This window comes from Macaca mulatta, chromosome 7 (genome assembly GCF_049350105.2).
Source record: "Macaca mulatta isolate MMU2019108-1 chromosome 7, T2T-MMU8v2.0, whole genome shotgun sequence".
Taxonomy (NCBI): Eukaryota; Metazoa; Chordata; class Mammalia; order Primates; family Cercopithecidae; genus Macaca; species Macaca mulatta.
In genome coordinates, this window is record NC_133412.1 from 40,827,634 (window position 1) to 40,942,406 (window position 114,773).

Here is a 114,773-nt window from a genome sequence, read left to right on the forward strand (position 1 = left end):
TCTGTATAGTGGGTCTACCATCTTCATCAGGCTGATGCAAGGAAATGATACCACGTATGCACAGGACCTCCCTTATGCTTGGCATATAGTAGATTCTCAATAAACATTTGTTGTGTGAATGAATATTCTCTCCTCTAATCCTCTCAAAGGCAATCATTCTGCTGCCCCAACACATTTTTATTGATGACATTTCAGGCAGTACCTTATGAGCTCTCCATATCCAGAAGGCTGGGAAGGGAAGGAAAGGAGAGGATGGGGTGTTCGTGCTGTTCCTGTTGTGGTGAAAAGCTTCTTTGTGAAGTCTGAGCAGCACCAGCTCCACTTGGAGGCTGCAAATCTGTCAGCCCGAGGTCCTCAGAGCTCCCAGGTCCTGGCCTGCTCTGCCAGCAAAGTGGCATACCTGGGTTATAGATCCAGAGGTCTTCTGAGGCCAACAGAGCCACACACCCCCCATCCAGTTCCTGCCCCCCTTCCCCAAGCATCTGACAGAGGCCAGTTTGGCTGTTTCAAGAAATACCAATCAAAGTGTTTTATGAGAACTGTTGGTTATGCCCAGCTACACAATCCTCACGCATACTGTCAAACCCATCAGTGTGATAAACTTTATTTCATTGCATTGTAAAGTTCAGGTCATGGTTTCTCAGTCTTCATCATTTATACTTTACATGGCACAAGACTTTTAAAATATTAGGTTGTAAATTGTAATTCTCACAATTCCTTTTTTGGGAGGAAGGAAGGTGTAGAGGGGACTAAAATATACTTTATTCATTATTAAAAATGTTACGATAGTACACAAAATGGGAAAAATATAGAAAAGAAAGAAAAAGGCCAGGTACAGGGGCTCATGCCTGTAATCCCAGCACTTTGGGAGGCCAAGGCAGATGGATCACTTGAGGTCAGGAGTTCAAGACCAGCCTGGCCAACATGGCAAAACCCCATCTCTACTAAAAATAGAAAAATTAGAAGGGCATGGTGGCATGCACCTGGAATCCCAGCTACTAGGGAGGCTGAGGCGTGCTTGAGCCCAGGAGGCAGAGGTTGCAGTGAGCCGAGATTGCACTACTGCACTCCAGCCTGGGCGACAGCAAGACTCTGTCTCAAAAAAAAAAAAAAAAAAAAAGAGAGAAAGAGGGAAGGAAGGAAGGAAGGAAGGAAGGAAGGAAAGAAAAGAAACAAGAAAACATTTCTCAGAACTCCACCATTCAACAGATGTTGGTATTTCTTTTTATAAGTTTTTTTAAAGACAGGGTCTTGCTCTGTTGCCCAGGCTGGGGTGCAGTGGCACAATCACAGCTCACTGCAGCCTCGAACTCTTAAGCTGAAATGATCCTCTTTGCCTCAGCTTCCTGAGTAGTTGGGATTATGGACACACTACCATGTCTGGCTTACTGTTGGTGTTTATTAGAGGATTTTAAAAACATTTTAAAATGCACTTTTTACAAAGTTGTGATAATAACATTTACAATTTTTAAAATAGGTTTCCTCAGTGCTTAAAAATTGTATTCATTCATTCAACATTTCCTCAATGCTTACTATGTGCCTAGCGCTAGGGTACAATGATGAGTGAGATAACTGGACTTCGTGGCTCACACCTGTAATCCCAGCATTTTGGGAGGCTAAGGCGGGAGAATCACTTGAGGCTAGGAGTTCAAGGCCAGCTTGGGCAACATGGAGAGACCACATCTCTAAAAAATAATCATAATAAAAGTAGAAAATAAAAACAAAGAAAAATGAGAGACAGTGATGTGCCTTCTCTTGTCACCACAATTTCAGCTTGTTTATGCATTTGCTAAATGGTTGCTATGGCTTGAATATTTGTCCCCTCGAAAACTTATGTTGAAGTTTACTCCCCAATGTAGCAATATTCAGAGGTGGGGCCTTTAAGAGGTGACTGGGTCATGAGAGCTCTGCTCTCATAAATGGATAAATCCATTCATGGATTCATGGGTTGATGGACTAATGGGTTACTACAGGAATGGAACTAGCAGCTTTATAAGATGAGGATGAGAGAACTGAGCTAGCACGCTCAGTCCCCTCGCCTTGTGGTGCTCTGCACCACCTGTGGACTCTTCAGAGAGTCCCCACCAGCAAAAAGGCCCTCACAAGATGTGGACTTTACAGCCTCCAGAACTGTAAGAAATAAATTTCTTTTCTTTATAAATTACCCAATCTGTGGTATATGTTACAGCAACAGAAAATGACCTAAGACAATGGTGCTACTGAGTAGGGGGAAGCCCTCAAAAAAACAGGGGGAACTCTGGATGGGTGTGGTGGCTCACATTTGTAATCCTAGCATTTTGGGAGGCCAAGGCGGGAGGATGGCTTGAGCCCAGGAGATAGTGACCTCCTGGGTACATAGTGAGACCCCACCTATACCAAAAAAGAAAAAAAAAAATAGCCTGGCATGGTGGTGCAGGCCTGTAGTCCCAGCTACTGGGGGGTTTGAAATGGGAGAATCGCTTGAGTCCAGGATTTCAAGGTTACAATGAGCTATGATAGTGCCCCTGTAGATTAAAGGCAGAGTAGGGAAGCATGCCTGGTGAGGACAAGGAACAGCAGGGAGACTAGTGTGGCCAGAGAAACACAGGTGCTCAGATAGTGCTTGCTGAGTGATTGAATTACCCCAGCATGTGGTGCAAACACTTTAGTCCCCAGAGTGCCACAGTAGCTCTCAAATTGTGTCTCCCTCTGACTCTGTTCTCCCAGGTTTTTAAAAAATATCATCTGTGCAGACGTTATCATCCCGAAATTGCTGATGGATTTTTCAAGATGTCATTCTTCCCACTGTCCTCCTTTAACTCTGATTTCCATTTAAATGGGAGTCTGCCCATGACTGAGTTTTCCTCTTCCCGGGTCACTTGCAATGGGTCTCTGCAGCCTTCTTGGTGTGATTTCTCCAGTACCGACAACTGAACCTGGTACAGAGTAAGTTTCAGTTAAAGAGCTCTTGACTGAGTGAATGAATTTCCCCTGAGAGTTTCATCAATCCTTTCTACATCCCCATTCTCTGAGCCTTTCCATTGGTCATACCCATGCCAGTTTTGCTTACTTCTGCTTTTTTTTTTTTTTAACTCATGTGAGTCACCATCATCAGTTTTTCACTCTGTTCCTTTTCCTGGATGGGTGCTAGGCGCCACCTCTCAGTGGCATTCCCATTGCACACCAGCCTCCTCTGATCCTAAAGAGGCTACAGATCTTTTAGGGAAGGAGGAATGGAATGCCTGCTTACCTGCCCAGCACTCAAAAGAGCAGACCCATCAAGTCAAAACCCTCACACCTCACCTTGGACCTTTCCAACTCCACCCCAGGGGTCTATCAGAGAGGAAATCTAGACACTGTTTGCACCAGTCCTCCCTCTGCCCACCCCTCCCCACACCACAGGATGAGAAGCTACAAGTCAGGCGAGGAGCAAGTTGTGGCTCCAATGTGAGATTGAGCAAGCAGGTCTCACACTTTCTAGTTAAATCCAGATTTGTCCTTTTCAACTTTGTGACACGTGCATCATGTCATAGCAAAATTTCTTTATGGGACTGTCATAGAGAAACAGGACAGAAACCCTGGATTGGGGTGAGATTTAGGTTTTCCTCTTGGCTCGGGCTCTTTAGGTCCCAGTTTCCTCATCTGTAAAAGGGTAGATTGTAGTCCAAAACTCATTCATGTGCCAACAGCCTAGCCCAGGATCTTGTCTCCAAGGGAAAGGCTGCCACACAGGACTTAAATCTTCCACAGCAACTGCTCTGTCCCCAGCCTCAATCCCCCCACCCCTCCTCCAATCCCACACCACCACTCCATCGCAGGAACCTAGATGGTGGACAGGCTAGTGGGGATGGTGTGCAGAAGTATGTCGACTTATTCAAGGGAGCTTGGCCCTGAGAAAAGCTGGTGGTCTGCCAACATTCTCAGAGGCTGAAATATATCAAAACACCCATGTAAGAATGTACGCTGAGAACCACAGTGGCCAGAGGGAGGATACTGCTCTGCTCCCACCCACCCTTCCCTCCCCACCATACCTCACCCTCCACTGCCCCTGTCCAGGACCACTGCTCCTGGAATCCAAGGAAAAGGCAGAAGTCCATTTGGCCGGAGTGTGTGTCTCAATGACAGGAGGGGCTCCCTGGCTTTCTAGAGTCCTACCCTCCTGGCCTCTGTTCCCCTCAACCTCAGTGCCAGAGACACAATGGCCAGGTTCCTTTGAAAATTCCCTTTCTCCATGCTCCAGATTGCCTTTCCTGTACTCCAATTATTCAGGCTCACATTAAAGTACGAAGACGGCTTTGCGGGGGGACTCTGGTAGGTGTTAATCTTTAGCGTAAGGAGATTAAAGGAGCTGGTTTTCTAGGTAGTGTCTGATTTCTTTAGTTGGGAAGAGAGAGGCCCCACCTTTTATAAGGGCCTGGGGCTGCCAGCTTTGTACCCTTGATTTCTTTAGAATCCATTCAGACTTAACCATCCTTTCTGTAGCCAGGACCAGGCTGCGTCGAGGTCATCTTTGTCTTTCAACATGAATATCCTAGTAACTTTCTCCCCAGTACCCACTCCAGAGGATCCAGGGCAAAAGTAAATCTCTGAAAGTGTGTGTAGGATGAAGCTGGTGACTCATGCCTAGTTTATGAGTGGTAAGTGTGCATTACATGTTCTGCACATTATCTCGTTTATCCCTCACCACTCTATGGCGTAGGCACTATTTTAAGCCCCATTTTATAGGTTTTGGACCTAAGGGGTTTGGAGCGGGTAAGTCAGTTGTCCGAGGTCACACATTAGGAGGTGTGCTGTCCATTGCTAAAGCCAAGGCTCACTCTGTCCCTCGAGCCACTGTACCAAGTGCCAAACATTTATTAGGAACCTATTCCAGGTGCAAAACCCTGGATGTGGCCAGCAGATGATCAATATGCACATGAATGAAGAATGGGTAGCTCTTGAATTCTAGGAGCGCAATTTCTAACCTGGGAGGTGGTGTGAACATGAAGAACTCTACTCCAAAGCAGCCTGAAGTAAGTGCTGTCTCAGAGGTAGAAGGGGAGTCCCATAGGAACGTGGCTGAGGAGGGAGATCAATATACACTCAGAGAGAGAGAGAAACAGAGAGAGAGAGAGAGAAAGCTCGACAGAAAGACAGAAAGAAGGGAGGAAGAGAGGAGGGAAGGAGGGAAGGAAAGGAGAGAGAACATGAATAAGTGCTGAAGTTTTCTAGAAATGGGCTTCGTGCTAGGCCCTGGTAGATGGGTCAACTTCCGCAGGCTGGAGAGAAACAGGCAGAGGAAACAGCTCGAGCCAGGAGCCAGGGTGACAGCATTCAGGATCTGCTATGCAGTCAGGTCTGTGTCGGGGTGTGGAGAGAGGCAAGCCTGACAGGTCAGTCAGAATCGAATGGAGGAGAGTCCAGATGCCAGGGGAAAAGTCTGGGCTTGCTTCTGGGGGCAGTAAGGAGCTGCTGAAAGCTGCTTATCGATAGAGCATGACAGGCAGGAAGAGATGATGCAAGCTTGCAAAGAAAACTGGTGGTGGGAGGCAGGGATGAGGTCTTCACATGGTTCATCTCTTCTTTGGCCAAGGTCCACCACCAGGCTGGACACTTGAGGGGGCAGGAAGAGGAGGGATGGTCCAGCGTTGGGAGTGCTCTGAGCATAGGCTGAGCCTAAAGCCCCTCCAAGGCCTGCGGAGGGGCCCAGAAGGGCGAGTGGCCTAATCCTTAGGGACAAGGAAAGACCTAAAGGAAACACTGAAGGTCCTAGAGTAGGAGGGGTAGTGAGGATGCACAAGGGAAATTGGAAGGAAATGAACCATTCTGGGACATGGGGAGGAAGAATCTTCAATTCAGCCTAAGGAAAAAAAGTGTCCTTACCCCTTGCCCATTCAGGCTCATTTCTTTGAAACTCTTTTAAAGAAATGCAGGAAAAAAAAAACACTTTATTTTCCAAGTGTAGTAAAAAGTCAATGAAATTGAGAAACCAGCTGCCTGGAACATTCAAGTCACTGGGAATTTTTTTTTTTTTTTTTTTTTTTGAGACAACATCTTGCTCTGTTGCCCAGGCTGGAGTGCCTCAAACTTCTGGGCTCCAGAGATTCTCCTGCTTCAGCCTCGCAAGTAACTGGGACTGCTACATACATGCATCACCATGCCCAGCTAATTTTTAAATATTTTTTGTAGAGACAGGAACTCACTATATTGCCTAAGCTCATCTCAAATTCTTGGGCTCAAGTAATCCTCCCGCCCTGATCTCCCAAAATGCTGGGGTTACAGGCATGAGCCACAGCGCCTGGCCCTGTGATTGTTTTTTGATTTAATCTTAGAAGTAGAATAGGTAAATGACCACAGACAAGTTAGTATCAGGATGTCAACCACAAAAAGACCTACTATGGGTGACCACAGAGTCAGCAATATAAGCAGAAGGTGACTCAGCCGAGGACCCATTTGAGGGGGATCGAGGAGGCAACCCTGACTAAAAGTTTGCTCCACCCTTTAATGTTTTTGGAGGCCCTAAGTCCTGAAGACCTTATGGAATCCTCCTCTAATATATAATTAAACATTTTAAAATAAAAATAGGCTGGTGCAGTGGCTCACACCTGTAATCCTAGCACTTTGGGAAGCCAGGACAGGGGGATCACTTGAGCCCAGGAGTTTGTGACCATCCTGGGCAAAACAGCAAAAAAAAAAAAAAAAAAAATTGTTTAAAAAATTAGGCGGGTATAGTAGCATATATCTGTAGTAGCAGCTACTTGGGAGGCTGAGGCAGGAGGACCGCTTGAGCCCAGAAGCTGAAGGTTATAGCGAGCAATGATTGTGCTATGCTACAATTAAATTACATTTTCTGATTGCAAAATTCTTACCTTCATTAGAGTTGAAATGCTCTCTCTCTCACCTGCTTTGCTAATTCCCCAACCAGCACTGCCCTCACTAGCCTGTGACCATATCCAACAGCCCATTATGAGAAAGACATTTCTTTGGATCTTGAAAATGTCTGCATTTTTAAGAATTCCTAATTGAAAGGAAGAGGATGCTAACAGTTCAAGGCAGCAGTGTAGAGGTAGGAAGAGCTGGGCTTGGGAGGTAAACAGCCTGCCTAAAGAACTAAAGGACTAAAGCAAGTTCTTTAGTCTCCCTATGGCTCAGTTTTCTCATATGTAAAATGGGGAGGATAAAAAGAAAAATATCCCTCTTGTAGTGTCCTGATGATGAAATGAATCCACACACAGCCAGAAAGCATTCAGAAGAGTGCCTGGCACATAGTGAATCTCCTAAGTGTTGCTGTTATCACTTTCACCTACATCACAATGCAGCGGAGGCTCATTCTCCCCATTACAGTTAAGTAGCATAAAGCTCTGAAAAGGTAAGTAACTTGTTTTCAGACACACAGCTAGGAAGTAGTAGGATTAGCTGGGAGTCAAAACCCAAGTTAGTTTGACTCTAAAAACCCACTTTCTCCCTCCCATTGTCCTGCAAATTTCCCTGATTGGGGAATAACATTAGGCTTAAAAATTTTTAAATATTGCTTACTTTTTTGATAACCAATGGTACAAAATTCCTATATGGTATATAATGAAAAAGTAATTTCCCCCTCCCTCTCTTCTCCCAGCCTCCCCACCCCCAGGCCAACAGCTGTTCCCAGTTCCTTGCAGAACCAGCTTTAGAGTAAGCTTTTCACTGCTAATGCACATTTATTTTCCAGATCAATGTAATTCCCTGAGTGCCTCATCTGTGCCAGGCACTCTATCCTGGTGCTGCCACTGCCTTCAGAGGGCTCCTGGGCATGAGTGTGGAGGTTGTTGATGGTGGGAACTACTATATTGACTGCTGCATTTGGTGTTTTTCCCTCTGCAGTCATCTTTTCCCCCAGTAAAATCAGCTTGCACCGTTTGCACACTGGAAAAAGGCCAATTCAGAGCCCCAAAACCTCTTCTGTAGCTTGCTTTGCACAGAACCTGGCAAGCAAGGAGCATTATGGTATCAGAAGCTGACCAGAGGACTCTGTGATGCTGGATCTGGGATCAGCTTCCTCCTCTATGAAACTCCTGACCCTGCCAGTTCTCTAATTGCTCTGCCCCAGGGGCTTTTAGGAAGCATAATTTTCCATGAAGCCTTGCTGCTTTTGGGCTCCATTTCTAGCCGGAAGACCCCAGCTGTCCCACAGGTAACTGAGAAAGGCCAAAGAGCTCTAAGCCCCTTTCCTTACTTTCTCACCATTGTTCTTTGGACAGCAGTAATGTTAACTATACATGTATTTTTCCCCCTGCTATTGCTGCCAGAAAATATTTATAACGGGGTCAGCACAGAGCTTTCTTAATGACTTCATTATGAAATATGCTTATAACCTGTGGTATGATTACACAAATGCACAAAAGCAACTTCAGAAAATGGTGCTGATCATAACATAGAAATCCTTACTCTCTCTTTCCAAACATTAAGTATCTGGCTGAGGGAGATAAAGTAGGGATGGCACCATTTTGGAAGCAGCTAATTCTCATTTCAGAGATGGAGGCTCAGGAGAGGTCAGGCTCCTGGTCCAAGATCAGTAGAAGCAGGACTCCAGCCTGCTTGATATTTGACTTTTGGCCCCGCTTTTTTCCAATGCATCAAGCACCTCATGGAAAGGTCTGGGACTATGAAAATCTATGTTCTGTATGTTTGGGAAATTCATTTTCTGGTCAGCTGAATATTCTGAATAGAAAAATGGAGACTTCAGATTAGGGTTAGGAAGGAAGAGGGGAAGACAGAGGTGGAGGTTCCCTCAGCCTTGGATTCTTCTCCCCATCACAATTCACTTCTTAAAGTCTATAAGTCTCTCCTTCTCAGCGGGTTGTAAACTCCTCAGGGACGCAGTCTGGGAGAGATCTGGTAATGATAAGGTATGCGTGAGGCTGAGAGTCACATCTCCATTCTAACCCCTGCCTATTTGTTTCTAGCTAGGTAGGCACTGTGGTTTTTATCTGCATTTCTCAGATGACTAATACAATCAAACTTTTTTTTGTTTTGTTTTTAAGACAGGGTCTCACGCTGTCACCCAGGCTGCAGTGCAAGAGTACGATCACAGCTCACTGCAGCCTTGGCTTCCTGGGCTCAAGTGATCCCCCCATCTCAGCCACCCAAGTAGCTGGGACTACAGGTGTACACCACCACACCTGATGACTTTTTGTATTCTTTGTAGAGATGGGTTTTGCCATGTTGCCCAGGCTATGAACATCTTATAGATTTTTAGTAATTGTTAGTTTGTTTCTTTACTCTGTCTCCCCTTTCTTTCTGTATCTTTGTCCCCTTATCCCCTCTCCCAGGACCTCGCAAAACGCCACCCTGAAAGATGTCAGGGTCCTGGGATCCAGAATCCTCTACTCACAGTTCTGTGACAACCCTTCAGCAGCCCTTCATCATCTTACCTTGCCAGCCTCATCTCTCAGCCTTCCATCCCCTTGTACATGACTCTTCAGCCAGACTATCAGTTTCAATCCTCTCTGAGCCTTTGAGCTTTTGTAGAAACTGTTCCGTATGCCTGGGACACTATGCACCCTTCCCCACTCCTTCCCCATACTTCACCTTCCTAATGTCTAGGTCTCCGTCAAGTCTCAGGTCATATGCTACCTCCTCCAGGAAGCCTTGCTTGATGCTTCCCCCACCCCCACTCACCAGCCTGGGTTAGTTGCCCCTTGTTTGTGGCTAAGAAACATCCTGTACTTCCCCTCCTAGCACTTATCACACTGTGTTGCAATTGCCTATTTGCTAGTCTATCTGTCTTATACCTTGCCTCATCCCTTTGAGGCTTAATCTGTGTGTTTCACACTCTTCTATCTCAAAGCCTAGTGCAACAGTGATATTTGTTGAATGAATGATCTAGCTCAGATCTCTCTAAAAGGACAAAAATCTAACCTTCTGTGCCACCTCCCACATCAATCCTCCTCTTTGTCAAGGTCTCAAGAAAACAGACATTTATGGAAGGTCTACTGTGTGCCAAGCACCAGGCCAGGCCCTTTACGGTGATGTCATTTTCACAATTAAAAGGCTTAAAGCTCTGAATCTAGACAGCCCTTTGACTGAAACTCAGAGGTTCTGATGTCTAATCAGGCAACTAATGAGCAAGGGGAAATAAGTGATACCACAACTTTTTCCATCCTGATAGTGGCAAAGAGATGTCGACAGAATGGAAGACTGATGTAGCACTGAGCTGCTGAATCTTAAGTGCCTGGCACGTGGTAGGAGCACAGACAAGATGTGCCAAATAAATGAATATTTGAAGAGGGAACACAAAAAGGGCAGACTACAAGCCTAGAAGGCCCATGTTTCGTTCTAGGCCTGGCCTAATGTATTTCTCCCATTTCCTTCATGTGTTATTGATAAACAAAACTGGACATGGAAGTATTTTTGTCATGGGCAGCTGTTCACAGCCCCAGCCAAGCTTTATTTATTTATTTATTTATTTATTTTGAGATGGAGTCTCACTCTGTCACCCAGGCTGGAGTGCAGTAGTGTGATCTCGGTTCACTGCCACCTCCGCCTCCTGGGTTCAAGTCATTCTCCTGCCTCAGCCTACCGAGTAGCTGGGATTATAGGCACACGCTACCACACTCAGATAATTTTTATATTTGTAGTAGAGACAGGGTTTCACCATGTTTTGGCAAGGATGGTCTCGATCTCCTGACTTTGTGATCCGCCTGCCTCGGCCTCCCAAAGTGCTGAGATTACAAATGTGAGCCACCGCGCCCAGCCCTAGCCAAGGCTTTCTTGTGATTTCAGCTCAGACATCGTTGGCTAAAATGGCCACACCTAGCTACAAGCGAAGCTGAGAAATTACGAGTTGTGAAACCAAGGGGAAAAGAAAGCAGATTTGGTGTAAACAGCAGTCTCTCCCACAGCATACAAAGGCCATCTTGCCTCTGCTCGTGTCACTGGACGACTGTGAACTATCACCGGATTGCTGGATTCTCTCTCTGGAAAGGTCCTCAATGGTCATTTAGTTCAATCCCCTGATTTTACAGATGGAAAGAAAGATTGGGGCCCAGAGAGAAGTGACTTATTCACTCTCAAAGAGTTGTTTGGGGCCGGGCAAGGTGGCTCATGCTTGTAATCCCAGCAACTCAGGGGCCTGAGGCAGGCGCCGCTGGAGACCAGCCTGGGCAACATAGTGAGACCCTATCTCTACAAAATTTTTTAAAAAATTAGCCAGGTGTGGTGGCACATGTCTGTGGTTCCAGCTGCTTGGGAGGCTAAGGCAGGAGGATAGCTTGAGCTCAGGAGTTCAAGGCTGCAGTGAGCTGTGATTGCACTCCAGCCTGGGCAAAAGAGGTCCTCTCTCAAATAAATAAACAAACAAATAAATAAATAAGTTGTTTGGTGCTAGAGCCACACTGTTTTGCTTAATCTGTCAGTGCTTTATCTGCAAAGTGGGTCTTTAAACAAGAAAATCTCATCTCCTTCATAAAAGGAGACTTCAATGATAAAGAGGAAAGCATTAAAAGCCGTTTAAAATTACGACAATGGCACCAAACACAAATCTTTCTTCAGTTACTCAGAGGCTTGTCTATGTCCTGTGGTCATGAAGCATCTCCATTATTCGGAACTTTGGCTTCTCCTGTGTAACACTGCAAAATCATATACATGACCATGTGCATGAGGGGTGAAACTTTACCTTTTTTGATAAAAGACTAGTTATTGATTGTGTAAATTTGTGCAATTATTTAACATTCTTTGAGCTTTAGTTCTCTCACCAGTAAAATGGAGATGATAATATCTACCTCCCAGGTTTTTTTGGGGGGGTAGGGGTGGCAGAAAGATTAAAAAAGAAATAAAAATCATAGTATTTATTGGGTCCCAACTAGGTGCCACAGTATCAGGCACCTAGTTGGGACCCAATAAAATATAGGTTTCTCTTCTCAAACACTTGAGGTCATTTCTCTGAATACTTAGGCGACCATATCATACAATTATTGCTGTAATCGCTTTAAAAAGGAGCACTTCCAACAACATTCAGTGGACAAATCGTTTTTTTTAAGATCTGCTTTTGCTGAACTAGGTGCTGAGAATTCTCAGATGGAAAAAACACACACACACACACAAACACCTATTCCCAAGAGAGACTGAAATGTGAACAGAAAACAGCACCATGTGAGAAGTGTGCTTGGGTGAGTGATGGAGGGCTTCCCGGAAGAGGCTATGTGCTTCATGGGGAATGACTAGGAGCAGACCAAGAAGAAAGAGACGAGACAGGGGAGGACACGGAGGTATGAGGAAGCACATTTTCTATGTGGGGACTATTTGAAGCACTTCTGTAACAGTGAAAAAGAAGCAGCTATAATAAAAGGGAGGGGCCTAGTACCTGTGAGAGCAGTGGGTTTTGGATTTTATCCAAAAGATGGGGAACCACTGAAGAATTCCAGCAGGGAGACGATGTGAAAGGGCTGAATGGGTAGTGGGGAGAATGACACCACCAGTATTCCTGAGTGGGGAAGGGAGAACTGGGTGGTTGGAGGCCACACCCACCCCTTTCCATTTATTTAGTCATTCAACAAATAGTTACTGAGGGCCTGCCAGGCTGTATTCCAGGGGCTGGAAATCAGACAACCAACAGGACTAGCAAGATCTTTGTTCTCATGGAGACTGACAATAGATAAGCAAGTAAACATGCAAGGAAATATCAGATAGGTGCCACTAGGAAAATTAAACCAGGCAACAGAAGAGTCTCTGAGTGGCAGCGGCCCATTCCCTGCCCCCAACACTTACCAAGACTCCTCTTGATATAACTTTGGCTTCCCAAGGAGGCGTTGCTCCTAGAAAAATCTCTACGGTAAATATTAATAATTAAGCCACCTCTCGGAGTGTTTCCAATGAGCCTTCCCTGGGTGGGGATAGTCAAAGCTAGTTTTCCCCAGGGCCTGGTCTGCCTTGTAATGGTCGGTTAAGGACCATCAATTCCACCAAAAGTCCTAAGTTTAAGGTATTAGGAAAATCGCGGCAACCTTGAGACCTTTCCTGAAGTGGTTCCCCTGCAACATATGACCTCGCCCTCCCCTCATTACCCACGCCACTTCCATGTATATATACAATTATCCTTTAAGAGAGAAACATTTGATAGTACGGTTGCAATTTTGCATTCCTCCCCTTTGAAAAATGCAAACTTTTAAAACAGGCCCGCCGCTTCGGGCAGGTTTTGCCGCGGAAACCACCCTCCCTCCCCGCCCCCGGATGTCCAGAGGGCTGGGTGGGGAATCCCGGGAGCCGCGCACTCAAGAGCACGGGAGCTGGAGGCTGGAGGCTGGCTCGTCACCATCAGGGCTCCCTGGGATGTAAGTCAGAGCTCCTCAGTGCCAGAGGGATGCGGGCCAAGAATAAAAACGCGAATGCTGTATTAAATGCAGCTGAAGAAACTAGGGACTGAAAAGGCAGATTTCCCAGTGTGCATCATGGTCTTCCCCCATTTGACTCATTTACTCACTGCGGGTTTCTTTTTCTCCACTATTTTCTTATTACGAAAACTTTCAAAGACGCAGGAAAGTTCGCTGTTTTAGGGAAATCTAGCAAAAGCCCCAGGAGGGCCTCTCTGATTCTGCCCAACTTCTCTGGACTGCCTGATAGAGCTTGCCCTCAGGGGACTATCACAATTGGGACTAAATTAGAGCCCCTGCTCCCAAGGGTTTTTAATTCTAGCTGGGGAGACCAGTCACTAATACAAACTTTCTTTTTTTCCTTAAAATAGTTTACACCTTACACAAAGCACTTTCACATTCCTGATCCCGTTAAAATTATAAAGCTAGAACTGAAAGGAAATTTAGAGATCATCTCTAGGGGTCAAATATTGGCAAATATTGGGCCACTTGCTAAGGTCCTGCCCATGGCAGACATGGCTAACACACCGCACACTCACTCATTCATGTATACCCTTATTTATTGGACATCCTCCATGTTCTACATAGCATGTTAGAAATAAAGCAGAAAACCAGACAGACTTGTTTGCTACCTTATGGACCTCCAAGGGGAAGAGAGACATTAAACAAATAATTACATGCATTAAGAGTGTTTTTAGGCCGGGCACGGTGACTCATGCCTGTAATCCTAGCACTTTGGGAGGCCTAGGTGGGAGGATCACTTGAGCCCAGGATTTTGAGACCAGCCTGCGCAATAAAGGAGACACTGTCTCTGGTTGTTGTTGTTGTTGTTGTTGTTGTTGTTGTGTGTGTGTGTGTGTGTGTGTTTTAAAGTGTTTTTAAAGTGTGTGTGTGTGTGTGTGTGTGTGTGTTTTAAAGTGTTTTTAAAAGCCGGTGTTGGGGCAGACAAGGGCATCACGCACTGAGAGGTACCCTGGGGGTGGGACAGGGTTGGGAAAAGACTCCCTCAGGAAGTGATGTTTAAACTGAAGTCTAGGGGATTAGGAAATGGAGTCTCTGAGAGGGTGAAGAAATATTATATACCAGTATGAAGCATGGCCTGAGTGAGGTCATGCTCCAGGGCTGAACAAGGGGCTATGGATGCTAAGTGGGGGTGGGTGTCCAGAGGAAACAGAAGGTTGGTGGACCAAGGTCTTAAAGACAAATAGGTTGACATGGAGAGATGGGTGGAAAAACTTGAGCCAAGGGCAGATATTATTGTTTCTCCTCCTCCCACTTCCCAGGAAAGGAGTTCTCATCTAGTGTCAGTAAAAACAAATACAAAGTTATAAGTTATTGGCCACCTAGTATGGGGTGGCAATTGTCATGAATTCCCACGTTCCTTGCGAGACAAGTATTCTTCTTCCAGTTTTACAGATCTAGAAAAGGCTTGGAACGGCTAGAGACACTTGCTAAGCCTGGCCGTCAAGTAGGCAGCAGAGCTAAGATTTGAACCCGTGCCGGCCTGCCTTCCTAGGCAGACGCACTTTCCACAATGCCTCACTGCCATAAAAATCCTAGGCCGAGGCTTGCTCTAACAGCAATCAAATACCACTTGGAAAAGGGCAGATCTTTGAGGAATCAGAAATACTTCTCGGGAAAGGATGAGCAGAGGTGCCGCACCCCCGTGGGTGGATACCATTAGGCAGAGGTCTATGCGGAAGAGGCCGACTTGTGGCGTGGGAGGTAGGGAGGAGTGAAAAGTGACTGACGGGGCGTCCCTGGCTGCTCTAGGACTGCACTGCGGGGAGGTGCCCGGCTCTAACCACTGCCCTGCCCGGTTAATCATTTCCTGACCTTCCTTCCTCCTCTCGCCGTGGCCGCAGGATTGCCACATCAGTCTTCCCCCTCCCCCTGCTCGCCTTCTGGCCCCGAGGCTCCTTCGCCGGGTTTTACAAGGAGCCCCAACTTGGAAGCAATATTTGTAATAGCCCCGGACGTCCTCAAGTGCCCCAGTGAGATCGCAGGCTCCATCCAGGGTATGCCAGCCCAAGGGGCCCCTTGAGGCTTGCCCTCTTCCCTAATCACTTACTAAAAAGAGGTCAGAGGGTCAGGGATCCAATCTCCATACAGATTAACAAGTTACAGACTCGGTTTCCCCCGCGGGAAAAAGGGAATGGTAACAGCTGGTTGGCTGTTACGAGGCTTAAATGCGGTATGTGAAGTGCCTGGCTGGGAGACCTTAGGTGTCTAACAAATGCTAGATCCCTTCCCTTCTTATCTTAGCCTGGTAATGGGGAGTTTAGCTTGCCCAGCAATCCCAGGTTACGTTAATCTCACTTGAACTTCCAGGCTTGTAAGTCCTACGACGTGCTGGAGGTAACGCAGATGGTGAGTCACAGTGACAGGGTTTGAACGCGGGTTTGTGGGCGCCCCTGTGGGCCCAGCCACGCAGCATGTAGGTGGCTGGCTAACACCACGTGTTCAGAACCTAGAAAGGGCTACGGATCGCACCTGCCGCAAGGAGCCGAACCCTAAGTCTGGACTGCCCTGGCACCCATGAAACCCGCTGCCCGCCTCCCCCGGGGCCAGGCCCTTGGCCTCCCCAGCTTGTTTCTTCGTGTATAAAATGAGGGCCGTAGTGCCTGTCTGCCCGAGAGGTTTTAATGTTCTTGGAGCTGCCGGATTTTTACCACGAAGCCACGGAGTGGTCCGCACCACGTAGGTTCAGTCTCCTCCGCCCACCGCAGGAAACGCCGCGGACGGCCCGGGGTGCCCTACTCGGCGCCCCACCCTTCCCGGGGCCGGGGAAGCGGCGTGACTAGGGAAGCCACTTCGGAGCACAGCCGGACTCTGCGCCACCAGCTGGAGCGCCCCGGGACCCCACCCCGCAGGGTGGACAGGGGCGGGCCCTGGGGCGGGGCTTGCCCAGGGGCGGGGCGGGGAGGGGCCGGCCTGGGAAGGCGGAAGCCTCCAGTCTAGGGGTGGCTGCAGAACCCGGATCTCGGAGTTACACGTTCTACGGAGCGGGCCGCCGGGAGACGGCGGGCGAGAAAACACGGCGCCCGGAAGCCTGTGCTTTCTTTGACGCAAGGGCTCGAGACGCAGCCGCCGTCGGCCGAGCGCCCGGCTAGGAGCGACCCCAGACGGAGCCTCCGGAGTTCCTCCGCCCCCACCTCGCCGGGTCCTGGAGCAGCGGTCCTCCCAGCCGCCCTCCTCGTGGCCATGGAGTGTCCACACCTGAGCTCCAGCGTCTGCATCGCTCCGGACGCAGCCAAGTTCCCCAACGGCTCCCCGTCGTCCTGGTGCTGCAGCGGTGAGTGCGGCCACGGGCCGGCCCCGCCGCGCACCCGAGGCCCCGGCTCTGCCGGGCCTGCCGTCTAGGGGCCGCAGGCGGCCGGCGCGCAGACCCGGAGAGGGGCGAGGGCGAGCCGGGCCCGGCGGGCTGGGGAGGGTATGCGATGAGGCGGGCGCGGGCGGGAGCGGCGGCGGCTCCTTTGTTTCCCGAGGCCCGACGGCCGGGCCAGCGAAGGAGAGGGCCGCGAGGGGCGGGAGTCCGCGGAGGCCTCGAGCGCGTGGGGGCAGCGGCGGGCGGGGACCCTGGCCCGCTGCGCGCGCCCTTGCCCCGCCCTGCCGTGGCCGGGGGCTGTGCCCGTCCGTGTCGCGGGGTCGCCTGTGGGGCGGGTGTCCGGCCCCCGAGGGGCGGCCGCACGTGTGGCGGGGCTCGCACCGCGCTCCTCCGCGGACAGGACGGGAAGAGCGCCGCTCTCCGGGCGCAGCTTTGTCTGGGCTGCGGGGCGCGCGGGGCCCCTCTCCGCCGCCGACCCCAGCCCGGGTTTCCTTTCCCTTCTCCGCAGGCTCGGGCACCTCGAAACCCCGAGAGGCGCTCGGAGCTCGGGCGGCGGAGGTCGGGGTCTTTCATCTGTCAGGAAGGGTGAAGTTTGAAAACAGGCTGCGGGCTGAGAAGCTCGGAGGCTGAGCCAACAGCTGCTTCGGAGGGGGCGGCTCGAGTTTGTTTTTCAGACCTTTTGGGTTGTCCGAAATTGCGTTGGGATTCCCGAGTTCCTGTGTTGTGAAACAGTTATTAGGTTTATATAAGGCTTTTGAGTACTTAAGCGTTTTAACTCCTCCTGCTGGCCCCCTTGGAAGCCCCAGTGCCCTCTCATTGTCTGCTGTAAGCGACTTCTTAGGATCGCACCGGCCACACGGCTTTGATTACTTCCTGGTAGGGCCCTGGTGCCACCGCTAGTCTTTGTTTATTAGCTTGAGATGATCACTGCTATCTGGGGTTATATTAATAGTGTACAATTCGAACTGTGCACTTCAAAAATCTTAAGTTCATTTGAAGAAATACAGAAAAACGGCAATGGTATGATTTAGCTGTGACATGTTCCATTGTGGGCCGGAGCTGGGAAGATAGTTTAGAGAATGCCTTAGCACTTTTGACAGCTTACTACTTAAATAGTGATTATGTCCTTGGAAAAAACATCGGTAGGTCCACAGAGAAAAATATACTCTGGGATAAGGAATAGAAATAACTGCGGTTTCCTGGCGTGCTCAGACGTCTGATGCTTTGCTTGCCTTATGTAAAGTCAGATTTGTTTTTCTGTATGAAGCCTTTAAAAATTAACGGTTAATTGGTTTCACAGAGCAATATTACAGTTCTTTTGTGAGGATGCAGAAACTTACGTAAATTAGCTTTTACCTGTAAATTTGTCGGAATGTTGAGTATGGAACAACAAATAAGGTGTATGGCACTGCTTTACAAATTGGTTGTGGTGGTACATTAGCTATAACTGTAGCTATTGCTGTGGTGCTATAATTATAACTTTTTTTTTTTTCCCAAAAGAAATTTGAAGAAAAAAAAAAAAGACCAAAGTAAACACTAGGAAAAGCCTACCTCACAGGGAAAGGTGGGATTACTCTTGCTCATCAGTAGTAAACTACAGGAAGACAAAATGGACAATTAGCACACTTCGGCATTTTCTAGGTAAAATCTCATCAAACTTAAAAATGGCTTCACTGAGCACATACATCTAAAAAAAGGAAAAGAACTGTGCAAGTGGCAGATACCCTCTTGTGAGTCAGTCTTGCCTCTATCAGTCAGGGAGTCCACTTGACTGTGAAAAAGAGATGCAGGAAATTGAGCATCTCTTGAGGAACTTAATAAGTTAAAATGGAGCATAACGAGATGTGCTGATAACAAGAATAAACTAGTGTGGGGTGATTTCTCTCCAACGGGTAGAATGGCGTCTTTGCATCTTGCAACAAAGTGTGTCTGACATACAGCTTTGCAAGCCTGGTTCTAGTCACTTGCTTGAATTTGTAGAACCAATAAAGCGAGTTTGGCAACTTTGTGTGAGTCCACATTCTGAATTGAACCCATTTTATGTAGGCCTCCCGTCTTAACCTGTTGGCATCCATTTGTTGATATAATCTAGCGTTATTGTATTAAGCTTGATCTTGTTCTTGCGTGCCTGTTGTTTCAGTGATTAAAATGATTAATCTGTGAGTCCTTAACTAACTCATTATCTTGGAGTGTTATATAGTCGTGTTTTTTTTTTTCTCCCACACTCTTGATTTTATTTTATTTTTGGTTTTTTGGTAAGGGACCAAAAGGGTAGCCAATGTGTTGAATAATACTGTGACTGGGTATTGAGTCTGATTACGTTCTTATTCAGGAGGGGAAAATCCCTGTTTTGGCACTGGGACAATAAAAGTAATGCCCTTGCCTTATTTTCTTTGCGAGTTTGCAATTATACCACAGCAAGACAGCCAAGCAAATTGCAAAATGCTACAACATTCTAGGTTCTACCAGTTAGCAGTACCTAATTGGACAAATAGTTCTATTTTCTTTTTTTTTTTTTTTTTTTTTTTTTTTTTTGAGATGGAGTCTCGCTGTGTGGCCCGGGCTGGAGTGCAGTGGCCGGATCTCAGCTCACTGCAAGCTCCGCCTCCCGGGTTCACGCCATTCTCCTGCCTCAGCCTCCCGAGTAGCTGGGATTACAGGCGCCGCCACCTCGCCCGGCTAGTTTTTTGTATTTTTTAGTAGAGACGGGGTTTCACCATGTTAGCCAGGATGGTCTCGATCTCCTGACCTCGTGATCCGCCCGTCTCGGCCTCCCAAAGTGCTAGGATTACAGGCTTGAGCCACCGCGCCCGGCTAGTTCTATTTTCTTTGAGTATCAGTTTCCTTATATAATCTGTAAAAAACAAAAAAAAGGGGGTAATACTTTGTATTTACTTCACAGGTTGCTATTAGGATGAACAAGGTAATTTTTGTTGTGAAAACGCTGACAGTGTGTGTATACACTGTTCAAGAGGTCAGAACATCTTTATAAACAGGACTCTGAATAATTAAATATCCAAAGCCCATTAAATGGGGACTAGAACAGACTGGCTTTATGCTGAATGATGCTTTACAGGGAGATACAGAACTCAACAAGATTACAAGAAGTAAGAAGTAATTAAAAATCAGAATTAACATGAGCTTCTTATCCATGGAAGGCACTGTGTGTTAGATTATATAATTGTGTATTACAGCAGTTCTTACATTTTTTGTGCTAAGGACCCCTTTACACTCTTAAAAATCATTGAGCACCCAAAGAGCCTTTGTGTAGCTTATATCTGTTGATGATATTTATTAGAAATTAAAACTGAGAAAAACTTAAAATATGTATTTATTAATATGCTCACAAATAATAGTAGACCCACTACCCGTAACATAAATTGAGAGTTTATATAAATGTTTTTCAAAACAAAAATTTAGTGGGAAGAGTGGCATCATTTTACATTTTTGTAACTCTGTTCAGCTTTATAGAAGACAGCTGGATTCTTATATTGCTTCTGCATTCAGTCTCTTGAGATGTCACATCATGTAGCCTCAGGAACACCTCCACTGCATGCTTGTGAGAGAATGACTGTAAACAAAAGTAACATCTTAAATATTATGTATGAAAATTGTTTTGACCTTCTGGACCCCTTGAATGGGTCCTGGAAACTTTCAAAGGTCCAGGACCACACTTTTAGAACCCACTTGTGTAAGCTATAGTTAACAGTTAGACACCTGCTCATATCACAATAACTTTAAAAAGTTAGAGAAATCCTTAAGGCTAGCAACGTTTATGTTTCTGTAGAGACCTGAGGTTTTTGAAATGTATTAGCTGGGAAGTAAACCATGGGGTCTAGTAGTCCTTTGCTCTCAAAAAAGGTAACAGTCTAATGTAGCTGGGGGAGAGACAGGAAGCTAACTAGTTAGATACATCCATGTGGTTTAAGGTAAATGTTGAAAATAGCAATCTCCTAATAACGTAAAGGCTGATTTTTGTCTAATTGTTGCTTAAAGGATTCTAGTTTTAAATGAAAAAGTTTTAAATAAAAGCTAGGGCATTCTCTCAAGCTTTTTGTTATGTGCACATACCAGATTAGTTATTTTCAGAAGCTGGAGGCTTGGGCATTCCTTATTTTTGTGGAAAGAGTTTAACCAGTGGGAAAAAACACAAATTGTTTAAAAAGATGCCCTGAATACAAGTGTTTTCATAACTAAGGAAAGCCAAAGACCAAGCATTTGAACTTGAGGGTTTGGGTTAAACAGCCAGTTAAATTAGAGATATTTAGTAGGATAGGTATGCTAATTTTTCCCTGATTAATTCTTCAACGAGTTGAGAGTGCCTCTTTAAGTTTTCAGTACACACTTGCCCTCATATTACTCTGCCCAAGAAAAGTAAGTGTAGATCAAGTAAATGTTCTGCAGTTTTGCACCCAAAATTGCAGATAATTCCACCCAAAATACTGGAGATAAACCCTTTTTTAAGAGATCCATTCAGTAGGATGAGGTGTTGATTATTGGTTGTCAGTGGTAATAAATTTGTAATGGACGGATCAGGTTGTGATAAAGGTAAGACATCAACCTTGATGGAGTGATGGGTTATTTTGTATCGTATTTCTCCACAACCTACATTTAACACTCTTGTTTGCCCAGTGAACTAAATTTTCTAAATACAGTCATTGCTTGTCATTAGGTCAAATGCATTTACTGCTTTTTAGTAACATTCTGTGATGAATTTATTAAGTGCCTAACAATAGAGCAATTAGTAAATATTTGCCTAATAAATAAAGGAACTTTAACTTAGATGTGTCTGGCAGGGTCTTTATGTTGAAAATAAATGCAGAGTGAGCTTTCCCCCAGAATGCTTTTACTAGCCCGCACTCCCAGTATTTTAGTCAGTAAATGTTGGCTGGATTGTGAGCAAGTGACCATCTGCAGTGTTGTTATCACAATGAATTTGTGTTCTTTTGGTAGTCTGTATTTATAGATGGGCAGGTGGACAATTTAGTTGTAAATGTGGATGGGGTAGTTAAAAATCAGTGGACAGGTGATAATTTTTTTAACATTAATTCTAAAAACTAGTATTTGAGTTTTATATATCCTTCTGAAGAATTTAAGCTTCTTTGGTAATATTTATAAAGCTTAAGTCAAATGTCTTTCTAGTCTTTCTGCAGTATTCCTCCCCCACCCCATCCGCCAGAATCTTAAAGCAGTCTCAGCTTATTTCCAGAATCTCTAAATGATTGGTCATGGATGTGAAATGTGTGAAATTTACAATGTGCTCCATGTATGTGTTTTGTTTAAAGAGGCTGCAGTATAGAGATTGAGCTTAACATTTCCTTGTTGTGAAAAAGTTTTGACACATTGATCAGAAGTTATTTCCCTAGTAATATGCTTAATAGTGTATAAAGAACATCCTTCATGGTCTAAGCAGAAGAAATGATGGAGTTGGGGGAAGAATTCGAACTCTTTGGTGTGGTTTCCTGTTATTTATCCTCAAAATAATTTCTTCTCCTCGTTCTTTGCTTGTACACCATTAGCCTTAGACTCGTGTAACAGCCTACTTTGTCCTCATTGAAATTTATGTAATTTCCTTCTCCACTGGAATATAAAAGATTGATTTTGGATCCTTCAAGCTAGATTTAGAAATACTTATGTTTTTGTAGTGTTTGCAGCTCAGTGAATAGACCAATGAGTAATTTAGTGTGTAGCTTAGTGAGTAATTTAAATTACTGTTTTAAAATTTGAGTCCCTCTTCCATCAGGGACTAATTAACATGTACATTTCCCCTAACCTAACCTGCTCTTTTTTTTCCCCTTTTGAGCTTTTTCTGCTTCTTGAGCTTGTTTGTTTTTAATATTTTTCCTTCTTTGAAAACAAAACGTTAGTCTCCTTTGATTAAGCTGCAGTCTCTGACCTATATACATAGAGGTTTGTGTTCAACCAAGGCATTAAAATAAATAGATTTAGTTGGTAGATTATCAGTGTTTGAAGTGGAAAAGATATGCTGTTTAACATGTTTTTATATTTTATGTTTATGCATTGCCTCTTTAGACAGGAGAGCAATTGTATTCTAGGTGTGTTAATAGAGCTTTCCTGGACAGATGGCTTGGAAGGAAGTACTTTGATGGGTTCTCAGTAGGGGCTAGTACTTTTTGGAGGGTGTATTTGTGATTAAGCTTACCTTGATTGACAGTTTAGAATGCTGAGAATAGCATTAACAACAGTAACAGCTTGTTCATCTTACCTAGAATTGTCTTGTGCCAAGACCCCTCAAGATGCTCTGAGATTCCTGTGTAGTGGTTTGTTTTGAAAATGTAGGTAAGAATAGGTATCCTTGAGACTGAAAAGAAATTCACCTAAAATTATTCATTGCAGTTGTATCTTAAAATCTTTGGGGTTGTTGAATGAACTTTGGCTTAGAAATTTGGAGAGATCATCTTTTTAACTGCTGCAAGTCTGCAGATGTGATTATCTGTAGTAATTCCAGATGTTTTCTCATCTATTGGTTTTATTGAGTAGGAGGAGAACTGAGAACAACATAAAGTAACTTCAAAGCAGTTTGCTAGCATTTAATGCTGACTAATTTAGTTAATTATGCATTCTTTTACTTGTTTTATTGATTATGAAACTGAGACAAAGGTTATGAGTTGCTTAAGATGCTTGGGGGTGTTAAAAATAGCCCAAAGCTTAAACTCTAATATTGTTCAGACTTTTAGCTTGCTTTTTTTTTTTTTTAAAAAGGAGTCTTCATTTTGTCATTCAGTATCTTAATGCTTGACAATTTAATGAATATAAAATGTTTGGAGCACATACTTTAATTCCTTTGAAGATTTTTGATACGAAAATATATTTTAAATTCCACATCTCAAAAATTACTTATTTTAAAATTAGGTATTTTATTACCACCCTCACCCAATTTAATATTGAAAGTGCTGGCAAGTTAGAGCAAGGAATTGGTGATATAGTTTGGAAGAAACAACTATTTTAAATGTCAACCTTGTTATACTCAGATCTAATATTTTTGTAAGCCGAAATTCATATTGCATTGGTTCAGACATAATAAACCAGCTTCCTCACTATAGCTATGGATAAAATGCAATTAGCTTTTGGTTATTTTAAAAATGGGTTTCAGTTATTGAAGTCTCTCCATCCCCCATATTTTTTCATTTTGTTTCTGTTAGAGAAGATTCTTCTTGGAGATGGTTTGTTGTAGGGTGGAGGAAGGAGAGAATTCTTAAGGTATAGGATTTTGCATTTGCTTCCAGTAGCTCAGAGGTTATTTGAAATCTTTGCTTTAATCAGTGTACTTTGTTGATTCCATTTAGTTATTCTAAGATTTTCCAATTGTATTTCTTGTAAAAGTTATAGTCTTTAGACCATAAAAACTAATAACTGCAGATCTTTTTTTTTTTTTTTTTTTGAGATGGAGTCTCACCCTGTTGCCCAGGCTGTAGTGCAGTGGCGCGATCTCAGCTCACTGTAATCTCTGCCTCTCGGGTTCAAGCAGTTCTCTACCTCAGCCTCCTGAGTGGCTGGGATTACAGGCACACACCACCATGCCCGGCTAATTTTTTTGTATCTTTAGTAGAGACAGGGTTTCAATTGAACTCCTGACTTCGTGATCCTCCTGCCTTGGCCTCCCAGAGTGCTGGGATTACAGGTGTGAGCCACTGCTCCTGGCCAATAACTGCAGATCTTAAAATAGATTTCCCCACTTCTTCTTCTTCTTCTTCATTTTTTTGAGATGGCATCTCACTCTGTCACCAGGCTGGAGTACAGTGGCGTGGTATCAGCTCACTGAAACTTCTACCTCCCAGGTTCAAGCGATTCTCCTGCTTCAGCTTCCTGATTAGTTGGAATTACAGGTGCCCACCATCATGCCTGGCTAATTTTTGTGTTTTTAGTAGAGATGGGGTTTACTATGTTGGCCAGGCTGGTCTTGAACTCCTGACCTCGTGATCCACCCACCTCGGCCTCCCAAAGTACTGGGATCCCAGGTGTGAGCCACCGCACCTGGCCTCCCCCTTTCTTAAGATACAAGGAAAAGTGTATCTTTTCAATGTGCTTTTTATGGCTATATACAACGCAGATGAATTTAGGAAGGCAATTTCAGATTTTGAAAACTGTTTAAATTAAACTTGGACATTGAAAAATCAAATTTGCAGTTGTCTTAAGTGTTTGCGTTAGCTAGATGCTTAAAAATTAATAAATGCTAGCTAATATAATTTTATAAGACATTTTGAAGAGGGAATTGAGAGTTTATTTTTAAGATAAGTCAGGTTATATCGAAGATATTGTAACCAACTAGATTTTATTTGGAGACTTTGTACTCTGCTTTAGAATCCAGTAGCTCTATCAGTGTGAGCTGTTTCCATTTTTGAGTAGAAGTTTTCTCCTGTTATTTTTTCTTTGTTCTAGCTGGGTTTAAGACAGCCTTTGTAGAAATTGCTTGCCTGTTTATCCTTCACCCACCCTGAAGACTCTTAATTTTATAAACTGTTCTTGTACTGCCTCATCACCAGAAAAAGCAGGCTGGAAATTAACCGTCATATTCCTGCAGGTTTAATTTAACTGATTATAAGAAAGTACAGTTATTGTTTTAGCTTCTTTAAATCTTTGTCCTTGATGACCAAGCTCAGGTTTTTATTTTTGCTTACTTATTTTTTGGAAATGGAGTCTCACTCTGTCACCCAGTCTGGAGTGCAGTGGTACAGTCATAGCTCATTACAGCCTGGAACTCCTGGGCTTCAGTGATCCTTCCACTTCAGCCTCCCAAGTAGCTGGGACTACAGGCACGTGCCACCACGCCCAGCTAATTTCTAAATTTTTTGTAGAGATGGAGTCTCGATGTTGCCCAGGTCTTGAACTTCTGACTCTGAGTGATCTTTCCACCTCAGCCTCCCAAAGCGCTGGGATTACAGATGTGAGCCACCAGGCCGGGTGGGTTTTCTTTTTTAAATAATAGATTTTAAATTGTTCATTACTTTGTTTTGAACATTTGTTGCACAATGCTGGGGTACTATTTTGATTAAAGTTTTTGAAGATGAAGTTGAAATTTCTAGAAAACAAATTTCTGACTTGGAATGTTTCCCTGAGATAATTGATAGACAACATGTTAGAAAAATGTTCTACTATGATATCAGGCATTTAAAAAATAACTGTGTAATATAGAGACTGTGAGACCAACAATTGTAAAAATTGCTGATTGAGCACATTTTAATTTTAGTTGCACACAATAAAATGTTCTTTGGTTTAATTGAGATTAACTCTTATTTCCATGGGAATTATTTTGGATATTAACAGTGAGATACTTTAGCATTGGAGAAGTTGCTTTCTAACAACTGAAGGATCAAACTTCACCTTAAGTGTATGAAGTAGCTGCTAGACCTCAACATTGGTGCTCTGAGAATTTAATTCTGAGGGCTTAAATGCATTAGTTTCATTTTATTCACTTTGAATGTTTTGTTTATATATAGTTTTTTTAGAGCCTCATTTAAAAATATATGTATTTCTAGTTTTTTCCTTTGAATATATAGTACAGATTTTTGGGAAAATGTGGGTCATGTTTGAAAATTCTATCTATTGATTGTAAAAAAATTCTGACTCTTGGTTTTGGTTAAATAATTAGAACAGCTATTTAAAAAAACTGAAATAGTTAATGGTTTTGGAGTTTGCAAGTGCCTATTTTCTGAAATATTGATTATATAACCCTCGGGCAGAGTATAAGTGTTTGCCAAGTTTGTATTTCTTTTTTCTATTTCTTCAAAATAAGTCCCATTGATTTTAAAAGAATAAAGAGTTTCCTAGTAAGTACAAGTGCCGTACTTTTTCCCCCTCCACTTAGCACTTTAGTGTTAACCTTTATTACATAACCACAGAGAACGAGGAAGAGAATTGTACAATGCAGATATTAAGGCTACTGTTCTCTAAGGAAAGTATTTGATGTTAAGAGGTCCCTAAACCTCTCAATTATTTTATTTACTTGTGAGAGGGGGTGCTTCCTTAAATATATATGAGTCTTTTCTTATATTGCTTACACTTGCAACTATTATTTTGAAATAATAGTTGAGTGGTGTTTACATTTATGACCTGATTCATGTCTTTTGAAGCGCCACTACTGTTTCACCATGGACGTGCTTACTCAGGTTGTTGGCAACAGCATGGAATTGCATCAGATCTTGCTGTATTAAATAAATGAAGATATTAGATGTCAAAATTTTTTAAATAGTTCATGGCTTTTGTTTTTATTTTCTTTATGATCAGCTTCATAGGGAAAGTTATTTTTGAAACAATTTGAGCTCCTAATAATTTTTTATAGATATTTGTGTCTAGTCTTCCAAAGGCAAAAATGGCCCATTTTGACTCTGATTTAGTAATCTGCTTTGACTTTAGTGGTTTTTAATCCTTCCTCCCACTGTCCTTTCCCTCATTTAGAAGTAGGAGGAGCACAGTTCCAGTATTTAAAATAAAGATCAAGAGTAGCATAATAGCTTCATTAGGTGTTTTTCACCAAAATAGGTCTGAATAAGTCTGAATTTGTGGTAGAAGGAATCATAACAAATTTGTTTACTGCATTACAGTTTTTGAGAATATGTTGTTTCACACACATTGTTTCTATATGTTGTTTCCATTCATGGTGAAAGCATAAGGAATCCATTTAAAGATAGAGTAAAATGCTAGAGCCAGTTGGGGGTTGGGGGCAGCCCCTTGGACAGAATTTGCCTCTGTGTGGGAAGTCAGCAGGACCAGATGCCCCTCTCTTCTTTGGCTCTGTAGGTGTCTGAATCTCTTAACATATAGATGACAAATTTTGGCCAGCTTTGAAATTACATTTGCTAGTGGAGGACACATATCATTAACTCTGCAGTGGCAATAAGGAATTCAGTAGGTGCCTGACCCCCAATGATAAACTGCTATTCTAATTTTTATGCTGTGTAATATATTTTAGACTGTTTTATAAAAATAAAAATTGAGCAATTTTATGAATTGATATGAGTGTTACATCAATTTACTATTTGAAGATTAATTCATGTTTTCAGAACAGTAATACACATTTCTGAAATATAAAGAGACAGGTAATAGTATCAAAGGGCTTAAAATAGAATTGTAGTCTTCCTCGCCTCCACTTTCAGTCCTGCTGTCCACAGACAATCTCTGTAAGCTCTATTTAGCTTTCTGTCTCATATTTACCTGCGTAATTCTAACCAATGCTCTGTTATTTCTTAATTTGCCATTTTTAGGTATTATTCCTTGATATCTTGCTGTGGTAAATGAAGACTTCAGTGTTTGCACCGCTTGCCCTTCAGTCTCTCCACTGCCCAATATAATTAGATTACATATTTTGGTTACTATAGTGATTAATTATTCTTTCTTGTCCAACATTTCATTTTTTCATGAGTTAATAATTGCGTCTTTTAAAAATTGCTTAGTTTACCTTATACACATTTTCTCTTAAATGTTCCTTTAAACCTGTCAGAGGTCTATGAATATAATTTCCAACCCGTTCAACGGATTAGATAATCTCCAAGCACTAACTCTTTTCTAAACATCTTTCCAGAGCCCTCTGACCTCTGCTCTCATTTGAAATAGTTGTTCTCCAGGCCTACTACTGGATGGTTTTTATCCTGTTTTTCCCTCTGTCGTTCTCTTATAATATTAGATCGCTTATTTCTTGGATCCCATGTCTTCTTTTTCTTGGTTTATTTCATTGTTTTGCTGGAGTACATCAAGCTCCCTTCTCACAGGAGGTAAATTTTTTTTCCTCTAATTCCATGGCACATTAAGGGAGGTAAATTTTTGACCCCTTGCAAGTCTGACATTTTTATTTTACTTTTATACTTGATTGCTTGGCTGAATAGAGAATATTAGTAAGAAAATAATTTTCCTTTAGAGTTTTAAAGGCATTGTTGGTTTGTTTCTAGGCTTCCAGTGTTACTGTTGAGAAACCTGGTGCCTTCCTGATTTCCTCCTTCATATACGTCCTTTTATTCTTTTTCCTAGAATTCTTTAGGGTATTCTTTTTATCCTCAGTATTCTGAAATTTCAAAATATGTCTGGGCATGGGTAGTTTTTCTTTTATTTTCTTTTATTTTTAATGGGAACTGAAGGGACTTTTTATGTAGAGGTTCACATCCTTGAGTTAAAAGACATTTTTTTGCATTATAAATTTGATAGCGTGCTCCTCCCCGCATGCATTTATATCCCCCAATTTGTTCTTTTTTTCTTTCTGGAACTCTTATTAGTTGGATGATGGGTGTCCCGGGTGGAGTCTCTGATTTTCTTATTTCTTTGCCTTTTGGTTCTAGTTTCTGGTATATTTCCTTGATATTTTTTCTTACCTCCCTTCTGTTGAATTTTGATCATTGTAATTAAAATTTTTAAGAGCTCTTTCTTGTTTCCCGGTCATTTCATATATCCTCTTGCTATTGTTTTGCATTATCTTCTCACCACTCCAGCAGTTCAGAGTGTGTTGGTTTTGAAGTTCTGCTGTGCTCCCTGTGTGGTTTCTATTTCTCCTGGGTTCATCTTTTTCTTTTTAAAATGATTGTTTCAGATTGGAGATTTTCTGTAAAGATCTGTTTTGTCTTTGTCTTTTCATATAACAGTGAACTTTTTCATATAGAAAGCTTTGTAACTGGGTGGAGCTTGTCCACAGTCGGCTTCACTGTGAGGTGGGGAGCAAGTCACCTTCTTCATTGGAGGAAGACACTCATATCTGTGCTGAGAATTTTTTCTGGTACCATTGAGTTTTTCGGTCTTCCCTCTGGGAGGTGTGCACCTGGCCACTCATGTTCTGAGATCAGATTGCAGAAGTTCCATGACTCAGTTGTCCTTAGAGCCCCTAATCTCATGTTCAGTCCTGTCCTTACCTGCTGCCTGCTGTGTCCCTGTACCTAGAGCTCCTCCCATCTGCATTCTTCCTGGCTGACATTTAGGCTGTAGCTTCCTCTGCACTACTAAGATTGTTACTGCTCCCCTAACTTCTTTCTCACTTTCAAAAACTTGTTGAAATCTTTTGTCTGCTTTGGTTACCTCACATGTTCTTTTTATCTTTGTGAGTTTGTATCTTTTTTTTCCCTTTATTGTCATTTAAGTGGGTCTTAGGTGGGAGAGGAGCTAAGTGAGAATTTGTCTGCCACGTTTAGTTTGGTGTCCATTTTTAAATGTATGTCATTTGTAATCCAGTTTTTAGGGCAAAATGTTTTGCCCTGTCAGAAATGGATCTTATTAGTTACTCAGCGTTAAATCACGGAACTGAAATTTTACATTATTTGAATAAAAAGTTATATTCAGATTTACCTTCTCTGATAAACAGAACAAAATATTGTTGCTATTATCAGAGTTAGCAGAGAAAATAGGCAAGCCAGGGGGTTCGACCTTGCTTGGAAAGCCAGATCACAGGCCAGACTTTGGATAGATGTATGCCTGTGAAAGAAAGTTGTAAGGTCATTGGGACTACTGCAGTTAATGCGTTGTAATACTTTTATTGGACTAGTTCATCGTTCATTAATGAAGGGAAGTTGGTGCCAGGTTTATAAGATTTTTGGCTCTGTACATTGGTAATTTAACCTTCTCCCTTGTGTTTTAGTTTTTAAAAACTGTTAATTGGAAGTAAAGAACACAGATTTTTAATCTCAAAATTTAAAAAGACTTTTGATTTTGATATAACTTTACACTCAGAGAAGCACTGCTAAGAATAGTACGTAAAAAGAACTTCCGTATACTTAGATTTGCCAGTCATTCACATTTTGCCTCATTTGTTTTATCATGTATATATGTACTCTCTGTTTATATATTTCCCCTAATTAATTTACAGATATAACACTCCTTTATCCATAGTTTTGTTTTTTCCCAAGAACAGGTCTTTCTTTTCTTTTCTTTTCTTTTCTTTTTTTTTTTTTTTGAGAGGGTGTCTCACTCTGTCACCCAGGCTGGACTGCAGTGGCGCGACTTCAGCCCACTGCAAGCTCCACCTGCCAGGTTCATGCCATTCTCCTGCCTCAGCCTCTCGAGTAGCTGACACTACAGGCGCCCACCACCACGCCCCGCTGATTTTTTGTAGTTTTGGTAGAGATGGGGTTTCACCGTGTTAACCAGGATGGTCTCGATCTCCTGACCTCGTGATCTGCCCACCTCAGCCTCCCAAAGTGTTGGGATTACAGGCGTGAGCCACCGAGCCTGGCCAGGTTTTTCTTTTCAATCAGCACAGAATATTGGTCAAATCCGGACATTTGATACTGATAGAATGCTGTTACCTAATGCACATTCCATGTTCAGATTTCCTCAATTGTCCCAACAATGGCCTTCATAGTTATTACTCCTTTCTGTTTACTTCCCCAGCCACCCTGGATCTAATCAAGGATCATGTGTTATATTTAGTTGTCATAACTCTAGTTTTCTTTCATCTCCAGTAGTTCCTCAGCCTTAGTTTTTCATGTCTTGGCTTTTGGCTTTTTTTTTTTTTCCCTTATTCTAAACCCACAGCCAACATCATAATGTCTTGGTATTTTTGAAGAGTTCATTTCAGTTATTTCATAAATCATGTTCTTCAGTTTGAGTTTTCAGAGGTTTCTTCATGATTAGATTCTGTTAATGCATTTTTGGTAGGAATATCACAGAAGTAATGTTGTGTCTTCTCAGACATCGTATCAAGAATTGGTCTGTCTTGTTTTTGGTGATACTAACTTTGATTACTTTATTAAGGTAATATTTGGTAGGTTAATTGGCTATAAAGTTACTGTTTTCTCCTTTGTTATTAAGAAGTAATTTGTGGGAAATGTTTTTAGATTATGTATATACCCTGTTTCTTACCAAAGTTTTATCCAATAGTTTCACATCCATTGATGGTTCTTGCCTGAATCAATTATTAGTAGGATGACTGCAAGGTGATGATTTTCTGACTCATAATTCTTCTACATGTTAGTTTGCATTCTACTATAAGAAAGAACTTTCTCTCCTCACTGTTAATTTGCTTACTTAATAAGGACTCATCGTTGTTTTTTTATTCTAAGGTACTCATTATTTATTTTGAGACTCAAATTAGCTTATATTTGGCTGGTGGGAGCACCCTTAAGCTGTAATTTGTACACGCGCTATCATTCTTTGAGCCCTTTCTTACTTTCTGGCATAAGATGTTCCAGGCTCATCTTGTACTTAGCCTGTTCCAGCCTTGGAATTAGCCATTTCTCCAAGTAGCCCTTATTCTTTTTGGCTGGGAGTAACGTTTATAAACTAAAATCTCTCAGCACAGTAGAGCTAAGAAATATAAGTAAATAAATAAACATATCTACGTCTGTTTATGTCTGTATTTGTGTGTTTATCACCATGATTTTATATTGATACCAAAAATTTCATTCAACACCACAGGCCTAGTCTTGCCCCCTTCCATATTTGTAACACCTTTCTCCAACAGTAAGAACCTGGTTCCCATTATCTACGAGTATGTACTCATTTGCTCAATTCTATAATCAGAGAATATAGTTCCAGAATTGTAAGAACCATACCATTGTAAAGAAAACCCCTTATAACTAGAGTTCAAACTTGTTTACAGTTCTTTTTGTCTGTATACTGACAACATAAAAAGTATTATGTTAAAAAGTTACTTGGTTTAGTTTTAGTCTCCCTTTTAATACACTTATTTGACATAAAATTTGTTCATTTGTTTGTGTTTGATTTCCATTTTAGATTTTTTTTTTTTTTTTTTTTTTTTTGAGATGGAGTTTTGCTCTTGTACCCAGGCTGGAGTGCAGTGGCACAGTCGCGGCTCACTACTCCGCCTCCTGGGTTCAATCGATTCTCCTGCCTCAGCCTCCTGAGTGGCTGGGATTACAAGCGTGGGCCACCATGCCTGGCTAATTTTTGTATTTTTAGTAGAGATGGGGTTTCACCATGTTGGCAGGCTGGTCTCGAACTCCTGACCTCAAGTGATCTGCTCACCTTGGCCTCCCAAAGTGCTAGGATTACAGGTGTGAGCCACCGTGCCTGGCCCCAGTTTAGATTTTTTAAATCTCATCCTTACTGATTTTATTTTGCTTTTTGAGTATATAAAACATTATCATGGTTCCAAAAGTTAAAACTATACAAAAAGCTGTACTAAACAGTGTCACTACTAATGCCTGCCACTCATTCCTATCCACCCCCTGTAGATAACCAATTTCATTAATTTCTGATTGATCTTTCCTGTGTTTCTTTTTGTAAAGAAAAGCAGATGGGTATTTTCTTTTCCCCCCCACAAAAGATAGCAAACTAAATACATTCTTTTGGACTTCGTTTTTTTCATTTGGCTGTATATCCTGGATGTCACTCCATGTTTGTAGGAATTTTCCTTATTCTCTTTTTTAAAACAGCTTCTAGTACTTCATTTGCGGATGTGCCACAGTGAATTCAACCCATCTCCTGTGTGTGGGCATTTAGGTTGTTTCCAATATTTGTAGTTACAAATAATGCAGCAGTTAATACCGTTGTACAAAGATATTTTTGTATTATCAGGTATCTTCAGGGAAGAACATACAAAAAAATTAACTTTTTAATTGTGTGAGCAGTAATATGTAAGATAATACTTCAAGCTATTTGTCTGCCTACTCCAAACTTCCCTTCCGCTGCGGTCTTACAAATGTATCCAAGGCTGTTGAAGTGAAATACTTATCTATCGTAATTATTTTTCTGTTGGGAAACCTTGAAATTAGAGAGCTGGAAGTAGCCTTGGGGACGTTTTTCCTCAAGTAGTAGCTGATCATAGATCCCGGGTCAGGGTTCGTTTTAAGCAGTTAACTGTTCCTTGTACACACTCATCAGTGCTCTTCTGCCACCTCAGCTCAGACCAGCTGTTTCGGATACTTCTCGCTTACATTTAATTTAATTCACAATAGGTTCCTTCATGCTGAACTGTTGACTGGTCACTCCCTGGAGTTATAGAATTGCAGTAGGACAAGACAGTTCTACATGGGATAGAAATAAGGATTTCAGCATCTGTTTTCTCTAATAGGCCTCAGAGGATTGATGGTTATGAACTGTAGATCGTCAGAGGAATGGCATCTTGGATTCCCAGATGATGCTGCTGGTCCCCTTCGGTGATTTGTTTGTTTGAGACAGGATCTTGTTTTGTTGCCCAGACTGGAGTGCAGTGGCACTATCTCAGCTCACAGCAACCCTTACCTTCCATGCTCAAGTTATTTTCCCATTGTAGAGACGAGGTCTCACTATGTTGCCCAGGCCGATCTAGAACTCCTGGTCTCAAGCAATCCTCCTGCCTTGGCCTCCAAAGTGTTGGGATTACAGGCATGAGCCACTGTGCCCAGCCCTCTCAGCGATTAATGACGTCTAGTCTTTTGTTCCAGCTAGTGAACACTGGAGTAGACGGGAGACGTCCTCCTGCATTGCTAGATAACCATGTAAAAGGTTGGCTAGCATAGCTTCCCATCAGAGGGGCCACAAATGGATTACATATGTGTTGAAATAAATGATCCCCTCAGCCTAGAGGTGGCTGTGCTCCCAGACAAATCATTTCTGGCTGTGAGAAGCCTCTTCAGTTAATGTGCATATGTCATACAGATATTAATTTTTTTTTTTTTTTTCCCCCTGAGACGGAGTCTGGCTCTGTCGCCCAGGCTGGAGTGCAGTGGCCGGATCTCAGCTCACTGCAAGCTCCGCCTCCCGGGTTTACACCATTCTCCTGCCTCAGCCTCCCGAGTAGCTGGGACTACAGGCACCCGCCACCTCGCCTGGCTAGTTTTTTTTTTGTATTTTTTAGTGGAGGCGGGGTTTCACCATGTTAGCCAGGATGGTCTTGATCTCCTGACCTCGTGACCCGCCCATCTCGGCCTCCCAAAGTGCTGGGATTACAGGCTTGAGCCACCGCGCCCGGCCAACAGATATTATTTTCTCTGTGTCCCCTGACATGGGAAAGGTTGGGAAGGTAGGCTAGAGCACAGTCCCAAAATTAGCCTCTAAGAACCAAAGATATTGCTCCTTAAATAGAACCAGGTAATAGAGTGAAGAGGAATTGAATTATTTAGGGTAGAGGTTAAAACCTACTTGTCCATAAAAATAAGCTGATAACCATATATTTAATCTGGTGTGATATGAAATTCTTACTCGCCTCTTTGCTAAAACAAAAGTTAGAAATTAAAATATATTTCTAAGTGACTTGGCTTGTAACCCCATTTTATTGGATATTGGAATATGGAACAGTTCACATTAATGAACTTAGCATCTTCGTTTGAATTTTGACATTTTATTCATTGCTATACTGATAATGTACTGGCAGTGAACTAAATGAAGTAGATACCCAGGGTATATTTTGGTTGATTAGATTAGTGAACCAGGATTTAATGTCTCTTCTGAATACTTCTGAGTTTCATGTATTCTAATAAAGTTTTGACACTTGAGTTGCTTCTGTACTTAAATGCCATTCTGTTATCTAAACCTTATCTCTTAAAATATGCTTCTGAAATGCATTTTTCCTGAAGTATTTTACACTGGATACATAAAATTCAATGATTCTGACATTTAAGGTGGTTATAACAGTTACATCAATTTTGAAATAAGCTTATTAAAATTGAGTATTTGATGTTTTGAATACAATTTAATTTTAGGTCTGGTATAGGAGGAGTTTGAGGGAGTGGAACTGACATTCACTGAGTGCTTTGCATTGATTAGGCCCTGTGCTGTGTGCACTTTATGTAGTTTGTCTTGTGAAATCCTTACCATAGCCATGTGAGGTAGAAGGTGGGATTTGACCCATTTTACAGAGAGGACGCAGGCTCTGAAACGAACTTAGCTTAAGGTCATAGACTAAAACGGTAGAGCTACAACTTTAAGACAGTTGGTTCTGAAGCCCGTGCTTGGTTCATTATGTCACATGACCTGTATCGTATTTATTTTGAGTCTACGGAGGAACAAATTCCTACAAAGGCAACTCATTCTGTTTGGTACATTTTTGTGTAAAAGAGGGACGGAATTCTTCTGGAAGGGTTCAAGGGCAGGTGATAAAGGAATTTGCCTGGTTCAACCAAAACAATGTGGAGGAGAGTTTCCTGGTCACTGTGGCCCTTCCTTTTTAGGTCAGTTGTGGAACAATTTGCTAGGAATTTTGTGAGAAAATTGTGAGTGGTTCCAGCTACAAAGGCCTGGGATCAGGCATTGCTGGGCATAATGGGGATCAAGTCATGCTGGCTGAGGAATATGTCAGAACTCTTGTAGTAAAGAGAAATATAAACAGAATTAGTAATGTTCTCAGCTCTTATAATTGTTTAGAAGCATTTTTTCAAGTTCAACCTTCAGTAAAACCTGGGGTTTCCTAGAATGCTCATTAAGTAACATAATCCAAAGAAGCAAAAGGAATGAAAGATAAGGCTTTGTGCCTTTAAATGAAGAGAAAAGGGAGTTCTGCCACTGTTTATGGCACTTTCTTAAGGATCTTTACCTAGAGTTTGGGATTTCTTTGGAAATAGTGCCTCTGACAATTTGAAGGTTTTAAACTTGTTACTGAGTTATTGTTAGGAATGATGTTTGTGCTCGAGAATTAGGTTGTCCTGAGGTAGAGGTGGCACACCTAGATTTGAGTTATTAAAATACTGATGTGATACAGAAAGATTTAGTCCAAAGGACAATTACAGCTTAGTTGAAGATAAATATCAAGTCTTTACTGTCACTACTTCTGTTGTAGAGAGAATAGTATAGTCGTTGGATAGCTTTGAATCCTACTGGACAAAACCTTTTGAAGTTTCTTTTCCATCCTCACTTTTCCTAAACAACAGATCAGTCATTCCAGTGAGTTGTTTGGTGGTTGTGGATGGTGCTGCGTCACTGATACTGCTCCCTCTGTAAGTGGTGGTCTGGTTATGTGTTGCTGCATAACAAATAGCCATACATCCTAGAAACCTAAAGCAACCATTTTATTTTGCTTATAATTTTGCGGGCCAACAATTCAGGAAGAACTTGGCTGGGATTGCATCAGGTGGAGAACATGGGCTCACAGAGTTAACAGACTCTGTGCGTTTGGAAGAGGATGTTCCAGAGTCTTCTTAACTCACCTGTCTGGTACCTCTATGCTCTGTGGTGTCTCTCTGTCCCCCAGTGGTGTCATAATCTCCCCAGTCTCCCTGCACATGGTTTGGTCTTCTCTCAGCATGTTGGTCTCTGGGTAATTAGACTTCTTACATGGCGACTGGCTTTCCCAAGAGCAAGCATTTCAAGCGATAGCAAGAGGGAGCTGTGCATTTCATAAGGCCCGGAGTTGCAGGTTGACATAGAACCACTTCTGCCATAATCAGTGTGTCGGGGCAGTCACAGAGCCTGCCCAGATTCAGAGAATGAGGACATAAACCTGTCTCTCCATGGGAAGAATGTCAAAGAATTTGTGGCCATCTTTAATCTACCATTAGCCATTAAGCAAAAAGGAGAGGATTGTTATGACAAATGCTGAACTGACTTTACCAGCAAATGTAAGTCTGCTTATCTAATGATTCAGAAGAGACTGGTTGTCAGAAATAAGACAGGGATAGAGGCAAAAGAGGAAAGTGGGAAAATTTTTTGTGGGAAAGTGGAAAGGCAACCAAGATAAGCTTTGCTTCATAATTTTATCTTTCCTGCCTTGGACCTGAAGTCTTGGTACTGTGATCTTGGCCTTGAGTCCCAGGCTGCCACTTCTGACCACTTTGGATTTGGTGGTCATGCCTTGTCTCCTCCCCAGTATTGGGACCTCTGGTTGGCTTCCTGAGCTCTGCATTGGTCACCGCTTTGGCCCTGAGTACCTCCCGTTGCCCTTTATGAGAACTCTCCTGTTGCCCTGTTCCCTGGGAACCCTAACCATCCCCTCTCAGAATGAGCAGCGTTGTCGGGGCTGGGGAGACATCAGACACTGATTTTGGCTGCACTCGGGCTGCCTGGGCACCTTGGCAGTTGCTTCGTGTAGCTTGATTCCTTCTTTTCTGGATTACATTACGGCTCAGTTCGTTCTCTCTTTTTGTGACTTCACCAACTCCTCCCCCTAATAATTTCAAGGGATTCAAGTTATAGATAGAAGAGACTTCTCAACTTTTAACATAGAATAGGCTTGTGGACATGCAGTTCAGAGAGGATTTACAGTGTACCGAAGATTTTGTCTTGCTCTTAAGTATCTAAAAGTGTTTCATTTGGAAGGTAAGTTAGGTCTGTCTGGAATATATTTTTACTTACATGTACTGGAATATTTATAGAATTTTTATGATGATGCTGGCCTATCCTTCAGTTTTAAGAGGAATAACACTTCTACTATTGATACTTTCACGGTGTGTTTGTGTGTTTTAATAACTGCTGCAAAATTTCAAAATTTTTTTGATTGTAGTTTTATAGATCCATAGAGTTATAATCTTGGATTTTGATTTAACTTTCCACTCACTCTTGAAAATTCAGAATAAGTTCATTTTATTAGGACAAGTTTATAATACCAGTATATTTAAATTAAAAACACTTTAAATTCAATTATTATTATAAAAGAAATGATGCCGTTTGAAAAACTTTAAACAGTTTAGTGGCTCCTATCCCCATCTCATTCCTTTTACATAACTGATAACAGCTATTTCCAGTCTTTAAAAAATTTATATGCAGGTATGTAATACATACATAGACTCAGAAACACATAGCATGTTATCTTTTTAAAACAAAAGTTTTAGTCTCCTGGACGACTGCTTTGTAACAGTCAGTTCGTTGAAACACTCTATGAGTTTAATTTCCAGCCCTATCACTTAGTAATTTAGCAAATTACATTACTTCTCTGTGCCTCAGTTTCCTCATCTGTAAAACAGGCCAAATAATGGTCTGTACCTCATTGGATTGTAGAGGATTAAATAGCACCTGTTTATAGCACACAGGATGTACTATATAAATGTTAACTAAATGAAAATGAACCTGCTTAAAAAACATACCCTAGATGTTTCCTTATGGGTTGCTAATATTTTTAGAGTGTTGCACTTTAAAAATTGTGTAGGGGGGTGGTTTCTGAGTTTCACTGTTGTAGCAGCATGTTTGTCTGTAATGATCCTGAACGGTAATTCCACGCACTTCCCACGCCCTTGTTGCAGTGAGTTGCTATTACTGATGGGCAATGTGGTAGGAATGTGTTTGTGTCTCAGGGATGATGGCAGGCAAGAAAAACTTGAAAACCATTGGTTTAGGAAATTATACTACATTAGCAGTTAATATTTTTGTTAAGCCTTTTAAGAGACTTAGGTAGAAAGTAGAGTTGGAAGAATTTTATTTATGGAGGAGGATGATATGATTGTTTCATCTAACTTTTGCCAATCCGTACGTTCTTTAAATTATTTTATTTTGAGACAGGGTCTTGCTTTGTCACCCAGACTGGAGTGCAGTGGTGTGATCTCAGCTCACTGGAGCCTTGACTTCCTGGGCTCATGGGATTCTCCCGCCTCAGCCTCTGGAGTAGCTGAGACCACAGGTGTGCACCACCATGCCCGCCTAATCTTTTTTTTTTTTTTTTTAAGTAGATATGGGGTTTCCCTGTGTTGCCCAGGCTGGTCTCGAACTCCTGGGCTCAAGCAGTCCTCTCACCTTGACCTCCCAAAGTGCTGTGATTACAGGTGTGAGCCACTGTGCCCAGCATGTTCTTTGCATAATTTTGTAATTTAGAGGGAACATGATCATCAACTACTCTTCATTTTACACTAAGGAAATAGACCCAGAATGGTAGTGATGTTCTCTCTTCTGTAGCTAGTAATGGTAGAGCCAGTACTAGAATCCCAGTCATCTGATCCTCTTCTTTCTGAATTCTCGAGAAGATAAAGAGCCTTCTCTCCCAATTGAAACAGCTGGTGAATAATGGATGCACTATATATGGCTTACCTGTCCGTGCTATGTGCTTAAATTATTCTGTGTAGAGACGGTGATGAAGTTGTGTCATAAGCAGTCATGTATGACCTTTTGTCCAAAAATTTAGAATTCCAGACTTGTTGGTAGGCCTCGAATATCAAATATCCTCTATTATGAGATTCTCTATATGCATACTAAGAGGATGTTGAAGATCAGTGGCTATGTAAAAATAACATATTCAGTGTGGATGTGCTTTTGTTCTAAGAACTCCTTTTCTTGTGAACACAACCTGAAAAGATTCATGTGTAACTAGGCCTCTATAGGCACAGAACTCCCCGGTTTCTGCTCCGGTCTCTCTTGATAAAGGGCCATCCTGCCCTTCCGTTTGGAAGTATAGCATGGACTAAACCACTTTTGGCCTCTAGGTCACTTAGATGCCTTTGTGCACCTTCAGTTATCTGGTTTTCAGGAGAGTTAAATGTTTAGGTGGTTTTAGGAGGAAGACTTGAGTCTGAGGCATGTTTTAGAGGCTGGGGCTCTTCCCACCCTCCCCATGGCCCAGCATATGTGATAGCTCCTACCTTCTGGAGAATGGCTCTAGCTCAGGAGAGGATAGAGCTTCTTCATCTCCTCCATACAAAGGGGCCCTCCTGCCAACTTGAAGAACTTGAGGCTGAGGTGAGAACAGGGATAGAAGAAGATTCTGAAGCTGTAGCTGAAAAGGAGGCAGTGAAAGGAGCCTAGTTAGTGCCAGCCTCTGGGCCAAGAGGTGAGACACTGCGGTCAGGGTTGGAAGAATCCAAGCAAACCGAAGAAATTTGCTGGAGGACAGGGTATCTTGGTTTGAGGAAATTTTACAATCTGAGTAAAAGATGAGTTTCATTTATGAGACTCCCAATCACGCTGCTATGGCCAAGTGTAACAGTGTGAGAGATAAATTGCATGGCTTCCTTTTCCCTGACATCACCTTGAAGTGTAATTGGGTGTATTAAAGAGCCCTTATAAATTCCCAGATTTCACTTTTTGAGCCTTCACAAGGGTCTGTCCTTATCACCCTTTCTCTCAAGTACTAGCATTTAAGATTAAAAAAATAAACACTTTGGTTTAATATTTTTGTGTTTTGCTGAATAGATACTATATTCAGAGCCTAAAATATTTTTATTACTGTGTGGTTTTATTGCGTGGGGATATGTATAAGTATGTGCGTGTATATGAGTATTTCAGCTATATTATGTTTCATTTAGGGCTTTACAGACGACCCTGGAAACCTTTAATACTGTTTCCATGGGAGATGTGTTTATCCTGCAGGTAAACTTTTGAATCTCATCTATCTGTAAATTGAAACTACCTTTTATAATAAGATAGTCCCCCTAAAGGTGATTAAAATAAATGGTTTTAAGATTATCTGTAGTATTGTTTGATTTGTGCAATTACCTGTTCTATTCTTAACAATAATTGAGTTTAATTGAAAGCAGTGTTTTTCATTCTATTTTATATTTGCCCTGGGTACATCTTGATTTGGATGAAGTGTGTATAAACAGAGTGAATATTCCCCAAAGCAATGCCATCTATTGGCTTCAGAATCCCTCATAATACCCTATCCTCTGTATCTTTCTAGCCTTCAAATGTTTATCTGGTGTGACTGTATTATGCCCTCAGAGAGTACTGTATGTTGCCCAGGCTGTCCTCGAACTCTAGGCTCAAGTGATTCTTCTGCCTCAGCCTCCCAAGTAGCTGGGACTACAGATGCAATCACCACCACACTTGGCAGGTAGTAAAGTGGGTTTTTTTGTTTTGTTTTGTTTTTGAGATATATTAAAAGGCACAGTCCACAATAACTTGTTTCCAATGATTTTGGAAGTCAATACTTTATTCCCTTTTACTTTCTCTCCTTAAGTGTCTGTCTGTCTAATTGATGCACAGCTCACATAACATAAAATTAACCATCTTAAAGTGAACAATTCAGTGGCATTTAGTATATCCACAATTGTTTTTACAACTACCATCTCTGTCTAGTTCCGAAACATTTTCACAACCCCAGAATGAACTCTATACCAATTTAACAGTTACTTCCCATTCTCTTGACCTCCTCAGCCTTAGAGTTTTTTGGTTTTTTTAAATGTGTAATTGAATTGAGAAATTAAAAAAAAAAATAAAGCCTTGTGAGATAGTTGATATTATAAGACTAGCTTTATAATACCCTGTTATAAATGCAGTAACATGAAGAAATGTGTTCATACACGTTAAGTGGGGAAAAGGAGATCATCAAATTGTGTGTACTATGTGTAGGTTTACAATCCTAGAGTGAGGAAAAAAGGAACACTTGGTAGGAAACATACGCAAAACAAAGTCGTGGGGATTCTGCTCTAGATTTCTTTTTCCTTGTACAAAGGAGGGACAAAATCCTCCATAATTAAAAAAATATCTCTGGGTAGTTAAAAACTTGGGCCTAGGCCAGGTGCAGAGGCTCATACCTATAATCTGGGCACTTTGGGAGGCTGAGGCATGGAGGATTGCTTGAGCTAAGGGATTCAAAACCAGTCTAGGCAACATAGTGAGACCCCGTCTCTACCAAAAAAGAAAAACAGAAAATTAGCCAGGCGTGGTGGCAGATGCCTGTAGTCCCTGCTACTCCGGAGGCTGAGGTGGGAGGATCAGTTGAGCCTGGGAGGCAGAGGTTGTAGTGACCTGTGATCATGCCACTGCACTCCAGCCTCTGCAACAGAGTGAGACCCTTTCTCAAAACAAAACAAAAACGCAACCTTGTAATGTAATTATTTCAGGATAATATTAACCTATAGGAGGTTTTTTCTCCTAGATTTGAGTTACAGTCGTCCTTCCTTCCCTCCCTCCCTCCCTCCCTCCCTTCTCCCTTCTTTCCTTCCTTCCATCCATCTTTTTTTTTTTTTTTTTTTTTTTTTTTTGAGACGGAGTCTCGCTCTGTAGCCCGGGCTGGAGTGCAGTGGCCGGATCTCAGCTCACTGCAAGCTCCGCCTCCCAGGTTTACGCCATTCTCCTGCCTCAGCCTCCCGAGTAGCTGGGACTACAGGCGCCCGCCACCTCGCCCGGCTAGTTTTTTGTATTTTTTAGTAGAGACGGGATTTCACGGTGTTCGCCAGGATGGTCTCGATCTCCTGACCTCGTGATCCGCCCGTCTCGGCCTCCCAAAGTGCTGGGATTACAGGCTTGAGCCACCGCGCCCGGCCTTTTTTTTTTTTTTTTTTTTTTTGAGGCATGGTTTGTTCTTTCACTCAAACTAGAGTGCAGTAGTGCAATCATGGCTCACTGCAGCCTCACCTTCCTGGGCTCAATTGATCCTCCCATGTGGCTGAGACTGCAGGCACGTGCCACCACACCGGCTAATTTTTGTATTTTTCGTAGAGATGGGGTTTCACCATTTTACCAAAGCTGGTCTCGAACTCCTGGACTCAAGCAATCTGCCTGCCTCGGCCTCCCTAAGTGTTGGGACTACAGGCATGTACCAGTGCACCTGGCCCCAAAGTTCTTAATATTTACTAAGAGAAAAAAGCTTTGCTGGAGAAACAAAATATTAATGTTCATAATATCTCAGTCCTCCAAATCATACCTTAAACCATGAATAGCTGTTCAAGTGAGCTGTTTCCTAGTTTACTTTTTATTTTGTAAAATACATTTTATTGGGCTTTCTCTTCAAACTGTAAAAACATCATATTCTCATTGCTGTAAGGCAAACACCATGGGGGGAGTACAAATAAAAAGCCAGCAGTCTCCCTCACAGCAGTCTTCCCAAGTACCTGCCTAACAGAGTTGTTTTAGCAGTTTGGTAGGTATTCTTCCACACCTTTCTGTCATGTGGTTTACATGCACATATAACAAAATTAGACCCAGTTGAGTAAAAAATGCCTTTGGTGCCTTCAAGGATGGCCCTGGTAGTGAATATAAATATATGAATGCACTAAGAAAAGGGGAAGGCGTTTGGCAAGTAGAAGGGGATTTCACCACTCAAAGCTTTCATGTTCAAAACTAAAGTTCTGTGCTGGCCAAACTGTGGAGTCCCTCAGGCAGTAATCACTGTGCTCTTCTATTCTCACCTCCTGTCCCGTCCTCTCATACAAATATGAGATGAACATAGTCAAAGGTTTATTTAACTCATTAATGAGGGCACCAGTAGTAAGATGGTAAAGCTGGCTCCATGGGTATTTGGGAACTGAATGTGTATAGACAGTGAAGATAAAAGCGTTGAAATAAAATTGCTAGGTTAGATACAAAATCGGTTAATATCCTACAGGGTAGTATAACTATAACCTTTGGAGTCTGCTGGACAGAAATTATTTAAAAACTACATTACCTGTAACTTCGTGGAATTGGGGTCCTAGTCAAGTAAACAGGTCAGTGGTACTATAATTAACTATCTTTGGGAGGAGCTATTAAACAGTGTTTCAGTATACATTGAAGGGGCCTACAGTTCTCCATTCACCTTATTTCCAGTTTTGGTTAATTTTTTTTTTTTTTTTTTAACAGTGAGAAAGGCCTGTTGTGATACAGAATTGGGCAAGAGAAATGTAGGTAGAGACCAGATCTTGGAAGAGATGGGTATCCTAAACTAAGAAATTTAAACTTTCTCTTCCACAAATATTTATTGAGCGTCTACAACGTGCTAGGTGGTTACTGTGATCCTGTGTGGTTGTGCTGCAGTGCTCCTCCCGTGCCTCTAGGAGGCTGACTAGTGGTTCCCAAGGGGTTGTATTAGGAAGTCGCCTGGGAAGCTACTTTGCACAAAATATTCTTTGTACTTCTTTCCCCACCCCAATGTAGATATACTTGAGTAGAACATAGGTGTTTTCAAAAAGCTTTCCAGGTGATTTTGCTATCCCTCCCTTTTGAATATCATTGTTACTTACATAGGACTTATTAAAAAATGAATGAGTAAACAGCAAGCAAAATTTTAATCAATATTTCGTTTCCATACCTTCTTGCCTTCCCCACCGCTATAATGCATCAACTAAAATAATTAATGCCTTGATTATACCATCAGCAAGAATTATGTGCAGTTGTCATATATTTTATGCAACTAAGAATTACTTTAGGAAAACTAGGCTTAGTTTCCTAATTGTAACCTTACGTTGTGCCTCTTAGTAAATAAACCGAAAGAGTTGTCATTTATAGTAGTATATGACCTACATGGCAGAGACATGTGATTAAATGACTAGACTTAAAAAAATGTTTTTTAATAGGAAAATAGACTGTCGTTGACTGGTCAGAGACTGTGGCAAAAGGGAATAAGTAATAAAGGAGACAAGTGTATATGTGTTTAACGTGGTTAAGCTATTTGAGTTGAGTCAGCAATTAAAATGAGCCGCTGTTGTGGACATGCATTTAAATTCTTTTCAATATAACTTAATTAGGCAGCCATTTTGTGTAAATGCATTCAAAAAGCACGGATTTTCAACTTCAGCATTCCTATATAGCCATGGAATTTATAACTTAATCACAGGAAAATGGGGAGAAATTGGGAAGTAACATGATACAATTGGTATATTGTGTATTTTTCTTTTTATTAGTGTGCCGGTCCAACAAAAGCCCTTGGGTCTGTTTGACTTGTTCAAGTGTCCACTGTGGAAGGTAGGTGAAATACTTATTACTTCACTGCCCTATTTGTTTTTTAAAATTTGTCTTTAAGCTTTATGTCAGAGTTTTATTGATTTGGGTTTAGTACCATTGTTAATCATAATGCATAATTCTCTGTAGGGCTTCCTTCTCCAGTTGAATCCCTTTGTTTTGTGATACAACCGGGGAAAACATCTGGGAGAGAAAATATTGATTTTCTCATTGATACTCAGAAGAATTATTGATATTGATACTCAGAAGAATTAGTTTGATGACCAAGACAATTTGTTAGTAATATTTGAGTGGAAAGATGAGCTAAGGAAATTCTTGAAGTACAAGTTTACCTAATGGTTGTTTTTTAAACCTTTTATTAGGGTAAAATTTAAGCACACACAAACAGAGATGGTATAATTGAACCCCCTGTTCCGTTCACCCAGCAATTATCAACATGGGGCAATCTTTTTTCACCTATTACCTACCCCATCCCCACCTCTACTGACTTTTGAATCAAATCCCGGGTATGATATCATTCTTCTGGGAAAGAAAAAAAAACTTAAAATATTTACGGATAAAGGAATTCCTTTGGAAAATGATCTCATTGTGGAGTTCATTATTAATTCCTAAGATATGTCAAATGTTTCATTGTTCCATTAAAACACTACTTTCTATGGACAACATTTTCTGCCTCACCCCACCCCAGTTTAAACCTGAGCATTTCTTCCCAGTTCTTGGCCTCAAAATAATATTATTTAAATAGTAACTCTTCTAGCACAAACTCAAGTAAATATTGTCTATGGTTTTTCGCCTGGTAGCAGCACATTTATTTCCACTGCTCTTCTAGCTTAGAAAATCTACTTTGAATTTACTGTAGAAGTTAATAGCTTAGCAGTAAGGAAATGAGAAATCATACTGAGTTACATAGGCTGAAATATATATTGTATTTATCTGGAATATTTCCCCATTGTTATTTTTAAATCCTCATTGCATGAAGAGAGCATCTTTGTTTGTTCGGTGAAGTTTTGATTTTTCACATTTTGAGTCCTGGAATTATTTTTTCCATGTGCACTTAAGAGTACCTTTGGAATGTTAACTGCATTTCTTAATTGTGGCTGTTGTGGTTTTGAAATCTCTAGGATTTGGGGAACCTGAAAATACTTTGTACAGATAACTTTTTTTAAAAAAAGAAGAAAAGTAGAAGCACTTAAATTCTGCACTTGAAGAGACAGATTCCTCTCCTAGATTTTGAGAGGTGAGAATTATAATGCAATAAAATTTATGTAGTTCTGTTCTCCAGAAGTCTCATAGTGCTCTACAACCTAAATCTTGATGGTCGCGTGCCAATCAAAAGACCTGACAAACTCAAAAATTAGAGATTAATGTTCCTAAACAACAAACTAAAATAGGTTTTGGAAAAATAAATGGAAAAATTTCTAGACTCTGCAGTTGGACTGTTGCCAATTGCAAGCAAGCTTAAATTTAGAAATTTGACGTAGTTTTGGAGAAATATGATGAAGTAGATTAAACAGAAAATTCAGAGTAGCCTGAATTTGGATCTCCATTTTACATAGCTGATTGGTTAATATTCTTTTATCATGCAATCCCAGGTGTTCATTGCCAAATTTATTGATTTTTTGGTAATTTTAGACCGCTTGTCTTTAGGGAAATCATAAAGTGAATATTCTTCCCATTAGAAAACATAGTTTATCAATAGCATACATGGGTTATAAATTCTGCTGGTCTTCATGACCCATCCCATTTAAGTTATTTTTCAAATTTTTGTGATTGTTATTGGAAATTTGTGACGTATGTAGTGAAATTTTTCCTCTTGTGCTGTAGACCAAAATGTCTAGTTAAAATTCAAAACTAGATGAGGGAAATATTTAATTTCCTGTTAGCTAGTTTATACAAAACTGTTAACCTCTTTGACTAATGTATTTAGGTATTAGGCAAAACATTGCTAATCTTAATATCAGTAATCATACTTCTTACTTTATCTCTGATATGTACCGGAACTATTTATATATCTAGTACATTTAGAAACTACAGTGTTGTAGTTAAACGAACTATATGGACTATGTAAAGATGATGAGTTCTCAAAAATTTGCAAGTGGTAATATGCTTATTCAGTATTATTACTGTGGCAATGAATTACTGTTGTTTTTCATGGTTGAGTACTATAAATATATGATAAGAATAGGCAATTAAGATGATTAAGTATTGAACCCATATGATACCTTAGAGTTTATCGTTTATTTTTATTTATTTATTTATTGGACAGAGTCTCACTCTGTCACCCAGGCTGGAGTGGAGTGGGATGATCTCGGCTCACTGCAACCTCTGCCTCCTGGGTTCAAGTGAGTCTCATGCCTCAGCCTCCCGAGTAGTGGGATTACAGGCATGTGCCACCAACCGTGGCTAATTTTTGTATTTTTAGTAGAGATGGGGTTTCACCGTGTTGGCCAGGCAAGTTTCAAACTCCTGACCTCAAGTGATCTGCCTGCCTTAGCCTCCCAAAGTGCTGAGATTACAGGCGTGAGCCACTGTGCCCGGCCTTAGCTTTTATTAAATAGTGTTTCTTGACCTATACAGTTACATGTTATCTTGAAATATGTTGTAAATGAGCCTGCCTTCTAAGCAATTGTTGTTTGGATTCTGAATACGTAGTAGTTAAGCATAGAAAGAAGAATGCTAATAAAATAATTGCTAACATTCATTTGTTATGAACTATGGATCATCTAATCACCTAAAAACTCATGACACACAAAGTACTATTACGTCCATTTTACAAATGAGAAAACAAGTACAGAGAAGTTAAATAATTCATCCAAGCTCTCATGCCCAGGATGTGATAAAGCCTGCTTTTGAACCCAGGCAGTCTAGTTTTCGAACTTACCTCTTAATAATTATTTGACTCTGAAATTCACTTTAGTACAGTTTTATAAACAGAGGACTCAGGTATATGCAAAAGTGTAAAGTACAGGGAAAAAATGGAGAAAGAACATGATCACATTCTGAGTTGGGGTTAATAGTGCCTTGAATGTGCCCAGTTTTCCTGGGTAGAGGGGCTAGATTTGAAGTTGATCCTTCCCAGTTACCATAACTCTCCTACTTTCCTCAAGGTAAGTGTTCCTGGTGCAGTTAAGGTGCCTCATGATGAAAATGTCATCTAAGTCTCTGCATCTGTTTATTTTGGTACCATTTAACCAACATTTGTTTTGACTGAGTTTTCGAGTGGGCCTTCCACACATTGGCTGCTTTCTAGGAGCTGGGAAACGTTGCCTCTTAAGGGTCTTCATGCTGGTAGTCAGTGACAGAATTGTGCAGTCTCTAGATGAAGGCGTAGATGAATTTGGATGTACACCATGTGCAGAGGGAGCCTTATTTCAGTTTCATTATGCTTGCTATAATATTAAATCTGAGTTGGAATGTGTTACACAATTTTTATGAACATAATCAACTTTTGATTATGTTTGTCCATGTAGAGAAATAGCAGTTTTTGTAAGCTTAAGGTGATTTGTGTTTTGTTTGGGTTATTTCTAAACAAACATGTTTCCATATGAGAGGAGCTGATTATTCAGGCATTTAAATAAAAGACTGGAAGCTATATTGGTGAGAGTTGGAACATTGTCCTGTTTCTCTGACTCTCACACTTTATGTTAAGCAGCAACTTGAGCAGAGTCTGTGGCCCTGTGGGAAGTGGCTGAGTAATTTACTTAACAGAGCTTGTCTTTGATAATAGCCCAAGTTGGGGGTTAGTGGTCTGAGAGAAAAAAAAAGCTATAGTGAAAGCAGCAGCAAAGGAGTTTATAAATAATATCTATGGTGTTGAAACCGATTTGCATAGATTATGCCTTTCCTTGCCTGTGCCTACTCTTATATATAATTAAAAGTTGACTACAGTATTTGGTTGCAAAAAAAGGAGCATAGGCGGGTGGATCACAAGGTCAGGAGATCGAGACAATCCTGGCTAACGTGGTGAAATCCCGTCTCTACTAAAAATACAAAAAAAAAAAAAATTAGCTGGGCGTGGTGGCGGGTGCCTGTAGTCCCAGCTACTTGGGAGGCTGAGGCAGGAGAATGGCGTGAACCCGGGAAGCAGAGCTTGCAGTAAGCCAAGATTGTGCTGCTGCACTCCTCCAGCTTGGGGGACAGAGTGAGACTCCGTCTCAAAAAAAAAAAGAGCATATTTTAAGTATTCAATATAATAAATCACTACATAATTGACTGCTGTTACAGGATTTCTTTCTTATTTTGATTTGATTAATGTTTAATTTTATCATTTCTTATTCCTTTAATTTCCAAAGCAATATTTAAAGTAAATTTTCATTTGGTCTTTGTAAGGTATGTGAATGGCCATGCAAAAAAACATTATGAAGATGCACAAGTACCCTTAACCAACCATAAGAAATCAGAAAAGCAAGATAAAGCTCAGCACACAGTATGCATGGATTGCAGTAGCTACAGTACATACTGGTAAGTTAACATTTTCTGGAAATGGTATTTCTTACTATGTGTGTGCAAGTGTGCTCCCCTCCCCTCCCTGCCCTCAGTCTTTAAGCCAGCTATTACTGCTGTTACCTCCTTTTAGAACTATTAGGATTCACAAAGGACTGGAGCCATCCAGAATGCCTGTCTTTATTCATTCAGATTTTACTTTGCACTGTTCCTTTCAACTTCTAGGCCTCCTCCTCTTTGCCTCCTCTTCTCTCCCACCTCCTGTTCCTCATCCATCCTAGCTTCAGGGAAATAGATCTACTTCTTTGTTGTTATTATAATTTCTTTTTCTTGTGTTATTTTAAATTGAAGGATAATGTGATAACCCATGTTCAAAAGAACTCAACAAACCATGTTCCTCCTGTCCCCTGTCCAGTTAACATTTTTGTCATATAATCTTACAAATTTTAACTGCTTTGTTTAAAAAAAAAGATTATTCTGACAGTCTCCCTTTTCCCAGTGCAGTTCCACGCTCCTCTTCTACTCCCCCAAAGGTAAACGTCAAGAATTTGGTATGTAGCTTTACAGGCTATATTTTTCTTTTTTTTTTTGAGACGGAGTTTTGCTCTTGCTCCCCAGGCTGGAGTGCCATGGTGCAATATCGGCTCACTGCAATCTCTGCCTCCCAGGTTTAAGCAATTCTCCTGCCTCAGCCTCCTGAGTGGCTGGGATTACAGGCATGTGCCACCACGCCCAGCTAATTTTGTATTTTTAGTAGAGACAGGGTTTCACCATGTTGGTCAGACTGGTCTCGAACTCCTGAACTCAGGTGATCTGACTGCCTTGGCCTCCCAAAGTGCTGGGATTACAGGCATGAGCCACCACACCCGGCGCTATTTTTTTTTTTTTTTTTTTTTTTTTTTAGTATCTTTTAAAAAGAGGTTGGCAACAGGTTCTGTTCTCTCTTTATAATATAATATTCATGTCTATTTCATATAAATTACGAAGTAGGTATCTATTTTTGTGACTACTTAGAACTAGGTTATTTAGGTTGTGAGTGATGCTTAATGATCCATATCCATTTGGTTATGCTCAGAAAGTGTATTTTGCAGTTTTAACTTTGGTGTGAAGCAAATTTCTTTCTGTGACTGGTAAATTATGATGAACAATTCTTGTTTTAATCAGTTTTCCCTGGATTCAAAAGGTTGTTGACATTAAAGAGGGGGAATAAGCCATTTAAAGGATCGCCTTAGAGATATTTTTTATTGCCAGACAGCCCTTGAATGTTACATGAAGGCATTATTGGGTAGAGATGGGGATTTTAGATAAGTCCAGATAACACTTTTAATTCACTTTCTACTGAAATGATGTGAGAATCCTTTCCACATTGTCCTTAGTCGATAATTGTATCATAGGAAGGTACCCATCAAAAGGAAGAAGAAAGGGTCAGTGGTTTGCCAGGTCTTTTACTTTTTTTTTTTTTTTTGAGACAGAGTCTTGCTCTGTTGCCCAGGCTGGAGTGCAGTGACACGATCTCGGCTTACTGCACGCTCCACCTCCCAGGTTCACGCTATTCTCCTGCCTCAGCCTCCTGAGTAGCTGGGACTACAGGCGCCCACCACCATGCCCAGCTAATTTTTTTGTATTTTTAGTAGACACAGGGTTTCACCATGTTAGCCAGGATGGTCTCGATCTCTTGACCTCATGACCCACCTGCCTCGGCCTCCCAAAGGGTCTTTTACATTTTTACAGGTTCAACACCATTAAATTTTGGCTATTGAATAGACATCTTAAGGGTTATTCATTCAGATCACTACTGTTTTTAATGATCATTTGTGTGGAAGGTGTCCAGACCTGGAGAGAGAGAAGCTAGAGGTAGGTGAAGATTTCAGTAAAAATGAAAATCCTCCCAAGATTTTCACACAAAGGTTAGTGCTCAGTTTATTGTATTTGCTGTTGTGAAACACTCCTACCAAAGTTAAGCATTAGCCAGGCAGTTAAAGCAAACATTTGCATTCCCCTTTCCCTCAGGAAACTTCTGTACTAGAGTGATGTGGCTACCTAATTCGCAGAACTGTGTGTTTCTGTGTGCTTGTATTTCTGCTTTAGACAACAGAAATTAATATCATTCTTGAAGTATCTGTCTCACATTGTCATGGGCCACATCTTCCTATAGTACCAGATACTGAGAACATTCATTCTTGATTTTCAGTTAGCAATGTGAATGAATTGCTTAATGGGGGACTTTGGAAGTACAATTAAATCACTGTGTGCTGTAACAAGTTTGTCGTTGTTTTCTTGCTGTTGGTAAGATTCTGAGGAAACTAACTCTTTAAGAAAATTTTAATTATCTTGATGGAGTGAAATTATATTCAATGCCCTTTAAAAATGTAGATTATATATTTTAGTATCTTTATCCATTGCATTTTAGGGGCATATTTTATTAACTAGAAATGGGAATTGAATTGGTTTTATATCGCTATAGGTATATGTTGTTTCATGGTAGAATTGGAATTAAATGGAAAATCTTGAACCTTGGGGAGCGTATACTGTGATGGAGTCTTCTTGGCTGACTGCCAGGCTTTTGTGTGAAGTTGTACAGAGCTGCAAGTGTGTGGACACCCAGAGCTGCTGAATTCAGGAAGGGAGCTGCAGCTGGTCGCATTATCGGCTCATTTGTGGGTTTTAGAACGAAATGCCAGGGAATCACCCTGTAGCATTACACTGAAGGCCTAAAAGGAATCCGTGATAGTTGTAAATTGATGAAGATGTAGTTTAACATTCCTCCCACACCTCACTGTGATGAAGAAACAAACAGATTTCCTATTTCTGTGTGGAGTGTGTACATGTGTTGTTTTCTAGTGCCCGTTAGTAATTTTACTTCAATTTATTAATTTTCCTTGTACACTAATTTCTTGTGGTTAGACTGAACAATTGATATCAGAGGTAAAACACTGGTGCATTAGGTTTAAGGTGTTTGATTATAAATATCTTGGCTAAAGTCAAAGCCTTTTTTGCAGTATGCTCTGTCCCTAGAGAAGTTACAACATATTCTGAGGCTTTCAGTTCTTCTTTCCCTACTTTCCCCTTGTCAAGACTCCCTGCCCTGTCTTATGTTTGCAATCCTTCATGAAGTTATCACTGAACTCTTCTCTTCCCCCAGTTCCAGTTGTAGCTGAATGTAATCTTTCCTGAACTCACAGCTCTTGGAATCCTTATAATTTCCTGCTGCACGTTAGTTAGTTGTAAATGTCCTTGGAGACTGCAGACACCATATCTCAGATCTTTGTATTCTTCCCAAGTATGCAGTGTCTGGTGCAGAGTAGGTGACATATGTTTGAAAGACTGAATTTTGTTAACTGTCTTTCAGAAACGGGGAAGGTTATATCAGAGCTGTAATACTGTGTCCCCTGATCATCTTGAGGGACTAAAGAGCCATATAACATTTTTCCTGCAGAAGACTTAAATCATGATATAGGTGAACTACTTCATTTCCCTCCCAAGATGGACACCCTCATAGAGCAGTGCCCCTCCACCTTGATGTAAACAGGGGCCCAGGGAGGAAGCATGCATTAACCAGGCAGAACCATATAAATCGGGTTACTGTTTCATAAGAGAGAAAGCAGTGCCAAAAGGAACGATTCTGATTTGACACAAACCCACTTCTTAAGGAGATAAGCAGATTAACTTGAAAATGAAAGGTAAATTAAGATTTCGATGAAAATAAAAATCTTCCTAAGATTTCACACAAGAGCTAGTGTTTAGTTTACTGTTTGTTAGGTAGTATTTCATTTGCTCCCATCCCGATTTCCCTCCCCTAACCAATACATATGGAATTTTATGTGGTGTACATTATTGTGATTGAGAAGAAACAAAGATTAAAATTAGAAACTTTGATTTTTTTTATGGAGGTAGACTTTTGGAGTTAATAGATTTAAAATACTGAACCAATAAGTTTTGACGTCTGACATAGTCTTGTCAACTTTAATATCCTTATCAGTAATGGCTGAATTTTTGAGAATGAAGAATTATGAAAGGAATATTAAAAGTATATTCCTTTAGGGCAGGTAATGTTTTAAAGCATCCTTTCAAATGAAGAAATATTGTGAAATGTGAATCATTTGTCTAGAAAAGAGGCTTGAATTTCAGATTTTAAACACTTGTAATAAATAACAATTTTAATTAAAGTGAACATAAAGCTTTATTTGTGAGTTTAAACAGATAATGAATCATTTCCTACAGCAGTTGTGATTAAAAATTTTTAAAAAGGAAAATATTTTGTTGACTGTTCTTATAAACTATTTGGATCCATATTTTCAATGTAAAAAGTTAGACAACAGGGAGAGTTTTATTTATTTAACAATAATATTTTGAAGTTTAAGAAGAAACTTTCTAATAGAGGTAATCTAAAAACATAAAAGGCTCTTCCTTAAGATATGCTGGTACTTGTTTGCTTTTAACAAAGCAATGGATATGGGTTTGCTCTGCAGGTATTCTTCTAATTTTCCATAACTGGCTTCTTTGGTGGCAATACATCAGAGTTTAGTAAGAGAATTTAAAATATTCTTGCTTCCTAAACAAATTATTTTAGATTTTAACCTTTCTCAGTTTGAAATAGATGAAATCACTAGAATATCAGCTTCCTTTTTTTTTTGTTTTCAGTATTACTGTCATTTATAATAAAACCAGAGGTCAAATTTGCCTGTAAATATCAAAATGTCATAGAAGTGAATGAAAAGGAGCTTGAAACTTAAGGATCTGTCATGTTTCAGGGGTTTTTGTTGCATAAGAGGTTTTATTTATTTATTTATTTATTTATTTATTGGTATTAGTATTATGCATGGCTTACTGTAGAAAGATAGCTTTGTAGCCAGTAAATTAAAAGACTTGTTTCTTTACTATTGCATAAAGAAGGTTTTATTTGTATGATTATTCCTTCTTGTGAGTGAAGAATGGTTTGCTTTGGGAATATTTTCTTAGTTCTTCAAGGACAGGATGTGGAAATCTTGAGTCTGGCTCTGTAGCTGAGGCTGGAGTGCAGTTGTGCCATCTTGGCTCACTACAAGCTCCACCTCCCGGGTTCATGCCATTCTCCTGCCTCAGCCTCCCGAGTAGCTGGGACTACAGGCGCCTGTCACCTCGCCTGGCTAATTTTTTGTATTTTTAGTAGAGACGGGGTTTCACCATGTTAGCCAGGATGGTCTTGATCTCCTGACCTCGTGATCCGCCCTCCTCGGCCTCCCAAAGTGCTGGGATTACAGGCGTGAGCCACCGCGCCTGGCCAATGTGGAAATCTTGACTTGGGTAACTTCAATAGCACTAACAACAGGAATTGAAAAAAACTTAGAATTTTAAAGCTGAGAAAGAGGTAGAGATTTTTCTCTGTCTTGGGTATGACATATATGTTATTCAGGATGGTAGCAATTGAGCAATTAAATGTGGCCAGTGTGAAGAATTAAGTGTTTTTTATTTTAATATTTAAATAGCCCCGTGTAGCTACTAGCTACTATTGGACAGTGCAGCCTCAAACTGTTAAAGTGTAACATTAAGTATATTAATGTTATAAACTTTCAAAACCTTAAGATAGAAATCTAACAGAAACTCCAAAAAGAAAATAGGCCAGTTTTACTAAATAAAATACTGTAGTTGCAAATAACTATGACTTAAAGCAAAGCTAACCCAGTTAGCTATCAGAAAGAAAAATATATAATTACCAAGTAGAGTTAATTTCACTTGAGTTCTATGAACATATTCATTATTAAAAGAAACCTCAGATTATTGTCCCATTGGAAGCAAAATATACTTTATTTCCAAGAGCCATTTCTTGTTTTAAACAACTAATAACATTGAAATAAAAGGAAACTTAAGCCCTTATAGTTTGCCAAAAACCAGAAAGCAAATATCATATACTAAATGAGGAAATGCTGAAGCCATTTCCATTATATCAGAAACAAGACTAATACTTCCTGAAATCATTCACATGATTGTCACTATTATTAAGCATTGTTTTGGTAGTTTTAACCATTGCAGTAAGACAGTAGACAGTAAGTCAAATAATTTGCATAAATATTGGAAGCAAAAAATTGTTTCTACTTTCAAATGATATGATAGAATAGCTGGAAAGCCCGGGGGGACTCTAGTAGAAAACAGCAATGAGGATTAAATATAAGACACTTTGGAAAGCTGATGTATGAGAAATATAAACAAACTAATGGCTTTCTCTTTATTAGTAGTCATCAGTTGAAAATGGAAATGACCAAGCAAAAGTATTCAACAGAATGACAAAACTATCAGTTACACCTAGGAATAAATGTGTTAAAGAAAGGTACAAAGTGAAGGTAATGCCCCTTATGAAGAAAACTTGATATTATAATAAGTAGTCCTTTTCTCCCTCAGTTTTTGTCTTCAAAATGTTTACTTGGGACAGATCCTGGTTTACATGATGGTCCTTAAACATATTGTGAACATTAAAAAACAAAAAACAAAAACACACCTTTTTACTCAATAAATAACATTTGTTGAGAAGCTGCTATGTGCTAGGGACCTAGTTTCTAGTGCAGTGGTCTCCAAAATAATGCACTGGCAGTATGGGAAGAGCATTTAGAACTACTGCACCGTTTTATTTGGAAGGAGAGAAAAACCTTTGTCAAATATTTAACACCTGCTGCCAGAGGTCTGTAGATTTGATGATTGTGTGCCATGGGTTACACACAGTCTCCTAAATCAGTTTCACCTGTGATGTCCTCTGTTTACTTTGAGCATTTTGCATTATATATCTGCTTAGTTATATGGATTTATTCCTTCCATGTAACATGTTTAGCCAAATGGACACATGTTTTAAAAGGTCTTAAATTCTGCAAGGTAATGACGATGATGTAAACACAAGAAAAGGGCAAATGGACACATTTTCCTACTCCGTGCTCATCAGACACATTACAGGATAAAATTGGCTATCTAATAAAAACACAGACTAATAAGACCTAATAAGTTGGACAAAATGTTTAAAAATTACCATGAAGATGATAGGAAGTATGAATCTATATTCACTCTCATTAATGTCAAACCTTTACCTTATAGTATATTGCACTTTGAGAAATTATGGCCAGGCATGATGGCTCACACCTATAATCCTAGCACTTTGGGAGGCTGAGACAGGAGGATCCCTTGAGCCCAGGAGTTCGAGACTAGCCCGGGCAACATAGGGAGACACTATCTTTTAAAAAAAAAAAAAAAAAAAAGGAAATTAGTTTAATAATAGTATGAAGATATTGTGAATAGCAAGACATTTAAAATAGTTTATTTCATTTCTAGCTCACTTTAAAAATTACTTTTTTGTAATATATAATTTAGATTTACTTATATAATTTATTAATACAAATGCATATGTATATACATATATATAGAATATAGTGGATACTCAGTTTTGTGGTTTATTTTTTAACTTGATTAGAAAGCTGATGAAAATAGCTTGAAGGCTTCCTTTGTAACTGAATGCAGGTCTGGATGCTCACTGCTTGTAAAGTCCAGTTAATACAAGTGAGGTCTGGTAGAAAGAAAGTAACTTTATTAACCAAAACTAGTAAAAGGGGAAGTAGCCGGATTTCTATCCAAAGTTATTGTTTTGACTTTAGTAGACTAGTGTTTTTTCTTTTAGAATTAGAGGGGGCATATAGTGCAGGGCAAAAACAGGAAGGAAACAAGTGTTTCTAAAGTTAGAATTTTTTAAAGGAAGTAAACCTACATTAAATGTTAGGCCGAGAAAACGATTGAGCCATGCTGCGTGTTTTCATTTTTGGAGAAGGAGAGAAGAATGTGAAGATGGAGACGACCGAATGAAGAATATTGTTTTGCCATTAAATAAGTGAATGGTGCGAAATGGAAAATATTGAGGGGTAAGAGAGTTTGTGGTATATGGGATGAAAGTTTAACTCTAAAACTAGAGCAGGTAACACTGAAGTGAAAGGGAAGATTGGGAGGGAAGGGGTGGGAGATAAGAATATCTAAGCAAGGCTGACATTGTGGAGACCATCAAATACTATACTTAGTTCAGTTACAGATAGCTATGGATTTGAATGTTTCTGAGGGAAAAGGGAAAAATATGTACCAAAGGAAATAACCAAAGTATAGAAAAGAATGTTGTTTGAAGAGAAAAAAGATGAGTTTTTGAGAGTTTATAGAAAGAAAAGTAGCAAGGTTTAGGCAAGGTTAAATACTATACATTAGAAATAAATCAAAATCTAAAAAGGCACATATAAAGTATGTGTGATGAGAAAATTGAGCAGTGTCATTTTTGTTGTTTATTAGTGTCAACTTGAAATAACTTTCAAGCTCTGATTTTATTCATTGTTTACCTCCCTAATTATGTAATATAATAAATAGCTTGTGTTTGTTATGAAAATTTACCTGCTACTTGATGTATCTTTTTTCAGTGCACAGTAGTAAAATCAGTTGTATATATCCTGTCTAACAGCAGTATGCATATTATACTATACTGTACATTTAATTAGGAGTTTATTAGCTGTTGGCTTAAATAAGTTTAAAACTACTTTATGATCATATTTGGCTCAATGAATTTGAATTTGAGACTAATCTTTACATAGCCAAGATGATAATGTTACTTGTCTCAGTCTTAGAAGTAAAGAAAGACACCAGTCTCCTTCTTACCTTCCTTTTTTATATCCTATTTCCTTATCTAACATCTGTAATATATACCCAACTACAATTTTCAAGTATTTTTTTTTAATGTTCAGTGTACTCACTTTTTCTTAAATACTTCTTTCTTTCTATTAAATACAGTCCTTATCTGACAAAAAGTCCATCAGAAGTAGAGCTTATCTTTAGGCCAGGCACGGTAGCTCCCAGCACATTGGGAGACTAAGGCAGGTGGATGGCTTTGAGCCCAGGAGTTCGAGACTAGCCTGGACAACATGGCAAAAACCCATCTCTACTAAAAGTAAAAAAACTAGCTGGGCATGGTGGCACTTGTCTGTAGTCTCAGCTACTCGGGAGGCTGAGGTAGGAGGATGGCTTGAGCCCAGGAGGTGGAGGTTGCAGTGAGCCGAGATCACACCATTGCACTCTAGCCTGGGTGACAGAGCCAGACCTTGTCTCAAAAAAAAAAAAAAAAAAGTAGAGCTCATCTTTTCTTGAAGAGTAATTTAAAATCAGTAAGTCAAAACTTGCTTAGGTATAAATTTTATAGCCTAAAAGTTGGTCATATAATGTAGGCAGTTCCTGACTTCTGTTTATCACATGAAGTCCTATGTATATGAAGATGCTGAGCCCGGCCTCCTCTCCTAGAGGCCAGTCAGGTTATCTGAATCCTGCCTAAGCCTCTCCCGTCAGTTTCTCAGCACCAGTAGTATATAAAGAAGAAAGGAGAAATCGAGTGTTTTCAAATACTATGGATTTCAGCTACATTTTGGGACACATTTATTTCCACCTAGAATGTTTAACCACATTTCATAGCATTTATTTCAAAGTGGGATATGCATTCCAGGCTTCAGAGGACCAATCTACATGTTTTTAAAACACAACCTATGAGTTACGTACTTTTTTGTACCACTTATTCTGACATATTCTTCTTGAAGGGAAAATTAAGAAGAGTGGCTAAATTTTTTTCCTGGTGTCAGAGGTATGCATAATTCTGACCAAAAAGCTTCAATACAATTGTAGTGAATCAGGAAAAGATTTTTAGAACTTTCAAATCCGTCTGTTTGCCTTTTTAAACACCACTATTAGTGGGACAATTTCTCATCTGAAGACTACCGGCAACATTTACATTTTCATTTATTTCCCACCTTTGCTACTTATTTTCTTTTGACCTCTGACCACAGAGGAAAAAGAAATCAAACCAGGGGAATGTAGGCAGCTAGAGAGGAATGTGCTGTGAGGCTAGCAGTTACACAGAGGAAGGAAACTAACATTTACTAATCCTCTACCACGTGACAGGCACTCTCACCTTAGAAGTTTGGACCTGTGGAAGCAGCTGTTTTCCTTAAAGAATAGCGGTAACAACAATCATAGTAATATATACAACTTGTATAATATGAAATTCAAACAGTAGAAAAGTTATATTCTTAAAATAAATGTCCCTCTTAGTGACTGACTATAGGAACACCTAGAATTGGGTCTTAAGAAATAGAGATAGTTGTAAAAACCTAAAAAAAAAAAAATTTTAAACCAGTGAAAAACAAATCCAGCCAAAATAAAGTTGAGTTACGGCCGGGCATAGTGGCTTAGTCTTGTAATCCCAGCATTTTGGAAGGCTGAGGTGGGAGGATTGCTTGAACTCAGGAATTTGAGACCAGCCAGGGCAACACAGTGAGACCCTGCCACTACAAAAGTAAAAGAATTAGCCAGGCATGGTTACTCATGCCTGTAGTCACAGCTACTCGGTGGGCTGAAGCAGGAGGATCGCTTGAGTCCAGGAGGTCAAGGCTGCTGTGAGCTGTGATAGCATTGCTGCAAAGCAAGACCCTGTCTCAGTAGAGAGAGAGTGCGTGAGCAAGAGAGCCAGGAATGTAGTGGCTCATGCCTGTAGGCCCAGCACTTTGGGAAGCAGAATTAAACAATTGGCCAGGCATGGTAGGGTGCCTGCAGTCCCAACTACTTGGGAGGCTGAGGTGGAAGGATCACTTGAGCCCTGGCAATGGAGGTTGCAGTGAACTGAGATGGGGCCAGTGCAATCCAGCCTGGGTGACAGAATGAGACCCTGCCTCAAAAAAATAAATAGAGTTACAAAAAACTAAAAAAAAAAAAAAATTTAGAGAGTCACCCAGCTGGAGTGTAGTGACGTGATCATAGCTCACTGCAGCCTCCAACTCCTGAGTTCAAGTGATCTTCCCACCTCAGCCTCCCGAGTAGCTGGGAGGGACTACAGGTGCACACCATCATGCTTGGCTATTTATTTATTTATTTATTATTTTATTTTGGCTTTGTTTTGCTTTTTTGGAATGGAGTCTCACTCTGTTGCCCAGGCTGGAGTGCAGTGGCACAATCTCGGCTCACCGCAACCTCCGCCTCCTGAGTTCAAGCGATTCTCCTGCCTCAGCTTCCTGAGTAGCTGGGATTACAGGCACACACTACAACTCCTGGCTAATTTTTGTATTTTTTAGTAGAAACAGGGTGTCACCATGTTGGCCAGGCTGGTCTTGAACTCCTGACCTCAGGTGATCCACCCACCTTGGCCTCCCAAAGTGCTGGGATTACAGGTGTGAGCCACCTTGCCCAGTGAATTTTTTATTTTTTAATTTTCACAGGGATGGAGTCTTGCTTTGTTGCCCCGACTGGCCTAAAATTGAGTTCTTTTTTCTTCCTTTCCTTTTTTGAGACTAGTCTGACGTCTGACTCTGTTGTCCAGTGTGGTGGCATGATCTCTGCTCACTGCAACCTCTGTCTCCCGGGTTCAGGCAATTCTCATGCCTCAGCCTCCTGAGTAGCTGGGATTACAGGCACATGCCACCATGCCTGACTATAAAATTGAGTTCTTATAGTTCAATAAAGTTAATTTCTTATCTCTTTATGCTAGTATTGTAGAATTTTGGGGCAGGTAGTATCTTAGATTCCCTACATTAGCAGTGCTATATAAAAGAGAACTAATGCAAGTCACATATGTAATTTTGAATTTTTTAGTAACCATATTAAAAAAGCAAAAAGAAACAGGTGAAATTATTTTTGATTGTATGTTTTTTAACCTAGTATATCAGAAATACTGTGTCAACATGTAATCAATATGAAATTATTAGAGATAGTTTGCACATTTTTTATATGAAATCCTTGAAATCCATTGTGTATTTTACATTTTAAGTATATCTCAACTCGTGAAATTTTCATTAAAAAATTTGATCTGTATTTAGATTCATAAAAATTGCAGTTAAAAAAGTAGATTCACACTGTTTCAAACATTGTTTTCCAATAAATCGAGTACCAAACAAATCATTTTTCTCCAATATTTGTATCTGTATTGACAAAAATTACTCTTCAGAATAATTGATTTGACTCAGAAGAAGTGCAGCACTGTCAAAATATCCATGCAGGTTAAGTAAGTCCACTAACACTTGTAAAAACTTATTATTATCAACATGAAATTCAAAGGGGCATCATATAAATTGAAAATCAACTAAGTTTATCCATATCAACAAAGCATTTGTTGTATTTTTTTTTCATAGGTTTTGCAGCCAGTTTACACAGTGCTGTGCTGCTGCATGTTAATTCATGTTGAAAAATGTGTACAATCATTGATTTGTATTATAAAAAGCTTCAGTTTTAACATAAATTCTTGTACTTGTCTAGCTAGGTCATAAATAAGCTTTTTCTCTCCTCGGGTCTTCAAATCTAGCTAATTGATATGCATTGTGATATAGGGGTAACAGTGTAAATCACACTGAGATTTCTAAAAATCTATTCCTGGTTTACTCTTTGATTGTTGAATATTGGCAAGCATTTCTTTTGTTTCAAGAAAATCTGAATTAGAGTTACCAGAATTGTAAATCTTTGCAAAACTCTTCCTTGACTCAAGCAACCAACAGTAGCTAATAATGTGGTCATTAAATTCATTGTCTTCTATTTCTTTTAACAGTTCCATAAACTGGTGATGATTTAGAGCATTTGTGCATATGTACTGAACAATTTTGGGGTCTTTTTGAGACAGAGTCTAGCCCTTTCGCCAGACTGGAGTGCACTGGAGTGCAGTGGCGCGATCTCAGCTCACTGCAACCTCCGCCTCCCGGGTTCAAGCCATTCTCCTGCCTCAGACTCCTGAGTAGCTGGAACTACAAGCATGTGCCACCATGCCTAGCTAATTTTTGTATTTTTAGAAGAGATGGGGTTTCACCATATTGGCCAGAATGGTCTTGATCTCTTGACCTTGTGATCCACCCGGCTCGGCCTCCCAAAGTGTTGGGATTACAGGCATAAGCCACCATGCCCAGTCTGAACAATTTTAATAGCTGCCTCCATGATACAGTCTGCCTCAGGGCACAGATATTTGCATTGTGTTTCACACAGCAGAACAAAGTAATCAGAGAAATAAATCCAACAAATACAGATGTTTGAACACTGTGTTGCTGGAAACTGACTTTTTTATATCTAGCTGAAAGTTACACATTTAGAGAATTCAAAAATATCTACAATATAAGATCAGTTTTTAAATTTAAGATTGCAAATAGATGAAGACATTTCTCTGTAAATTTGAAGGTCATTTGAGACAGATATACCTATAGTATTAATTGGGCATTAACTCTTCTAAAATTCATCTAAAGCTAAAAATACTTGTAACTTTTCAAATGCTGACTTAATTGATCTTTAGTATTGTTAGAAGGGCCTTTTTGTTCACTGACAGTTGCTTGATGTCTCAAAGATTTTTCACTTTCTGTAAAATATCTTTTTAGTTTTTTTCCTCATAATTTAAAAATACAATTTCCTTAACTGAAATAATTTAATTTTTCATCTCACCATCTTAAAATTGTTTTCTACATTGAACAAGAATCTGAACTAGTCAGGCGCGGTGGCTCACACCTGTAATCCCAACACTGTGGGAGGCTGAGGTGGGAGGATCACTTGAGGCCAGGAGTTTGAGACCAGCCTGGGAAACAGGATACCCCAGCTGTATTTTTAAAAAATAAAGAAAAAAAGAACCCAAGCTGTTTTATAGCTGGCCGCTTACAAGCTCAAGTTCTGTAAAATCTTCAGGAATTTTTTTGTTTTACATTTAATTCTGATTTCACTGATTGTGACTAATTTTATTGATTATTTTTTAACTCAAGCCATTTTGTATTAAATTGAAATGCATTTGCTGAAAATGTCTTTTAACTGTTGTCTGTTATCTTAAAACTTTTTTTTTACACAGCAGCTTTTTAATTTTGCTCTGCTGCAGCAAATTGCAATTGCCATTCTTTGTAAAATTTGTGACATACCTTGTTGAGTCTGTTTTCTTTTCATTTGATTCTTCCTCAGTAGTATACCTTCACTTGAAAGTAAAAATTTTTCTATTTTTAAGCTAGAAAAATAATTTAATTATAAAATAATTAAAATAAGTATTTTAATTTAATTGCCAATTATGATTTACATAAGTGTCACTGTAACTTATGGTATCTGCATAAAAGGTTCAAATAAACCCATTACAGTGCTACATTGTTGCATAGAAAAATCATTTGAACTGACTCATTCTATCAGTTCTAGATTGGTGATATGCTTTTGTGTAATGCTAGAAATGACACATTTACCCAACTGTGTACTGCCATATATCTTGCACAATTTAATAATAAAAGCAGAATACAGTTCTACCAAACTATAACATTGTGCTTAATTGTAAAAGATTTTACACTGCTTCAGTTAACAATTTATATTAATTAAAAGTTTTAAAACTTAAAATTGTATTCCTCAGTTGCCGTAGCCACATTTGCACAGCTCGAGTATAGATCAGCTTACTTTGGTGATGAAAGGGTAGAGAGGCAAAGCAACTGGACCCAGTTGGCCTGGAGGAACAGAGCAAGTCCGTAAATGAGTCTGTACTTTAACAAATGTAATTTTATATCCAAGGCTGACTTCATGTTATACCAAAAAGGATTACTTTAATTTAAAGAAATAAATCAGTTGTTTAATTTACTTTGAAATAATTTATTTGTTTAAACAACCACTTATTTGTGGCAGTTAGAGGTTCAGTTTTCAATTAGATATTAGTGGCATCCTATAAATACATAAAAAGCGATCTGAGTTTGCTCTTAGACTTCACTTTCCAGATAAATGCTAGCATTTCGAGTTTTGAACACTGAGTATTGTTTTATTCAAACTACATGCATAAATTTATACAAACATAAAATGAAAATGTAAGCAGAAATTCGAGTAGAGTAACGATACAATTTCATTCTTCAGTGAATGCTTAAGGTTTATAGAGGTACCAAATGCCTTAAGCCCAAATTTACAGACAAAGTAGATCTTATCCTCTTAATATTTGTGCTGAGAGGGAGCAAAAAATTAAAACTTTGCACTAATTTAATTTCTTTATGTGGTGGTTATAAGACCAGTGAAGAATTTTTTCTCCTGCTGGTAGTACTTTGATAATAGAAAATGGTCCAGGATATAAAAGACTGCTTTTGCTATTTGTGGAATTGTTGGGAACTGACTTTACACACTCAGAATATGTTAGAGAAATCTTGAATGACTGCCTGGGTGGTCAGTTAATGAGAGTATGTGTTAAATAATTACATATATAACATTGTAGTGACAGTTTTCAAAGCATCCACTTAAAATTTTCATTTCTCTGAGTAAAAGACACAAGCCTGCTTTTTTGTGTAATCTTTTAAAATTGCTTTTTCCCACCTCTTTCTCTCTCTTTCTGTCTCTTTTTAATAAAATGGTTTTCAGATATAAGATGTTTTTGGGATTCTGCTAGAGATGACCTAATTTTTACTAATTGCTGTGCTTTCAAAGTTTTGTTTGCTGAGAATGGCAGGGTTATTTTTATTATTCTTTGGTAGTAATAACAAGTGGTTTCATGCAAAGCTGCATATTCAAAAGAATATCTTAGTGCCAGCTTGTCAGTTGTTTTTGTTAAAATTGGCCTTATCCCAGGAAAAAATTAAATGTTAATGCGTACAAGTTAAAGTTTATATTATGTGTGATTTGTTACATTATTTGCTTATTGTCTTGTAAAACACACAGAGTGTTGGTTTTTAAAAATAGCTTAAATATTTTTCTTCAAAGCACTTATCAATTGCCTGAATGATATAGCCACTGTTTTATACTTTTGTTTTGTAGTGCCTCAGAATGAAAGATCATTCTTCTCAACTCATCTGAATTCAGTCTCTTTTAATTAAATTCTGTTTAAAATGTGCAGCTTTAACTTTAGTTTTTCTATTCAGATATCCCTACAGGCTAATTACCTTTTCCCTGCTTTTCACTTAAATCTCTCCTCCCCCCAATTCCCCATTAATTTGGGTTGGGAAGTGTTACCTTAAAGCTTTAGGCTTAATGCTACATGAAAAGACTCGGTGCTTTTTATTTCATTTTCCATGTATTAGGCACCACTAAAAAGAATGTAACACGTGTAGCAGCTTATTTCATTTTCAAAGGAGGAATTGAAGAGCTTTTGAGTGAAAAACGTGAAAAGAAGCTCATGTTCATTGCCTACGTGGCTTTTTAAAAGACTCTTGAAAAACATTCCATTGTGAATTCCAGGTCCTCTTTAAACTTACCACCAGCAGTAACTGCCTGCAGAGCCATGTGATCATCTTGGCAGCAGCCAGGCCTTTTAGTGATTTTATTACTGTGGTTTCCTCAAGCTCTTTACACACATTGATTAATATTTTCCTTGCAGTTATCGCTGTGATGATTTTGTGGTCAATGACACCAAGCTGGGACTGGTACAGAAAGTCAGAGAACACTTACAGAACTTGGAAAAGTAAGTAATAGGCCTTTGGAAAAAGAAGGGTCTAAGAATGGGGTTGAAGTATTTTTTAGAATTTTTGAGTGGGGTTTTTGTCGATGAGTTTTATTTATTTGCAAGGGGAATTTTGAGGGTACAAGGAAAGGGCAGAAAAAGGTGTGAAATCATCATAGAGTTACTTTTGATAATAGAAAACCCTTGTCAAATGTATTGTGAGGTCTACTAGGAAGCACTATTATTTATGCATCATTTTTTTTTTTATTGTTTGTCCTTTAACTTTTTTTTTTTTTTTTTTTTTTTTTTTTTGAGACGGAGTCTCGCTCTGTCGCCGGGGCTGGAGCGCAGTGGCCGGATCTCAGCTCACTGCAAGCTCCGCCTCCCGGGTTCACGCCATTCTCCTGCCTCAGCCTCCCGAGTAGCTGGGACTACAGGCGCCTGCCACCTCGCCCGGCTAAGTTTTTGTATTTTTAGTAGAGACGGGGTTTCACTGTGTTAGCCAGGATGGTCTCGATCTCCTGACCTCGTGATCCGCCCGTCTCGGCCTCCCAAAGTGCTGGGATTACAGGCTTGAGCCACCGCGCCCGGCCTTTTTTTTTTTTTTTTTAAATTTATTTATTATTATTATACTTTAAGTTGTAGGGTACATGTGCATAACATGCAGGTTTGTTACATATGTATACTTGTGCCATGTTGGTGTGCTGCACCCATCAACTCGTCATTTACATCAGGTATAACTCCCAATGCAATATTTATGCATCATTTTTAAGGGAAATTAGGTTTAATGAACATATTGTCCACTTTGCATCTATGCAATAGCACAGGATCCTAGTTTCTTTTCCTTGCTTGTTAGGGGCAGTTAAATATCACTTGACATTAACAAGGAGCTATGAATACTTTGTCATCATAAAGAAATGAAACTGTTTATGTGTGAACAGACTTTTCTTGGTATAGTCAAATAGCTTAGTTAGAGAAAACTCACTGGACCCAAGATTGAAGCAATAAACAGAAACCCAGCTAGCCATGCCTTTGAAGCTACAGTGCATAGAAGCATGGCTGTGGAATGACTGCTGACTCAAGTGAAATCTGTGTACATCACACCAAATCATTAAGTGCCATCTAATTTATTTTGGCAGTTGGTGTGTAGAAGTTATTGTGAAAACATGCACAAAGCAGGAATGCCTTAACAAACTTAAGTGTAAAGCCCATAGAATGTTTCAAAATTGCATACTGAAAGGAAATAACCTAACTTCTTTGAGGGCAATACTGCATAGTGTTTGTTAAAACCAGACATGTATGTCTCATTGGCTAACTAGATTATAAAGCCGATACTGGAAGAATAATGATTTCTTTAAACCAATTAAAGTACTTCAGGTTTAAGTACTTTTTGGTTTGTCGTCTTTTGGCTCTTTTTTAGAGTGCTTCTCTTCTAATTTGATGAGCCCTATCTAGGATTAGAGACAGATACACACAGATCCAAAATATTTAATTTTCTCTGAAAGTGTTCACAATAAACATGAAGTCTGAGATTCCTGAAGGAATGTATGTGTAGTATCACTCTTTGGTGTGGTGATGTCATTGTAAAGGTCTTAGTAACTTGATTATTTGTTATAGAAGTGGGTGGCTACCAGAATATTTTTTCTGCCACTTATGGTTTTCTCTAGGTAAAGACTACCCTCTCAGTCTGAAATAAATTAATCAGAACTAAATCAAAGGGAAAAGAGGGCATTTGGGAACCTGCATGCATTTATATAGTTAGGAAATCTTTTATTTCCGTTGACCACTTCATCAGATGAAAGGTGTCACAGACCACCTGTCTACACGTCTGCTTGGCCCCAGTGAAAAGTCTACCTTACAGTCCATTTCCTATGTTGAAAAACATTACCTAGATTCATTTTTGTGTTTTGCAAACGTTGGTTTAATCTGTAGTGGAATTTAGAAACTACGATCATATTTGTTTTACTTAACTTTTGACTATTCCACATGCCCCATGGAGCAGCACTGTCCAGCAGAACTTTCTGCAGCGACGGAAGTGTTCTCTATCCACTCTAATATGGTAACACTAGCCATACGCGGAAAGTGGCTAGTGCAACTCAGACACTGAATTTTAAACTTCAAATTTAATTAATTTAAATAGCCACCTGGAGTGAGTGGCTACTATATTCGATAGCAGGGATCTAGAAGATTCTGCATTTTGAGAGTCATTGAGGATAAAATGTAGTAACTTACATTTTTAAAAGGTGAAATGCCTTATTGATATAGGTTACAACTGCAAATGAACTCTTAGGCATTGTCATAAAGAACATATATACTATGCTTGTGGTTTACCTTCCCCACTTCACAGAATTTGTGAAGGAATGATTGAACACTATAGCGTATGGAATTGGTCTCTTCATCTTGCAGTTACCAGTACTGTGAGAGAGAGACATACAGTTCTGAAGAATATTTTGAGGTTTGAAGCAACTGTCACTAGTTCTCATGTTTCAAAGACATAATTCATGTGGAAGTTCTGTAAGAAAAAATAATTATGTATTTACTTTGGATTAACTTGGTACTTTTAGAAGGTGGGAAATAATTGGCAGCCTTAAAAGTCTGTGTTGTTTAACCATAATTTTTACTTGCTTTAGATTAATTTGCCTGAGATACAAAAATTTTAAAGTGACCTTTTGAAAATAGAAATAACTTTCTGATAAATTTTAAGCAAAATATTTCTTACATCAAGAAAAATTTTGAGTGATTTTAATTCAGAATTTCTGCACTGATAAGGACGTGTTTTGGAATGTCCTTTGGCGCGTAGCTGCATCTAATGAATGTACATGTGCCTATATTCCTGTAACTTATTTATCATTCCTCAAACTCAGATCATATCCTCATCTATTAAGACAAATGAGCAAAACATGACATCTTTATATCGAAATTAAGAAAGACAGCATGTGGAGACTTACTGTTAAATTTCAGAACAGTTGTGTCAGACCAGGGTTTTCCTTTTGTTGTGAGGAATGAGCCTTCTGCTCTGTGAAGCTTCGCAGTGGGTCAGACAGTGAGAGTGGTGGTGGGGAGTGTCCCACGGGCTGCATCTTCTGACCAGCTTTGCCAGGAGCAGCATCCAGCCCACCTCTGCTGGACGAGCGGTGTCTGGCCCACCTCTGCTGGAGGAGCAGTGGGGATTTCCAAGGAAGTAGAGTTCCTCAGTTAACTTCAAATACGTGTGGGCCCCAGTGGGCCTGACGAAGCAGTCAGGGAGGTCTCCCTGCCCTAGGTCTTGAGGGCAGCTGGAGTTTATTCTTTGACCTGTGGTGTAGCATGCATATATTAATAACTTTTTCACTATCTGTTTGTGTTTTAATAGCTCAGCTTTCACAGCTGATAGGCATAGGAAAAGAAAACTTTTGGAAAACTCCACACTAAACAGCAAGTTATTAAAAGTAAATGTAAGTAATTAAAATTTATTCAAATATAAGAGTTAGTTGAGATTTAATCACTGTTTTGTTACAACTCTAACATGTAAAGTTACCTGTTACAGACTTTCTTATAAATGTGTGTCTTGGATTTGGAGTATTTTACACAATGTTTGCCACTTGTACTGTCGATTATTGCTGTGACCCCAGTGAGTCCATCTGTCAGCACCTTCTTCCCATCAGCATTACTGCTGTGCTCCTCTGCCCTAGAAAACAGTTCACTCTTAATACCTGCTCACACTCCTTACTCATCAGGAAACCCAGCCTTCATTTTTAAGACTAAGTCTTTAGGTTCAGGCAGCTTTTCCTTTTTTTGAGACGGAGTCCTGCTCTTTAGCCCAGGCTGGAGTACAGTGGCGCATTCTGGGCTCACCGGAACCTCCACCTCCCAGGTTCAAGTGATTCTCCTGCCACAGCCTCCGCCTCCCAAGTAGGTGGGACTACAGGTGCACACCACCGCGCCTGGCTAATTTTTGTATTTTTATTTTTATATATTCTTTTTTGAGACGGAGTCTCACTCTTATCACCCAGGCTGGAGTGCAGTGGCATGATCTTGGCTCATTGCAACCTCAGCCTCCTGGGTTCAAGCAGTTCTCCTGCCCCAACCTCCCGAGTAGCTGGGATTATGGGTGCACGCCACGCCCGGCTAATTTTTTCTATTTTAGTAGAGACAGAGTTTCACCGTGTTGCCCAGGCTGGTCTTGAACTCCTGAGCTCAGGCAGATCACCCACCTCAGCCTCCCACAGTGCTAGGATTACAGGCATGAGCCACCACACCTGGCCTTTTTGTATTTTTAGTAGAGACAGAGTTTCCCCATGTTGGCCAGGCCGGTCTTGAATTTCTGACCTCAGGTGATCCGCCCACCTCAGCCTCCCAAAGTGATGGGATCACAGGGGTGAGGTGCCTGGCCTCAGGCAGCTTTTCAAGATTAATATCCCATTGTTAGGAAAATGCGTGTTGGTCATTTATATATGGCTTAGAGTTACAAGTTTGGGGACAAAAATACTTGGGGCATATATATTTATATTTTTCCATTTTTCTTAGTTTTTATAGAATCTTAAAAAGGCATTAAATCTTAAATGTTATTTTAAGGATTTCCTGTTTTTTGCATTGTGTACTCCATGGTACTCATTAATGGTGATTTCTTCATAAGCTTTCAATAAAATACTTCCTTTTAGAACAACCCCAGGATCAGAAACAGCCTTCTAAAAATATCCAGACATTTATACAGAGACTAGTTTGTTTCAAATATTCATTGGACAGAAAAGGACCAATTCCAAATTGGCTTGGTGCTAGAGTTTCAGAGGCCTTGCCTTAGCTTTGATGTTTGAAACAGTTGGCCTTTCCTTGGCATTACTGATGGCCTCTTCTTGCACCACTTACAGGGAAGCACCACTGCCATTTGTGCCACAGGCCTTCGGAATTTGGGGAACACGTGTTTCATGAACGCCATCCTTCAGTCACTCAGGTAATGCTGCAGTCAGAGCTTAAGCGTCTGACATTAAAGGTTAAGAGCAACGGCTCTGGCTTCCTATCTTGTCTACCACTAACTCTAGTCATATGGTTTGGGGCAAGATACCTTAATTTCCTGTGCCTTCATTTCCTCATCAGTAAAAGTGGGGACAGTAGTTCCTACCTCATGGAGTAGTTGGGAAGATTAAATAATGTAATTTGTCTAACATACTTACAGCAGTGTCCGGCAGTGAATAGTTGTTTGCGGTTATTTCCGGTTGCTTCTTGAATAGGCTGGAACTGAGGTCAGCAAACTTTTTCTGTGAAAGGCCTGATAGTAAACATTTTAGTATTTCAGGCTACAGTCTCTCTCATATATTCCCCCACCACCCTGCCCTTTATTAAAACAGCACTTTAGGGCCGGATGCAGTGGCTCATGCCTGTAATCCCAGCACTTTTGGAGGCTGAGGAGGGCAGATCACCTGAAGTCAGGAGTTCTAGACCAGCCTGGCCAACATAGTGAAACCCCGTCTCTACTGAAAATACAAAAATTAGCTGGGCGTGGTGGCGTGTGCCTCTAGGCCCAGCTACTTGGGAGGCTGAGGCAGGAGAATCGATTGAACCCAGGAGGTGGAGGTTGCAGTGAGCCAAGATGGTGCCACTACACTCCAGCCTGGGTGACAAAGTGAGACTCTGCCTCCAAAATAAATAAATTAATTAATTAAATAAAACAACACTTTAAAAATGTAAAACTCGCTTTAAGAGCTGCGTGGTGGAGGGCTAGATTTGGCCTGTGGGCCACAGTTTGCAGACCCTGGATTACAGAGAACCTTGTTCAAAGAGCTTATTTCAGTCATTAGTTGAGTCTTAACCCATTTATGCCAGAAGTTGCAATTTTTTTTGTATGAAAAACCAGACCTTGTCGATGACCCTGAGCAGTAAGATATAAATAACTCCCAGAAACTTAGCATTCCAGTAATGGAACACTAGGCATAAATGGGTTAGGTCATAAGATGAGATGTCTTCAAAATATGAGACAAGTAGTAAAAATAAAATAGTCAACAAGGCTGATCTAAGTTTTGTAGAATAAATTATTTTGAAAGTTGCATACTTTTAGATTTTAATGAGACATCAAAGGCTAGAATAAATGACCTTCCCAAGGTGACACTGCTGATAAGAAGCGGAAGGCATGTTTGATCTCTCCGGGAAGGCACTGCCTCTCAGCTTACCTCTTCTTGCTCAAAGAGGAAATTATAGTTACTACCGAATTCTCCTTATGATTCTGTACAGTGTATCAAAATAATATGGTCAGCTTCATGGTTTGTTTTTATTTGAGGAAATTACTGAATACCTGGAAACAAGCAACTGTAAAGAAAGAAATGGTGACTCCTATAACTGGAGGGAAAATTGGGGATTGTTTTGAAAAGGGATTTTGTTTTCAGTTCTTTTTTGTTTTTGTTTTTTACAAAGTCATCTGTCTATACTATTTTCTTAGAAGGAAGAATCATAATGAAGAAACTGAATGCAAGAGATTGCATTGAATACAATTTAAATGAGACAATTGAAAAATTGCAGTTTCAAAATGTATATGTAGGCTTCATCAACTTTCTTTACAGTCCTATTCTTTTCTTTTTACAATATTTTTCCCTTCCTTTTAAAATAGTAACATTGAGCAGTTTTGCTGTTATTTCAAAGAACTGCCCGCTGTGGAGTTAAGGAATGGGAAAACAGCAGGAAGGCGGACATACCACACCAGGAGCCAAGGGGATAACAATGTGTGAGTTGCAAGAATATGTCCTTTTGGCTTTGAGTTACAAAACAAATTACTCTCACTGGTGGTTTCCATTATATTATGTGAGCTCACAGGCACATGCCTTAAAAAATCTTCTGAAAATTGTGTTTAAGTATCTAGCTGGCAATCTTAATAATTGTTGGAATTCCGGCTGGGCATGGTGGCTCACACCTGTAATCCCAGCACTTTGGGAGGCTGAGGTGGGTGGATCACTTGAGGTCAGTCAAGACCAGCCTGGTCAACATGGTGAAACCCCATCTCTACTAAATATACAAAAATTAGCTGGGCGTAGTGGCGGGCGCCTGTAGTCCCAGCTACTCAGGAGGCTGAGGTGGGAGAATTGCTTTAACCCAAGAGGCGGAGCTTGCAGTAAGCCGAGATCACGCCACTGCACTCCAGCCTGGGTGACAGAGCGAGATGCCATCTCAAAAAAAAAAAAAAAAAAACAAACCTTATTGGGATTCTTTTATTTACCATAACAGGAGGGATAAATTTAGCATTCTGCTTATTGACTGCAGATTTGGGCATTGGAGAATTGGCATCTAGATGTGAAATGCAGTTCTACGAGTAGGCAACGATGAATCTTATTAGTCCCTGTGAACTGATTTGTCTCACAGTATTAGGTAATCCTGTCTTGGATACTGAAATTAATTTGTAGTCAACAAACTAGTTGTGGGGGAATAAAGTCAATTTTTGGTTGATATAGAGAGGGGGAAAAACAGACAAGTGCTCATTAAGAACCAGTCCTGTATCCTTATTTGGTGTAGACCTCCGTTATTTGTGGTTCAGAAGATCTATCATTATGACAATTGTAGGGGGTACATTTTTCGTGTCTTATTTTACAGCTCTTTTTTCAGAAGGACTGTGGCTCATACTCCTTATGTATTTAATGTTTTCTCTGTCTGCTCCTCCACTTCCACACACTCCCATTCTTACTCATTCTGAGGGACCATCCTGTGATTTGACACTGTCCTGCCTTGGTGGCTGAGGGAGAGTAGGACTCAACATGTCAGAATGATGGGCAGCAGGGCCAGAGTCACAGTGCAGGGAAACTGGGAAGCCAGGCGTGGAGCAGGGCTGGAATGACATCACTACAAGTGGTGTTTGAAGGGAGTTTCCTTCACAGCAGCATCTGGGATGAGTTGAGCAGCATCTAGGATGAGTTGAAAGTGCCTACTTTCAAGGAGGCTTTGCACTCTACAGTAATCAGGTCAGAGGGGACAGCAGTGAAACAGCAGAAAAAATACATGTGTATGAGTTAAGAGAAGAATTAACATAGTACTTGATGTATTCGTGTCATGCAGGGTTGAGTTTCAGACTGCAGAAATTGCCTTTGGCTGATTTAGGCAGAAAAGGAATTTACTGCAGGGATATTGGTGAGCTAATCATAATGGGTGAGTGAAAAATCAGGTCTGGAGTCCGAGGCAGCAGCACTGCAGTCACAGTCACCCCACAGAACTGTCCTGTAAGGCCGCCACTGCCTCTGGTGCCCAGCGCAGCAGCAGAGTTCCTGTTGCCAGCACTGCTGGAGATGGGTGCTGGCGGACACGGCCATGCTGCTGCCCTGCACTCCGGATGGTGCTCTTTGTCCCCACTGCTACCAGAGAGGATTTGGTGCCGTCCCTTCTTCTTTGTGTCACTATGTGTCACTTCTTTGTGTCACAGGCTATGTACCTGTGCTCTGACTGCAAGGGAGCCTGAGAAGGCAAGTGTCTGGCTATTTAGCTTTAGAAGTGGGAGGCAAACTCTTAAAGTGGGGATTCTCAAACATAGGAAGAGGGTTCAAGTATTAGGAAGTCAAAAACATGATTTGTATTCCAGGGTCCTACGTGATCGTGAGGGTTGAGAAAGAAGATACTGAGATTCTCTGGGATATCAATCAAGTATCCAAAAATATGGTGCTTATATTGACAGCTATGGAAGTTGAAGTTGAGTTGGATCAGTTTAGCCACAGGTGTAGAAAACCAGAGTTAAGTGACTTAAACATCCATGGTTTGTTTCCTCACATAAAAGTCAGAGGCTGTCTGTCCAGGGTAGTTTGACAAAGCCATCCGGCTCCTCCTGGCTTTCTGTTCCACCAACCTCCAGAGGCCCTATCCATCCACATAGTCCACCATGGTGCTGGGGCTCCCCAACTCCGTCCCCATTCCTAGCAGGAAGAAGGAAAGGATTAATATAGGACTACTCTTCTTTTTAAGACATTTCCCAGAATTTGGACACACTCAATTTTTTATTTTGAGAGTTTATATGCCCAGGAAAAAAATGAGAGTTCTATTCCTATGCGAGAAGAAGAGTGTGGATATTGGGTGATAGGAGGGTGTACAGAGAGCAGTAGATGCTGGAGCAGGTCAGTGCACATAGAGGTGAAAGTGACAGGATCTCCAGCAGAAAATTCCTGCTGGAAACTGGAGAAGTTTACGTAAAAATAGTCATGAGAAAATCTGACTTTTGGAGTTGAGGGTCACTGGTGGAAAGCCGAGTGGTGAAGGTTTGTGACACAGGCTGGAGTCTGAGGGTGCTAGTGAGTGGCAAGAAGGACAAGGCAGGAGGGGGAGAAAGAGAGCTGAATGCTTGTTTTGCATTTTGAAAACGTACATTCTTAAGTAATTTGGCCTATAACTCACCCAGTGCTGTATTGTTTGCTTGCATGGTTTAACTCAGAGTGTAGAAATACGGTGGTGCATTGGCACACTCAGAGTTAACCATATGGTTACAAATTAGCTTTGTCAGAATTACTGCTATTTATGTGGGTTTTTGAGATGCTCTTATTTATCTTTCAGACTTTCTTCAGAAAAGACCAAATCCTTTTTAAGTGTTCATTTTGTATGTGTTATGCGTTTTAGACGAGTGGATGCTGTGTTGGAATTGTAGCCTCTCACTAAGCTGAGGGCACTGTCCTTTCCTCTTTTGCAGGTCTTTGGTAGAAGAGTTTAGAAAGACACTCTGTGCTTTATGGCAAGGCAGCCAGACTGCATTTAGCCCAGAGTCCTTATTTTATGTTGTTTGGAAGATTATGCCAAACTTTAGGTAAGTATTATTTAAAGAAAGGTATTTTAAAACATTAATATTAGTGTCTATACTGTTCCTGAAATAATTCCTAATGAAGTGGTTTTATTCTAAATATTCTAAATACTTAACGCTAGTTTGGTGTTTTTTCTTTTTAAGAAGAAGAGTAGAAATCGAATACATCTGACTAAACAAATGTGTTTATTTAAATAATAGACTGTAGAAATGTCTTTAACAAGAGGTGGGGTATTTTGTTGCTATAAACATAAAGCCCTTATAAATAACTTATGTGCACTAGGAAAAGATACTGGACAAAATTTCCTTAATCCTTTCACAACATAGAATAATTACAATCACACACTGTCTTGTTACTCCAGCTAAAAAAATTAGTATGATCAGTAGAAGTGCATGGTATTATATGAACTGTTTGGAACTGAGTTTGGAAGCTCTGGGAAGGCTGTTGTCAAGGGCCTGGGACGCACTCTCTAGAAGGCGGCTGTGCCACATCCTGGTGTGGCCAGAGAGCTGCTGTGGTGCCCATGCTTTCTGTCTCGCCTCGCTTGAGCAAAATACACCTCTGCTGTACACCTAGCTATTAGAGGAGTCTCCTGCCTCTTCTCGTAGGCCTGTCATCCCTGTAGGGATTCAGATGATGGCAGCTTTGAGGCACTGCAGGTGTTTGACAGCAGCCTTGGCCACCTTCTGCCCGTTTTACCCTTCTGAAGCAAGTCATGGTTCTTACTAGTTACAATTTTGGCACCTAATGTACATCCCTTCTCCTTTTTAAAAAACAAAACAAAACAAAAAAACACCATGCTGTAGTAAACTTAGCGATCTTTCTTGCTCTATTGCCTAAAAAGATGTATTGTTAATATAGAGATATATTTAAAAGGTAATTAACTTCAAAGGACTTTAAATTGTTGCCTTGCTAAAGAGTCTAGCCTTAAGGATCTGACGTGAGTAACTCGAGTTAACCGTAGTCTTTGTTTTGAAAGAAACTCCTTTTATGTATCATACCATTTAGATCTCCTCTCAGGAAAGACATAAGAATTTGAGAATGTCTTGACTCTAAGTATGAAAGGTAGGAATGACAGTTAAGTTACCACTAGTCAAGTCTGGACCTAATAAAAAAAAAATTCTAACATAATCACCTGGTAGACTCTTGATAGAGGTTTAGTCTTTGTGTTTTATTATTACATAATAATAGTTTCCATTTATTGAATGCCTGCTGTGTGCCACCCACTGGGTATTTTATATCTGGTCTTCATTAAAAAACAAGCAAGAACACAATTCCAGTCAAGGTAGGAAATATTGCCCCCATTTTAGAGGAGACAAAACTGAGACAGAAAGGAGAAGCAACTTGTTTAAGCTTATGCGTCTAGTAGGGTAATGACCAAAATTAGAGTCCAGGTGTTTGTGGAGTTGGCAAATAATAGATGTATTGACAGTGATTTGCCCACATACCTTGAACGAGGCCCATTAACTAATTTGATACTGTTTTCTTGATCCCCATGGTGACCAAGATCCTTCATTCTTGAAAGCTTAGAAACATTATCATATTTTATACAGTAGAAATCTGCTTTTCCTGTACATCTTTCCACATCTCTGTCCTTTCTAGCTTCTGTAGCCCAACTGTGAGCATGATTTAGTTTTTAGCTGTTTAATTTTCATATTGGAATATTCCTACTGATGAAGGAATAAGGAAACCAGGCTGAGGAATTTAGCATGTGGAGTGTCTGGGGAAGATTTCAGATATCATGAACTCTTAAATTTCTTTAATGGCTGATGAGAATAGGGTGCTTTTGTACTCTTTAGCTGGGCTTGCTCTTAGTTCTGCAATAATTGAGATTGTTCCCCATTTTTATATAATCAAAGAACAATTTTTCTCTTGGTCAGATCTGGATCTTGAGATTATAACATGGATAAAGCTTTAGTGCAGGGTCACTGCACAATGCCCAGGTGTGAGGCAGGGAGGTGGGGCTTGCTTTTTACAGCTCTTACTCTACGAGGTATGCAGGTCAGATTCTTATAGCATGCCTGTGTGTAAGTGCATGAATCTTGATTTATGTTTATTTATAATCCCAAAGGAATGTTTTTTAGGTTTAAAAAGCCCATTTTCCTTGGTTAACACATGACAGTGTCTAGCGAACTTGATGCCTTTGGGATGAAATATGAGGACTCTGAAATACAAACATGCATGTAGAAGTAGAAACAACTTTCATCTATTAAATACACAAATATATATACATACACACACCCCCAAAACACACACCCTCAATGTAATCAGCAGCTTTGGAAAGAGAAATCATTAAGCCTATTCTTTTTTCCCCACTGAAACTAAAAGCCAGTTACCTAGCAGGGAAAATTTTCTTGAAGTTTTGACCTTTTCCAATATACATGTGTACTTACCACACTTCTTTTGATTTCTCAGTGTATTCAGCTCTTTCTATCCTTTTGCTTTTCATAAAAATACTTTAAAGTGTATTTTTTTAAATAGGCAAAAACATATGTGGTTCAGAATTCAAAAGGTAACAAAAGAATATGCAGTGAATGTTTTATTCTGTTCTCTAGCCATTCATTCTGTTTTCTGGAAGCAACCATAGTTACTAGAGTTTTCTGTATCCTTTCAGATATTGTGTGTACATATCCAGGCAAGTGTGTGTGTGTGTGTGTGTGTGTGTGTGTGTGTGTGTGTGTTTATGGAATTTTTAACGTAATTGGTGATGTATCATGTTTTTCCCTCCTTTAAGATGATTCATACTAGTATACAAACAGCTTCCTCAGACCATTTTCTAGTTCTATCATCATTTGTGTCCAAGTCCCTCCCAGTGGCTCTATGGACTGTTTCTAGTCTTTGCTGTTCTAAACAGTGCTACAGTGAGTAGTCTTTTACATACACGTGCAGGTATCTAAGAGAGAAAGTGCTAGGCTCAAGCAAATGTGCTTCTGTAATTTTGATAGTCTTTTTTGCTTGACTTTGTCACTCCTTGCTTTTCTTAACACAGCTCTGTCTTGCTGCTTTGCTGTCTTGTGTCACGTGCTTCTGCCCACAGCATTTGCTTGTGGTCCCTATCTCTTTGTCTAGGGTCCCGGTTAAAGCTAACACTCTTCAGGAAACTCTCTTGATGATTCAAATCAGGTCTTTTTGTACAGTCTGATTTAATATATTTGCCTTGACTTCCCAAGATGGAACTTTATTTTTTTAATCAGTTATTGTTATAATTACTGTTTTAAAATGATGCATAAGCATTGAAACATAATTCTTATGTTTGCTTGCTTTTCTCAGGTTTATAGACAATGTAAAGGATTTTTGTAGACAAAAAATAGATCTTTGCATGTGATGCTGTTTGTTTTGAGTCCCTCTTTGTAGCCCAGACTGGAGTCAGTGGCATGATGTGGGCTTACTGCAGCCTCTGCCTCCTGGGTTCAAGTGATTCTCCTGCCTCAGCCTCCCAAGTAGCTGGGATTACAGGCACGTGCCACCATGCCTAGCTAATTTTTTTGTATTTTTAATAGAGATGGGGTTTCACTATGTCGGCCAGGCTGGTCTCGAACTCCTGACCTCGTGATCCACCTACCTTGGCCTCCCAAAGTGCTGGGATTACAGTCGTGACCCACCATGCCTGGCCACGTGTGATACTTTAAAGTTTTATTTGACAATAGTCTTTTTGGGATATTTGTAAAAATATTTTAAAATACTATGCTGTTGATATTTTATATCTAAACCATTTTCATTCTTGTAGCCAAGAATTTTGCTTTTGTATTAGTGTGTGTGTTTGTAAACACAAGTTCATTTGTGTTCATTTTTGTCATTTTGTTTTCTGGTGTTTTTGTTTTGAGGAAATTCAGTCATGATTGCTGCCAAATACCGAGTTAGGAATACATTTAACTTATTTGCAGATATTTTGGCCAAAACAACAACTTTATAATTCTTTTTTTAATGTCAAGGATATTTTAAATATGAGCAGAACCTAAAATTCTAATGTATCTTAGGTATTTTAGATGATACATATGTATGTCTGTTTCTACATACAATATATACAGATTATATACTGGCACTGCCAAGACATAGAATAGTCAGTAACGTGCAGGCACGTCACAGTTAAGTATGTGGTGGGATCACATGAGTCCTTTTATGTGTCTGTATTCTGAGATGTTACTTTCTTTATTTGGAACGTCTGCTTTTCACACTCAAGCAGGTGCAAAGTAACATTTTTACTGATGAGCCTTAGAAGAAGTACTTGAACATATATATTGAAATTTAGTTGCCAGATAGTTTAGAAAAAGCTATAGTGAAATGCCAGAGTAACTTCTGACTTTAAGTTCCACAGTTCCATTTATTAGGGAGATTGTTTTCATAATTTAGAATTTCCAGGAAAGGGGGAGAATATATATTGACAGAAACTCTGGTTGGAAGAAATTTTGTTTGTGGAACCACTGCCTGGAAGAGTAGCGGGAGTTTTGAATCTTAAGACCAGGCCAGAAAAACTTAATGATTTAGATTAAAGAGAACCTTCCATGCTGGCAAAATGTAGACGGAAGTCTTTTTTATTTTAGTTTTATAAAAGTACTTTATATAACAATGCTTGCTTTATTTTATCCAAGTAACTTCCCAGACCTTCCACCTGTACCAGTTTCATTTTGTCTGCCTTCATTCCTGTTCTGTCATTGATCTGTATTCGTATAAGAATTTCATATAGTTTCCTGTCTGACTATACTGTAAGAAGTAACCTAAGAATATGTTGTTATATAAATTCAAGTTTTAGGATAGAGCATAACTGTATGTGAGCCAATGCATTTTTTAAAAGTATTTATTTATTTAAAAGATGTCTTAAGTCAGAAGTTAGGATGCAGGTAGAGAAGGTTAGACATCTTTAACTCTTTCAGTGAAGTTTTTCTTCCTTTCAGCCAGTGTTTAAAAATTAGTATCTTTCAATCTAAGGAGTCATTAATAATTTTAAATTCTCCTTTCTTATAGTAGTGGTTCACACCTGATTTTCTAGTGAGGGTAAGAGATGAAGCTGTGACATTGGAGCATCTTCTAGAGAGGTTATGTGGGCAGGGAGAAGAGTCAGAGTCCACCAGGAAACACAGGTGTAGTCCCATCTCTGTTACTCTCTTGCTGTAGGACTTTGGGGAAGTCACATACCGCCCCCCCACCTCCACAATTTCCTCACCTCTGAAGTGAGGAGATCATTGCAAGTCCAATTAGCTCTAATATTTTTTGGTTTTCAAACCTATCTTTAAGCAGAATTCATTCTTGAAGAGAAATTCTGTTACCTGTAGAGCTTGCGGGCGTGAAGGTGAGGAAACCTCGCTGTGCTTGTGAGCATGGGGCTGCCGTCCTTTCCCACGCCTTGGCCTCTTGCTGGTGTGACTGGGCACACAGAGCCCTTCCCCCCAGCCTTGTAAGTGACCGTTTCTGTTTGCTTTAGGGGCTATCAACAGCAAGACGCCCATGAATTCATGCGCTACCTTTTGGACCACCTACACTTGGAACTCCAGGGCGGTTTCAATGGTGTTTCCCGCTCAGCAATTCTGCAGGAGAATTCTACTCTATCTGCAAGTAACAAGTGTTGCATGTAAGATTTCGTTTCCTTCTGATTTTAGGAAGGCCTCAGACATTTCTGTTGGTGTTAACTGTGTGTTGGATTTATAACAGAAGATGGAGGGGTTTCCTAGACATTTGCTGGAACTTTTCGTGCTCTTGAACTTTGTGACCCAGTGAACTAGCACATGCCTCTTGCTTCCGGACCAGAGGCATCTTGTATTTGCATCCTGATTTAGTTCTGACTGTGATTACTTGGTGTAGATTATTTTAAATCTTGAAAAAACAGAAAATATTTGTACAATATTTGTACAGTTTAGCATTTAAAAGATTTCCTCCAAATATATTGAATGATGGGCAGGAGACTTAATTTTCATATACAAAAATAATATTTGTTCACTAAAAACAAAAGCTTAAAACATTTCGAATGTGAACTTTCCTAAAGCTTCATTGTGGACTTGAACTTTCCTAAAGTTTATCTGTTCTTTAATGAAGTCGAGGCATTTGTAAGTTCTCAGAAGTTTTTCTTGCTTCTCAATATGAATAAAACGAAGTTTTTTGGATTGCTTTCCCATGTACTAGTAGCCCACAAACATACACTGAGATCAGAACACTTATTTTGCTTGAAGAAGGGAAGATTTACTGTTATTTTAGCCTGGATTTTGGTCAGTTGTAGCCTCCTTTGTTCAGATGTTTTGAAAAGTTTCACCACTATTGAGCTACATGGGAGAGATTTACAAGAAGACAAACTCCCCCCAAAAAGAAAGAAAAGAGTAAGTAACATGTAGGTGTCATTGTAGTATTGCCTGGCAGCCCATGAATCGGACGTAGTAGGACTACTTCTTTTTAATGGCAAAGCAGGCTGATAGCTAACCAAGCAGTGTTGGAAAAGGGCAACCAATGTGAATTGCCATACTTCTCAAAATGATTGTCCCTCTAGGTCCTAGTAGCTGTGATTCCAATTAGAATACAATATAGAAAGGGAAGGACCTGTGACCTGGGAGAATTGTTCTACCTGCTAGCACCAAATTAAAGAGTATTAAATGAAAAATTGCTTTGTATTTTATCATGGCATATTCATCCACAAAGGATATTGAAATGGGCTCTATCATGGATAGGCTGTGTGAGGTGAGAGGGTATATGTCTTTATGATTTTACATGATGCCTGGGGCACCCTGTGGAATCACACTGTGTAATACTCATAGAATGTTCTTTTAGTGCCTCATGAGTTTTCAGTATTAATCTATCCCTTTTCATGACATTTTAAAGATTAGGAATTGCAAGTTTCATTACTGAGTTAGGGACAGAAACCAAACATTATCAAATATTAAAAATTCAGATTTCATTCAGTGCATTGGAGAAGCCATTTCAGGATCTAAGAATATTTGCTACAACTAGAAAAAGGTTCTCTTGTGTAATGTCTTTGTTGACTTGTGCACACACACACCTACCCCTACTGAAGGTGAAGGTGAGAATGGTGGCATGGAAGAAGTAAGTGGCAGATGTGATTTTTATAGTACATAGAAAATCATTCGTGCCAGTTAAAGGACCCTAGAATTATAAGAGCCTATCCAAGTATTCAATATTTAAACATTTGTGGTTATACTAAATGAAACTGATTTTGAATATTAAGTCATGGTATGTATGAAACTTAATGTCAAACAGGTCAGGCAGCTAAAAACTTGATTAGTATCCATTTCTCAGAGGAAGTGATTATAAGGAAGAACTACATTGAGTCTAAATGTAATTCTTAATGAAGCAGTTTCCATTTTAATTAAAGGCAACCTTGTAAGTGAACATCAGCATGAAAGGGTCAGTTAGAGTCCCTTCATTTTCAGCAGGATTTTTTTTTTTTTTTTTGCTATGTACTTTTTTAGTGACACAGATATTAAACCTAAACCTGAAATGGCCACTAGATCCTACAGCTCCCAATGCTTCTTCCCCAGTGCCATCTTAAAAAAAAAACAAAAAACAAAAAACTTATTAAGACAGTATGTCTTACAAACAATACTTTAAAAAGTAATAATAAAGTTACAGCCTATTTATTTTGCCAGTAAAAGAATGAAGCCTTTTCCTAGAAAAGGAATCAGACTTTTCAAATAGAATTGTTTGAGTAGGTTTTGTCATCATTGCAGTAGGTTTAACTTAAAGTGGCCTAGAAAATACAGTTCAGTGTTTTAGGAGTAATTGATTCAAGTGACAGAAACCACATTATATTGCTGTTAGCAAAAAAGAGTGTGTATTGGCTCAGGTAACTCCATAAGTGCACGAAGGCTAACAGACATGTAGTACTATTAATGATAGCAAACAATTGAAACTACCTCAATACCCACTAATACTATATTGGTTAAATTAAGAGAAAGAGCCGTGTTAGAGCAGATATTCAGGCCAGGCCAGCTGTATGACCTTGGGCCAACTTAACCTCAGCGTCCTCATCTACAACATGGGGCTAACAGTAGCTACCTTTCTGATGTGTTGTGAAGATTAATTGATTGAATAGATGGAAAGAATGTGCTTGGAATGGAGCCTGCATGTAGTAAGTGCTATAATAAGTGCCTGCTACTCCAGGTCTCACTGGTACACTTCCTCGGTGGTTCTTGCTTCCGTTGTATGTCCATACTCTGACACACCATGTAGCTGTCAGGAAGAATGAGGTACCTGTTTAAGATACACACTCAGGGAAAAACATAAAAGCAAGAAGCAGGTGTAATCTGACTTCATACGAATAAAATAGTGGCAAACACTTTAAGTGCTTTATTTTTGGTAAGTACTCTTCTAAAAGCACTTCACATACACAACTCTCTCGTCTCCACACTGGGCCTCTGTGGTGGGTGCTCTTCTGTATTCCTGTTTTATATTTGATGGAGCAGAGGCATGAAAAGGTTAAGTAACATTAGGGCAGATGGTTTTGAAAATTGTTCTTAAAACAGTATATTCTTCATCTCCACAAGGAAATTATTTGCAGTATTGAGCTTTTTAAAAAGTGTTTTTGACAGTAATATCCAGCACTTTCAATTGTGAAGTCCTGCTTACAGCAGTAATTACTAAATCTGTATTAAATTCCTTTACTTCCTTTTCCCCAAATCTGACAGATGGCTGTATAAAAACTCTAAAACTATCTCAGATCAAGGATGTTCAAAGTCAAGTAATTGTGAGAGTTCCCTGTGAAATATGAAAGGCCTTGCAAAGATTCCAATACAAGGCAGTTTCTTCCTTCTGAGGCCTAACCTGGGGAGGGAATGGAAGGAGTCATGTCGCCCTGTGCAGACTCATGCATGTGATCTGTTATGATAGCAAATGGCCAGTGTTAGTTACTCTTGGGGAAAGTAGTGGGATTGGATGAAGGCATTGGGGGAGGTCAGTGGCTTAAACCTTTTATTTAGTATGTGTCTATGGTTTTGAAATTTTTACATTATTTTTTAACTTAGAAATAAATGATTTAAATATTCCCTCAAAGGGAGTCATCTGTAGGGCTTTAACAAATATTTGTAGTTTTTTAAGTGTCAAAGAGATGGCTTCTTACTGAGATATTTTCCTATATGGTGATTTTGTTTAGAAATGGAGCATCTACTGTTGTCACGGCTATATTCGGAGGCATTCTCCAAAATGAGGTTAACTGCCTCATATGTGGGACAGAATCTAGAAAGTTTGATCCATTCCTAGGTAAGTTATGTGGCATGTGGCTATATAATATTTTATTAAAATAATTTTAATGTTTCCTTCAAAAAATAAGTGTAAAGAGAAATCTAGAAATACATCAGTTTGTGAAATTATTTTTGAGTAGACATATATGCCTTTAACAGCTCTTTATTTACTTATCTCTCCTTTTAAGACCTTTCATTAGATATTCCAAGTCAGTTCAGAAGTAAGCGCTCTAAGAATCAAGAAAATGGACCAGTTTGTTCATTACGAGGTAAAGATACTTGAATGTTCTAAAATATTTTTTCTTTAAATAATGGAATAGATTGATAAGCTTCATCTATATGTGCTATGTGGTTAATATCCTTAATAAATCTGTGTTATAACTTAAAAGTCAAACTTGAATGTCTTTTCCTACCCTCCAAAATGTTACTGAATAAGAATGTCTGCCATAAAATATTGTGTGAAGCATAAAATATTTCGCATTTTTTTCTTCTTTTTAATACTGACTTTAAAATAGAAGGTCTGTAGCAGAAGTTTTTCTGACCAGATGAAACAGAAGTTATTCTGTGGTTATCCCACTAGCATCTATAGGAAGAAAATACTCAGCAGAGTCTTATAAATTACGGTATTATGTATTGTTGTCAAATAGTTTGAGAAATCTCTGGATGATATAACTGCTGCTTAAGCCTGAGGCCCTGCTTTTAAGACTGTTAAAATTCACATTTATTTAGGGAGATTTGAACATATTTTTTCCTTGATGAGTACTAGCTACTGTAATCAAGGCAGAAGACCTTACTTAAAATTTTATCGTAGACCATAAGTGTACACACAGGTCACAATTAAAATGGCTAATTGTTCTTGCTAGTTATATAAAGAAGCAGCTAGGATAGACAAAAGAGGGCCGAGTCTGTATTTTATCAGAAACTCTACACTGAAGCTAACAGTTTCTACTCTGACTTGTATGTTCACTAAAAGTAATTCTCTTTTCTCTATTTTAGGGAGTATTGTCATGATGGTTTTTTTATTGCAAAACTGCACTGTCCAATATGATAACCATGAGTCATGTAGCTATTAAATTAATTAAAATTTAAAATTCTGTTGCTTAATTACACCTGAACCACACGTGCTCAGAAACCACAGGGGCTAGTAGGGGGCTCCTGCGTTAGACAGCACTACTCTAGAATCACATTATCCTAGTGGAAATAAAACTTTCTATTGGAGAAGGGCTAGGCTTCTCTGCGTTACTGGCATTCTGTGTAATGTGAGGCATTTGGCTTGTTAGAAGCAGCAGAGGTCTCAGACACTTGTAGCACTGTTGCTCAGGTAGTTTCTAGAAATCCATCAGATGATACGTGGGATGACTAGACTACACTCCAGTAAGGAACCGGAACAACTCTGTATATGAAACATTTTGTGGATGCTCTTAGTTTGTTCCTTACCTACACGACCAGTGTTGTCTCCTTAACAGGAATACAGAAGAAAAAGCCCCACTCCACTTCTCTGCAAAATATATGGCTATAGTATGTGGCTCCAAAACTGTTTTTGGCCTATTTGAGATTAAGAAAATTCACAGTATGCTTGATATTGTCAAATATCACACATTTTCTCTTTATATCTAGGGCATGTGAATACAAGCTAACTTAATCATAAATACCTGGTTATTTACAGTGGAAGTCAGTGAGAATTAAAGGAATTAGCCTCAAACTATATCATTTTATAAACTCTTCAGTAAAAATAGTACTAATCACATTAGTTTAAAAACTGTTCCTCACTATATATACATGGATATATATCTGAACAATACTTTTTGTTTTTTTGTGGTTTTTTTTTTTTTGAGACTGAGTCTTGCTCTGTCGCCCAGGCTGGAGTGCAGTGGTGCGATCTTGGCTCACTGCAAGCTCCACCTCCCACGTTCAAACGATTCTCCTGGCTCAGCCTCCTGAGTAGCTGGGACTACAGGTGCATGCCACCACGCCTGGCTAATTTTTGTATTTTTAGTAGAGACGAGGTTTTGCCATGTTGGCTAGGCTGGTCTTCAACTCCTAACCTCAAGTGGTTCGCCCACCTTGGCTTCCTAAAGTGCTGGGATTACAGGCATGAGCCACCGCACCCAGCCTGAACAGTACTTTCTGATATTTAACAAAACTTAGTAAATCCAGATGATCTTTGGCTAGAAGACTCAGAGACACTAGTTTGTTTAGGCTTCTTTCCTTCCTTCTGTGTTGTTTCCCTCATTCTGAGGTGGTTCTATATGTGGTTCTTACTGACTTTCGTAACATTTCAGTTACGACTTATCCCAGAATACTTGAATACCAAGCAGAGTCTCAATTCTTGAGCCCATCCAGGAGGAGAGTGCATGACACAGCTTATAGATGGCCGATTATTCTCCAAACAACAAAAGTGGCAAGTGGCATCCGCCTTGCATCCCAGGGAGTATTGTCCTTGGCACAGAATCCTTGAACTCTGATGTGATTGGTGTTAGCTTCAGGGGGCCCAGACCATCCTAAGTAGTTTAGGGTTTGGCCGGAAAAGCGTTTCCTGTAATATCAGCTGACTTTTGTTTGAATCCTCAGGCTTGATTTTTATTTAAGAGCTTACTGTTGGCTTTAAAAAGTCCATGACAGGGTCTGGTACCTCCTCATTGTGTTTTTGTTGACCACCCTTATCAATTAAGGGCACTTCTCTTGGACATCCAGAATGTCATGGACTTCACTTAACTCATAGACCTTTCTTTATTTACTGGAAATGGAGACTTGTGATTACCTAGTAAGTCTTCTACATGTTTTGAGTCCACTTGACAAGAACTACTTGTGTACTTTTTGGATTTGTAATTGTTAAGCTTAGTTTTCCTTTAAAAAGCAAAAGTCATGGTGAGAAAGACCCATCTTAAATAACTTAAATAACTTGAAGTTAACTAAAAATATGCATATTGCAAAAGGCATTAAATAACCCCAGTTCTGAAACCTGACAAAGATACCATGAAAAAGAAAATATAGCTTGATCTCACTTATATTATAGATCGAAAAATTCTAAATAAAGTGTTAGCAAATACAACTCAGTAGTGTACTAAAACAATAATATACAGAGATCAAATAGGACTGATTTAATACTAGAAATATAATTAGGTGAAAACAAATGAAAATGCTCTAATAGGCCAAATGCCTGGGCATAGTGGCTTATGCCTGTAATCCCAGCACTTTGGAAGGCTAAGATGGGAGCATTGCTTGATCCCAGGAGTTTGAGACCAGCCTGGGCAACATAGTGAGACCCTGTCTGTACCAAACAAAAATAAGAAGGCCAGGCATGGTGGCTCACGCCTGTAATCCCCGCACTTTTGGAGGCCGAGGCAGGCTGATCACGAGGTCAGGAGATTGAGACCATCCTGGCCAACATGGTGAAACCCTGTCTCTACTAAAAATACAAAAATTAGCTGGACGTGGTGGCAAGTGCCTGTAATCCCAGCTACTCATTCAGGAGGCTGACGCAGCAGAAGAGCTTGAACCACGGAGTCAGAGCTTGCAGTGAGCCGAGATTGTGCCACCGCACTCCAGCCTGGTGACAGAGTGAGACTCTGTCTCTAAATAAGAAAAATTAATTGGGCATGGTGGTATATGCCTATAATCCCAGCTTCTTGAGAGGCTTAGGCAAGGAGGATCACTTGAGCCCTGGAGTTGGAGGCTGCACTGAGCCTTCACTGCTCCTGTGCTTTAGGCCTGGGTGAGAGAGTGAGACCCCGTCTCCAAAAAAAAAAAAACCAAAAATGTCCAAATAAGATACCGATAAAATCCCAAATCCATTACTGATTAAAAGGAGAATAAAGGGGTGGGCGCAGTGTAGTCCCAGCACTTTGGGAGGCCAAGGCGGGTGGATCACTTGAGGCTAGGAGTTCGAGACCAGCCCTGACCAATGTGGAGAAACCCCATCTCTACTAAAAATACAAAAATTAGCCACGTATGGTGGCATGTGCCTGTAGTCCCAGCTCCTCGGGAGGCCGAGGCAGAATAATGGCTTGAACCCGGGAGGCAGAGGTTGCAGAGAGCCGAGATCGTGCCACTGCACTCCAGCCTCGACAACACAGTGAGACTCTGTCTCAAAAACAAAGAGAAGAAAAAACTTTTATTAGGAATAGAAATGTTAACTTGATGACAATTATTAACAGCTATCAGTGATCATCACAGTTAATGGTGAAGCACTGATGATTTTCCATTAAGGCCGGAAATCAGCCAAGAGACCTACTGAAATACTGCTCAGACGTCTTCTGGAAAAACAAGGCAATAAACTAGGAAAAGAAATAAGAATAAATTATAGAAGAAGAATGACCAAATTATTAACATTTGCAGACAGACTGATTATATACCTAGAATATTTCAGGAGAATCAGTTGGAAAATTACAAGAAATATTAACTATTGTCATGGAGAGTTGAGACTGGGCAGGAGGACACCTGCTTTTCTAGAAGCCCTCAATTTAAAAAAAATCAAACACAAGTAATACTTTGATAAATATGTTCTAAACATGGAGCTAAAAAGTTTAGGCAAAAAGGCAGCTGATTTTCTGTACATAGCAGAATAATCTATTCACAGTAGCAATAAAAACTCAAAAGTACTTAATAAATTTAATAAGGAATATGCAGTACTTTAGTAAAACATTATAAAAGGACAGATAAAGCCTGAATAAAAAGAGCCACATCATATTCTTGGATGGGAAGACCCAATATTGCAGAAATGTCCATTTTCTCCCAAATTACTCCCTACATCTATTCTAATTTATTAAAAAATTCCTCTGTAAGTAGAAATTCTCAAGAGGAGTTAAAGAAGTTTTTAAAATGAAAGTAAGGTAGAAACATAGCAATGGGATAGGAAATGTCCTAGCACTACGAATATAGAGCAGGTGCTAATGTAAAATATTTATGGAAATTTACAATATGCCAAAGAATGTCAAATCAGTGGGACGAATAAGAAATTAGGCAATAAATGGTGTTAGTGTTAATGAAAATTAATTTGGGAAAACACTGATTTCCTCCCTGCCTCATATCCTTTCCCTAATTTGAGGTTTCAGTATTTAAATATGAAACATAAAACCACAGGACACTGTAGGAAAGCATCTTTATGATCTTGTCATAGGGGAAATCTAAGCCAGAACCTATAATGGGAAATGCTTCATAAATTTAATTGAGCAATGGTAAAAGACCATAGACAAAGTGGAAAAGAGATGATAAACTTGAGACAAATATTTGGACGTATATGAAAAAGGTGACTTAGGCAGAGTACATGAGTAAGATATAAATGATCATTATAACATCTAAAAAGTGTTAATCCTCATATTCAAGAAAATGTAAAACAAGATTGATGAAAAGGATAAAGATGGATGTCAGTGGAAGAGGACACTCGTGTTGGTGTTAGAAGTATAAATTGGCATGATTGTTTTTGGAGGGTAGTGATCACCATTTTTAATAAGCATTTCCTTAGACATACTAATTTCACTTACAAGGGTGGACAATAATATGTGTAAAAGATTTTAATTGAAACACTCTTTGTTATTGAAAAAAATCAAACAATTTAAATGTTCACCAGTAGGGCACTGGTTTAATAAATTGTATTATGTGACAATTAAGAAAGATAAAGTTGACCAATAACTACGCCATAGAAACATAGCTACAAAATATTGTGTAGTAAAAAACTGTCCATGGAAGTATGTGTGTGGAATAATTCCATTTGTGTAAGATAAAAAACATATGGGTGCTAAAATTCTTAAACAGCATATACTGTGCTGTTCACAGTGATTATCTCAGGGAAGTGAGATTCAGGAGGGAAATGGAACTGCATTATTTTTTCATTTGTTTTAACCAGTGTGTATCACCTTTATAATACCTACTTGGGGGAGAGTAAAAAATGCATATTAACTTAATGTATAATTCCAAACTACTGCTTTGCTAAATTAAATTTATATAGTATATAAAGTTGATCTAATAACTTCAACAAACTAGCTTTATTTTCTGCTTTCCATAGAGATGCTATTTTAACAGTTTATATCATGTGGAAGACTGACAGTTGTGAAATATATGCCCTGAAATCTTTGAGAATCTTAAGAGTTTCAGAAACTGGTACGCATATATATATATATGAATATATTATAAGCATATATACTTATATATTATTTTAATATTTATATAAGTATATATTTATTTTTTCTTTTAGGAAATGCGGTAAAGTACAAATGAAACATTAAGCAGCTTCCTCAGATCCTTACTGAAATGTGAACACTGGATAGCTAGTAGATTCTTTTATTTACTAGCTAGTAGATTCTTTTATTTATTTATGTTTTTGAGATGGAGTGTTGCTCTGTCATGCAGGCTAGAGTGCAGTGGCACGATCTTGGCTCACTGCAACCTCCAGGTTTAAGCGATTCTGCTGTCTCAGCCTCCTGAGTAGCTGGGATTGCAGGCACGTGCCACCATGCCCAGCTAATTTTTGTACTTAGTAGAGATGGGGTTCATCATGTTGGCCAGGCTGGTCTTGGACTCCTGACCTCAAGCGATCTGCCTGCCTCGGCCTCCCAAAGTGCTGGGATGACAGGCGTTAAGCCACCATGCCTGGTTGCTAATAGACTCTTTACTGGCCATATGATTCGCTTCCACATGTGAGCTCTGAGGTGAAATTCACACTCATGCTGCTGCAAAATATTGAACTGAAGTACATTTCAGGGTCATTCAGGCTTTTCAAATAGTTAAAATAGTTGCCAAATCTGTGAATGTTTAAGGGTATGTTATATCAGATAGTCTTCCTCTTAAAGAAATATGTGTTCATGCGTTTATATGTATGTGTGTGTTGGTTTTGTGTGTGTGTGTGTGTGTGTGTGTGTGTGTGTGTGGTTTTTTTTTTTAAGATGGAGTCTTGCTCTGTTGCCCAGGCTGGAGTGCAGTGGTGCAATCTTGGCTCACTGCAACCTCCACCTCTGGGTTCAAGCGATTCTTCTTCCTCAGCCTCCTGAGTAGCTGGGACTACGGGTGCACGCCACCACACCCAGCTAATTTTTTGTTTGTTTGTTTGTTTGTATTTTTAGTAGAGACAGGGTTTCACCATATTGGTTTGGTCTCAAACTCCTGAACTCGTGATCCGCCTGCCTCGGTCTCCCAAAGTGCTAGGATTACAGGTGTGAGCCACTGTGCCTGGCCCATGTTTTTTTTTTTTAAAGACAGGGTCTCACTCTATTGCCCAGGCTAGAGTGCAGTGGCAGGATCATGGCTCAGTCTCAAGTGATCCTCCCACCTCAGTCTCCTGAGTAGCTGGAACTACAGGCACATGCCACCATGCTTGCCAGTTTTTGTATGTTTTTAGACACAGTGTTTCGCCCTTTTGCCCAGGCTGGTCTTGAACTCCTAGGTTCAAATGGTCCCCCACGTCAGCCTCCCAAAGTGCTGGGATTACAGGCGTGAGCCACTACGCCTGGCCTATATGTTTTAATAATGGTTTTCTTTATGCATATATTCATTTAGGAATTTGGAGAAAACTCAAAAAAGAAGAGGAGCATACACATCCCTTATAAGCTTATCATCCAGACATACTGTAGTTCAGAAATTTTATGTTTAAAAACTGTGATTTAAAAGTTGTTTTTTTAGGGCCGGGAATGGTGGCTCATGTCTGTAATCCCAGCACTGTGGGAGGCTGAGGATTACAAATAGGCACAGGTTTCCAGGGATGCTCAATAAACTTTTTAAAACCCATGAAGAGATGACAGTGGTAGCGCAGATTGTTCTCTACTAATCCAACTAGGGTTTACTATAATAGCACTTCCTTATGGAACTCCCCAGGAGGCCCCCCTGGGCACAACAGTCTCCTTACCTTCTGCTTCAGCTGGGATCCTGAGGATGTCCCCACCTCTTGGCAGGCTGTAACAGCACGGAGAACAGAGAGGGGTTCTCAAGGCAGTTAGGTGGCGCCATCATTTTTTAAACTGAGGGTTTGAAAAACCAGGCTCAGCTTATATTGCCTCTTTATGAATCATCTTATGGGCCTGACCTGACTGTGTCTATTCCTTTTTGGTATCTCACATGGCCTTAGATGAAAAGGACTAACTCTCCATTATCTTGTGCATCAATCAGCAGGGAGACCACTACATGGTCACCTTGTAAGTTTAAGCAGCTCAAAAAGGCAGGGAGGAAGAAAATGTTGGAAAGCAAGAAGATGCTAGGAGAAGGCATAAAGAACCTCCTTTGCGTTGGAGAGAAGATGAGGACAGGAAGGGAGGCTGTGAGAGGCGCTTTGGTTTCAGAAAAGGAGCAGGGTGATGGCAGGGGCTTTGCCTGGCAGGGAGAAGGAACAAGAGAGCAGTGTAGTATTTATGTGCATTTCACATAAATGCAGATGAGTTACTGTGAAATGTTGATACATTCTTTCAGTAATCTCAGTGCTCCTCAGGGTATCAAATTCCTGAAATTAAAGGTTCTAAATAGTTACTAAAGGAGATTTAGAATACCACCCACCAACTCAGTAGTAGCCCTCTCTGAATGACCCCATGCTTCCACACATGGGGAGACCCCTTCAGAAAGTGGGTCTGTACAGGTTAAATATAGGGGAAAAAGACTTCTCGGCTGTTGAGGCGTTTCTCCTTCTCAGTGTTGTGCGGCTAGGTAGCATGGGCAACAATGTCTTGCTGGTGAATCTTACAACCATCTGGCTAATGGGATGGAGAGGCTGGGGTGACAGTATCTCGGAGTCATCATATTCTCCCTGCCCTCTTATTTGCCTGTGAAAGTTTCAAGCAGATATTGTCAATTATTTAAAAAAAAAAAAAAGCCAGGCACAGTGGCTCACGCCTGTAATCTCAGCTACTGGGGAGGATTGCTTGAGCCTCGGAATTTGAGGCTGCAGTGAGCTATTTTACACTCCAGCTGGGTGACAGAGGAAGACCTTGTCTCTTAAAACAATTTTTTAAAAAATTGTCGTAAAATATACATAGAATAAAATGTAACATTTTAACTGTTTTAAGTGTGTAATTCAGTGGCATTTAGCATACCCAGAATATTATACAACCATTACTACTTCTAAAAATTTCTGTCATCCTAAACAGAAACTCTGTACCCATTAAACAGTAACTCATTATTTTTCCTCTCTTATTCTCAGTAACTCATATTCTACACTCTGAATTTTGTCTATTCTAGGCACCTCATATTAAGTGGAATCATACTGTATTTATCCCTTTGTGATTGACTTAGCATATTTTCAGGGTTCATCCATGTTGTAGCATATCTCAGAATTTACTTCCTTTTTGAGGCTTAATATTCTCCTGTATGTATAGACTGCATTCTGTTCATCCATTCATCTGTTGACACTTGGGTTGTTCCCACCTTTTGGCTATTACAAATAATGCTGCTATGAACACTGGTGTACATGTATCTAAGTTCCTGCTTCCAGTTCTTTTGGGTATATACCTAAGAGTGGAATTGCTGGATCATAATTCTGTTTAACTTGTTGAGTTACTGCCAAATTTTTCTACAGTGGCTATACCATTTTACATTCCCACCAGCAAGGTACAACGGTTTTTTTGTTTGTTTTTTCGAGATGAAGTCTTGCTCTGTTGCCCAGGCTGGAGTGCAGTTGTGTGATCTCGGCTCACTGCAACCACCACCTCCCAGGTTCATCATGCCATTCTCCTGCCTCAGCCTCCCAAGTAGCTGGGACTACAGGCACCTGCCACCACGCCCAGCTAATTTTTTGTATTTTTAGTAGAGACGGAGTTTCACCATGTTAGCGAGGATGGTCTCGATCTCCTGACCTCGTGATCTACCCGCCTCAGCCTCCCAAAGTGCTGGGACTACAGGCATGAGCCACCGTACCTGGCTGGTACAATGGTTTTAATTTCTCCACTTTCTAGCTAACACGTTATTTTCTGCTTTTGTTTTTGTCTTTTAAATAACAGCCATCCTAGTAACTGTGAAGTAGTATGTCACTATGGTTTTGATTTGCATTTCCCTAGTAATTAGTGATGTCGAACATTTTTATGTGTCTGTTGGTCATTTGTGCCTCTTTGTAGAAAAGTCTATTAAAGTCCTTTCCCCATTTTTGAATCAGTTTGTTGTTGTCGTTGAGTTTAGTAATTAGTGATGTTGAGCATCTTTTTATGTGTTTATTGGTCATTTGTGCTTCTTTGGAGATATGTCTATTAATGTCCTTTGCCCATTTTTGAATCAGTTTGTTGTTGAGTTTTAGGAGTTCTTCATATATTGTGGCCATTAATCCCTTATCCAGATACATGATTTGCAAATATTTTTCTCCCATTCTGTGGTTTCTCTTTATAGTGTCCCTTAATACACAATTTTTTCATTTTGATAAAGTTCAGCTTATCTATTTTTTCTTTTGTTGCCTGTGCTTTGGGTGTCATATCAAAATCATTGCCAAATCTAATGTCATGGAGCTTTTTCCCTATGTTTTCTTCTAAGAGTTTTATAGTTTTAAGACTTACGTTTCAGACCTTTGATCTATTTTAATTTTTGTATATGGTGTAACTGTCCAACTTAATTCTTTTGCATGTTGATATCCAGTTTCCCCAGCACCATTTGTTGAAAAGATGGTCCTTTCCCCATTGAGTAGTCTTGTCATTCTTGTCAAAAATCAGTTGACTGTATATGTAAGAGTTTATTTCATTGGTCTGTATGTCTGTTCTTATGTCAGTGCCATACTGTTTGATTACTGTACCTTTGTAGTAAGTTTTAAAATCAAAAGTGTGAGTCCTATAACTTTTTTGTTCTTTTTCAAAATTGTTTTGGCTATTCAGGATTCCTTAAGAGTCCATGTGAGTTTTAGGATGGGTTTTCTATTTCTGCAAAAATTTCTATTGGGATTTTGATAAGAATTGCACTGAATCTGTGGATTGCTTTGGGTAGTAATAATCATGTTAACAACATCAAGTCTTCCAATCTATGAATGCAGGATGTCTTTAAAATTTTATTTCAGCAATGTTTTGTAGTTTTCAGGTATAAGTCTTTTGTCTCCTTAAATGTATTCCTAAGTATTTTATTCTTTTTGATGCTACTATAAATGAAATTATCTTAATTTCCTTTTTGGAAATACCTAACAATGAATACATTGTCAGTGTGTAGCAGTGCAACTAACTTTTGTATGTTGATTTTGTATCCTGTCTTTTCATTCTCTTGAGAGTATCTTTTACAGAGCAAAAATTTTTAATTGTAATGAAGTCTAACTTATAAATCCTTCTTTCATGGATTATGCCTTTGGTGTTGCATCTAAAAAGCCATTGCCAAACCCAAGGTCATCTGGATTTTTTCCTGTGTTCTGAAAGTTTTATACCTTTGATCTATTTTAATAGTTTTTGTGGAGGGAATAAAAGGTCTGTGTCTAGATTTTTTTTTTTTTTTTTGGCCTGTGAATGTCCAGTTCTAGTACCATTTGTTGAAAATACTATCCATTCTCCATTGTATTGTCTCTGCTCCTTTGTCAAAGGCAGTTGACTATATTTGTATGAGTCTATTTCTGGGTGCTCTATTCTCTTCCACTGATCTGTTTTCTTTCTTTCGCCAGCACATTGTCTTGGTACTATAGCTTTGTAATAAGTTAAGTTGGGTAATATCAGTCTTTCAATTTTGTTCTTCTTCAATGTTGTATTTGCTATTCTTGGTCTTTTGCCTTTCCATAATAAACTTTAATTTTGTCACCATCCACAAAATAATTTGCTGGTTTGAGATTGCACTGAATCTATAGATGAAGTTGGGAAGAACTGACATCAATAGTGAGTCTTCCTATCCATGAACACAGGATGTCTTTATGTCTTTTAAAATTTCTTTCAGCAACATTTCATAGCTTTCAGGCACAGTTAATTTTTTTGTAACTGTAGGGTTTTTTACATGAGATCATGTGATCTGTCAACAGAGATAATTATACTTTTTCCTTTTCATTTTGGATGTTTTTTTTCTTACCTAGTTGCTTTAGCTAAAACTTCCAATATTATGTTGAACAGAAGTGGCAAAAGTAAGCATCCTTGTTTTCCTGATCTTAGAGGAAAAGTTTTCAGTCTTTCACTATTGAGTGTGATGTTCACTGTGGGTTTTCATATATGGCCTTTGTCATGTTGAAGTTCTCCTTTTTCTAGTTTGAGTGTTCAAATGATGATTTTAAATGTGGAAAATTCTGTTTCCTTTCCTCGTTTCTTATTCTCCCTATGACCCGCCCTGTCCCCGCCAAGGCCATAGCTTTTTACATGATGTAACAAATACTTGCTGATGAAAGCATCTATGACTTCACCTGCAGAGCTCACAAGCACCATAGTGATCAGTCTGAAGGGATTATCAGTGCCAGCCAGCCAGTCTGCTGTGTAGTTAGTGCTCTTTGTAGCCAGAGATGTGGGACTTGGGAGGCTCCTGAGAACAACATCACTCTATTTGCAAGTTTGAGTGTAGAGTCTGAGACTTTCTTCAGGAAATGTAATGTCAAAATATAATATATCCTTTCCCAGGAACCATCCTTGACATAAAATAGCAGGTTGAGCAGGTTGGCAATTCTAGTATTTGTGGAAAATTGAGGAAAGAATGGTAACTGTCCACTGGAGGTCGAGAAAGGTTCAAAGAAAGAAGTGAGAATTGAGTTGTAGGGAGGCAGGCGTAGGATGTGCCTTCTAGGTACTGGGATCAGGCAACAAAGGCATATTCAAGACTTTTGTCTAGTCCTCTGCCACACCTTGCCTCCACTAACTTTCCCTGAAAGGGCGCCGTCTGCTACTGTCACAGACACAAAGGCTGACTATGGCTTGGAAACTTGAGTACAGAGACAAGAGTGCTTTTCTGTACACAGCTAGGTTTCTGCTTGCTACCCAACTGTAAACTAATACATTAAAGATACATACATGCTCTGTAAAGACAAATGATTAACATAAAAGTCAGGATAATGGCTACTTCTGGGCAGAGGAAGGGGAATTATTTTTGGTAAGAAGCACATGGCCGCACAGGTTGCCCACTGCACAACTCTAGGAGAGGCCATGCACAGAAACCCTGGCTCCTTGAGTACTCGAGAAAATCCAAGTGTGGGGTCCATAGGCATTCATATTTTTCTACAGAATAACGTGCGTTTTATATAGATTTATGAATATCTGATTGCATCAGGAATTGGCAAAGGGGCCAGAGAGTAAATACAGTAAGTCTTCATTTAATGTCATCAGTAATTTCTTGGAAACTGCAAGTTTAAAGCAAAATGACATACAGCAGCTCCTCCAGTAACAGTTTCCTTTAACGTTTAGTTATAACATTGATGAGAAAAAAATTGCTTCACATAGTCACATTTTTCAAGAACCTGTCATGACATGAAGTGAGGACTTGCTGTGTTTTAGGCTTTGCACCACATAAGATCTCTGCCCCAGTGACTCAGTTTGGTGTAGTGTAAAAGCAGCCAGACAGTAATGTAAACAAATGGGCATGGCTGTGTTCCAGTGAAACTTTATTTACAAAACCAGGTGGCTGGCTGGATGTTTTAGGGCTGTAGTTTACTAAACCCCAGGTTACACAATTACATCTTTAAACGAAAAAAAAATGTAGCTGTGATTTATCTAGGAACTGAGAGTACAGAGTCTGAACAGAGAATGTTGATAGCATAGCCTTCTGTGATCTATGTTGATTTTTAAATGATCTAAATTTGACTTTTTTTTTTTTTATGAGCTTGGAGCTTTGTCCTCTATCATGTAACATATTGACAGAAAACCACAATTGAAACTTTAAATTCATCAGGAAACCATTTTATCAGAATTATCCAGATGAATTTTCATTAATAGTAAAACCAACACAATTGATCACCAGATGTCAGGCATGATGCCAGGTGCTTTACACATGTTATTTGTCTCCCTTACAATAGTTCTTCAAAGTAGGTATTATTTTTTGTCTCCAGTTTGCAACTGAGAAAGGTTAACTTTTCTAAGGTCGTATAGCTAATAAAGCTGAGATTTTAAACCTGCGTCATTCAGCTTCAAAGTTCAGTCTTTTTTCTACAGTACATTGGCTCTATAAAAGGTATCTTGTTTTAATGCTGCCAAAATCAATTTGTTTAGATTGTCTTCGCAGTTTTACTGACTTAGAAGAACTTGATGAGACAGAGTTATATATGTGCCATAAATGCAAAAAGAAACAAAAGTCCACAAAAAAGTTTTGGATTCAAAAACTACCCAAGGTGAGTGTTGAATTTTGAGTTACGAAGCAATTTCAAGGGAAAAATGCTTGACTGCTAAGACTATGTCTATAACTTTACACTATGTGAACTGTTCTGTATGTCTCTAGGATTTTCAGTAAAAGCTAAACCCTTTACAGAATGAATGCATAAGGTATGCATGGAAGAATGATTGAGAGGGCAGCTAAAATGTTATTTACTGAACTGATAGTAGTATCAAACTTTGAAAAGTAACTTAGGTGTTCACAATCTTTGACCTCATCTCTGTCCTCCAGGTGCTATGCTTACATTTGAAAAGATTTCACTGGACAGCATATTTAAGAAATAAAGTTGATACATATGTAGAATTTCCATTGAGAGGCCTAGACATGAAATGCTACTTACTAGAGGTAAGGTGGTTACCTTTTTAGCATGGTGAAAAAATGGCTCTTCAGTAAGATTGTCATCACACGGAGAGGTTAGAGGTCATTGACATACTGATGTCATTGACCACTGCTCCTTCTTCCTTGTTCTGTAGCCTGAGAACAGTGGCCCGGAGAGCTGCCTGTATGACCTCGCCGCTGTGGTGGTGCACCATGGTTCCGGGTGAGTACAACAGCTAGCTTCTGGTGGGTGGGAATACCTGGTGGCCAGCCTAATGACCTGCAGTTTTGTACCACTCTTGATATTTCTCCCTAAAAAATGGATTCAGATAAAGTAGGTGAAATTTCCTTCAGTTTTGCTGTAGAAGAGTACTCTTGAGATGATGTTGTGAAGCCTTAAGGGAAGGTAAATAAAAGTGAAATGGAGAATGGTTCATTTGAACCCAGTATTTAGAACCCAGTCTATTTGTCCACAGACTCCAAAGTTGCTTATTTCTTTACCAATTGAAATTTAAATGGGGCAAGAGGGGAAATTATTTGGAATAACTTACTCCATGTCATCTACTGTAAAGATTCATTTTAAGTCTTATTAAATAACACTATTTTTTTTCCCTAAAAGTTTGTATTAGGGGTCTAACCTGGTTTTTGGTCTGAGAGTTGCTATTCTACCTTCAAACTTAAGACTACTATATGTGTGCAAACGACTATCCATGTTGAAAATCCTTTTCCCGCACAGCTGTGAGATCAATAAAGTAACATCTACACTCACATAGTGTTATGAAGGACAAGTCTGATTCTCACTACTTTATAGGCGCATGGCTTTTTTCCCTTTGGAAGTATGTAGGATCCTCTATCTTTGGACTTAAACATCATCAAATGTATTCCTGCTTGGCAGTTGGTAGGGACACTTTTAGTTTGGTGCCTTCAGCTCATGAAAATGTTTATACTGTAGGTCTGAACCCATTCTTTGTTCTCTGTACCTTCCTATTATATGCATAGTGAATTTCCTGGATCTCTCTTCCACATGTCTTAAATATTCTTTAATGATTTCTGTCTCTGTTTCTAAGGACTGCCATGGCCTACTTTTCCAAATCACCAATTTGGGTTTCATCTGTATCCAAATAAAAGATTAGCTCCTCCATGAAATATTTATATTACATCAATCACATTTTTCTGACAACTTTTTCATAACAGCCTATTCTTGTTTTATGATTGCACTATCTTTTTGAAACTATTAGCACTAATTAAAAAATTTAAAGTTCCCCTAGGTTTTCTGCATTCAATTCCTCAGGGTTGATCGCTTTACTTGTTCTTCCTGGTATTTCTTTCCTCTCAAAAATTTGATTTTGTAGGCATGCAAAAGGCTTAAATATTTTTAAAATTTGGTTTTGGTGGTTTATTCTGAATCATAGTAAATGATGAGATGGATCTTTATTGTTTAAATAGGGTTTTGCTGGCAGTTACGAAGGTCTGTTCTACCTGCAGGCCTTCTGTCTTTCTTGGAGGGCTGACTCTAAGGTTCCGTGTGTGAGTGGGTGGGTCATGCTGATCCGGGAGAGCCCCGATGACCACGGTGTCAGAGAAGGGTGCCCTTCTTTGTTAAGCTTAGTTTTTTCCTAAGATTCTGATGAGAAAACCTGGTACGTAGTTTTCCATGTTTCCATAGGCCTTGACCTGTGCTCGTTAGGTTGAGAGTTCCTCCTCTGTATTTTCTCCATTAGTCCAGGGCCATCTGCTTTGCATTGTAGCAAACCCTCGATTTCTGGTCAGTTTGGAGGAAGGTAAAAACATGAGTTTAGTAAGCATCTTAAATCAAAAGTCTAGGATGTATTCTTACTAAAATTTAAATCTAACATTATGTAGTTTACAGGTCTTTTTGTGATTTCTGAGGTCTTTTTTTCCTTTGGTCTTTTGCCTTTACAGGGTTGGTTCTGGACATTACACAGCATACGCAACTCACGAAGGCCGCTGGTTCCACTTCAATGACAGTACTGTAACACTGACTGACGAGGAGACTGTGGTGAAGGCAAAGGCCTACATCCTTTTCTACGTGGAACGCCAGGCCAAAGCTGGATCAGATAAACTTTAATACCTCCTCCAAATCATCATTCATCAACCATACCAGAGAAACATTTCCAGTTTTCCACAAATACTTGATCCAAGATTTAATTTCATTATGCACTTTTCAATTTCCTATTTTGGGTTTAGTTTTGTCAATGGTAGTGAGTTACTGAACATGGGCACCAACTAATTTTGTTGTTGTTCTACCAGAAAACCTCAGCAGACGTTTTGATTTGCTGCTTTAGTTGTAATAATTCAATTTTTATATGTAGTTTTAAGAACTTAGTCTTATTTGACTTTTTTATTTTATGTTAATGTTTTCAGTTCTCACTATGAGGCACATTTACATCAATGCTTTTGTTCCTCTCACATGCTGAAAGCAAGATATGTTCCTTATTGTGAAGAGTGACACAACTGCCTGCTGTCTTTTCACAGCTGTAATGGAGATCAGGTTGTCTCTAAATCAAGGATCATGTGTGCACACAACTTGTGGCCCACAAAATTTCACAGTGACTGCTGAGTAATCATTCTTTTTGCCTGTAAAAGATAACAAAGGGCATCATTAAGTAGACCAGGTAATTACTGCTTGTCTCTCAAGGCTGCTGTTTATCAGCACTAACTAAATAAATTTGTTGGTTCAGTTGTACTTGTCCTGCAAATACAAGAATTACTGTCTTTGTTGGTTTTTTGGTTTTGGGGCGTACTTGTTTGCGGGGAGGTAAGATGGGAGTAAAGACCAAATACATGTAATGTTTAAAAAAATGTTGTGACTCACTGACATGGTATAGGTGTTACAGTGAGGTAAAGCCATGGCGTCTGCCTCCTTTTTGAATCAGTCTCTCATTCCCCCTTAGTTGTAGCACTGGAAGTCACGGCATGTCCATTTTAGACTTACTCCTTGTGTTTGGCACCTGAGTCTGAGGTGTGAGCCTCTGGGATTTACTTGGCTTATCACCTGCACTTCAGTTTATCACTGGGGGTGTGCTTCCACCGGAGGACATCTAGAATCTCTGCTGCTCTGGGTTTTAACACCTCTCACTGGCCTATCCTGAGAGGAGAAGTTGAAAGTATTCTCATTTTGAGTAAGGAGAGTTTTCATTTTGTTTTTTGGGGGTTTTTTTGGAGACAAGAATCTCGCTCTGTTGCCCAGGCTAGAGTGCAGTGGCATGATCTCAGCTCACTGCACCCTCAGCCTCCTGAGTAGCTGGGATTACAGGTGCCCACCACTACACCTGGCTATTTTTTTTTTTTTTTTTTTTTTGGATTTTTAGTAAAGACAGGGGTTTACCACGTTGGCTAGGATGGTCTCGAACTCCTGACCTCAGGTGATCTGCCCACCTCAACACACCACACCCAGCCAGTTTTGTTTTTAAAAAATAGATTTAACTCAAATTCAAATTTGGAAACAGAATTCCAATTAAAGAAAGCAGTTGTAGTTTCTACAAGTGTTCTAAGACAGTCCTTTGATTTTTTTTTTTTTTTTGGTTGTGGGGGCGTTGGTAGATGTAGCCTACCAATTCTCCACAAGGAACAAAATGTATCTTGTATTAAGCCAATAAAACTTTCAGACATTTTTTTTTCTTTTTTTAGATGGAGTCTTACTCTGTCCCTCAGGTTGGAGCGCAGTGGCATGATCACAGCTCACTGTAGCCTCAACCTCCCAGGCTCAAGCTATCCTCCCACTTTAGCCTCGAAGTAGCTGGCACCACCACACCCAGCTAATTTTTAATATTTTTACTGGAGATGGGGTTTCACCATGTTGCCCAGGCTGGTCTTGCACTCCTGGGCTCAAGTGATCCACCCGCCTTGGCTTCCCAAGGTGCTGGGATTACAGGCATGAGCCACCACACCCAGCCTGTTCTATTAAAAACATCTTGATCATTTTTTATTTTTAAGTTTATGAATGTAAGAACAGTCTGATGGCTTTCCCTCAGGTTGGGTATCTGAAGTTGTGGGATCAGATGTAGCTTCATTTCCATTTTAATATTAACTGGATAAATCCCACATCTTCCCAGAACACATCTGCTAAACGCTTTAAGATGACAAGGAGCAAATTGCAATTATGTGTAAACTTATATCATCCAGTACAATGGCCCCTAGCCACATGTGATTGAAATTGAAATTAGAAACTCAGTGCCTTCAGTCACACTAGCCACATTTCAAGTGCTCAGCACCCGCAGACAGCGTAGGACAGTGCTGCTCTAAATTTTCACTCCAAAGAATAAAGCTTTGCCATCATGTTTAGGTCTTACAACTTGGAGTCCTAAAAGATAATAGGGAAATGTGTGCTTAAGTTAATTTACAGTGCTAAATTACATTAGGTTAAACTGTATGAAACTCTGCTATTTGACGAGTTCTGATCTACAAAAATGACAGCTCCAACCTGATCTGATGTATCACACATTAACACCACATCTAATTGAACCTAAAATGTGAGTGTCTCCTGTGATCGTGCGAAGTATCTCCTATGAATCCGGGCTCTTTTGCTTAGAAGGTAGACAGCTGAAACCTCTAGCATTGATCCTTCCATCTTCAGTCTCTGAATGGGCAGCTGTTGAACAGTAAGGGCCTGGGCAGAGTTGATGGTGAAAAAAAGCTGTATTTTTATACCAAATGGAACTTTAGCAACATTGGACTACTTTGTCGGGCAGAGTGGTCTTCAGACAGGTGATGCTGTTGGCTTAAGAGATGAACACGTCTTCTCTCTGAATTTGTTTTTATTGGTTGGTTTTACTTGAACAGAAGCGTTTGAATGGTATGAAGATTCTTTAGAAAAGTGATTGGATCCATTTGAATTGTGCACTTGAACACCAGTGATGTAAATGTGCCTATTGTATTTTAATTTTTAACTGTGTAGCCTTACCACACCTATTTTGAAAGCTGATCTTTTGTGCTCTTCAGGGCTTTTCCCGTGTGCCATGTTGTCTCCAGCAATATATGTGGCTTCTCGCTCAGAGCTTCTGCTGAGGCAGGGCCTCGCACTGAGTCACATGGCTCCTTGGAACAAGAAAACTTTCTCAGAAGTCCTCCCACACAGGTGGGTGATAGAAACAGTTTGTGGCAACACAAATCTCTCTCCATGGTGGAGAAACCTTTGCTTATCCACTGTATTCTACTCAGTGTATAGTGATGACAAATATGCTAGAATTAAACCAGTCAAGTATACTGGCCCAGAGTGAGTGTTAAATGTGTATCTCACCTGTGGAACCTACTCAGCAGCTTGGTTTCTGGGGTTGGGGACATATTTATTTCTTAAAGCCAAACCTCTCCTTCATTGGTTTAGTGTACATAAGTCTATTTAGATACACTTCTCCCACTTTAATCTCCACCAGCCCCTGAACTCTCTCCTGTACCCTCTGTTGCTGAAGTGGCCTCTTCACTTGGGCCCTGGAAAAGCCCATGGAAAAACTCCGTTCCTGCAGCCAAGGCCTGGGGCCCAGGTGACTAGGAGTAGCCATAGGCAGGCGAGGAAAAAGTGGGCATGTGCTGTCGTCTGTAGTCCAAGGTCTCTGCGTCTCGTCAGTGGGTGCAATGCCTTCCCCCTCAGGTGTGAGTGTGATGGACTCTAGACTGCCTTCCATGAGCGTTGGTCATGCTGTGATGTCATCATTTTCCATTAAAACCCAGTGTGTATGATGCCAAGAAGATTAATTGTGCAAGTGACTGATTCATTTAAATTGTAATCACATCCCTTTTCTGCTTCACCAACCTGAACTGTTTTAAAAAGTATCATTAAAAGTCTGTTCTCTTTCCTTTTGACTTATTTCTGAACACCTTTTTTCAGTGGAGCCACATAAATGATGATGTACTTACTCAACTTGTGGGCCTCCTCAGTCAACAGGTAGGAAGATCTTACAGAATCCCCACGATTTGGAGCTGCTGTACCTGGAACAGGATGAAGTGACCTGTACGGGCAAAGTGATGGCCGGGAGATTAGTGCCTGCGGTCAGGTGCCTGAGGTCCCACTCACCCTTGCTCAGTGAAATCACCTCAGCCTCTTGTGACTACTGATCTTACAAAAATGAGGCCCCTTCCCTCCCCTTTAGAGCTAGACTGTACCCTGAGGCATGAGTTTTGGGGTTCTGAGCAAAGGATATTGGTCATCTTTTAAGGTAAAACAGGCAAATAACTGTTAAATAAGCATCCTGCTTACAGTTAAGTTCCTGTAGACTACCTCTCTGCCCCCGTGCCTCTTGCAGACGGAACCCTGTTTTGACATTCGTCCTTTGCCTGTTCTTGTCAGTCTTCTAAAATTGAAGACACAGGTCCCTGCAGTTCAAACTGTTATGCATCCTTATTCCATGGGGCACATTCTCTTTTGGCAGCTGTGCTGGTCAGAGGCTGCGTGGCTGCTGTCCCTGCTGCCAAACCGCCTAGCTCTGGACAAGGCCAAAGGGGCAGAGCTTCGTCACCTCCTCTGGCTGTGCCTCAGACCCTCTGCAGCATGCAGGAGCGTGTTCCCCCCGGCCCTGGTAGTCCAGGATGCTTCCTGCAGCCTACCTGGAGCGGCAGCAGAGAGGCGAGGCTCTAAATGTGCTCCCTGCCAATCTTTGGCCATTCCAGCAGGGCTGCAGTAGTGCAACGTGGAAGCCACGCTGAAGCAGTGGCTCTTACTCAGTGGAAGGCACAAGTACTGCTCTGGCCTTGCAAGAAGTTGAAAGAACCACCTATTCCTAAGGGCCAACCCTCTGAAAAGCATTGGTTTGCGGAGGATTGGGGAGGGAAAGTGAAGATAATGCAGCTTTCTAATAACACCACCTGTGGCACTGCAGCATCCATTTTAAGTGGAGAAGTACACCTAGACAGAGCCTAAACTAGGGTGTCAGCTGTGATTGAGAACCACATCGATGAGCTTGAAATAGCAGCAGTAGCTGGCTCACCTTCCTTGGGAAATGCTTCCTTTTGACTGTTCCTTGGTTTGTTTTTAAGAGAACCCCCGCTCCCCGCTGCACTTCATCTTGGCACGGTGGAGTAATGCAGGCACAGGGGCACCAGCTGAGGCTGGCTTCTCAGGAAAGCCACTGACAATGGCTACTTTCTTCTTTGCTTGACTGCCTTCTGCCTTTAAAGGCAAAGCTGCACCAGCCCTGACCAAACCTTAGTTCCAGAAGTGGGTGTTCAGCATAGGCTGCTTCATTTGTGTCTATGGGAAAACAAAAGGATTCCCATTCCCTCTTGTTCCAAATGGGAGAACAAGCAAAAGTAACCACTGAGGTGGTAGTCCCTGGGCTGGCAGAGGAAAAACCGTTCTCTTCTCACTATTGCCTAGGCAGAACATGGCCTGTACAGCTGCACCATATCAGCATCCCCCAAGCAAACCAAAAAACGCCTGGGATTCAAAGAAGGGAGTTAAGTTTGGGTCCTGGGTTTGGGAGTGGAGCAGCATGAGGAAACGGGTCTGCCATATCGTGAGGCCTCGGGTACCCAGGAAGGACAGTACCTCCAGGCAACCTGGCCTAGAGTTGAGTCAGAGAGCGCAGGGGTGGCCCCACTGGCCTCTCCAAGAGGGAACAGAGGGCACTCAGAGCGGATGGTGTGTGGTCAACTTAAAGGCAAAGATGGACTAAAATACTAAAATTGTTTCAAGCAGTTTCACATTAAGAGCTACCTCATCCATCCTGACATTTTGGGAAATACAGGTTATACACACATAGTAGAAGGCCTTACCAGTGAGAAAATGTAAAGCCAAGTAAATTTAAATTTAAAACACACACTCAGTACTGCTTGACCAAAACTACACAATCAACCACAAAACACCAATAAAACACAGACACACAACTTTGGAAAGAAGCTACTTCAGTAAAATCTTTTATGAAACAACTCAGGGTAAAAATCTAGCTGTTGGGGAGGCCGGGAAAATCCCCCTGCCTAGTGGCAGGCAGCAGGACTTGAAGGCCAACCAGCCTCGCCTGGAGACAATTACTGTATGGCACAAAACCACAGGAATGAGGCAGCAGCCATGTACTCTGCTCACAACTCACAGCTGTCACCCTTAGCTCTTCACACACAGGTTTCTTCCTAGTAAGGGTGGAGCAAAAGATTCCACACTGATGTACTAGAAAATCAACACAGTTAACATTTACAGTTAGACTCCTTCCCCGTGAGTAGAGACTGCAAAGCCAGACGGAGCTGGCCGGGCCACCGCCACTGCCACCGCCAATGAAAATGCCTTGGGAAAAGCCAAAAGTGCTTGCCGCTAAACACCATTGTCAGCTAAAGGGAAAAAAAAATCCCTTTTAAGGAAAGTAACTTCAATAGGCTCCTTTTCTGCCAGGACCTCCAATCCCTCTGAACAGAAGCCGAACCACAGACTGCCGCACGTATGTCTGGGTCCTGGCTTTTCTTCCCTCACCCCTCCGCAGAGCTGCAGCACCAGTTGTTAGCCAAAAATAAACACCATTCCTCAACCATATATGTCCACCGGCCCAAAGCCGGGGAGGAGGAGAGCAGGCAGGTCAGCCCGTCCCCTGGCTGCAGCTGCACTCACATGTGGCCACTGCTCACCATGCACATAACCCAGCTCAACCGGGAGTGCCTGCTGCACCTCTTCTCCTTCCTAGACAAGGACAGCAGGAAGAGCCTCGCCAGGACCTGCTCCCAGCTCCACGACGTGTTTGAGGACCCCGCACTGTGGTCCCTGCTGCACTTCCGTTCCCTCACTGAACTCCAGAAGGACAACTTCCTCCTGGGCCCGGCCCTCCGCAGCCTCTCCATCTGTTGGCACTCCAGCCGCGTGCAGGTGTGCAGCATCGAGGACTGGCTCAAGAGTGCCTTCCAGAGAAGCATCTGCAGCCGGCACGAGAGCCTGGTCAATGATTTCCTCCTCCAGGTGTGCGACAGGTAGGCCACCTTGCCTCCTGAGCAGTGCTGGCCCCGCTAGCTCTGGCTTCCCTCTTGAGGGGCAGGGAAGAGCAAATTACGAGACCAAGATGGCTCCACCTTTGGGGTGCCTCAGACTAGGCAGGCCCAAGGCGGACATCCAGACCTGCCCAAAGCATGGTCCCCAGGAGATGATAAAATCAAGAGGGAAACAATTGCTAATCCTCCTCTTAGCCTTACAGGTCCTGGAGCTGCTTCATGCAAACACCAAGAAGTGGGGCCTCCATACTGCTAGTCATTAAGTGCTGGGTGGGTCCAGCTGGGCCTGGATTTTCAAGGTCAGGCTCTGGGAAAAGGCTTCCAGATGCAGCAATCAGCTCACCCCTCCCTTAGGCCTAGCAAGCAGCCCCCGAGACCTGGGAAACGATGCGGAGGGGAGAGGTGGGGGAGCCAGGGTGCTGGGGTCAGCTAAGCCAAACCAGACTCCACGAGTAGATGAATTACTGAGTTACACAGTACTCCTAAGGAGGGTGACTTAGCCTAATTTCTCAAATTAGCAAACTGATGCTCCCCGAGGTGGTGTGATTTGCCCAGTCTAGGGTTGCCAGGTTTTAGCAAATATATAGGCTGCCCAGTTAAATAGGAATTTCAGATAAACAGTGAATAATATTTTAGTATAAGTACATCCCAAGTACATCTTGTGTTCATCTGCTAACCCCACCCCAGACACAGACATAGACGCTGAACCACTAAGCCAGGCTCCCCCCACGGCCCCAGCCTCATGGGTATAGTGACCCAGGCAAGAACACGGAGCTACTCAACCAGCCTCTCACTGAGCCTCTGCCAGTCCTGTGCTGCCTTTGAGGAATAACACCCCCTTGATCACTTAGCAAACTGGGCCTGCTGCTCATGGAAAACTAGGCTCAGCCAGTTTACTGCCACCCAAGTTCATAGTTGCTATTTGCTGGCAGCACTACAGGAGTGGAAGGAAACAGCGTCATGACCCCACCTTTCTTTTGAGCTGGGAGAAAACAGAAGATGGACTTGGGGCTGGGCCCTGACTGGACAAGGCCATTTTCATGGGCTTAACAAGGCCCAAGAATCAGACTAGAGAGTGATATGGCGAGGGGCGGGGCGGCGGGGCGGCGGCGGAGCAGGGTGCGAATGGCAGAACATGTCCTGAAATTGTCCCATTCTTACTGTAAGAGAACCGAGCTTAATGCTCCAAACCTGCAGGTGTGAAGTGGACCTCCCAGGCCACTGTACTGATCAAGCAAGGGGCCCTGCTGTCACATAAAAAGCAAAAGGCTCTGCTGGGTCACCCAGTTCGTCCAACCATGTGATCCCAGCTCAAATATTTAAACTCTTGCAACCTCATTTCTCCTTCTGTAAAATGTGCTAAATTTTTCTTATCCGATAAGAGAATGACACAGTGGCACCTGGCACACAGTAGGTACGGAAGAACGTCTACCGAATCTGGTTCTTCTGGCGCTCGGCTCAGGTCGGGAGGAACGGCTGAGGATGGCTGGGCGGGGAGACAGTCCGCTCTTTGTTTTTTCCCTGTATCAGAATTATTCCAAGATTCTTAGAGGAAAAGATCACCCAACACCTTTGAGGCTTAAACAGCTAATCCTTATAACCACCTTGAAGGTAACAATTCCTCCCACTTGACAAATGAGAAAGTGGCGCTCAGCAAGGTTCAGACATCTGTCCTGGGTTTGACAGCAAGTCAGTCACCGGCCAGTCCCTTGAGCTCCCTGGGCCAGTTTCTCCACTTACAAAACTAGGGGTGCAGAGGTTGACGGGGTGACTAACGAAGGCGCATGAACCTGAAGGAGGCCTGGGCTCGGTGTGACACCTGGCTGCGCCCAGCGTATTTTAGTGCCTTACTTCCCACCCCAGGCACAAAGGAGCTGAGCTGGCCCAGCCAGGGGCAGTCACGGAGCTGCAGGGGGTGCTGACGGGGAAAGGGAAACGCTTCCCCAGTCCAGACTCTAGCTCCCTCTGGCTGCGCGGAGCCAAGGCCCCAGCCCATTAGTCGGTCCTTCTGGACTGGGAGCAGGCTGGTCCCGTTTGTTTCCAGGGAAAGCGGGTTATGACTGCCTGTGGAAGGCCCCGTTGCAGGCTCCTCCCAACCCCAGTGGTAGACATTATTCCCCCATGCAGAGCAAACGAAGGCTCTCTGAGTGACTGACACGGCGATAAGCCAAGTCTAACTTGGCTCAAGATCTTTTTTTTGTTGGGAGGGGCTGGTGAGGCTGCAGCAGAGAGTTCCCCCAAGCTTTCTGGGCAAGCCACCTGGGTGGATGTCCCTGATTGTACCTGCTCAGGGCCTGCGTCTAGCTGCCTCCAATCCCTGCCCTTTTCCAGGCTGGTGGCCCAGGGGATGCAGAAACAGCTCTAGTCAACTAAGCTGAACCCGGACTCAATGCTGACGCGTGCCCCCACCGCCTCGAGGGTTGGGATGGGCCTGTCACTAAGCCACCTCCAAGGAAACAAATCCCTCTTCCCACTCACGTCCCGCCGGGACATTCAGGGGCCTCAGGCTTGAAGCTAGACTGGAGCAGTCAGTCGCCACGCACCGCTCCCCTGCGAGGCAGCACATCCAGAGTGAAACAAAGAGACAAGGGCTGTGGCTCCCAGAACCGGCATTCCCTCTGTCCACAGCCGCCCCAGAACTCTGCTGGGCCGGGGTCAGGGCTTCCCACTAGGGCTCCCGAGGCTACGAGCCAAGAACCCACGCAAATGAAGGTACGGTGGGGTGCAGGGGCAGAAAGAACAGGGAAAATGGGTCGGCCAGAAAGTCGACGTGGAACCCTGCCGTGTCATCGCAGCCAAGTGTCTTCACCTCGCAGGGCCCGAGTCCTCCTCGGTAAATGAGTCCACCCAGTCCCCGGGGCGGTTGGGTGGCTTTAACAAGCCAGTGAGCCCCGGGTCACCGCACTCTCCTCACAGGTGCCCCAACCTGGCGTCTGTCACGCTGTCGGGCTGCGGCCACGTCACCGACGACTGCCTGGCCCGCCTGCTGCGCTGCTGCCCACGCCTGCGCGCACTGCGCCTGGAGAACTGCGCGCGCGTCACCAACCGCACGCTGGCGGCCGTGGCGGCGGACGGGCGCGCGCTGCAGACACTGCACGTGGACTTCTGCCGCAACGTGAGCGCGGCCGGCCTGCGCCACCTGCGCGCCGCGTGCCCGCGCCTAGCCCTGCGGGCAGAGCACAGCGCCGCCATGCTGCCCGACCAGCCCCCGCGCCCGCGCGCGCCTGCCGCGGCCCTCGGCAAGCTTCTGCCGCGCTAGACGCCGCCCCGCTGCGGCCCCCGGGGAAGGAGCGCAGCCTCAGACCGTCCTGGCTGCGAACCCAGCTCTTCCACCTTGCAGACCACCACCGCATCTTCTGAGCCTCATTTTCCCTGTCTGCACAGTGGGAATAAGAAAGCCTACCTCACGTTAAGATTTTATACATAGGATAAACCCAAGATTAAATGGATGTTTGGAAAACACTCGGCTGGTTCTCACTCAACACCACCTCCTTTCCCCTCTTGCTTACGCCCCAAGCTTTCTGCTGTGCGCTCCCCACGGCGGCGGGAGGCGCCTGCACCTTTCTCGGGGACTCCGATCGCCGTTGAATCGAAATCACCTCGGTGGGGAGGACCTGACCACTCGGAGTTCGCGGGCTTGCGCGCAGGGGTGACTGGGGCCAGGGCTGCCGCGCGCAGGGGTCTGGAGAGCCTCCGGGCGGAGCGACCCCGCGAGACTCGGTCGGCTCCCGGAGTGCCCTGGGGACGGCCGTCTCCAGGGCCCCCGGTAGTGATCTCGGTAAAGCAGGAGGAGGGGAAGCAGGGGCAGAAAGAGCCACCGAGCCGCTCCTCTTTGAGGTTTTGCCCGCACGCGCGGCTGCCTGCCCACCTTTCTTGGGGCGGATGCGCTCCCGGAGTGACCGCTCTCGGGATTGTAGAAAATTCGCTCCCAATTGTTGAATGCTTACATAAACTGCATAGTTATCCATATTTTCTACTGTTCTCATATCATAAGAGAAAAATAAATGATTTGGAAGAAAAAAAAAAAGCCTCAAACACTTAAAAGCAAAATCAGCAGCCCTGGCTAAGCTTTTGATAATGGGACTATTATAAGCTGATGACAAGCTAGATTTTTCACCTGTTGGATTTGCTGGACGTGAACACAAGCCTGGGCTTCCAATTTCAATTTCAGGGCTGTAGTCACTGATGCGTCACATTTAGTGAAGGCTCTCGGCCTCCCCGCAGCCGCCTGGTCCTGGGTCACTGGGGAGGATTCTGGGTGGGTGGAAGAGGCGAGGAGCACTATGGGCGCTGCTCACACTCCGGCTCCACCCAGCACCAGCTGCGATAAAGCCCTTCACCCATCCAAGGCCAGGTGTTTCTTTGTGTGAAAGAGGAGCTTGATCCCTACTCACAGGTTCCTGAATTCATTGCTTAAATAGGGAAACAGCAAGGAAAAAGACAACTTCTGTTCTCATGAAGCTTACCTTCTAGTGGGGGAAGAGACAACAGGTAACTGGTATATACGAAGGTAGAAAGGGCCGGATGCGGTTGCTCAACGCCTGTAATCCCAGCACTTTGGAAGGCCGAGACGGTGGATCACGAAGTCAGGAGATTGAGACCATCCTGGCTAACACGGTGAAACCCCGTCTCTACTAAAAAATTACAAAAAATTAGCCGGGCGCGGTGGCGGGCGCCTGTAGTCCCAGCTACTCGGGAGGCTGAGGCAGGAGAATGGAGTGAACCCGGGAGGCAGAGCTTGCAGTGAGCCGAGATCGCGCCACTGCACTCCAGCCTGGGCGACACAGTGAGACTCCCTCTCAAAAAAAAAGAAAAAAAAAAAAAAGGTAGAAAGTATTTGGAAAAAAGTGCAGGCTGTAACAAGGGCTATTAGGGATTGCTGGCAAGAGATTGGGGGGTGGAGTGAAGCCTCTGAGAAAGGATTGACCAATGTAAGCCTCACTGAGAAGATGACATTTGAAGGTATGAAGTGAGCCAGGGGGCCAAGACACTCCTAGCAGAGGAACAGTCAGTGCAGAGGCCGCGGACTACAGGCACGGCTCATGTGTTAGGGGAACAGCAAGGAGGTCAGGGTGGCTGGTGCAGAGTGAACGAGCAGGGAAGCTGAGTAGCAGATATCAGAGAAGCAATGTAGCCCGCAGCTTAACTTCATGCATTTTAAACCTTTTTTTCCCCATTCTCTTGGGTTTCAAAATGTAACCTTGAGGCAACTCAAAAGCCTTTCTCCTTAGCCTTAAAATCGACTCCACATCCCTCCCCTTTCTCACCGGATATGCTCCCTTTTCATTTATCTAACTGTATGCTACTATTTAATTGTGTGATGTCTTAGAAGTTTCAGGGGCTAGTCTTGAGACAGACCAAGTCTGGAGACCCAGCTGCAAACCTCCAAAAATTACTTCAAAATGGCTAATTAACAACCTGGCCATTGTTAAAATAATGTCAATCCGAAGTCCAGGTGGACTGAAACCCAAGCTAGCCACCAGGACAAAACACACACACATCATACTCAGCCCAGTTCTTGCATGCCTTCCTTATCAAGTCTTCCCTTTTAAAACCCCCAAAAATTTGCTTTTTGTTATCAGACTTTGCTCTTGTTAATTCAAACATCTGCACCTGCTTTGTTTGGTTATGGTAAGGGATGGGGGTAGCAGTGGATGGACAGATTAATGTGAGGATGAAACAAGAGATGAACGTTCCCCCTCAGCCCAATGTACCCCCAGAAGGAACCAGGGCCCCATGTACAGATGAGAGTCAGGTGAAGTCCCAGAGGCCCTGGATTTTGTTCCAGGCAGAACATGTGGACAGGCAAGCAGCACCCTGTCCCACCCCAGCCTCTCTGGGGACTGCCAAAGGGCTCCTGGCTGGGGCAGTGCTTACTCCAGAAACAGGGTAGCCACAGTAAGCCCTGGCCCAGCATAATCCCTTCTAATCCCTATGTCAGGAGAGCCAGCTCTGTCACACCACCAGCTGCGGCGGAGTGGCAGGACCCTGCTACTAGCCTGTGAGACCCAGGCTGCGTTTTGGTGATTTCCCGGTTTGCTCACCATTGCTTTGCACTCGGAGAGGCCTTGTTGGGAATTAATTTTTCTCCCATTACTCTGAACACTGTTGAAAGAAACCTCAGGCTTCCAGGGGGTTCAATGTTTGTCTACAACAGAGCCACTTAAACCTCAGGCCTTTGTTTTCATCATCTCCAATAAGCCCCAATTCCCAGCATGTTCTATTTGTCCTAAATTGGTGGCTTAGCCTGGAGAACAACAGGATCCTGGCTTCAGGATCTAATGGATCTGGGTTTCCATCCCATGTCCCTCACTTTCTAGCCCTGTGACCAAGGACAGGTTGGCCCTCTGCAAACCTCAGTTTTCTGATCTGAGTACTAAGGATAACAAGGGAACCTTGCTTTTGGGGTGTTTGTAAGGATTGTGATTATGTAAAGCAGAGGTCACTGTAGGTTGAGCTAGAATGGGGCAACCTGCATTCCCCGGTGACCCCCCTTTCCCATGGAAGCTCTTTTGTAGAGAGGGTTAAGTTCCCAGTTAACCCTCCAATGCCTACTAACTCCCCTGCATCCCAAGGCATAGTGATCACAGAACTCAAGCAGTGCTACTG

General features: G+C 41.0%; 3 protein-coding genes, 1 long non-coding RNA gene and 1 pseudogene across 23 annotated transcripts; 3 read left to right on the forward strand and 2 right to left on the reverse strand.

The window, feature by feature from the left end:
- Window positions 1–1,381: 1,381 nt before the first annotated feature.
- Window positions 1,382–3,621, reverse strand: LOC144329918 (uncharacterized). The gene is made up of 2 exons (XR_013395658.1): window positions 3,452–3,621; window positions 1,382–2,915 (listed from the first exon to the last, which is right to left on the reverse strand). It is a non-coding gene; the product is annotated as an uncharacterized LOC144329918 (long non-coding RNA).
- A 12,748-nt stretch (window positions 3,622–16,369) lies between these two features.
- Window positions 16,370–105,058, forward strand: USP3 (ubiquitin specific peptidase 3). 16 transcript variants are annotated; one of them, XR_003730915.2, is made up of 19 exons: window positions 35,497–37,755; window positions 40,665–40,728; window positions 41,039–41,191; window positions 44,961–45,021; window positions 49,348–49,479; window positions 65,759–65,842; window positions 69,174–69,255; window positions 70,669–70,751; window positions 72,399–72,512; window positions 75,441–75,554; window positions 80,969–81,115; window positions 84,638–84,744; window positions 84,914–84,994; window positions 98,768–98,886; window positions 99,159–99,272; window positions 99,401–99,468; window positions 101,169–101,881; window positions 104,208–104,343; window positions 104,639–105,058. XR_003730915.2 is itself a non-coding variant. In XM_077938042.1 (17 exons), exons 3-17 carry the CDS (start codon window positions 41,167–41,169, stop codon window positions 101,332–101,334), a joined length of 1,497 nt encoding a protein of 498 aa, XP_077794168.1. In that variant the 5' UTR covers window positions 35,497–37,755; window positions 40,665–40,728; window positions 41,039–41,166; the 3' UTR covers window positions 101,335–101,970. The 16 variants fall into 16 exon arrangements, 6 of the variants coding, with proteins under 6 accessions (XP_014997843.1, XP_077794170.1, NP_001252999.1 ...); XR_003730916.2 differs by lacking the exons at window positions 35,497–37,755; window positions 40,665–40,728 and adding an exon at window positions 16,370–16,599; XR_013395155.1 differs by lacking the exons at window positions 35,497–37,755; window positions 40,665–40,728 and adding an exon at window positions 16,370–16,599 and having other exon boundaries at window positions 104,854–105,058.
- On the reverse strand, window positions 98,147–112,440 carry LOC144329917 (uncharacterized). Of its 4 annotated transcripts, XR_013395656.1 has the most exons (5): window positions 110,643–111,136; window positions 109,565–109,685; window positions 105,120–105,211; window positions 100,725–101,007; window positions 98,147–99,557 (listed from the first exon to the last, which is right to left on the reverse strand). XR_013395656.1 is itself a non-coding variant. In XM_077939545.1 (4 exons), the coding sequence occupies exons 1-4, from the start codon at window positions 110,728–110,730 to the stop codon at window positions 101,770–101,772; spliced, it is 375 nt and encodes a 124-aa protein (XP_077795671.1). In that variant the 5' UTR covers window positions 110,731–110,768; the 3' UTR covers window positions 98,147–101,769. The 4 variants fall into 4 exon arrangements, 2 of the variants coding, with proteins under 2 accessions (XP_077795671.1, XP_077795672.1); XM_077939545.1 differs by having other exon boundaries at window positions 98,147–101,843; window positions 110,643–110,768; XM_077939546.1 differs by lacking the exons at window positions 98,147–99,557; window positions 100,725–101,007 and adding an exon at window positions 104,243–104,303 and having other exon boundaries at window positions 110,643–110,768.
- On the forward strand, window positions 105,141–112,191 carry LOC706086 (F-box and leucine-rich protein 22). The gene is made up of 2 exons (XM_001106074.5): window positions 105,141–108,146; window positions 111,081–112,191. The coding sequence occupies exons 1-2, from the start codon at window positions 107,629–107,631 to the stop codon at window positions 111,421–111,423; spliced, it is 861 nt and encodes a 286-aa protein (XP_001106074.2). The 5' UTR covers window positions 105,141–107,628; the 3' UTR covers window positions 111,424–112,191.
- On the forward strand, window positions 111,613–112,191 carry LOC106999197 (F-box and leucine-rich protein 22-like; annotated as a pseudogene). Its single transcript, XR_013395655.1, has one exon. The product of XR_013395655.1 is annotated as an F-box and leucine-rich protein 22-like (transcript).
- Window positions 112,441–114,773: the final 2,333 nt, after the last annotated feature.

Coding starts and splice junctions, on each gene's coding strand:
- LOC144329917 (XM_077939545.1), bottom strand. CDS start 110,730: ATGTGCTGCCTCGCAGGGGAGCGGTGCGTGGCGACTGACTGCTCCAGT. Junction 105,212..109,564: donor CCGTACCTACTGTGTGCCAG/GTGCCACTGTGT, acceptor TTGCCCGTACAG/GTCACTTCATCCTGTTCCAG. Junction 101,844..105,119: donor TGAGGAGGCCCACAAGTTGA/GTAAGTACATCA, acceptor TATCTTTTACAG/GCAAAAAGAATGATTACTCA.
- USP3 (NM_001266070.1), top strand. CDS start 16,509: ATGGAGTGTCCACACCTGAGCTCCAGCGTCTGCATCGCTCCGGACGCA. Junction 84,995..98,767: donor ACCAGTTTGTTCATTACGAG/GTAAAGATACTT, acceptor CAATTTGTTTAG/ATTGTCTTCGCAGTTTTACT. Junction 99,469..101,168: donor GTGGTGCACCATGGTTCCGG/GTGAGTACAACA, acceptor TTGCCTTTACAG/GGTTGGTTCTGGACATTACA.
- LOC706086 (XM_001106074.5), top strand. CDS start 107,629: ATGTCTGGGTCCTGGCTTTTCTTCCCTCACCCCTCCGCAGAGCTGCAG. Junction 108,147..111,080: donor CTCCTCCAGGTGTGCGACAG/GTAGGCCACCTT, acceptor CTCTCCTCACAG/GTGCCCCAACCTGGCGTCTG.